Genomic DNA, 144,179 nt, shown 5'->3' on the forward strand with positions numbered 1-144,179 from the left:
GCCGTCAGGTCAGGTCGCTCTACGCGGTCCAACACCGGTGTGTGTGTGTGGTGGGGGACACCATCCTGGTGTGTGTGTGGTGGGGGACACCATCCATGTGTGTGTGTGTGTGGTGGGGGACACCATCCATGTGTGTGTGTGTGTGGTGGGGACACCATCCTGATGTGTGTGTGTGGTGGGGGACACCATCTTAGTGTTAGTGTGGTGGGGACACCATCCTGGTGTGTGTGTGGTGGGGACACCATCCTTATGTGTGTGTGTGGTGGGGGACACCATCCTGGTGTGTGTGTGGTGGGGGACACCATCCATGTGTGTGTGTGGTGGGGGACACCATCTTAGTGTTAGTGTGGTGGGGACACCATCCTGGTGTGTGTGTTGTAGGGGACACCACCCTGGTGTGTATGTGGTGGGGACACCATCCTGGTGTTTTTGTGGTGGGTGACACCATCTTGGTGTGTGTGTGTGGTGGGGGACACCATCCTGGTGAGTGTGTGTGTGTGTGGTGGGGGACATCATCCCGGTGTGTGTGTGGTGGGGGACACCATCCCGGTTTTTGTGTTTAGTGGGGGACATGATCCCGGTGTGTGCGTGGTGGGGGACACCATCCCGGTGTGTGTGTGGTGGTGGGAGACACCATCCTGGTGTGTGTGTGGTGGGGGACACCATCCTGGTGTGTGTGTGTGGTGGGGGACACTATCCTGGTGTGTGTGTGGTGGGGGACACCATCCAGGTGTGTGTGTGTGGTGGGGGACACCATCCTGGTGTGTGTGTGTGGTGGGGGACACCATCCTGGTGTGTGTGTGTGTGGTGGGGACACCATCCAGGTGTGTGTTTGTGGTGGGGGACACCATCCAGGTGTGAGTAAGTGATGGGGACACCGTCCAGGTGTGTGTGTGTCTGGTGGGAGACACCATCCAGGTGTGTGTGTGTGGTGGGGGACACCATCTAGGTGTGTGTGTGTGGTGGGGGACACCATCCCAGTGTGTGTGGTGGGGGACACCATCCAAGTGTGTGTGTGGTGGTGGACACCATCCCTGTGTGTGTGGTGAGGGACACCACCCAGGTGTGTGTGGTGGGGGACACCATCCTGGTGTGTGTGTGTGGTTGGGACACCATCCATGTGAGTGTGTTTGGTGGGGGACACCATCCTGGTGTGTGTGTGGTGGGGGACACCACCCCGGTGTGTGTGTGTGTTGGTGGGGAACACCATCCTGGTGTGTGTGTGTGGTGGGGGACACCATCCTGGTGTGTGTGTGTGGTAGAGGACACCATCCTGGTGTGTGTGTGGTGGGGGACACCATCCAGGTGTGTGTGTGTGGTAGAGGACACCATCCTGGTGTGTGTGTGGTTGGGGACACCATCCTGGTGTGTGTGTGGTTGGGGACACCATCCTGGTGTGTGTGTGGTTGGGGACACCATCCTGGTGTGTGTGTGTGGTAGAGGACACCATCCAGGTGTGTGTGTGGTTGGGGACACCATCCTGGTGTGTGTGTGTGGTAGAGGACACCATCCTGGTGTGTGTGTGGTTGGGGACACCATCCTGGTGTGTGTGGTATGGGACACCACCCAGGTGTGTGTGGTGGGGGACACCATCCTGGTGTGTGTGTGGTAGAGGACACCATCCTGGTGTGTGTGTGGTTGGGGACACCATCCTGGTGTGTGTGTGTGGTAGAGGACACCATCCTGGTGTGTGTGTGGTTGGGGACACCATCCTGGTGTGTGTGTGGTAGAGGACACCATCCTGGTGTGTGTGTGGTTGGGGACACCATCCAGGTGTGTGTGTGGTGAGGGACACCATCCAGGTGTGTGTGGTATGGGACACCACCCAGGTGTGTGTGGTGGGGGACACCACCCAGGTGTGTGTGGTGGGGGACACCACCCAGGTGTGTGTGGTGGGGGACACCACCCAGGTGTGTGTGGTGGGGGACACCACCCAGGTGTGTGTGGTGGGGGACACCACCCAGGTGTGTGTGGTGGGGGACAGCACCCAGGTGTGTGTGGTGGGGGACACCACCCAGGTGTGTGTGGTGGGGGACACCACCCAGGTGTGTGTGGTGGGGGACAGCACCCAGGTGTGTGTGGTGGGGGACAGCACCCAGGTGTGTGTGGTGGGGGACACCACCCAGGTGTGTGTGGTGGGGGACAGCACCTAGGTGTGTGTGGTGGGGGACACCACCCAGGTGTGTGTGGTGGGGGACAGCACCCAGGTGTGTGTGGTGGGGGACACCACCCAGGTGTGTGTGGTGGGGGACACCACCCAGGTGTGTGTGGTGGGGGACAGCACCCAGGTGTGTGTGGTGGGGGACACCACCCAGGTGTGTGTGGTGGGGGACACCACCCAGGTGTGTGTGGTGGGGGACACCACCCAGGTGTGTGTGGTGGGGGACAGCACCCAGGTGTGTGTGGTGGGGGACAGCACCCAGGTGTGTGTGGTGGGGGACACCACCCAGGTGTGTGTGGTGGGGGACACCACCCTGGTGTGTGTGGTGGGGGACAGCACCCAGGTGTGTGTGGTGGGGGACACCACCCAGGTGTGTGTGGTGGGGGACACCACCCTGGTGTGTGTGGTGGGGGACACCACCTTCGGGTGGTGTTCTGGGAGTAAACTTGGAGAGTGAGGTTTACCTTGAGCTACAGAAGAGGAGGCCAGATAATAAGGAGCGACCATCACCCATCTACGGCAAGGTGGGGCCCAGGAGCTGAAGTTCCCCCACCCAGTGCATATAAATACCGCACCACCCTCATGCAACAATGAGTGAGTACTTACCCTCATTAATATACCCATTAAACGCATTAGTGTCTGTTGCAGCTGCAATTATATTGCTTAATTAATTACCAGTAAAAGTGATATTGATATTTACGGTCATATGATGAACGTTGCATGCATCGCTGCAACGTTGTTGCTTGTGGTGATGGTTGCTGCAAGGGTTGGTGATTGTTGCTGCAAGGGTTGGTGATTGTTGCTGTAAGGGTTGGTGATTGTTGCTGCAAGGGTTGGTGATTGTTGCTGCAAGGGTTGATGATTGTTGCTGCAAGGGTTGGTGATTGTTGCTGCAAGGGTTGGTGATTGTTGCTGCAAGGGTTGGTGATGTTTGCTGCAAGGGTTGGCGATGGTTGCTGCAAGGGTTGGTGATTGTTGCTGCAGAGGTTGGTGATTGTTGCTGCAAGGGTTGGTGATTGTTGCTGCAAGGGTTGGTGATGGTTGCTGCAAGGGTTGGCGATGGTTGCTGCAAGGGTTGGTGATTGTTGCTGCAAGGGTTGGCGATGGTTGCTGCAAGGGTTGGTGATGGTTGCTGCAAGGGTTGGCGATGGTTGCTGCAAGGGTTGGTGATTGTTGCTGCAAGAGGTAATGGTTGTTGCAAGAGGTAATTGTTGTTGCAAGAGGTAATGGTTGTTGCAGGAATTGGTGCAAGGATTGTTACCTGCTGCTATTGTTATGGCAAGTGTTGCTTGTTGAAGCGGTCGTTGACTACATTAAGGGTTGTTGGTGCGATGGTTGTGGCAAGGGCTGTTAAATGTTGCTGGTATTGTTGCCACAGTCACATAGTGTCAGACACCACCACACTGTAACAAGACGCAACAGTCACATAGTGTCAGACACCACCACACTGTAACAAGACGCAACAGTCACATAGTGTCAGACACCACCACACTGTAACAAGACGCAACAGTCACATAGTGTCAGACACCACCACACTGTAACAAGACGCAACAGTCACATAGTGTCAGACACCACCACACTGTAACAAGACGCCACAGTCACATAGTGTCAGACACCACCACACTGTAACAAGACGCAACAGTCACATAGTGTCAGACACCACCACACTGTAACAAGACGCAACAGTCACATAGTGTCAGACACCACCACACTGTAACAAGACGCCACAGTCACATAGTGTCAGACACCACCACACTGTAACAAGACGCCACAGTCACATAGTGTCAGACACCACCACACTGTAACAAGACGCCACAGTCACATAGTGTCAGACACCACCACACTGTAACAAGACGCAACAGTCACATAGTGTCAGACACCACCACACTGTAACAAGACGCCACAGTCACATAGTGTCAGACACCACCACACTGTAACAAGACGCAACAGTCACATAGTGTCAGACACCACCACACTGTAACAAGACGCAACAGTCGCATAGTGTCAGACACCACCACACTGTAACAAGACGCAACAGTCGCATAGTGTCAGACACCACCACACTGTAACAAGACGCAACAGTCACATAGTGTCAGACACCACCACACTGTAACAAGACGCTACAGTCACATAGTGTCAGACACCACCACACTGTAACAAGACGCAACAGTCGCATAGTGTCAGACACCACCACACTGTAACAAGACGCAACAGTCGCATAGTGTCAGACACCACCACACTGTAACAAGACGCCACAGTCACATAGTGTCAGACACCACCACACTGTAACAAGACGCCACAGTCACATAGTGTCAGACACCACCTCACTGTAACAAGACGCTACAGTCGCATAGTGTCAGACACCACCACACTGTAACAAGACGCAACAGTCACATAGTGTCAGACACCACCACACTGTAACAAGACGCAACAGTCACATAGTGTCAGACACCACCACACTGTAACAAGACGCAACAGTCACATAGTGTCAGACACCACCACACTGTAACAAGACGCAACAGTCACATAGTGTCAGACACCACCACACTGTAACAACACGCAACAGTCACATAGTGTCAGACACCACCACACTGTAACAAGACGCAACAGTCACATAGTGTCAGACACCACCACACTGTAACAAGACGCAACAGTCACATAGTGTCAGACACCACCACACTGTAACAAGACGCTACAGGGAAGACACAAGAGAGCAGACAAACATACACACAAACACACACATACAATAAGTAAACTTTAACAAGTAAACAAGCAAGAAATCAAAACAACAAAATAAAAAAAACAAGCAAAAATATAAACAAACAATATACAAAACTAGAAAACCAAAGAAAGAATTACAGATAACAGGACCACTGTTAACTATTGTTACTGTCAACAGGACCACTGTTAACTCTTGTTACTGGCAACAGGACCACTGTTAACTCTTGTTACTGGCAACAGGACCACTGTTAACTATTGTTACTGTCAACAGGACCACTGTTAACTATTGTTACTGTCAACAGGACCACTGTTAACTCTTGTTACTGGCAACAGGACCACTGTTAACTCTTGTTACTGGCAACAGGACCACTGTTAACTCTTGTTACTGTCAACAGGACCACTGTTAACTCTTGTTACTGGCAACTGGACCACTGTTAACTATTGTTACTGTCAACAGGACCACTGTTAACTATTGTTACTGTCAACAGGACCACTGTTAACTATTGTTACTGTCAACAGGACCACTGTTAACTATTGTTACTGTCAACAGGACCACTGTTAACTATTGTTACTGGCAACAGGACCACTGTTAACTATTGTTACTGTCAACAGGACCACTGTTAACTATTGTTACTGGCAACAGGACCACTGTTAACTATTGTTACTGTCAACAGGACCACTGTTAACTATTGTTACTGGCAACAGGACCACTGTTAACTATTGTTACTGTCAACAGGACCACTGTTAACTATTGTTACTGGCAACAGGACCACTGTTAACTATTGTTACTGTCAACAGGACCACTGTTAACTATTGTTACTGTCAACAGGACCACTGTTAACTCTTGTTACTGTCAACAGGACCACTGTTAACTCTTGTTACTGTCAACAGGACCACTGTTAACTATTGTTACTGTCAACAGGACCACTGTTAACTATTGTTACTGTCAACAGGACCACTGTTAACTCTTGTTACTGTCAACAGGACCACTGTTAACTCTTGTTACTGTCAACAGGACCACTGTTAACTCTTGTTACTGTCAACAGGACCACTGTTAACTCTTGTTACTGTCAACAGGACCACTGTTAACTCTTGTTACTGTCAACAGGACCACTGTTAACTATTGTTACTGTCAACAGGACCACTGTTAACTATTGTTACTGTCAACAGGACCACTGTTAACTCTTGTTACTGTCAACAGGACCACTGTTAACTCTTGTTACTGTCAACAGGACCACTGTTAACTATTGTTACTGTCAACAGGACCACTGTTAACTATTGTTACTGTCAACAGGACTACTGTTAACTCTTGTTACTGTCAACAGGACCACTGTTAACTCTTGTTACTGTCAACAGGACCACTGTTAACTATTGTTACTGTCAACAGGACCACTGTTAACTATTGTTACTAGCAACAGGACCACTGTTATCTCTTGTTACTGTCAACAGGACCACTGTTAACTATTGTTACTAGCAACAGGACCACTGTTAACTATTGTTACTAGCAACAGGACCAATGTTAACTATTGTTACTAGCAACAGGACCACTGTTAACTATTGTTACTGGCAACAGGACCACTGTTAACTATTGTTACTAGCAACAGGACCACTGTTAACTATTGTTACTGGCAACAGGACCACTGTTAACTATTGTTACTGGCAACTGGACCACTGTTAACTATTGTTACTGGCAACTGGACCACTGTTAACTATTGTTACTGTCAACAGGACCACTGTTAACTATTGTTACTGGCAACAGGACCACTGTTAACTATTGTTACTGGCAACAGGACCACTGTTAACTATTGTTACTGGCAACTGGACCACTGTTAACTCTTGTTACTGTCAACAGGACCACTGTTAACTATTGTTACTGTCAACAGGACCACTGTTAACTATTGTTACTGTCAACAGGACCACTGTTAACTACTGTTACTGGCAACAGGACCACTGTTAACTCTTGTTACTGTCAACAGGACCACTGTTAACTCTTGTTACTGTCAACAGGACCACTGTTAACTATTGTTACTGTCAACAGGACCACTGTTAACTATTGTTACTGGCAACAGGACCACTGTTAACTATTGTTACTTTCAACAGGACCACTGTTAACTATTGTTACTGTCAACAGGACCACTGTTAACTATTGTTACTGTCAACAGGACCACTGTTAACTATTGTTACTGTCAACAGGACCACTGTTAACTCTTGTTACTGTCAACAGGACCACTGTTAACTATTGTTACTGTCAACAGGACCACTGTTAACTATTGTTACTGTCAACAGGACCACTGTTAACTACTGTTACTGGCAACAGGACCACTGTTAACTATTGTTACTGTCAACAGGACCACTGTTAACTATTGTTACTGGCAACAGGACCACTGTTAACTCTTGTTACTGTCAACAGGACCACTGTTAACTATTGTTACTGTCAACAGGACCACTGTTAACTATTGTTACTGTCAACAGGACCACTGTTAACTTTTGTTACTGTCAACGGGACCACTGTTAACTATTGTTACTGTCAACAGGACCACTGTTAACTATTGTTACTGGCAACAGGACCACTGTTAACTATTGTTACTTTCAACAGGACCACTGTTAACTCTTGTTACTGTCAACAGGACCACTGTTAACTATTGTTACTGTCAACAGGACCACTGTTAACTCTTGTTACTGTCAACAGGACCACTGTTAACTATTGTTACTGTCAACAGGACCACTGTTAACTATTGTTACTGGCAACAGGACCACTGTTAACTATTGTTACTGGCAACAGGACCACTGTTAACTCTTGTTACTGGCAACAGGACCACTGTTAACTCTTGTTACTGACAACAGGACCACTGTTAACTATTGTTACTGGCAACAGGACCACTGTTAACTATTGTTACTGTCAACAGGACCACTGTTAACTATTGTTACTGGCAACAGGACCACTGTTAACTATTGTTACTGGCAACAGGACCACTGTTAACTCTTGTTACTGGCAACAGGACCACTGTTAACTATTGTTACTGGCAACAGGACCACTGTTAACTATTGTTACTGGCAACAGGACCACTGTTAACTCTTGTTACTGGCAACAGGACCACTGTTAACTAATGTTACTGGCAACAGGACCACTGTTAACTAATGTTACTGGCAACAGGACCACTGTTAACTATTGTTAATGTCAACAGGACCACTGTTAACTCTTGTTACTGGCAACAGGACCACTGTTAACTCTTGTTACTGGCAACAGGACCACTGTTAACTATTGTTACTGGCAACAGGACCACTGTTAACTCTTGTTACTGGCAACAGGACCACTGTTAACTATTGTTACTGGCAACAGGACCACTGTTAACTCTTGTTACTGGCAACAGGACCACTGTTAACTCTTGTTACTGGCAACAGGACCACTGTTAACTATTGTTACTGGCAACAGGACCACTGTTAACTATTGTTACTGGCAACAGGACCACTGTTAACTAATGTTACTGGCAACAGGACCACTGTTAACCATTGTTAATGTCAACAGGACTACTGTTAACTATTGTTACTGGCAACAGGACCACTGTTAACTCTTGTTACTGGCAACAGGACCACTGTTAACTATTGTTACTGGCAACAGGACCACTGTTAACTATTGTTACTGGCAACAGGACCACTGTTAACTATTGTTACTGGCAACAGGACCACTGTTAACTATTGTTAACGTCAACAGGACCACTGTTAACTATTGTTACTGGCAACAGGACCACTGTTAACTCTTGTTACTGGCAACAGGACCACTGTTAACTATTGTTACTGTCAACAGGACCACTGTTAACTATTGTAACTGGCAACAGGACCACTGTTAACTATTGTTAATATCAACAGGACCACTGTTAACTCTTGTTACTGGCAACAGGACCACTGTTAACTATTGTTACTGTCAACAGGACCACTCTTAACTATTGTTACTGTCAACAGGACCACTGTTAACTATTGTTACTGGCAACAGGACCACTATTAACTATTGTTACTGGCAACAGGACCACTGTTAACTCTTGTTACTGGCAACAGGACCACTGTTAACTCTTGTTACTGGCAACAGGACCACTGTTAACTATTGTTACTGGCAACAGGACCACTGTTAACTAATGTTACTGGCAACAGGACCACTGTTGACTATTGTTAATGTCAACAGGACCTCTGTTAACTATTGTTACTGGCAACAGGACCACTGTTAACTCTTGTTACTGGCAACAGGACCACTGTTAACTATTGTTACTGGCAACAGGACCACTGTTAACTATTGTTACTGGCAACAGGACCACTGTTAACTATTGTTAATGTCAACAGGACCACTGTTAACTATTGTTACTGGCAACAGGACCACTGTTAACTATTGTTAATGTCAACAGGACCACTGTTAACTATTGCTACTGGCAACAGGACCACTGTTAACTCTTGTTACTGGCAACAGGACCACTGTTAACTATTGTTACTGTCAACAGGACCACTGTTAACTATTGTTACTGGCAACAGGACCACTGTTAACTATTGTTACTGTCAACAGGACCACTGTTAACTATTGTTACTGTCAACAGGACCACTGTTAACTCTTGTTACTGGCAACAGGACCACTGTTAACTATTGTTACTGGCAACAGGACCACTGTTAACTCTTGTTACTGGCAACAGGGCCACTGTTAACTATTGTTACTGGCAACAGGACCACTGTTAACTATTGTTACTGGCAACAGGACCACTATTAACTAATGTTACTGGCATCAGGACCACTGTTAACTATTGTTACTGGCAACAGGACCACTGTTAACTATTGTTACTGTCAACAGGACCACTGTTAACTATTGTTACTGGCAACAGGACCACTGTTAACTATTGTTACTGGCAACAGGACCACTGTTAACTATTGGTTACTGTCAACAGGACCACTGTTAACTATTGGTTACTGTCAACAGGACCACTGTTAACTATTGGTTACTGTCAACAGGACCACTGTTAACTATTGGTTACTGTCAACAGGACCACTGTTAACTATAGGTTCCAAGGGTTGTCATAGCCAGAGGGGGGGGGGGGGCAGTGGGGGACGAGCTCCCCACGACCTATAAAATTCTTCCATCCGGAGTGTGTCTCAAATAGCCCCTGAAAACCAAGTCCAACTCCAGGTCTGCACGGGTGGCTTAGTCTCTAAGTCCGGCGGAACTGCGTTTACTAACAAGAGAAGGGGCGAGGGCGTGCCTCTGGCGCCCTAAAACCCGGTGCTCCGGGTAGATGAGACTCGACAGCCGGGGTAAGACAGTTCATCTAGAGGAAGGAAAATCCAGATTTCTAACCTCCGCTGCCTCGCGGCTATGCCTACTTCTGTGAAAGGCTTCAGGAGTCAATCTCGAGGAAAATTCCTGAGTTGGAACCCCTAAGGCAGTTCGTTGTTGACTTCAACAACGAACTTCCTGAGTTGGAACCCCTAAGGCAGTTCGTTGTTGACTTCAACCTCGTTCTGGCAGCTCCTGCTACGGTGCTGGAACCACGCGGATTGACGTTTGCCTTTCCATTGGAAAATTTCATCAACGTGATGAGAGGCGACCTGCTGCATGCGTACCAGCTTCCCCTCCATATCTACCTACCCAGGCGTTGCGCCCTGGAGAGGACACTCCAGCTTCACCTCACACCGTCGAACCAACACGGGAAGTGACAGTCTACCGGTTATAAGTCTCCTGCTCGATTGGCGAAGAGCGTGACGGCAGGGGTTGCTTCCCAAGGTGGGAGGGGATCATCGCCCCCCACTGGGCAGCTACCGCCCGCCTGAAGCTGGGCAAACCTCAGCCAATAATGTGTTGCCTCGCCACGGTCCGTTAACCTCACTAGGTGCGTGGGGTTTAGGATGAAAACCGACAAGCGGACCGACAACCTTGCACCAAGCAATATTAGATCCAGAAATAAAATATCAACTGCCCTAATGCTGGGCACATGGAACGTCAGGACAATGACACCAGGTGTCTCTGACGACCTGCAAGAAATCAACGACGCACGAAAAACAGCAGTCATCAATATGAAGGTGAAGAGACTGTAGATGGATATCGTTGCTTTCCAAGAAACCAGGCTCACAGGAACAGGATCTGTGAGAGATCCTAGTAAGGAGAGAACCCTGCCTTCTTCTTCTGGCAAGGAAAAACTCCAGACGAGACCAGAGAACACGGTGACAGAGAACATTCGCCGTCAGGAATGCACTACAGGAACACATCATACCACCAACCGGGGGTAACAGAATTTTGTCTCTCCAGCTACTCTCCCAAACAGGACAAGTCAGTGACATTAGTGCATACGCACCAGCTTGACCTTATTCTTACCAGGCATACAAGTCTACCCAGCGTCAAGATTACGCGTAGCTACTAGAATGCTGTCTGTGACACCGACCACGTAAAAGGGGGATGTGCGGCATCTAGCAGGCCCTCAGCCCAATCCAGAAGAAGAAGACCGCCCTCACCCCACCCACCTGCCCGAGACGAGGTGATTCAGGACCAGACACTGCAGCTGAAGCGCTGGGTCGAGCACTTCTCCGAGCTATACACCAGGAAGAATGTGGTCACTGAAGACGCCCTGAGTGTCATTGACATTGAGTGTCTGCCTGTGGTAATGGAGCTCGACAGCGAACCGACCCTCGAAGAACTCAGCGAGGCTCTAGACTCCCTCGCTTCTGGCAAAGATCCTGGGGCCAGGCTCACGAAGAAGTTACGTACATACTCACGGATGTTTTTCTTCTTAGCATCTTCGTAGCAGCTACGTCAGTATTCAGGTAGGCATTTACGTATGAAAATCTTCGTAAGTACACCGCCTCAAATTAAGGACGCTCTGGACCACTCGTAGCTTTACTTAAACTGAATATAACTCAATTTTTCTGCACTTCCCAACACTCAGGATCGATTTTCTTAAATACAAACATTTTAGCTGGCGAGTTTCATCAAGACGGAGTCCTTCGTGTTAACTATATATGCATTCTCTGCTTGAAACTTGTAGTAAATATGTCTTTTATGATATTAAAATTAGTTTTATAATAGCAAGATATTATACCAGTAATTATTAAGCAAATAAACAATGGTGAACATGAAATATAAGAGAAGGTGATGATCCTGGGCTGGTGGGAGCATTTACTATCACCAAATGCCCCTTGTTCATCTAGCAATAAGTATAGCTATGGGTGTACCTTAGCTATACATACCCATTTTTAATTTGTTTTGTTTGGTTTTATTTTGAAATTAAATCTGGGTGAGACATAAAAGAAAAATGTGCTGCACAAATGATGTTAGGTAAAGATAAGTGTAGACTTCAAAAACGTCTCTCATTGAATACTTAAACCTATAATTATGATTATATGGACTATTATGACCAGTTAAAAAAGCGAGGGGGGAAGTAGGGGTCCAAGACCTCTTCCTGTCACACAATTTGGCTGTGTGTCACAACAAGTAATTATCAAAAGAAGGCACCAAGCCGGGAAGGCTATGTAGCAGTAAAGCAGTGAGGTGAGGCAGGTACTTATTTGAGAAATGCTTATTTTATTTAATTTACTTTATAAGCTGAGGCAGCTTATTTTATTTGAGCAATGCTCATCTGATTCCTCTACATTTAGCATGGAACAAATTTGTGTCCAAGACCTCTTCCTGTTACACAATTTGGCTGTGTGTAACAATAAGTAAGTAATTAGCCTTCCCGGCTTGGTGCCTTCTATTGATATGTAGCAGTATTGTGTGTAACAATGCTGCTAATCAAAATTTTTTAACAGATAATTCACCTGTGAGTAAAACAAATCCTGTCAGCGATAAAAATATGGATCCAGTTATTTAAATAACAAAATAAAATGCAACAAATATTTCTGGTTGTTTAAACTATCATTTATACTGTATATCCAAAGAAGTTAAAAACTGAGGCCTAATGAACAATTTAATGAATGATACAAAATAAATATGACTATTACATGTCAAAAAGATATCCTAATGATCCATGGTTAACATGATTTAATAAGGATAATACTGGTAAGAATACAAACTATAATTTATAATCATTATTACTGATTTGTTTTATTAAGAAACTTAGGTATACACACAACAATATGCTGCTACCTTGTTCGATATGAAAGATTACACAGTGTAGATAAAAAAAACTGCTATAAGTTCATCTAATATTGTACTCCCATCTCACAGGATGGTTAGGCATACATGGAATCAAGGGAGAAAATACCTGCCTCAATACAAAAAACAAATCAACTCTAACTAAACAACAACTTCACGATTTTCACAAGAGGTAAGCACTGAATCATGTAACATTATATTATAATTACTCTTACCAGTTTCTACAAGACTTCTCTCAAACAATGTATTTTTTTAACAAGCTTAGGTATACACAGCAATGTGCTGCTTCCCTGTTCTGTATGAAGGACCACACAGTGTAGATCAAAAACCAGCTACAAGCTCATCCAATATCCCCATCTCACAGGACTGCCAATTATACACGGAATCAGGAGAGAACAAGAAATGTAAGGCTGATCTATTAGCTCCCACTGACAAAATCTGGGTACAGCACAAGAATATCTTCCAATATTCCTGAGTGTATGAAGTAATTACAGAGCTCAAAGTACCTCATACCATTTGGTCTGAACACACAGAAATCAAAATAGCATGATGCATCAAATGAACAAATCCACAAGGACCGTGACGAGGTTCGAATCCTCGTCACGGCCCTTGTGGATTTGTTTATTTTAGTCTGAGGTCATTGATAACAGGGCAATCACAGACATAGCTTTGGAGAGTATGTCCTCTCAAGTGGGACCGAAAACAGAAGTTTTTTTTCACCCCAGAGGATTATAAAACCAAGAAACCGCCTACCCGCTGAAGCCATAAATGCCAAAATCCAGCTAGAAGATATCATTAAGACAATTGGCGGGACTTAACAAGCCCCTGGCTTTTTGTCCTCGTCGAGGCCACTAGATAGATAGTGGCCCTTGGGTATATTTAGGTAAATATATACGTAAATACATACCATCGCTTCTCAAATCTTGGGAGCGACAAGGAACGCTACACACTATCTCTTAGAATTACGTAGGTAAACAAAAAATTTAACATACTGTATTTGTTTACTACAATGTCGGTGCTGACTGAAGAAGTCACCAACCACATGACCTCATCAAACACACAACCACAACATGACCTCACCAACCACACAACCACAACATGACCTCACCAACCACACAACCACAACATGACCTCACCAACCACACAACCACAACATGACCTCACCAACCACACAACCACAACATGACCTCACCAACCACACAACCACAACATGACCACACCAACCACAACATGACCTCACCAACCACACAACCACAACATAACCTCACCAACCACAACATGACCTCACCAACCACACAACCACAACATGACCTCACCAACCACACAACCACAACATGACCTCATCAACCACACAACCACAACATGACCTCACCAACCACACAACCACAACATGACCTCACCAACCACACAACCACAACATGACCTCACCAACCACACAACCACAACATGACCTCACCAACCACACAACCACAACATGACCTCACCAACCACACAACCACAACATGACCTCATCAACCACACAACCACAACATGACCTCACCAACCACACAACCACAACATGACCTCACCAACCACACAACCACAACATGACCTCATCAACCACACAACCACAACATGACCTCACCAACCACACAACCACAACATGGCCTCACCAACCACAACATGACCTCACCAACCACACAACCACAACATGACCTCACCAACCACACAACCACAACATGACCTCACCAACCACACAACCACAACATGACCTCATCAACCACACAACCACAACATGACCTCACCAACCACACAACCACAACATGACCTCACCAACCACACAACCACAACATGACCTCACCAACCACACAACCACAACAAAATACTCCTGAGGATGGCGGCGTCTAGTGCACTTCCCTGATCATCCTGTAATAAAAAGGTTTCTGTCTTCAATAGGAACCTGTAGTAAATTTTACTCCGCTCATAATACTGGAAAAAAATCACTGAAGGAGATATTGGATGAAATCTTGTAGTAAATTTAGTCTCTGCAAAATGCATTGTTTTAGAAGAGTTTCTGGGAGATTCCCTTGTTAGTCTCAGTGGCTGTGTGTGTTTGTTTGTTTGATTCACTTACTTGTACCTAGAGTATCGAGCATTAGCTCTTGGACGCCTGCCTTTCTAACAAATATATATTCCCTTTATTTGGTCAAAAACATATATATATATCTCTAACACACACACACACACACACACACACACACACACACACACACACACACAGAGGAATCATTCAGAATATTGTACACAACATATGTAGGACCAATCCTGGAGTATGCGGCCCCAGCATGGAGCTCGTACCTTGTCAAGCACAAGACGAAGCTGGAAAAAGTCCAAAGGTATGCTACTAGACTAGTCCCAGAACTAAGAGGCATGAGTTATGAGGAAAGGCTGCGGGAAATGCACCTTACGACACTGGAAGACAGAAGAGTAAGGGGGGACATGATCACAACCTACAAAATCCTCAGGGGAATCGACCGGGTAAACAAGGATGATCTATTCAACACTGGAGGGACGCGAACAAGGGGACACAGGTGGAAGCTGAGTACCCAAATGAGCCACAGAGACATTAGAAAGAACTTTTTCAGTGTCAGAGTAGTTAGTAAATGGAATGCACTAGGAAGTGACGTGGTGGAGGCTGACTCCATACACAGTTTCAAATGTAGATATGATAGAGCCCAGTAGGCTCAGGAATCTGTATACCAGTTGATTGACGGTTGAGAGGCGGGACCAAAGAGCCAGAGCTCAACCCCCGCAAGCACAATTAGGTGAGTACAGTTAGGTTAGTACACACACACACACACATCCCCAGGAATCTGCCCGTAGCAGCTGTCTGACTCCCAGGTACCTATTTACTGCTAAGTGAAAAGGTGCATTACGTGAAAGAAACTCTGCCCATATTTTTCTGCCTCTACCGGGAATCGAACCCAGGCTATTAGGACTACGACCCCTGAGCGCTGCCCGCTCAGCCGTGAGGACCCTGTCTGTGTGTGCGCGTGAATTTACTATTTGTGTCTGCAGAGTCGAGCTATATAGCTCTTGGACCCCGCCTTTCTAGCCAATCTATGTTTCTTTTATTATGTCTATTACATATTTCTCTCTAACACACACACATACACATCCCCAGGAAGCAGGTCCCTTTTTACTGCTAGGTGACCAGGTGCATCAAGGTGAAAGAAACTGTGCCTGTGTGTTTGTGTGTGAGTTTGTCTCTCTCTCTCTCAGAGAGAGAGAGAGAGACGCGTGCAAGACTTCCTGTGGACAGTGGTATGTCATGCCTGGTTGTAAGACGTATACCTTGTCGTGGTCCAGGGGTTAAGGGGCGCGGCATGTCGTGGTCCAGGGGTTAAGGGGCGCGGCATGTCGTGGTCCAGGGGTTAAGGGGGCATGGCATGTCGTGGTCCAGGGGTTAAGGGGCATGGCATGTCGTGGTCCAGGGGTTAAGGGGCGCGGCATGTCGTGGTCAGTAGTAGGGTGTAAGTGCCACAGAACATTTTTTTTTTTGGGCGGAGGACCCCTGTGGACTGTAAGCGCCACAGAACATTTTTTTTTCTGGGGGAAAAAATGTTCTGTAGCGCTTGGGGGTTTTCAGGTGAATTTGCAAAATCCCGTGTAGCGCTTTAGGGTTTTCAGGTGAATTTGGGGACTCACAGATTTGGAATTAGGGAATTCTTATAATGAAAAATAATGTCATACGAGTTTGTTAAAGTTCTTATGAGAAAAATAATTTCCAAGACATAGAAGTTTGTTAAGGGCTTATGGAACAAATTCAAGTAACGTATGTAGCGCTTTAGGGTTTCCATGAGAACTCTACGGACATATTTTACATGTTTTCAACTTACAAAAATCGTCTATGTACGCCTTAGTTATTCATATAAATTTAGAAAATCACCTGTGCGGGCCAGGGTTTTCAGGGTTTCGTACATCACACCCCCCTCCCTCCCCCCTTACCTCATAATCTCTCGCGTCACCTTTATTTACTTTACGCCCGGCCAGCCAGTCGGCTCTTATCATATCTTATCTTCTCCATAATATCTCGACCGTCCCTCCTCTCTCTCTCTCTCTCCTTTCATTCAGTTCAGTTCAACTATTTTCCAACATCGTATGTTTGCTCCTTTTCATTAAGCAAGTCAGTTTTACACAAATAAATCGTGTTAGTAAGCATGTTCTAGCTCACGTTCCCCCACCTTAGTCCCCTGTCGTATAATGAATACTATCATTCCAATCCCTCTAAAATTTAAAAATAATCATATTTCAAATGTAGTTCAATACAGTAATTTAGTTACCAAGCTCCAGTGCTTGTCCTCCGCCTTAGCTCTCTCTCGTATCTTCGTTAGTATCAGTCCAATTTCCCTGAAATTTTTACCCTCTGTATTTCAGGCACCATAAATAAGATCAAAACAGTTACCAAGCTCCAGCGCTTGTCCTCCGCCTTAGCTCTCTCTCGTATCTTCGTTAGTAACAGTCCAATTTCCCTAAAATTTTTACCCTCTGTATTTCAGGCTCCGTAAATAAGATCAAAACAGTTATCAAGCTCCAGCGCTTGTCCCCCACCTTATTTCGTTTTATACAAGATCGTTAGTAACAGTCCAATTTCCCTGAAATTTTTACCCTCTGTATTTCAGACACCGTAAATAAAATCAAGTCAGTTATCGAGCTCCAGCTCTCGTCCCCGCCTTAGTTCTCCTTCGTATCTTTGTAAATAACCCATCAATTTCCCTAAAATTTAAAGCAGACATACTTCAAAGTTAGTAAATAAAATCAAGTCAGTTATCGAGCTCCAGCTCTCGTCCCCGCCTTAGTTCTCTTTCATATCTTTGTAAATAAACCATCAATTTCCCTGAAATTTTTACCCGCTGTATTTCAGACATAGTAAATATGAAGTAAACAATTATAAAACTCTAGCTCTTGTCCTCTGTCCAAGCTCACTTTTGTAAAATCATTACTCTCAGTCCAAATCACCCAACTACATTTTCAGACATAGTAAATAAAAACCAGTTCAGTTATCAAGTTTCAACTCTTGTGCCCCAGCTTAGTTCATTTGTACAAGTTCTTTATTTTCCAACTAAATCACCCTGAGATTTAAGATCACCGTATTTCTAACGTAGTAAAATTAATCGGGGCATTAACCAAGCTCCATTTCCTCAGCCTTAGATCATCAGACATAAATATATTCGATCAAGTCCCTCTCCAGCCTATCTGTTTATCAGAGTATTTACTTTACCCTTCTCATCCCCAACGTATCAAAACCTTCAATAATCATACTGTATTTGCATATTTTCTCTATATTCAGCTGTGTTCTTCACATTTTGTCCATGTTTTCTATGTTCACTCCATGTTCTTCAAATGTTCACAGTCCCATTCAGTTCATATTTTCACAAGTATCTCCATTTTTTCTGTAATCTTTCTCTTAGTCTCATTACTTTCTCTACAAATTCTAGTCATATTTTCTATGTTTTCATGTTCATCACATGTTCTCTTTACAACTTTTATACTTAATATTCATGCTAACTTCCATATTTTGTGTTCTTTGCAATATTCATGTTCCTCTACAAGTTCATGTTCCTCACAAGATCACTTCGTTTTTTCACCTTCACTTACATGTTTTCTACATTCTTTGTCATATTCTCCATGTTCTTCACAAGTCCATTGTTCATTCTTTGTATTCCCTATTCTCCTTATCATGTTTTCATGTTCACTGTATTCATCAACTTGTCTTACATATGTTCTTTGCCATGTTCCCCATATGTTCTCTGGGTTTTTCCCCTATCTAACATTCCTTAACTAAAAAAATCTTTCACCAATCAACTAAAACATAGTCACTTTCGTCATTTCTCAAGTAAACTTATTATCCAGTCAACTAAAAATAGTCAGAAATAGCCTCGTTCAACACTGTTCTTAACTAAAACAACCTTTCTCTTAGCTAAAAATTGTCAAAGGAACCTTTTTTCAGCACTTTCTTAACAGGCGCTATGTTTCATCAAGAAAAATTGTCAAAGGAAACTTTCCAAAACTGTTCATAACTAGCTTTTATCCATCGTCAATCAACTAAAAATAATAACTTTCATCATTTCTTAACTAAACTTATTCCCCAGTCATCAGAAAATAACCGTGTTCATCATGTTTCATTGTCATTTCATAACTAAAATTATCTGCCAATCATCAGAAAAAGTCATGTTCATCATGTTTTGGCTTTTGCTCAACTAAAAGTATTCATCGGTCAACTAAAAATAGTTACTTCATCATGTTTCCTGATCATTTCTTAACTGAAATATCACTTCTCTCATCTGAAATAGTCAGGATTAATCTCATTCAACACCGTTCTTAACTAAAGTAACCTTTTGCTTAGCTAAAAATTGTCAAAGGAATCTTTCAGCACTGTTCATAACTAACTTTATCCATCGTCAAGTAAGAAAATATAGTCAAAGATATCTATCATCGTCGTTCTTAACTGCCCTTTATACTTTGTGGAGCACTAAAAATAGTCAAATGTAACTTTTTCAACACTTTCGTAACTAAAATTATATGTCGCTAAGTAAGAAAAATAGTCAAATGTAACTCTTTCAGCACTTTCGTAAAAATTATATGTCTTCAAGTAAGAAAAATAGTCAAAGGTGCTCTCCGTTACACCAAAGTTACTCTTCGAGAAAACAAAAAGACGCTCTCAAACACTCAAAAATTTACTCGCATCCTCAAAGTTATTCTCAGAGTCATCAAAAAGTTAATCTCAGATATCAAAATGCTATTCTCCAAGTAGCCTTTCATTCATCAGAGAACTTTCTAAGACATCTTCGTTCATTAAAGTTAATCTCAGAGGCATAAAAGTTATTCTCGGAGCTATCAAAAAGTTAATCTCTAAAACAACAAAAGTTAATCTCTGTCATCAAAGTTGATCTGCAAGATATCTTCGAGTCATCAAAGTTACTTTTCATTACATCAAAGACGCGTTCAAATACTACCCATGTTCTCAGAAGTCATTCTCAAAGTTATTCAAAGAGCTAACAAAAGTTATTCTCAGAGTCACCTTCGTTCTTCAGAGAAACTTTCCAAAACATCTTTGTTCATCAAAGTTATTCTCAGAGTTAACAAAGGTAATCTCTAACTCACTCTCAGTCATCAAAGTTAATCCAAGAGACGTCAAAGTTAATCCAAGACATCATCTTTCATCAAAGATATTCTCTCTAAGCCATCAATGTTCTTCTCTAAGACATAAAAGTTATTCTCTATGTCAACAAAAGTTATTCTCTGAGCTAACAAAATACTACTCATGTTCTCAAAGACATTCTCCAATTCATCAATGTTGTTTCAAAGACATCAAAGTTAATCTCAGAGTTATCCAAAGACATTCTCAAAGTCTTCTAAAGTTATTCTCTAAGACATCAAAGTTATTCTAAGAGTTATCAAAAGTTATTCTCAGTCATGTTATGTTATTCTCTAACTCTCTTCCATTCATCAAAGACATTCTCTAAGCCCTCAAAGTTATTCTCTAAGACAACAAAGTCATTCCCAGAGTCATCAAAAGTTATTCTTCGAAACATAAAATTTGCTCTGTAAGATATCTTCGTTCATCAAACTTATTCTCCGAGATATCTAAAGTTATTCTCAGAACAATCAAAAGTTATTATAAGACAACAAAAGTTATTATCAGAGCTACCCAAAGCTATTCTCAGAGTCACCTTCGTTCGCCAGAGAAACTTTCAAAACATCTTTGTTCAACAAACTTGTTTTCAAAGTCATCAAAAGTTAATCTAAGACATCTGCTTTCATCAAAGTTATTTTCAGAGACATCTAAAGTTATTATGTAAGACATAAAAGTTATTCTCAGAGACATCAAATGTTATTCTCGAAGTCATCAAAGATATTTTCAGAGACATCTAAAGTTAATTTCTATGTTATAAAGTTATTCTCAGAGACATCTAAAGTTAATCTTGGTCATCAAAGTTGTTCTCTGTTTTACTTACTCGGAGAATAAGTTTGATGAACGAAGATATCTTACAGAGCAAATTTTATGTTTCGAAGAATAACTTTTGATGACTCTGGGAATGACTTTGTTGTCTTAGAGAATAACTTTGAGGGCTTAGAGAATGTCTTTGATGAATGGAAGAGAGTTAGAGAATAACATAACATGACTGAGAATAACTTTTGATAACTCTTAGAATAACTTTGATGTCTTAGAGAATAACTTTAGATGACTTTGAGAATGTCTTTGGATAACTCTGAGATTAACTTTGATGTCTTTGAAACAACATTGATGAATTGGAGAATGTCTTTGAGAACATGAGTAGTATTTTGTTAGCTCAGAGAATAACTTTTGTTGACATAGAGAATAACTTTTATGTCTTAGAGAAGAACATTGATGGCTTAGAGAGAATATCTTTGATGAAAGATGATGTCTTGGATTAACTTTGACGTCTCTTGGATTAACTTTGATGACTGAGAGTGAGTTAGAGATTACCTTTGTTAACTCTGAGAATAACTTTGATGAACAAAGATGTTTTGGAAAGTTTCTCTGAAGAACGAAGGTGACTCTGAGAATAACTTTTGTTAGCTCTTTGAATAACTTTGAGAATGACTTCTGAGAACATGGGTAGTATTTGAACGCGTCTTTGATGTAATGAAAAGTAACTTTGATGACTCGAAGATATCTTGCAGATCAACTTTGATGACAGAGATTAACTTTTGTTGTTTTAGAGATTAACTTTTTGATAGCTCCGAGAATAACTTTTATGCCTCTGAGATTAACTTTAATGAACGAAGATGTCTTAGAAAGTTCTCTGATGAATGAAAGGCTACTTGGAGAATAGCATTTTGATAACTGAGATTAACTTTTTGATGACTCTGAGAATAACTTTGAGGATGCGAGTAAATTTTTGAGTGTTTGAGAGCGTCTTTTTGTTTTCTCGAAGAGTAACTTTGGTGTAACGGAGAGCACCTTTGACTATTTTTCTTACTTAACGACATATAATTTTTACGAAAGTGCTGAAAAAGTTACATTTGACTATTTTTCTTACTTAGCGACATATAATTTTAGTTACGAAAGTGTTGAAAAAGTTACATTTGACTATTTTTAGTGCTCCACAAAGTATAAAGGGCAGTTAAGAACGACGATGATAGATATCTTTGACTATATTTTCTTACTTGACGATGGATAAAGTTAGTTATGAACAGTGCTGAAAGATTCCTTTGACAATTTTTAGCTAAGCAAAAGGTTACTTTAGTTAAGAACGGTGTTGAATGAGATTAATCCTGACTATTTCAGATGAGAGAAGTGATATTTCAGTTAAGAAATGATAAGGAAACATGATGAAGTAACTATTTTTAGTTGACCGATGAATACTTTTAGTTGAGCAAAAGCCAAAACATGATGAACATGACTTTTTCTGATGATTGGCAGATAATTTTAGTTATGAAATGACAATGAAACATGATGAACACGGTTATTTTCTGATGACTGGGGAATAAGTTTAGTTAAGAAATGATGAAAGTTATTATTTTTAGTTGATTGACGATGGATAAAAGCTAGTTATGAACAGTTTTGGAAAGTTTCCTTTGACAATTTTTCTTGATGAAACATAGCGCCTGTTAAGAAAGTGCTGAAAAAAGTTTCCTTTGACAATTTTTAGCTAAGAGAAAGGTTGTTTTAGTTAAGAACAGTGTTGAACGAGGCTATTTCTGACTATTTTTAGTTGACTGGATAATAAGTTTACTTGAGAAATGACGAAAGTGACTATGTTTTAGTTGATTGGTGAAAGATTTTTTTAGTTAAGGAATGTTAGATAGGGGAAAAACCCAGAGAACATATGGGGAACATGGCAAAGAACATATGTAAGAAAAGTTGATGAATACAGTGAACATGAAAACATGATAAGGAGAATAGGGAATACAAAGAATGAACAATGAACTTGTGAAGAACATGGAGAATATGACAAAGAATGTAGAAAACATGTAAGTGAAGGTGAAAAAACGAAGTGATCTTGTGAGGAACATGAACTTGTAGAGGAACATGAATATTGCAAAGAACACAAAATATGGAAGTTAGCATGAATATTGAGTATAAAAGTTGTAAAGAGAACATGTGATGAACATGAAAACATAGAAAATATGACTAGAATTTGTAGAGAAAGTAATGAGACTAAGAGAAAGATTACAGAAAAAATGGAGATACTTGTGAAAATATGAACTGAATGGGACTGTGAACATTTGAAGAACATGGAGTGAACATAGAAAACATGGACAAAATGTGAAGAACACAGCTGAATATAGAGAAAATATGCAAATACAGTATGATTATTGAAGGTTTTGATACGTTGGGGATGAGAAGGGTAAAGTAAATACTCTGATAAACAGATAGGCTGGAGAGGGACTTGATCGAATATATTTATGTCTGATGATCTAAGGCTGAGGAAATGGAGCTTGGTTAATGCCCCGATTAATTTTACTACGTTAGAAATACGGTGATCTTAAATCTCAGGGTGATTTAGTTGGAAAATAAAGAACTTGTACAAATGAACTAAGCTGGGGCACAAGAGTTGAAACTTGATAACTGAACTGGTTTTTATTTACTATGTCTGAAAATGTAGTTGGGTGATTTGGACTGAGAGTAATGCTTTTACAAAAGTGAGCTTGGACAGAGGACAAGAGCTAGAGTTTTATAATTGTTTACTTCATATTTACTATGTCTGAAATACAGCGGGTAAAAATTTCAGGGAAATTGATGGTTTATTTACAAAGATATGAAAGAGAACTAAGGCGGGGACGAGAGCTGGAGCTCGATAACTGACTTGATTTTATTTACTAACTTTGAAGTATGTCTGCTTTAAATTTTAGGGAAATTGATGGGTTATTTACAAAGATACGAAGGAGAACTAAGGCGGGGACGAGAGCTGGAGCTCGATAACTGACTTGATTTTATTTACGGTGTCTGAAATACAGAGGGTAAAAATTTCAGGGAAATTGGACTGTTACTAACGATCTTGTATAAAACGAAATAAGGTGGGGGACAAGCGCTGGAGCTTGATAACTGTTTTGATCTTATTTACGGAGCCTGAAATACAGAGGGTAAAAATTTTAGGGAAATTGGACTGTTACTAACGAAGATACGAGAGAGAGCTAAGGCGGAGGACAAGCGCTGGAGCTTGGTAACTGTTTTGATCTTATTTATGGTGCCTGAAATACAGAGGGTAAAAATTTCAGGGAAATTGGACTGATACTAACGAAGATACGAGAGAGAGCTAAGGCGGAGGACAAGCACTGGAGCTTGGTAACTAAATTACTGTATTGAACTACATTTGAAATATGATTATTTTTAAATTTTAGAGGGATTGGAATGATAGTATTCATTATACGACAGGGGACTAAGGTGGGGGAACGTGAGCTAGAACATGCTTACTAACACGATTTATTTGTGTAAAACTGACTTGCTTAATGAAAAGGAGCAAACATACGATGTTGGAAAATAGTTGAACTGAACTGAATGAAAGGAGAGAGAGAGAGAGAGGAGGGACGGTCGAGATATTATGGAGAAGATAAGATATGATAAGAGCCGACTGGCTGGCCGGGCGTAAAGTAAATAAAGGTGACGCGAGAGATTATGAGGTAAGGGGGGAGGGAGGGGGGTGTGATGTACGAAACCCTGAAAACCCTGGCCCGCACAGGTGATTTTCTAAATTTATATGAATAACTAAGGCGTACATAGACGATTTTTGTAAGTTGAAAACATGTAAAATATGTCCGTAGAGTTCTCATGGAAACCCTAAAGCGCTACATACGTTACTTGAATTTGTTCCATAAGCCCTTAACAAACTTCTATGTCTTGGAAATTATTTTTCTCATAAGAACTTTAACAAACTCGTATGACATTATTTTTCATTATAAGAATTCCCTAATTCCAAATCTGTGAGTCCCCAAATTCACCTGAAAACCCTAAAGCGCTACACGGGATTTTGCAAATTCACCTGAAAACCCCCAAGCGCTACAGAACATTTTTTCCCCCAGAAAAAAAAATGTTCTGTGGCGCTTACAGTCCACAGGGGTCCTCCGCCCAAAAAAAAAATGTTCTGTGGCGCTTACAGTCCACAGGGGTCCTCCGCCCAAAAAAAAAAATGTTCTGTGGCACTTACACCCTACTACTGTGGTCCAGGGGTTAAGGGGCGCGGCATGTCGTGGTCCAGGGGTTAAGGGGCATGGCATGTCGTGGTCCAGGGGTTAAGGGGCATGGCATGTCGTGGTCCAGGGGTTAAGGGGCGCGGCATGTCGTGGTCCAGGGGTTAAGGGGCATGGCATGTCGTAGTCCAGGGGTTAAGGGGTGCGGCATGTCGTGGTCCAGGGGTTAAGGGGCATGGCATGTCGTGGTCCAGGGGTTAAGGGGCATGGCATGTCGTGGTCCAGGGGTTAAGGGGCGAGACATGTCGTGGTCCAGGGGTTAAGGGGCGCGGCATGTCGTGGTCCAGGGGTTAAGGGGCGCGGCATGTCGTGGTCCAGGGGTTAAGGGGCGCGGCATGTCGTGGTCCAGGGGTTAAGGGGCGCGGCATGTCGTGGTCCAGGGGTTAAGGGGCACGGCATGTCGTGGTCCAGGGGTTAAGGGGCGCGGCATGTCGTGGTCCAGGGGTTAAGGGGCGCGGCATGTCGTGGTCCAGGGGTTAAGGGGCGCGGCATGTCGTGGTCCAGGGGTTAAGGGGCGCGGCATGTCGTGGTCCAGGGGTTAAGGGGCGCGGCATGTCGTGGTCCAGGGGTTAAGGGGCACGGCATGTCGTGGTCCAGGGGTTAAGGGGTGCGGCATGTCGTGGTCCAGGGGTTAAGGGGCGCGGCATGTCGTGGTCCAGGGGTTAAGGGGCGCGGCATGTCGTGGTCCAGGGGTTAAGGGGCGCGGCATGTCGTGGTCCAGGGGTTAAGGGGCGCAGCTGGGAGCCCCCCCCCCTTCTGGTCCTTCAGGATGTACCGCGATAAATTCCGATCTTTCTGGCGAGTGTGTTAGCCAGAACCAATTAAGTCCCCTGACCACCATTGTCTTCAACTTCTTCTTGTTCTCGTACCTCGTTTATTGCATTATCTCTCCACCAGCCATTATCATCCGGCCGCAGGATATCGCTCCAAAGCCTGAAATATCGCTCCAGTAAATTCCCGCCTTCATTTAATAATATTAATGTTGTTTTTAAACCGACGTGAGAAATAAAAGAGTCACTGCTGCTTTCATAGCCGTGCTGCGTTTTCTTTATTATAAATATATTTTTGAGTACACAACTGCAATAAAGAAAATGGAATGTTTCAATTTACCGGGGAGACTATAAACATTTCCGTTAATGTTGCATTAAAGAAAATGGAATGTTTATCATTGAGATATGCAATAAAGGAAATTAAATGTGTATCAACTTTCAGGGGAAACTAGAGATATTTACATGACGACCCCAAAATGATTTAAAGTTACAAACACACACACACACACACACACACACACACACACACACACACACACACACACACACACACACACACACACACACACACACACACACACACACACCAAGGAGACCAAAGAGCCAAAGCTCAACCCCGCAAGCACAATTAGGTGAGTACACACACACACACACACACACACACACACACACACACACACACACACACACACACACACACACACAAAGGGCACACGCACTAGGGGACACAGGTGGAAACTGAGTGCCCAAATGAGCCACAGAGATATTAGAAACAACTTTTTTAGTGTCAGAGTGGTTGACAAATGGAATGCATTAGGAAGTAATGTGGTGGAGGCTGATTCCATACACAGTTTCAAGTGTAGATATGATAGAGCCCAATAGGCTCAGGAACCTGTACACCTGTTGATTGACGGTTGAGTGGCGGAACCAAAGAGCCAGAGCTCAACCCCCGAAAGCACAACTAGGTGAGTACAACTAGGTGAGTACACACACTAAAATATATGTATATATATATATATATATATATATATATATATATATATATATATATATATATATATATATATATATATATCATATATATACACTAATATATATATATATATATATATATATATATATATATATATATATATATATATATATATATATATGTGTATATATATCTACCTTCTCACAAAGTTCCTTACCCTACCCAGGCTAACATACTTCTTAAGGTGTGCACGCACTTTTGACAACCCACTTCTAAATCAATATGATGAGCTCCTCAGGTCAATATTCAGGAAGGCGCTCAACCTAGATTTAGATGACAGTCAGTGGGACCAAGCAACACTACCAGTGAGATTTGGGGGATAGGCATACGAAAGGCAACCGAGGTAGCACTTCCTGCATTCTTATCCTCATGTACAGCAGCCAGCGAATTGGTAGGGCAGATCCTACCAGAGCGTATGAGAGAGACGGCGAGAACTCATGATCAAACGTTCATCGAAGCAGCCAGACAATGGGACACCATTGCACACCCTCAACCCCGACCACAAGTCCCAAAAGACCACAAGCAGGCCCACTGGGATAGTCCCATAATGGAAAAGACTGTCACAGCAATGATTGACAACGCTGATGCTGAAAACAAAGCCCGCCTCCTAGCGGTAACAGCACCCCACGCCGGGGATTTTTTATTTGCTGTGCCCAATGCAGCCCTGGGAACTCGCCTCAGTCATGACGCTCTCCGCATTGGAGTTGCCCTTCGCCTTGCCGCCCCCATCCTCACCGAACATAGGTGCATCTGCAGAACTGCGATGGCAGACCACTATGGTCGTCATGGTCTGGTATGTCGTAAATCACAGGATAAAATTGCAAGACATGAAGAAGTCAACGACATCATCAAGAGGAGCCTCGCCACAGCCCGCTGCCCGGCACAAAGAGAACCACACTTATCCAGACCTAACGACCCTCGGAAGCGCCCAGATGAGGTCACCTTGCTACCTTGGAAGGATGGTAAGCAAGTGGTATGGGACTACACGTGCGCTGCCACACTGGCCAGTACCTAGCTCCACTACAGCACACGTGTAAGCGGTGGTACTGCTTCTTCCAGGGAATCGCAGAAAATTATTAAATACAGAGGTCTAGCACACTGCTACAGCTTTGTTCCGATCGGCTCGGAGACCCTCGGTTCGTGGGGAAAATGTGCATTGAAGTTCATGAAGGAATTGGGGGACAAATTGATCAGCGCTACAAAAGTCCAGAGTGCAAAAAGTTTCTTGTTCCAGCGCCGCAGTGTTGCAATTCAGAGGGGAAATGCCTGTTGCGTCTTGAGCACTAGTCCAACTTCAGAGGAATTCGAAGAAGTGTTTGACTTGCAACAATGATAAAACCCGTCTGTGACATTCATCAATGTTTCCCATTGTCGTGTTTTTCAAGAGAGCCATACACAAGAACTTTGTGTGTGTGTGTGTGTGTAATTGTGTGTACTCACCTAGTTGTACTCACCTAGTTGTGCTTGCGGGGGATGAGCTCTGGCTCTTTGGTCCCGCCTCTCAACTGTCAATCAACAGGTGTACAGGTTCCTGAGCCTATTGGGCTCTATCATATCTACACTTGAAACTGTGTATGGAGTCATCCTCCACCACATCACTTCCTAATGCATTCCATTTGTCAACCACTCTGACACTAAAAAAGTTCTTTCTAATATCTCTGTGGCTCATTTGGGCACTCAGTTTCCACCTGTGTCCCCTAGTGCGTGTGCCCCTTGTGTTAAACAGCCTGTCTTTATCAACCCTGTCAATTCCCTTGAGGATCTTGAATGTGGTGATCATGTCCCCCCTAACTCTTCTGTCTTCCAACGAAGTGAGGTTTAATTCCCGTAGTCTCTCCTCGTAGCTCATACCTCTCAGCTCGGGTACTAGTCTGGTGGCAAACCATTGAACCTTTTCCATTTTAGTCTTATGCTTGACTAGATATGGACTCCATGCTGGTGCCGCATACTCCAGGATTGGTCTGTGTGTGTGTGTGTGTGTGTGAGAGAAAGCTGCATGAACGCGTAAGCCATAGATCACTAAGAACTCTTTGACCCGGCCAGGATTCGAACCCATGCCGTCCAGGATCACCCCTAAACGTACACAGTACCATGACCACCGTTCATGCAGCTTTCTCACACATGTTAAACTCAGTGCGGCCCGTGCATGCGCCAGAATTTTATGAAAAACTCTACCCAAATGTATCCATGAGTGTCATCGGGGGGTTTATCAATCAGGGAACTTAGTTAATAAACAACAGGACTGACCAATCCTTATAGACGATCATTGGTGGGGTGGTCACGGTACTGTGTACGTTTAGGGGTGATCCTGGATGGAATGGGTTCGAATCCTTACCGGGTCAAAGAGTTCTTAGTGATCTATGGCTTGCGCATTCATGCAGCTTTCTCACATATATACATATATATATATATATATATATATATATATATATATTGTGACAATAATCTCCTTCAAGAGATTGAGCCTGCTCTTCCCTCCACAAACACGTCGTTGAAATTATATAAAACGACTATGGAAGACATGTCCAACAACAACAACAACACCAGCAAGGCTTGCCAGGGTGAGCAAAACGTATGCAGCCAGCCACCTGTTCGGACTCAAACCACCAAACTACATGTTGATCGCTGCCGGCTCCGCTGATTGGTCGCCGGTCTGGCTGCACCTGCACTCGCCCCCCCATACTACTTGATGTCTGGGGTCGCCCCAACCTCAGACCTCAGAATGTTCAGTGCTCTCGTTGTCACCACTCCTCCCGGCTAGACGCTAGCGTGTACTGAGAGAAGTGGTGGCTTAAAGCCAATATTCCAACACCTCCCATTTACTTTTGTATTGCACTTCTTGTTATTTTGCCTTAACGTAACTTTTCATTGTGTCATCTAATTATTCTTATTATTTTGATTGATTTTATTATAAGAATTTGTTTGTGCATTTTATTCATGTTTTGATTTATTTAACGTAATTAAAATTTCATTGTTAAAGTTTACTTGTGTTTTGTGTGTCTTCTCCTTACCTTACCACAGACGAAGTTCCAGTTTTTTTTTATTTTTTTTTTATAACTATGTGACGAGGCCATACCCCTAGCCTTAAACAGCCGAACACCAACGCGTTACCGTCACAAGTTATATGGGGGCCTGTCCTAGGAGCTTCACTCAGGTACTGGTGCCAAGTGGTAATTTATGGTAAGCGTATTTAACTTTGTTAACGTAGCTTTACTATTTTTCATATTCAATTTCATTTTTTATAAGGTGCGGTGTATTGTGCATTACGAGACTAACATATAGTGAAGGTGAGACAACTTTGGATTACGTGGTGACTGTAGGCCGCAGTCATACTCTTAATTGGTCATCTCTCCCTCCATGTTATTACTCGTATTTACCATCTATGTCCCTTGAATATTTCTCATTCTGACAGATCATCATATTGGTACCCTGGTACTGTGGTCTGCCCCGGGTCAAAAGTACCCAATCTTCTGCAATCTGACTGTAGGAGGACAAAGAGGGCCATAGTTCCTCTAGCTCGAACTTTAGTTGCTGAATTGGGACCTCAGCAGCAGTTCTCGTCACAAGTTGACACCTCGCACCCCTACACGTCAGTCAGAGATGATGATACATACACCGGTAGGGAATTAGCTTATTTTTTCAGAGCACAAAAGTTCGCTAATTCTGTAAGTATCATATTAAATTCAGTGGGAAAAACTTGCTTTATGTCCTATAGAGACTTGGCAAGGTATGCCTACATCCTTGGACTACCAATTTTACTTTTGAAGCATTTAACTGTTTCATTTGTTTTCGAAACTTTGTTTCATTTGTTAGTAGGATTTTCTTGCCCTCATCCTCTTACATGAGTACCGGGTACAAGATTTCCTGCGCCTTTGATTTAATCTAATCATTTAACATCTTTTATTTAACTTTAATTGTTAAAGATCACACAGGATAGGTACCAGTTGCCACGTTGTCCTGTTTCTGACATTTCACTATTGAATATTCGTGTACCTTTATTTGCTAATTTCACCATGTTTCGTCTCCAAACTTTCCGTGCAAATCCAGCAGGTGAAATAGGGACTTTAAGTCGTGCCAAGAGGACTGAATTACAAACTCTTGCACATGAGTATCAACTAGAAGTTCCCTACCAAGCCAACAAAAATGACCTACACAACCTGTTGCTGGATTACTATTTAGAGCAAGGTAAGATAGACTCTGAAACTCATGAAACTTACTATATTGCAGATAAACCTGACTTGGCAACGCTGAAACTCAAACTAGAACTGGCAAAGATTGAAGAACGAACAGCTGCCATAAGAAGGGAAGAACAAGAACGAGAAATCACCCTCAGAGAACGCGAAGCTGCTTTGAGGAGAGAAGAACACGAACGAGGACTCGCCCTCCAAGAACGTGAGGTTGCACTACTCCAGGAGCGGGAACGAGTACAGCTTGAAACCAAACGACGCGAGTTGGAGATGCAACGCGAACATGACAAGCAACAAGCAACTCTGGCTCTAGAGTGTCGTCAACGTGAAATCGCCTTGGAAACTTCCCACTTCACTCAACGCCAACAAGCTACTGCCAATCTTCCCGTCAGTTTTAATATATCACATGCAAGTAAGTTAATGCCATCCTTTGTAGAAGCAGAAGTTGATGTGTTTTTCACCACCTTTGAAACCCTTGCTAATCAACTCAGTTGGCCTGTCGACCAATGGGCCACACTTCTCAGAGTCCATCTTACAGGTAGAGCTGCAGTCACACTCAGTACTTTGGCGTCTGAGAATGACTACTACACTCTGAAACAAGCAGTGTTGGACGCCTACCTACTTTCCACTGAAAGTTATAGAAGGAAATTCCGTGACCACCTGAAGGCAAGTACCACTACCTTCCTCGAGTTTGCTAACACGAAACGGAGGTATTTCATGAAATGGCTGGAAGCAGCACATGTCTCTACTTTTACAGAACTCGTCAACCTGATGCTTGTTGAAGAATTCTTGAGACGTGTGCCGCCTCCTGTCCGCCTCTACTTAGCAGATAAAGAAGAAACCGACTACCTGAAGTGTGCTAAGTCGGCTGACACTTACAGCCTCATCCACCGGCTGACACCCGAACCATCCTCCAGTAAGAAGTCGTGGTACAGTTACGAGAAGGTGAGCCCCGATCAAGCTGGTTCACAACTGTACTGCAAGTATTGTAGACTCTATGGACATACCATAGACAAGTGTGGTAAGTCTCAATACAAGGGAACCACTGACCAACAAAGACCCAAACCAACTCCTCCTAAGTCCGGTAAGCCTGTGATGAATGTTGGTGTTGATGTTAATGATCTTTCTCTTTTCAGTAACCACCTGTATACTGGAACTGTCTCTGCCAACGGTTCAAATCCGGAGGGACGTTTCAAATTGAAGATCTTGAGGGACACAGCGGCTCTACAATCGATCATCTTGAAGTCGGCTGTGCCCAACATAGTCTACACCGGGGAAACAGTCTTCATCACTGACCTCACTGCTACCACTCCATACCCTCTCGCCAGAGTCCACCTGGATTGTCCCTACGTGAACGGGGAAGTCCAAGTCGCCGTCAGGGAAAAGCCTTTTCCCATGCCTGGAGTGCAACTTCTCCTAGGCAACGACTTGGCAGAAGACCTGCAACCGACCAACCTGATCGTCATGGACAAACCCCAGGTGTGTAACTCTGTGCCAATAAACCCTATTCTTGAGTATGTTCCAGCAGAGGTTCAAGAGAGTGATGAAGTTTCTCCTCCGGTTCTCGTGACCACCCGTGCACAAGCCGCACGTCCACAGCCAGCTGACTCTACTGCTACCGCTGTCCCTCAAGACCCTCAGAAACTCCCCCCGCATCTGACCAAGTTGGAGTTCCGTAAGTTGCAGAGGGAAGATCTTACTTTAACACCATTGTTTTTCCAGGCTGAGACTCAACCCGACAGTATTCCTGGGTTCTTCCTAGAGAACGACTTGCTCTACCGCAGATATAGACCCAGTAAACTGAAGGAGGAGGACGATTGGGCCAACATCGAACAACTTGTGATTCCCACCAGTCTGCGGCCCACTATTCTACACCTGGCCCACGGAGCATTCTCCCACTACGGCTTCAACAAGACTTACCATGGGATTCGTCAAGACTACTACTGGCCAGGTATGGTAAATAACGTCAAACAGTACGTAAAACAGTGTCATACATGTCAGATGGCAGGCAAACCGAACGTCTCCATTCCCAGAGCACCACTGATTCCCATACAGGTGCCTGCGGAACCTTTCCACAGACTCATAATAGACTGTGTTGGTCCTTTACCTCGGACCAGTTCAGGTAACGCCTACATCCTAACCATCCTGTGTCCTACCACCAGATTTCCCATAGCAGTTCCAGTGAAGAACATCACGGCTGCTACGGTTATAAAACATCTATTGAAGATCTTCACTCAATACGGATTTCCCAGGGAGATTCAAAGTGACTGTGGCACCAACTTCACCAGTGATCTCTTCAAAAGGACACTGGAGGAGTTCAACATCAAACAGGTATTGTCCAGCCCCTATCATCCTGCTTCACAGGGTTCTCTTGAACGTAGTCATCAGACCATCAAAGCACTCTTGAAAAAGTTTTGTAGTGAAACCTCAAAGGATTGGGATAAGCAGATTGACCTAATAATGTGTATTTTCAGAAGTCTCCCCAATGAGTCCCTAGGAGTATCTCCTTATGAGATGCTCTACGGCCGTAAGTGCCGTACTCCCCTTAAGGCTTTCAAAGACTCTCAGAGATGCCACCTTCAGTGAGCATCAGAATGTGCCCCAGTTTCTTCAAAACCTTCAACACATTCTAGAGAGAGTCCACCGCTTTGCCCATGATAATCTATTGAAAGCCCAGGTGAGAATGAAGACTCATTACGACCAGACCAGCAAAGTAAGAAAATTCAAGCCGGGAGACTTCGTCCTTGCCTATTTCCCTATCCCAGGTTCACCTTTACAAAACAGATTTTCAGGACCCTACTGCGTCAAAGAGTGCAGAAACAACAACAACTACGTCATAGAAACTCCAGATAGGCGGCGGAAGACCCAGCTGTGCCACGTCAACCTCCTGAAGCAATATAATGGTACTCCTCCCACTGTCTTGACTAACTATTCCACATTCACAGAACCCTACATCCACAGTGAGACCTTCCCAGCTTCTCCTCCCGAAAGCACTGACAAGGAGTCAGCGCTTTCTAATTCCGAAATCCTTAATGATCTTCCCAAATACTTTCAGGATAATCATAGTGCACCTCTCGTCAAGATCTTCAGAGAACATCAAGAGTTGTTCAGAGATGATCCCCAAGAGTGTAATGTTACCCAGCACGACATCCAACTGCTCCCCGACACCCGGCCGATTCGTCAACCCTTCTACCGAATCAGCCCGAGCAAGAAGGAAGTCATGCGTGCTGAGGTGCAATACCTCTTGGATCATGGACTGGCTACACCTTGTGAGTCCCCCTGGGCCTCACCCTGTATCTTGGTGCCCAAACCCCAAGGTAAGGTGCGGTTGTGCACTGACTATCGTAAACTGAACTCTGTTACTGTCAAGGATGCTTACCCCTTGCCAAGGATAGATGACATCCTTGATGCCATTGGTAGTGCCCAGTACTTGTCCCAAGTGGACTTGCTTAAGGGGTACTATCAAGTGTGTCTAACGGAGCGCGCTAAAGAGATATCTGCCTTCATCACTCCTTTTGGACTTTTCAGATATGAACGCCTTCCTTTCGGACTATGTAATGCCCCGGCCACCTTTCAAAGAGCTGTCAACCGTGTCATCCAGGGCTTGGATAACACGTACGCCTACCTGGACGATATCGTCGTAGCCTCCAACTCCTGGAGTGAACATCTGCTCCAGCTGCGACGTCTGTTCTCAAAGCTCCTGACAGCCGGCCTCACCATCAACCTGGGCAAGTCCACTTTCGCGAAAGGTAAAGTGCGTTATCTGGGTCATGTTATTGGGAGTGGCAGCATAGCTCCGTTAGACTCACACACTCAAGCCATCCAACAGTATCCACAGCCTACCACCAGGAAGCAGCTCCTGCGCTTCCTTGGTCTTGCCTCTTACTACCGTAGGTTTGTAAGGAATTTCAGTACAGTCGCCACACCTCTAATTCTATTAACCAGTCCCAAGCAACGGTATAATTGGACCATACAGCAAACCGTTGCTTTTGAACAACTCAAATTCCTCCTCTGTTCTAACCCCATTCTCGCCTCTCCAGATATCACCAAGCCTTTCGTCCTTCATGTCGACGCCAGTGGTACCGGCGTTGGTGGTGTCCTGATGCAACAACGAGGCGAGGAGGTTCTACCTGTCAGCTACTACAGCTACAAACTGAAACCACACCAGAGGAACTACAGCACTATTGAAAAGGAGCTACTATCCATCGTCCTGAACCTCCAACACTTCGCTCCGTACCTACAAGGCGCCAGGTCTACCACCATCTTCTCAGACCACAACCCTCTCCGCTTCCTACATCAAGCCCAATTCACCAACCAGCGTCTTCTACGATGGGCTCTGTATTTACAAGACTTCAACCTGGAGATCCGCTATATCAAGGGTTCTGACAACACCATAGCCGATGCCCTCTCCAGAGTTTATGAAGTAGAAGCGACTCCATCCATTACTCCACCACATAACGACGTACTTCTTCCAGAACCGCAGGCTTCGGGGGAGAGTTGTGACAATAATCTCCTTCAAGAGATTGAGCCTGCTCTTCCCTCCACAAACACGTCGTTGAAATTATATAAAACGACTATGGAAGACATGTCCAACAACAACAACAACACCAGCAAGGCTTGCCAGGGTGAGCAAAACGTATGCAGCCAGCCACCTGTTCGGACTCAAACCACCAAACTACATGTTGATCGCTGCCGGCTCCGCTGATTGGTCGCCGGTCTGGCTGCACCTGCACTCGCCCCCCCATACTACTTGATGTCTGGGGTCGCCCCAACCTCAGACCTCAGAATGTTCAGTGCTCTCGTTGTCACCACTCCTCCCGGCTAGACGCTAGCGTGTACTGAGAGAAGTGGTGGCTTAAAGCCAATATTCCAACACCTCCCATTTACTTTTGTATTGCACTTCTTGTTATTTTGCCTTAACGTAACTTTTCATTGTGTCATCTAATTATTCTTATTATTTTGATTGATTTTATTATAAGAATTTGTTTGTGCATTTTATTCATGTTTTGATTTATTTAACGTAATTAAAATTTCATTGTTAAAGTTTACTTGTGTTTTGTGTGTCTTCTCCTTACCTTACCACAGACGAAGTTCCATTTTTTTTTTATTTTTTTTTTATAACTATGTGACGAGGCCATACCCCTAGCCTTAAACAGCCGAACACCAACGCGTTACCGTCACAATATATATATATATATATATATATATATATATATATATATATATATATATATATATATATATATATATATATATATATATATATATATATATATATATATATATATATATCCCTGTTGTGTGTGTACTGTTAACCGCCTAGAAACAGACGTTGCCTTGCCAACATATTAAGATCTTTGGGGCTGACAGTCCCCAAGTGGGCATGTGAAGGCATAGACGACGTTGGTTTCCTTCAAGGCGTTCTGTTTGGTGTCTGGTGAGTTCTTCATGAGTAGGTTGGCAGTTTTCTTGTCTTTGTAGTAAATTGTCAATTCTATCTTCTAACTTTTGTCTGTAGGGATAACGTTCCTGTTAATAATATCTTTCAGGACACTTTCCTCTGTTTATGAGCTGTCGAAAAGAAGTTCCTATAAAACAGTCTAATAGGAGGTATAAATGTTGTGTTAGTTGACTCTTCAGAGGTTGCATGGCGTTTTACCTTTCTTTTTATGGCGTCTTCAACATAACCGTTAGAGAAGCCATTGTTGGCTAAGACCTGCCTTACCCTACAGAGTTCTTCATCTACTTGCTTCCAACCTCGTCTGTGACTTAGAGCCCGGTCAGTGTAAGCGTTGACAACATTTCTCTTGTACCTGTCTGGGCAGAAACGCATTACGGCATTAGGGCACATTCCTAAGTTTGTTCCCTTACTGTAAACTGCCGTGTGGAAGCCACCATTCCTTTCCGTGACTGATACATTAAGAGAGGGCAGCTTCCCATCACTCTCCATCTCGTAAGTGAAACTTAAAACCAAATTCTGCTCAAATGCCTCCTTCAGCTGCTGCAGACTGTTACCACCCTTGAGACTAAATAATGTTCTTCTCCCCGCAGTGCAATAAAGAAAATAATAAATCGGCCTCGCCAACAACTGTCTAGGGGTAAATATAAATCACTGCATAAAAATGGAGAACAATATATTTATGCTAAGGGGGACAATAAGAAAAACACTTAAATGTATCAATACTAATCAGAAATATTCTTCAGCATGCAAATCATAGAATAACCTCCTTATTGAGATATGAGCACTATCACTAAGACATGGGTTAATTAGAGAGATATATACAATATGATCTAACCAGATAATTAACATTTATATGGGCTAAAATAACAGTGACCAAGGACTTAACTTAAAACACATCTTCACTCGACTTCAGCTGCCACGCTTCTGCCCACGCCTTGGACCGCAGGCCAAGCGTCTACCAAAAAATCAACTAACCGTCCACACAAAACATTGTGGAAAATCTAATAATAATACGCAGCACTAATATTCAAAACATTGTTAAACTAAAGAATAGTAAACACTGGTACAACATTCCATACAATAATACAGAAACCAAATATGGGCATAATTTAAGGTGAACTATAAACACTCAATTGACAACAATGTTCCCACACTGGCCATATCCCAAATATGGTCAACCGCCCACACGGAGAAACTACATGAGAAATTAACACCAAAAGCCTCACACAATACAATGTAACTCATGCACACTACTGCATGCTATAATATATATATATAACATACAAATCTTATATCATACAACTAGATGCTATATTAAAGAACAAGACAATAAAGTAATATGAGAATCAAGAGTAATGCAGAATCCTAGTAAGATTCGTAACATCCCTCCCGTCCCCTAAGAAAAAAAATGAAATTAACTGAAGGTTGATTTCATTTTTTTGACTGCATGAAATATAACATGTAATATAACATGAAAATAAACAGGAAAATGCTTCGACTAAAATTCAAGTGCAAAGCAATGAAATCTCACACAGTAAAAAAAAAATACAAAAATTCATACATCTTATGAATAGAACACTACATATTATGGCACTGCAACAGGAAATCCCCTGGATAAGGCATCAGCAATAACATTTTGCCTCCCAGGAATATGACGAATTACAATATTGAATTCTTGCAGAATCAATGACCATCTAAGTATTCTCTGGTTTTTACACTTCATAGAGTTGATAAATGTCAATGGATTATGGTCTGTATATACTACCACTTGATTACCTGACAAATATGTCTCAAATTTCTTCACTGCCAGTATTAAACAAAGTGCTTCTTTCTCAACTACAGAGTAATTAATTTGTGTCCTGTCAAACTTACGTGAGAAATAATAAACAGGATGTTCTAACTCATCTGGTCCTACTTGGAACAAAACAGCACCTGCTCCTAAATCTGAAGCGTCTATGTGAAGAATAAAAGGTTTATCATACTGTGGACTAGCTAGCACAGGTGAAGTAGAGAGAATTCCTTTCAACTTCTGAAAAGAGTTCTGACACTCCTGCGTCCACTTAAATTTTACCTGTTTCTTTAAAAGATTTGTTATGGGTGCAGCAACAATGGAAAAGTTTTTACAATACCTCCTATAATACGCACACATTCCAATAAATCTTTGCACAGACTTCTTATTTGTTAGGACTGGGTACTCCACAATTGCCTGAATCTTGTCGTGCAATGGGACTATCCTTCCTTGTCCGACCTCATGTCCTAAATACACTATAGTTCCTTTAGCCCAACTACATTTCTTCATATTGACAGTCAAATTAGCATGTTGTAACACATTAAACAATTTCTTTAAACTGGACATATGATCTACCCAATTCTTACTGAAAATCACAATGTCATCCAAATATGCCCTACAGTCTGGTACATCCTTCAACAAAGAATTCATTAATTTCTGAAAAGTGGCTGGAGCATTCCTTAATCCAAAAGGCATGACATTAAACTCGTAAGCTCCATCAGGAGTGATAAATGCTGTCACTTCCCTTGCAAAATCTGTAAGAGGTATCTGATGATATCCCTTAGATAAGTCTAATTTAGACACAAATTTAGCATGACCTATAGTATCAACACATTCTTCCAATAATGGTAAAGGATAAACATCAACTACAGTTACCTGGTTGAGTTTTCTATAGTCCACTACTAATCTCCACTTATCTTCTGGTTTTGGTACTAATAGACATGGCGAACTCCAGGAACTCTGACTGGGTCTAATGAACCCATGTCGAAGAAGATAATCAACCTCCTCCTGGATGATACGACGTTTCTCGGGTGTCACTCGATAAGGGTGCAGCCGAATTGGAGTCACATTTGTCAGGGTGATATCGTGAGTAATGAGAGAAGTCTGAGTGGGGACCTCCCCAAACAAGTTAGAAGACACCTCCAAAAGGTCCTGGAACTCTGCTCTCTCCTCATCCTGCAAATGACTTAACAATTCTTCCCCGGAACTACTGGAATTAAACAAACAAATATTACTATCTTCCTCAGCAACACTCGACTCTTCAGGAATTACCTCCTCAGCAACACAACAAGCCACAATACTAGGCCCACAATAAGCCTTCAACCGGTTTACATGCACACTCATGGTCTGTCGTTTCTGCTTGGGATGGCAAACCTTGTAAGTAACTTCCCCAAGACGTTTCAATACTTGGTACGGTCCTGCAAATTTATTAGACATGGACGTACCCATACGAGGCTTCAAGACCAATACCAAATCTCCTGGCTCAAAAACTCTGAGTTTGGCCTTGAACCTCTGGTCATGTTTCTGCTTCATTACCTGTTGTTGTTTACTTAGATGTCGTAAGGTCAACTCCCTCGTTCTGGACAGCTTGCTCTTTACATCCGTCAGGTAACGCTCACTCTGCCTGGCTGTAACATCTCCTAACAACTTCTCATGTAACATTTTTAAAGGTCCTCTCACCTGATGTCCGAAAACCAGCTCAAATGGTGAACATTCTAGTGCACTGTGCAATCCATCTCTAGCCGCAAATAAAACAAATGGCAGATTATCATCCCAATGCCTGGGTGAATCTTCCCCAGTTGCCTTCAACATTTTCTTGAGAGTTTGGTGGAACCGCTCGATTCCCCCCTGACTCTGAGGATGGTAAGGACTGGAAAAATTGTGCGCTATATTATAAGTTTTACAAAATTGTTGAAAAGTGGTGGAACAAAAATTACTCCCATTGTCAGTTTGAATTATACGGGGCATACCAAATAGTGAGAAAAATCGTTCCAACTGCCTTATAATGGTAGATGCTTTAATGTTACGTAAAGCATACGCTTCAGGGAACCTGGTGGTCATACAGAGTATGGTAAACATATACATATTTCCGGATTTGGTACGGGGTAAAGGTCCGACACAATCCAGTACCACATGAGTAAAAGGCTCCTCTGGCACTACAATAGGGTATAATGGTGCTCGTGGCACAGTCTGATTAGGCTTACCTACAGTTTGACACACAACACAATTGTGGCAATATCTGACAACATCTTTTTTAAGTTTTGGCCAATAAAAAAGTTTACAGATCTTATGATACATACTGGTAATGCCTTGATGGCCTCCCATCAGGTCATCATGAGCAGCTTGCAATACCTGCTCCCTATACTCTGTTGGCACAACGAGCTGGGTTTTAGACTCACAATCATCTGATGAGGGAGTTCCTGATGGTCTCCATCTTCTCATCAGACATTGATCCTTGAAATAACAACCCGTACTCTCCTCCAAAGTATCAATGGAGTCGGCTGCTTCTGCATAACACTCAGCAAGACTGGGATCAGTACTCTGTAACTTACGCAAGGTCTGGAACTCTACAACTGGAGCGAGCGGGCAAGGAATTGGTACCTGGGCCACATCTTCCAGACCATCTGGGTCAGAATAAATTAGGGCTTTGGCACCGGCCTCACTCTCGACATCCATGTGAGCTAAAAATGTATCTTCAAGGTCCACCTCCACCTCCCTGTCTGAAGGGGTCCTGGCCTCGAGAACATCCACCTTGGTAGTAACAGGACTTACCACATTCTGCTTACCCATGGATCTGGTCACAACACAGGCTGGATAAATGACACCATCATCCGCGTCTGATTGAGCCAGTACTGCATTAGGTTTAGTATACATAACAGGACAATCGGTCCCACTAAATTGACACTTGTCAAAATCATTACCTACAATGATATCAATCCCAGGAATGGGCAACTGCTCACTGACTGCTACAGTGCACCAACCTGGTGTAATAGAAGAATTCAGGTTAACCTTAATTAATGGTACACGCTGGATATGCCCTCCAAGTCCCTGCAATAACACTACCTCTCCAGTGTCTTCTGTGCTAACATCAGTAAGAACACGGCGAGAAATTAAAGACTGGGAAGCACCAGTGTCCCTTAACAACTGAACTGGTTTCCAGGTTCCACTAGTACATAGTAGGGTTCCCGAATGTAGGTATGGATCAAAATTAGTCATCCACTTGGGCATGACTGGAGCAACATTGGCATTAATGGTTTGCAAACCCCTACTCAAAATTAGACCAGTTGGTCTCAACTCAGGGTGCAAAGCATAACATAAATTTACCACATGACCTCTTCTCCTGCAATGCGTGCAATACCTGCTAGTGGTCGGAACAGCCGAACCCACTGCAGGCTTAATCACTACATTACTTGAGGGTGACAACCCTGTCGGTTTCTCAGATTTAGGCTTTACAGGAGAAGGGTTAAGGGGAGAAGGTGAAGTAGCTGGTCGAGTCTGGAAAACATGGTTTTTATGAGCATAATGATTAGTTTTAGCATTAAAATGGTTAAATGGTGCTCTGAAAGGTACTTTTGTAAGTAGTTCATGTTCATCAGCTAGCTTGGCTAATTTGATAAGATCAGTGGTTTGTTTATTTTCAGCCATAAATAAAGCTAATTTCTCTGGTAGACATCCCAATACTTCCTCAGTTACTATGAGGTCTCTTAAAGTCTCAAACTCAGTAATATTAAGTGCTTTAATCCATCTGTCAAAGTGATTTAATTTTACTCTTACAAAGTCAGAAATAGTCTGGTCATGTGCTCTTTTTAAACTTCTGAATTATATTTTATGTGCCTCTGGGATCTGCTGGTAGGCATTCAAAATACTTTGTTGAACAAATTTAAAATCGAAAGAATTCTCAGCCGGCAAAGATGCAAATACCTCTTGAGCTTTACCCTTAAATTGTCCTTGTAATATGCTAACCCATTGATCGACAGGCCAGTTCATGCTGACTGCTAGTTTCTTAAAATGCAAGAAAAATATTTCTGGATCTTCTTCATTAAACTTAGGTAATTCTACATGTTTACTGTACTTAGAACTATTTGTACTCTCTGGATTATTACTAGTGTTACCTAGCCCTGCTGCAATTCTCTGCTGTTCTAACCTGTTATTATTTTCAGCAATACTCTGCTGAATTTCTAATTGTCTAGTCTGCTGCTCGGTTTGCTTAGTTTGTTGCTCTGCTAGTTGTAACAGCCTCCAACACCTGTTGCTTTGTCTCCAACTCAAGTTGTTTTTGCTGGTTCTGCAACTCCAACTTCTGCTTGTCTGCTGCCAGCCTAGCCATTTCTAATTTAGTCTCCAACTCCAACTTTAAGATTGCCACCTTGTCACTTGACTCTTCTTCTAACTCTCCCAAACACTCTTCTTCAAGTCTCTCCTCCTCCACCAAGTGTGTGACAATCACTCTTAACACTGGAGCTTTCAACATTTTACTGGGAATAGCTAGGTTCAATCTATCAGCCAGCAATAACAAACCAGACTTCTTTAAGTCTTTAATTTTACCAAAATTTGGCAGATCTACCAGCGCAGCAACCTGATCCTCCATGGTTGGCTCAATAATCACAACTTACACTTGAAACAACACTGAAAATTATGCTTGGCCCCTGGCACAAGCTAAACACTTACCTCAAATCGTGAAGCGTTGAGTTTTCACAGCAGCTCAGATTGAACAGATAATTTCACAGGCTTGATTAGGTGTCACTAGATAATCAGAGTACCTAGGAAGGCAATTGCTATTAATAATTATCACTGTTAATTGTACAACATTACAGGGAATTAAGGCTTATGCTCCCGGACACAGGCCCTCATTTGTTACCACCCTTGAGACTAAATAATGTTCTTCTCCCCGCAGTGCAATAAAGAAAATAATAACTCGGCCTCGCCAACAACTGTCTAGGGGTAAATATAAATCACTGCATAAAAATGGAGAACAATATATTTATGCTAAGGGGGACAATAAGAAAAACACTTAAATGTATCAATACTAATCAGAAATATTCTTCAGCATGCAAATCATAGAATAACCTCCTTATTGAGACATGAGCACTATCACTAAGACATGGGTTAATTAGAGAGATATATACAATATGATCTAACCAGATAATTAACATTTATATGGGCTAAAATAACAGTGACCAATGACTTAACTTAAAACACATCTTCACTCGACTTCAGCTGCCACGCTTCTGCCCACGCCTTGGACCGCAGGCCAAGCGTCTACCAAAAAATCAACTAACCGTCCACACAAAACATTGTGGAAAATCTAATAATAATACGCAGCACTAATATTCAAAACATTGTTAAACTAAAGAATAGTAAACACTGGTACAACATTCCATACAATAATACAGAAACCAAATATGGGCATAATTTAAGGTGAACTATAAACACTCAATTGACAACAATGTTCCCACACTGGCCATATCCCAAATATGGTCAACCGCCCACACGGAGAAACTACATGAGAAATTAACACCAAAAGCCTCACACAATATAATGTAACTCATGCACACTACTGCATGCTATAATATATATATATAACATACAAATCTTATATCATACAACTAGATGCTATATTAAAGAACAAGACAATAAAGTAATATGAGAATCAAGAGTAATGCAGAATCCTAGTAAGATTCGTAACACAGACGTCTGACATCAGGTACCTGCATAAAAATGTCGTCAACATACCTGCAGTATATGGCGGGTTTCAAGTCCATGTCAACTAAGACCCTCTGCTCGATGGTGCCCATGTAGAAGTTCGCAAACAGGACACCTAGGGGAGATCCCATGGTGACCCCATCTACTTTCTTGTACATGTGCCCATCGGGACTCGAGAAGGATGCCTCTTTAGTGCAGACTTGGAGATACTCCAAGTCTGCATTGGATTAACTGGAATTGGCTAGGGAGATCCGGATAAATTATTTAACACGGGTGGTACGCGAACAAGGGGACACAGGTGGAAACTGAGTACCCAAATGAACCACAGGGACGTTAGAAAGAACTTTTTCAGGGTCAGAGTAGTTAACAGATAGAATGCATTAAGTAGTGATGTGGTGGAGGCTGACTCCATACACAGTTTCAAATGTAGATATGATAGAGCCCAGTAGGCTCAGAAATCTGTACACCAGTTGACTGACAGTTGAGAGGCGGGACAAAAGAGCCAGAACTCAAACCATGCAAGCTCAACTAGGTGAGTACTGTTACGAAATATCGTATCGTGTTATTTCGTCGCATAAAGGCACGGTTATTTAATAGTAATACGTTCATTATTACAGGAAGAACAAGGTTAACGACCATGGAGGTCGTTAACGGTCAGCACGGTATGGCTCGTCCGGTGGCGGGAATTCTGTTAGCCAATCAGAACCACCGGGCGAGGTAACGAGTGCTGGCCGGAGCATGTGGAGAGACAGACATGTACTCCCCTCCATTCAGTCAACATGCTGTCGTCGCTTTCGGATGTTTGACCAACTGACCGAACTGTTCCAGTATGCTCCACCCCCACCAAAGGAAACGGACGTGAGGACCTAGCGGCATGGTAGACGTCTCTGAGGTGGTGGAAGGCACCGCCTTTGATAGTTAGAGGCGTTGAGGTAACACACAGTGTCCGGATAGTGGTACTAATTACGGACAAGTGGATGATCTATAAGTGGGACGAACCATCGGACAAGTGACGACCATTTCATGGTCGCAGTGTCTTTCTCTCTATATATAATTGTACTTATGTACAATGCCTTAATATATATATACATGTAATATATTGTATATAAGGTGGTTAGAGATATATCCGAATATATCCATGATGAAGTTTTTATACAAACTTATTTCTTGTCCTTAGGTCAGGCCTCGGCACAAAGTGTGTCGCACCTGACAACAGGTCCGGCTGAGGCTGACACCTGATCACATTAATGTACCCCGTTATAGTACAACGAAACATAGGATAAACACTCGGAACAAACCTATTTTAAATGTGTTGGGTTGTCGACAGTTCGATCCCAACAGTACAAGACCATGTATGATGATGCAAGATCATATATAATGACACAAGACCATGTATAATGATAGAAGACCATGTATGATGACACAATACCATGTATGATGAAAAACACCAAGTATAATGACTCAGTAACATGTATACTGACACAAAACCAAGTATAATACCACTAGAGCACGTATGATGACACAAGACCTTTTTTTTTTTTTTTTGCAGGGATAATCCTGCGCGGGCCCTAAGCCTCTGGCTGGCCCACTAAGTGTTGCTTGTTTCTGTTTTACTTGGGCGGAGTATGAGTATTTATGACTCGTATGGTCGCTTCAGTAAGATTTTGTCCCACGTGTTTAACAACTTCTGCTCTGTTGAATCTAAGTTGAAATCTTAATGGGTGTGTAACTGTGCACTGTGTTAGATAATGTTCCAGTGGTCTGTCGGGCATTTCTCCACAGTGTTGACATTTCCTCTCATCTTCCGGAACCTGTAAGCCTATTTCCCATGCACATGGGTATCCAAGCCTGATGCGATGTAAGTGCACTTCTGTTGCTCTACTGTTCCCTTTCATCAAACTAAGTGGTTCGTAGTTGGTTGAATTCTTGTACCAACCCGCAGATCCTGATGTTGCAACTGCTGTGTTGTGGTCACTGTACATCTTTTGCATTGCTCTGTTTCTAATTACTTTCTTAATCTGTGATAGACTCTGTGGTATGTAAATGTCTACATTTCTTCTCTTAGTTGCAAGTTTTGCAGCTTCGTCTGCAATGTCATTTCCTATTATTCCCACATGACTTGGCACCCAGTTGATAAGTACCCGTCGGCCTTGTCGTTTGAGTGTTTGCAATAATGATATGACATTTGTGATCAGATGTATGTTATCACATTTGTGTTCTTGTTGCAAGGTTTCAATGGCGGTTCTCGAATCTGTATGTATGATAACATGTTGTCGGTGTTCAGCAAGAGCATGTTCCAAAGCCTTTTGAATGGCTAGCATCTCTGTAAAGTCGTTGAATAATGTCACAAGACCATGCATGATGACACAAGACAGTGTATAATGACGCAAGACCATGTATGATGACACAAGACAGTGTATAATAACACAATACCTTGTATAATGACCCAAGACCATGTATAATGATGCAAGACCATGTATGATGACACAAGACCATGTATAATGACAATTACACCAGGTATAATGATCCAAGACCATGTATAATGACACAAGACCGTGTATGATGACAAAATACTAAGTAAAATGACACAAGGCCATGAATAATGACACAAGATCATGTATAATGACACAAGACCATGTATAATGACAAAAGACCAAGTATAATGACACAAGACTAAGTGTAATGACAATACAATGTTTAATGACTCAAGACCAAATATAATGACACAAGACCAAGTATAATGATACAAGACCAAGTATAATGACATGTTTAATGATGTGTTACGGCCACTTTGGGCCAGTAACCGGGATCTTGCTGTTGTAACCTCATCTTCTATATCCAACCCCAAGTGGGTGGTAAGCTTTCAAGAACTGGCTGTGGCAAGTAGTAGTGCAAAGAATAAAAGGGGGGGGGGATAAACAATACACACACATTATATATATATATATATATATATATATATATATATATATATATATATATATATATATATATATATATATATATATATATATATATATTAATGTGTGTGTGTGTGCACTCACCTATTTGTGCTTGCGGGGGTTGAGCTTTGGCTCTTTGGTCCCGCCTCTCAACTGTCAATCAACTGGTGTACAGATTCCTGAGCCTACTGGGCTCTATCATATCTACATTTGAAACTGTGTATGGAGTCAGCCTCCACCACAACACTTCCTAATGCATTCCATCCGTTAACTACTCTGACACTGAAAAAGTCCCTTCTAACGTCTCTGTGGCTCATGTGGGTACTCAGTTTCCACCTCTGTCCCCTTGTTCGCGTCCCACCAGTGTTGAATAGTTTATCCTTGTTTACCCGGTCGATTCCTCTGAGGATTTTGTAGGTTGTGATCATGTCTCCCCTTACTCTTCTGTCTTCCAGTGTCGTAAGGTGCATTTCCCGCAGCCTTTCCTCGTAACTCATGTCTCTTAGTTCTGGGACTAGTCTAGTGGCATACCTTTGGACTTTTTCCAGCTTCGTCTTGTGCTTGACAAGGTACGAGCTACATGCTGGGGCCGCATACTCCAGGATTGGTCTTACATATGTGGTGTACAAGATTCTGAATGATTCCTTACACAGGTTCCTGAACGCTGTTCAGATGTTAGCCAGCCTCGTATATGCCGCAGACGTTATTCTCTTTATCTGGGCTTCAGGTGTGTACTCACCTAGTTGTACTCACCTAGTTGTGCTTGCGGGGGTTGAGCTCTGGCTCTTTTGTCCCGCCTCTCAACCGTCAATCAACAGGTGTACAGGTTCCTGAGCCTATTGGACTCTATCATATCTACACTTGAAACTGTGTATGGAGTCAGCCTCCACCACATCACTTCCTAATGCATTCCATTTGTCAACCACTCTGACACTAAAAAAGTTCTTTCTAATATCTCTGTGGCTCATTTGGGCACTCAGTTTCCACCTGTGTCCCCTTGTGCGTGTGCCCCTTGTGTTAAATAGCCTGTCTTTATCAACCCTGTCGATTCCCTTGAGAATCTTGAATGTGGTGATCATGTCCCCCCTAACTCTTCTGTCTTCCAACGAAGTGAGGTTCAATTCACGTAGCCTCTCCTCGTAGCTCATACCTCTCTGCTCGGGTACTAGCCTGGTGGCAAACTTTTGAACCTTTTCCAGTTTAGTCTTATGCTTGACTAGATATGGACTCCATGCTGGAGCCGCATACTCCAGGATTGGTCTGACATATGTGGTATATAATGTTCTGAAAGATTCCTTACACAAGTTTCTAAAGGCCGTTCTTATGTTAGCCAACCTGGCATATGCTGCTGATGTTATCCTCTTGATATGAGCTTCAGGGGACAGGTCTGGCATGATATCAACCCCCAGGTCTTTCTCTCTCTCTGACTCTTGAAGTATTTCATCTCCCAAGTGATACCTTGAATCTGGTCTCCTGCTTCCTACCCATATCTACATTACATTACATTTGCTTGGGTTAAACTCTAACAGCCATTTGTTCGACCATTCCTGCAGCTTGTCCAGGTCTTTTTGAAGCCTCAAACTGTCCTCCTCTGTCTTAATCCTTCTCATAATTTTGGCGTCGTCAGCAAACATTGAGAGGAATGAGTCTATACCCTCTGGGAGATCATTTACGTATATCAGAAACAGGATAGGTCCAAGCACAGAGCCCTGTGGGACTCCACTGGTGACTTCACGGCATTCTGAGGTCACACCCCTCACTATAACTCTCTGCTTCCTATTGCTTAGGTACTCCCTTATCCACTGGAGCGCCCTACCAGTTACTCCTGCCTGTTTCTCCAGCTTATGCAACAACCTTTTATGGGGTACTGTGTCAAAGGCTTTCCGACAGTCCAAAAAAATGCAGTCCGCCCATCCTTCTCTTTCTTGCTTAATCTTTGTCACCTGATCGTAGAATTCTATCAAGCCTGTAAGGCAAGATTTACCCTCCCTGAACCCATGTTGATGGGTTGTCATGAAGTCTCTTCTCTCCAGATGTGTTACTAGGTTTTTTCTCACAATCTTCTCCATCACCTTGCATGGTATACAAGTTAAGGACACTGGCCTGTAGTTCAGTGCCTCTTGTCTGTCACCCTTTTTGTATATTGGTACTACATTAGCAGTCTTCCATATTTCTGGTAGGTCTCCCGTTTCCAGTGACCTACTATACACTATGGAGAGTGGCAAGCAAAGCGCTCTTGCACACTCTTTCAATACCCATGGTGAGATTCCATCCGGCCCAACAGCTTTTCTCACATCCAGCTCCAATAGGTGCTTCTTGACCTAATCTCTTGTAATTTCGAACCTTTCCAAGGTCACCTGGTTTGTTGCCACCTCTCCTAGCGCCATGACGTTTCCCTGTTCTATTGTAAAGACCTCCTGGAACCTTTTGTTGAGTTCTTCACACACCTCTTTGTCATTCTCTGTGTACCTGTCCTCGCCCACCCTAAGTTTCATCACCTGTTCCTTCACTGTTGTCTTCGTCCTGATGTGACTGTGTAGTAGCTTTGGTTCGGTCTTGGCTTTATTAGCTATATCATTTTCATAACTTTTCTCAGCTGCTCTTCTCACACTGACATACTCGTTCCTGGTTCTCTGGTATCTCTCTCTACTTTCTGGTGTTCTGTTATTACGGAAGTTCCTCCATGCCCTTTTGTTCAGCTCCTTTGCTTTCATACATTCCCTATTAAACCAGGGATTCTTCCTTTGCTTCTCTGTTTTTTTCCTGTCGGGCTGGGACAAACCTGCTTACAGCCTCCTGACATTTTTGGGTGACATAGTCCATCATGTCTTGTACGGACTTGGTTCCGAGTTCTGTGTCCCAATGTATATCCCATAGGAATTTATTCATCTCCTCATAGTTTCCTTTTCGGTACGCCAGCCCTTTGTTTCCCAGTTCTTTTTTGGGGGTGATAATTCCTAGCTTAACCAGGTACTCAAAGCTCAATACACTATGATCACTCATTCCCAATGGGGCTTCCAACTTAACTTCCCTTATATCCGACTCATTTAGGGTAAATATCAGATCAAGCAAGGCTGGTTCATCCCCTCCTCTCGTTCTTGTCGGTCCCTTGACGTGTTGACTTAGAAAGTTTCTTGTTGCCACATCCAGCAGCTTAGCTCTCCATGTGGGTCTCTGTTTCCCCAATCTATCTTTCCATGGTTGAAGTCTCCCATGATTAGTAGCCTGGATCCGTTCCTGCTAGCCATAGAAGCTGCTCTCTCTATTATATTCATGGTGGCCAAGTTGTTTCTATCATATTCCTGTCTGGGTCTTCTGTCATTCGGTGGGGGGTTATATATGACTTCTACTATAATTTTCTGTCCTCCAGTTGCTATAGTGCCTGATATGTAGTCACTGAAACCTTCACAGTTCTGAATTACCATCTCTTTGAAACTCCAACCTTCTCTTAGTAGCAAAGCTACACCACCTCCTCCTCTCCCTTCTCTCTTTTTCCTCACTACATAGTAGCCCTGTGGAAAGACTGCATTTGTTATGGTGTTTGTTAGCTTTGTTTCTGTGAGTGCTATTATGTCTGGGTTTTCTTCTAGTGCCCATTCTCCGAGTTCACTTGTTTTATTTGTAATCCCATCTATGTTAGTGTACATTGCCTTGAAGCTCACTTTCTTCAGTTCATTTTCTTGTCCCTTTCTTGGCGAGCATTCTGCTGGTGAGGGAAGCTGTTCCGTGGGTGAGAAGATCTGTGAGGTGGTTTGCAGGGTCTCATAGGAGTTTGGGGTGAGGGGTGGGGGTTTCAGGGAAGGCTGGGACAGGTAGGGTGTGGGTTAAGGAGATAGGGGGGACATAGAGGATACGGGGTGAGGGGGGAGGAGGGATAGGGAGCGTATGGGATGAAGGGGGAGGGGGGGACAGGGGGTAAAGGTGGGAGGGGGGACATGATGGGAATGGGGAAGGGGTGACAGGGTAACAATGGGGTGGAGGGGAGGGAGGGTTGGGTGGGGGCAGGTAGGGTGAGGGGAAGGGAGGGTTTCTATGCAGAGGGGGGTGGTGGTGTTGCCCTCCCCTCTGGTGTTGCTGGGATGCTGGTCTTGGGTTCGCCTCCTGTCTCTGGGACTGTTGTGTTGGGGTTTGTGATTTCTTGGTTTGCTCCTCTCTCCCTGCGCTTCCTCTTTGCCTCTGCTGCCCTGGCTCTCTCCTCCTTCGTCCTGTCCCTCTGCAGAAATACTTTCTTGTATCCCTCCACATACTGCAGTCGACTCTTCCTTGTGTGTGTGTCTGTGTGTGTGTCTGTGTGTGCGAACAAGCCTGAATGGTCCACAGGCATATATGCAACCGAAAACTCACACCCCAGAAGTGACTCCAACCTATACTGCCAGAAGCACTAGCAACTGGTGTACAGGATACCTTAACCACTTGACCATCACCTCACCTCGAATGAGGTGATTTGATAAAATATTATGCCGAAGATTACCATCAGAGTGCCGGCGGGATGATGGGGAAGTAGCCTCGGTTGCCATCATCTTTTGTCCGGTCGTGATGGTTTTTTATATATATATTAAAGTATTACTACACCTATTTACAATAGTGTCTCTTTCATTCAGGACACAATACATCGGCAGTGTTCATCAATCCCGGTGAATACACCTTTCAGGTACACATTGTCCACGCCTAATGGCCAACACCGGCGAGTTCATCTTCTACATGGGCTAGTCCACACACCCGTATAGTCACGATGTGCCAGTACCCCAATTCCGCTCTCCAGATACATACTGGCAGAGAGTTTCAGCCACCCGGCCACCCGGCCGCCCGGCCTGGGCACCCCGCCCAGCCTGGCCCGGCCCGGCCACCCCGCCAGGCCGCACGCCGGCTACCCCGCCCCCCCCCCCCTCTCAGCTCGGGAGGGGCGCTGTGAGCCACGCAGTGGCCACATGCCTTGGCCACCCCCTTGGACCACTTGGCCACTTTCCCGGGACAGCCTAGGGCCACATCTTGTCGACGCACGAGGAGCAAGCTAAGTGTTGACAGCCAGAGAGGTAGTGACCTGGGAAATGAGTGAAATGAGGAGGTGTAGACGTGAGTACAATTATCATTGTGTACAGTGTGATGAGTACCGGTGGAAATTCCCGGTAAGAGTTGTCCCATAGCCCTGCCAGGCTAGGGAAGCAGCTGAGAGACAGCTGTCTGTAGCACTTCCAGGTGACTGGTAGGGCGGTACCTGGAGATGGATGTTGTACACGGGACCACACTGTAGTATTATAATGTATAAGTGTGTAGACTGACTCAAGTATATAACCGGTCAGTGTAGAGATTTACCATATAAATGATCCAGTTGTCAATTCTATATAATCGGTCAAACTGGATTAGTGCGAGGGAGTACCAGCATGAATGATTATAATCATTATGTTGCAGGGACGTCAGTGGATACCCTGAGGTCTGTGTAGTTGGAATTACATTTACCTGATGATATAATTTTCATTGATTATGTGAATGCCATTTCTATGTGTTCATTTGCATGTTTTATGTACTGTGTTGTGTGGTGAGTCAGTAGATGAGATTGCTGACTGATTGCCTAATGATGTCATTAGCATGTGGGGTATGCTGACGGCATCATTATGTTGCAGGTTTGTGCAGTGTTGTTATCAGTTAATACGATATTATTGCCCTGGGAGCTGTGTTGAGGGTTTAAGGGACCTCTAGGTCCCTTAAACCCTCAGGAGGTGGGAGGAACGAGGAGGGTCGTCAGTTGATAGAGAGAGTTTGGAGAGGAGAGAGACTACGAGATGAGTGGAGGTAGAAGTGTAGATAGGTAGAAGTAGAAAAGTAGATAGTAGAAGTGGAAAGGTTGCCACCATTCATTCAAGATCATTACATACCAGACAAGGAATGGAACTTGTCAGTATAACAAAATTCTCAAAGATGTTATCAATAGGTCATTATTAGTATATTGTATCCTGTAAGATTCTTTAGCTTAATAATACCAAAAGAGTACTCTATACTTTAGTTTGCATATTGTATCCAAAAATCCCAGATCTATGAACAATTAAAATCCGATTACAAATAAAGTGACTCATGTATTTATTTGGCATGATAAATATCGGAATTCAAGCAATCGAACTGAAGGTTCATTATTAATGTACAAAGTGAGTCATCATCCAAGACTTCGAGAACCCTACAACTGTCTGCCCCTGATCACCACACAACACTTGTAAACATGACTAAGTCTCCTTTCATGCTCAACTCACCAAGTGTCTGCCTATAGCTGGATAGAGAGGGAGGGGGAGGATGGTCTGTACTTGACAGAGACTGTCCCGCCCCGTCCGGCTGACCGCCTCCCTGGCTAGGCTGTCCTCTGTTCTGTTCCGCTGCCTGTTCTTCTGTCTTATCCTCTCGAATCTACAGCTCCCTCAGTATATATTGGGAAACCTAGTAGCTAACTCCGCCCACAAGTACATAGCCCCAGGCTCTCTACCAAACCACTCCTTAAACGTCGGCATGTTTGACGGCTATCAGGCTACAATTATCAGATTAGCAGAAGCAAGGTGAAATTCTCACGGGCTGACCTCAGGTCACTTGGTGGTCATTAACACTGTAGACGTGTGACTTTCAGGTCGACAGGCTGGCGCCTCTCAAATCTTGTCTGGCTTGACTCAAGTACTATATATATTTTAAATAAAACTAAACAAAACACCTTAACGGTGTTACAATGACACAGGACCATGTATAATGACATAAGACCATGAATAATGACACAAGACCATGTATAATAACACAAGAATATGTATAATGACACAAGACCATGTATATTGACACAAGACAATTTATAATGATACAGGACTATGTATAATGACATAAGACCATGAATAATGACACCAGACCATGTATAATGACACACGGAGGCAACATTATAGAGGCGAGAGGGAGGGGGGGGGGGGAGGTTTATCGTCTCAGTATAATATGACATAAAATAATATGACCTGGGTGGCTTTACTTTACTTATGAGAAGCGAAGGAAGGAAGGAAGGAAGGAAGGATAGAAGGCAGGCAGGAAGGAAGGAAGGAAGGAAGGCAGGAAGGATGGATGGAAGGAAGGAAGGAAGGAAGGAAGGAAGGAAGGAAGGAAGGAAGGAAGGAAAGAAGGCAGGAGGAAGGAAGGAAGGAAGGAAGAAAGGATGGAAGGAAGGGAGAAAGGAAGGAAGGAAGGAAGGAAGAGTGTTCTCACTCTCATGGTGGGAAGAGTGTTCTCACTCTCATGGTGGGTAGAGTGTTCTCACTCTCAGGGTGGGTAGAGTGTTCTCACTCTCATGGTGGGTAGAGTGTTCTCACTCTCATGGTGGGTAGAGTGTTCTCACTCTCAGGGTGGGTAGAGTGTTCTCACTCTCATGGTGGGTAGAGTGTTCTCACTCTCATGGTGGGAAGAGTGTTCTCACTCTCATGGTGGGTAGAGTGTTCTCACTCTCAGGGTGGGTAGAGTGTTCTCACTCTCATGGTGGGTAGAGTGCTCTCACTCTCATGGTGGGTAGAGTGTTCTCACTCTCATGGTGGGTAGAGTGTTCTCACTCTCATGGTGGGTAGAGTGTTCTCACTCTCATGGTGGGTAGAGTGTTCTCACTCTCATGGTAGGTAGAGTGTTCTCACTCTCTGGTGGGTAGAGTGTTCTCACTCTCATGGTGGGTAGAGTGTTCTCACTCTCATGGTGGGTAGAGTGTTCTCACTCTCATGGTGGGTAGAGTGTTCTCACTCTCAGGGTGGGTAGAGTGTTCTCACTCTCATGGTGGGTAGAGTGTTCTCACTCTCAGGGTGGGTAGAGTGTTCTCACTCTCATGGTGGGTAGAGTGTTCTCACTCTCATGGTGGGTAGAGTGTTCTCACTCTCATGGTGGGTAGAGTGTTCTCACTCTCATGGTGGGTAGAGTGTTCTCACTCTCATGGTGGGTAGAGTGTTCTCACTCTCATGGTGGGTAGAGTGTTCTCACTCTCATGGTGGGTAGAGTGTTCTCACTCTCATGGTGGGTAGAGTGTTCTCACTCTCATGGCGGGTATGGCTCTCACTCTCATGGTGGGTAGAGTGTTCTCACTCTCATGGTGGGTAGAGTGCTCTCACTCTCATGGTGGGTAGTGTGTTCTCACTCTCATGGTGGGTAGAGTGTTCTCACTCTCATGGTGGGTAGAGTGTTCTCACTCTCATGGTGGGTAGAGTGTTCTCACTCTCATGGTGGGTAGAGTGTTCTCACTCTCATGGTGGGTAGAGTGTTCTCACTTTCATGGTGGGTAGAGTGTTCTCACTTTCATGGTGGGTAGAGTGTTCTCACTCTCATGGTGGGTAGAGTGTTCTCACTCTCATGGTGGGTAGAGTGTTCTCACTCTCATGGTGGGTAGAGTGTTCTCACTCTCATGGTGGGTAGAGTGTTCTCACTCTCATGGTGGGTAGAGTGTTCTCACTCTCATGGTGGGTAGAGTGTTCTCACTCTCATGGTGGGTAGAGTGTTCTCACTCTCATGGTGGGTAGAGTGTTCTCACTCTCATGGTGGGTAGAGTGTTCTCACTCTCATGGTGGGTAGAGTGTTCTCACTCTCATGGTGGGTAGAGTGTTCTCACTCTCATGGTGGGTAGAGTGTTCTCACTTTCATGGTGGGTAGAGTGTTCTCACTCTCATGGTGGGTAGAGTGTTCTCACTCTCTGGGTGGGTAGAGTGTTCTCACTCTCATGGTGGGTAGAGTGTTCTCACTCTCATGGTGGGTATGGCTCTCACTCTCATGGTGGGTAGAGTGTTCTCACTCTCATGGTGGGTAGAGTGCTCTCACTCTCATGGTGGGTATAGTGTGTTCTCACTCTCATGGTGGGTATAGTGTGTTCTCACTCTCATGGTGGGTAGAGTGTTCTCACTCTCATGGTGGGTAGAGTGTTCTCACTCTCATGGTGGGTAGAGTGTTCTCACTCTCATGGTGGGTAGAGTGTTCTCACTCTCATGGTGGGTAGAGTGTTCTCACTCTCATAGTGGGTAGAGTGTTCTCACTCTCATGGTGGGTAGAGTGTTCTCACTCTCATGGTGGGTAGAGTGTTCTCACTCTCATGGTGGGTAGAGTGTTCTCACTCTCATGGTGGGTAGAGTGTTCTCACTCTCATGGTGGGTAGAGTGCTCTCACTCTCATGGTGGGTAGAGTGTTCTCACTCTCATGGTGGGTAGAGTGTTCTCACTCTCATGGTGGGTAGAGTGTTCTCACTCTCATGGTGGGTAGAGTGCTCTCACTCTCATGGTGGGTAGAGTGTTCTCACTCTCATGGTGGGTAGAGTGCTCTCACTCTCATGGTGGGTAGAGTGTTCTCACTCTCATGGTGGGTAGAGTGCTCTCACTCTCATGGTGGGTAGAGTGTTCTCACTCTCATGGTGGGTAGAGTGCTCTCACTCTCATGGTGGGTAGAGTGTTCTCACTCTCATGGTGGGTAGAGTGTTCTCACTCTCATGGTGGGTAGAGTGCTCTCACTCTCATGGTGGGTAGAGTGCTCTCACTCTCATGGTGGGTAGAGTGTTCTCACTCTCATGGTGGGTAGAGTGTTCTCACTCTCATGGTGGGTAGAGTGTTCTCACTCTCATGGTGGGTAGAGTGTTCTCACTCTCATGGTGGGTAGAGTGTTCTCACTCTCATGGTGGGTAGAGTGTTCTCACTCTCATGGTGGGTAGAGTGTTCTCACTCTCATGGTGGGTAGAGTGTTCTCACTCTCATGGTGGGTAGAGTGTTCTCACTCTCATGGTGGGTAGAGTGTTCTCACTCTCATGGTGGGTAGAGTGTTCTCACTCTCATGGTGGGTATGGCTCTCACTCTCATGGTGGGTAGAGTGTTCTCACTCTCATGGTGGGTAGAGTGCTCTCACTCTCATGGTGGGTAGAGTGTTCTCACTCTCATGGTGGGTAGAGTGTTCTCACTCTCATGGTGGGTAGAGTGTTCTCACTCTCATGGTGGGTAGAGTGTTCTCTCTCTCATGGTGGGTAGAGTGTTCTCACTCGCATGGTGGGTAGAGTGTTCTCACTCTCATGGTGGGTAGAGTGTTCTCACTCTCATGGTGGGTAGAGTGTTCTCACTTTCATGGTGGGTAGAGTGTTCTCACTCTCATGGTGGGTAGAGTGTTCTCACTCTCATGGTGGGTAGAGTGTTCTCACTCTCATGGTGGGTAGAGTGCTCTCACTCTCATGGTGGGTAGAGTGTTCTCACTCTCATGGTGGGTAGAGTGTTCTCACTCTCATGGTGGGTAGAGTGTTCTCACTCTCATGGTGGGTAGAGTGCTATCACTCTCATGGTGGGTAGAGTGTTCTCACTCTCATGGTGGGTAGAGTGCTCTCACTCTCATGGTGGGTAGAGTGTTCTCACTCTCATGGTGGGTAGAGTGTTCTCACTCTCATGGTGGGTAGAGTGTTCTCACTCTCATGGTGGGTAGAGTGTTCTCACTCTCATGGTGGGTAGTGTTCTCACTCTCATGGTGGGTAGAGTGTTCTCACTCTCATGGTGGGTAGAGTGTTCTCACTCTCATGGTTGGTAGAGTGTTCTCACTCTCATGGTTGGTAGAGTGTTCTCACTCTCATGGTGGGTAGAGTGTTCTCACTCTCATGGTGGGTAGAGTGTTCTCACTCTCATGGTGGGTAGAGTGTTCTCACTCTCATGGTGGGTAGAGTGTTCTCACTCTCATGGTGGGTAGAGTGTTCTCACTCTCATGGTGGGTAGAGTGTTCTCACTCTCATGGTGGGTAGAGTCTTCTCACTCTCATGGTGGGTAGAGTGTTCTCCTCTCATGGTGGGTAGTGTGTTCTCACTCTCATGGTGGGTAGAGTGTTCTCACTCTCATGGTGGGTAGAGTGTTCTCACTCTCATGGTGGGTAGAGTGTTCTCACTTTCATGGTGGGTAGAGTGTTCTCACTCTCATGGTGGGTAGAGTGTTCTCACTCTCATGGTGGGTAGAGTGTTCTCACTCTCATGGTGGGTAGAGTGTTCTCACTCTCATGGTGGGTAGAGTGTTCTCACTTTCATGGTGGGTAGAGTGTTCTCACTCTCATGGTGGGTAGAGTGTTCTCACTCTCATGGTGGGTAGAGTGTTCTCACTCTCATGGTGGGTAGAGTGTTCTCACTCTCATGGTGGGTATGGCTCTCACTCTCATGGTGGGTAGAGTGTTCTCACTCTCATGGTGGGTAGAGTGTTCTCACTCTCATGGTGGGTAGAGTGTTCTCACTCTCATGGTGGGTATGGCTCTCACTCTCATGGTGGGTAGAGTGTTCTCACTTTCATGGTGGGTAGAGTGTTCTCACTCTCATGGTGGGTAGAGTGTTCTCACTCTCATGGTGGGTAGAGTGTTCTCACTCTCATGGTGGGTAGAGTGTTCTCACTCTCATGGTGGGTAGAGTGTTCTCACTCTCATGGTGGGTAGAGTGTTCTCACTTTCATGGTGGGTAGAGTGTTCTCACTCTCATGGTGGGTAGAGTGTTCTCACTCTCTGGGTGGGTAGAGTGTTCTCACTCTCATGGTGGGTAGAGTGTTCTCACTCTCATGGTGGGTATGGCTCTCACTCTCATGGTGGGTAGAGTGTTCTCACTCTCATGGTGGGTAGAGTGCTCTCACTCTCATGGTGGGTAGAGTGTTCTCACTCTCATGGTGGGTATAGTGTGTTCTCACTCTCATGGTGGGTAGAGTGTTCTCACTCTCATGGTGGGTAGAGTGTTCTCACTCTCATGGTGGGTAGAGTGTTCTCACTCTTATGGTGGGTAGAGTGTTCTCACTCTCATGGTGGGTAGTGTTTTCTCACTCTCATGGTGGGTAGAGTGTTCTTACTCTCATGGTGGGTAGAGTGTTCTCACTCTCATGGTGGGTAGAGTGTTCTCACTCTCATGGTGGGTAGAGTGTTCTCACTCTCATGGTGGGTAGAGTGTTCTCACTCTCATGGTGGGTAGAGTGTTCTCACTCTCATGGTGGGTAGAGTGTTCTCACTCTCATGGTGGGTAGAGTGTTCTCACTCTCATGGTGGGTAGAGTGTTCTCACTCTCATGGTGGGTAGAGTGCTCTCACTCTCATGGTGGGTAGAGTGTTCTCACTCTCATGGTGGGTAGAGTGTTCTCACTCTCATGGTGGGTAGAGTGTTCTCACTCTCATGGTGGGTAGAGTGTTCTCACTCTCATGGTGGGTAGAGTGTTCTCACTCTCATGGTGGGTAGAGTGCTCTCACTCTCATGGTGGGTAGAGTGTTCTCACTCTCATGGTGGGTAGAGTGCTCTCACTCTCATGGTGGGTAGAGTGTTCTCACTCTCATGGTGGGTAGAGTGCTCTCACTCTCATGGTGGGTAGAGTGTTCTCACTCTCATGGTGGGTAGAGTGTTCTCACTCTCATGGTGGGTAGAGTGCTCTCACTCTCATGGTGGGTAGAGTGTTCTCACTCTCATGGTGGGTAGAGTGTTCTCACTCTCATGGTGGGTAGAGTGTTCTCACTCTCATGGTGGGTATGGCTCTCACTCTCATGGTGGGTAGAGTGTTCTCACTCTCATGGTGGGTAGAGTGCTCTCACTCTCATGGTGGGTAGAGTGTTCTCACTCTCATGGTGGGTAGAGTGTTCTCACTCTCATGGTGGGTAGAGTGTTCTCACTCTCATGGTGGGTAGAGTGTTCTCTCTCTCATGGTGGGTAGAGTGTTCTCACTCTCATGGTGGGTAGAGTGTTCTCACTCTCATGGTGGGTAGAGTGTTCTCACTCTCATGGTGGGTAGAGTGTTCTCACTTTCATGGTGGGTAGAGTGTTCTCACTCTCATGGTGGGTAGAGTGTTCTCACTCTTATGGTGGGTAGAGTGTTCTCACTCTCATGGTGGGTAGAGTGCTCTCACTCTCATGGTGGGTAGAGTGTTCTCACTCTCATGGTGGGTAGAGTGTTCTCACTCTCATGGTGGGTAGAGTGTTCTCACTCTCATGGTGGGTAGAGTGCTATCACTCTCATGGTGGGTAGAGTGTTCTCACTCTCATGGTGGGTAGAGTGTTCTCACTCTCATGGTGGGTAGAGTGTTCTCACTCTCATGGTGGGTAGAGTGTTCTCACTTTCATGGTGGGTAGAGTGTTCTCACTCTCATGGTGGGTAGAGTGTTCTCACTCTCATGGTGGGTAGAGTGTTCTCACTCTCATGGTGGGTAGAGTGTTCTCACTTTCATGGTGGGTAGAGTGTTCTCACTCTCATGGTGGGTAGAGTGTTCTCACTCTCATGGTGGGTAGAGTGTTCTCACTCTCATGGTGGGTAGAGTGTTCTCACTCTCATGGTGGGTAGAGTGTTCTCACTTTCATGGTGGGTAGAGTGTTCTCACTCTCATGGTGGGTAGAGTGTTCTCACTCTCATGGTGGGTAGAGTGTTCTCACTCTCATGGTGGGTAGAGTGTTCTCACTCTCATGGTGGGTATGGCTCTCACTCTCATGGTGGGTAGAGTGTTCTCACTCTCATGGTGGGTAGAGTGTTCTCACTCTCATGGTGGGTAGAGTGTTCTCACTCTCATGGTGGGTATGGCTCTCACTCTCATGGTGGGTAGAGTGTTCTCACTTTCATGGTGGGTAGAGTGTTCTCACTCTCATGGTGGGTAGAGTGTTCTCACTCTCATGGTGGGTAGAGTGTTCTCACTCTCATGGTGGGTAGAGTGTTCTCACTCTCATGGTGGGTAGAGTGTTCTCACTCTCATGGTGGGTAGAGTGTTCTCACTTTCATGGTGGGTAGAGTGTTCTCACTCTCATGGTGGGTAGAGTGTTCTCACTCTCTGGGTGGGTAGAGTGTTCTCACTCTCATGGTGGGTAGAGTGTTCTCACTCTCATGGTGGGTATGGCTCTCACTCTCATGGTGGGTAGAGTGTTCTCACTCTCATGGTGGGTAGAGTGCTCTCACTCTCATGGTGGGTAGAGTGTTCTCACTCTCATGGTGGGTATAGTGTGTTCTCACTCTCATGGTGGGTAGAGTGTTCTCACTCTCATGGTGGGTAGAGTGTTCTCACTCTCATGGTGGGTAGAGTGTTCTCACTCTTATGGTGGGTAGAGTGTTCTCACTCTCATGGTGGGTAGTGTTTTCTCACTCTCATGGTGGGTAGAGTGTTCTCACTCTCATGGTGGGTAGAGTGTTCTCACTCTCATGGTGGGTAGAGTGTTCTCACTCTCATGGTGGGTAGAGTGTTCTCACTCTCATGGTGGGTAGAGTGTTCTCACTCTCATGGTGGGTAGAGTGTTCTCACTCTCATGGTGGGTAGAGTGTTCTCACTCTCATGGTGGGTAGAGTGTTCTCACTCTCATGGTGGGTAGAGTGCTCTCACTCTCATGGTGGGTAGAGTGTTCTCACTCTCATGGTGGGTAGAGTGTTCTCACTCTCATGGTGGGTAGAGTGTTCTCACTCTCATGGTGGGTAGAGTGTTCTCACTCTCATGGTGGGTAGAGTGTTCTCACTCTCATGGTGGGTAGAGTGCTCTCACTCTCATGGTGGGTAGAGTGTTCTCACTCTCATGGTGGGTAGAGTGCTCTCACTCTCATGGTGGGTAGAGTGTTCTCACTCTCATGGTGGGTAGAGTGCTCTCACTCTCATGGTGGGTAGAGTGTTCTCACTCTCATGGTGGGTAGAGTGTTCTCACTCTCATGGTGGGTAGAGTGCTCTCACTCTCATGGTGGGTAGAGTGTTCTCACTCTCATGGTGGGTAGAGTGTTCTCACTCTCATGGTGGGTAGAGTGTTCTCACTCTCATGGTGGGTATGGCTCTCACTCTCATGGTGGGTAGAGTGTTCTCACTCTCATGGTGGGTAGAGTGCTCTCACTCTCATGGTGGGTAGAGTGTTCTCACTCTCATGGTGGGTAGAGTGTTCTCACTCTCATGGTGGGTAGAGTGTTCTCACTCTCATGGTGGGTAGAGTGTTCTCTCTCTCATGGTGGGTAGAGTGTTCTCACTCTCATGGTGGGTAGAGTGTTCTCACTCTCATGGTGGGTAGAGTGTTCTCACTCTCATGGTGGGTAGAGTGTTCTCACTTTCATGGTGGGTAGAGTGTTCTCACTCTCATGGTGGGTAGAGTGTTCTCACTCTTATGGTGGGTAGAGTGTTCTCACTCTCATGGTGGGTAGAGTGCTCTCACTCTCATGGTGGGTAGAGTGTTCTCACTCTCATGGTGGGTAGAGTGTTCTCACTCTCATGGTGGGTAGAGTGTTCTCACTCTCATGGTGGGTAGAGTGCTATCACTCTCATGGTGGGTAGAGTGTTCTCACTCTCATGGTGGGTAGAGTGTTCTCACTCTCATGGTGGGTAGAGTGTTCTCACTCTCATGGTGGGTAGAGTGTTCTCACTTTCATGGTGGGTAGAGTGTTCTCACTCTCATGGTGGGTAGAGTGTTCTCACTCTCATGGTGGGTAGAGTGTTCTCACTCTCATGGTGGGTAGAGTGTTCTCACTCTCATGGTGGGTAGAGTGTTCTCACTTTCATGGTGGGTAGAGTGTTCTCACTCTCATGGTGGGTAGAGTGTTCTCACTCTCATGGTGGGTAGAGTGTTCTCACTCTCATGGTGGGTAGAGTGTTCTCACTCTCATGGTGGGTATGGCTCTCACTCTCATGGTGGGTAGAGTGTTCTCACTTTCATGGTGGGTAGAGTGTTCTCACTCTCATGGTGGGTAGAGTGTTCTCACTCTCATGGTGGGTAGAGTGTTCTCACTCTCATGGTGGGTAGAGTGTTCTCACTTTCATGGTGGGTAGAGTGTTCTCACTCTCATGGTGGGTAGAGTGTTCTCACTCTCATGGTGGGTAGAGTGTTCTCACTCTCATGGTGGGTAGAGTGTTCTCACTCTCATGGTGGGTATGGCTCTCACTCTCATGGTGGGTAGAGTGTTCTCACTCTCATGGTGGGTAGAGTGTTCTCACTCTCATGGTGGGTATAGTGTGTTCTCACTCTCATGGTGGGTATAGTGTGCTCTCACTCTCATGGTGGGTAGAGTGTTCTCACTCTCATGGTGGGTAGAGTGTTCTCACTCTCATGGTGGGTAGAGTGTTCTCACTCTCATGGTGGGTAGAGTGTTCTCACTCTCATGGTGGGTAGAGTGTTCTCACTCTCATGGTGGGTAGAGTGTTCTCACTCTCATGGTGGGTAGAGTGTTCTCACTCTCATGGTGGGTAGAGTGTTCTCACTCTCATGGTGGGTAGAGTGTTCTCACTCTCATGGTGGGTAGAGTGTTCTCACTCTCATGGTGGGTAGAGTGCTCTCACTCTCATGGTGGGTAGAGTGTTCTCACTCTCATGGTGGGTAGAGTGTTCTCACTCTCATGGTGGGTAGAGTGTTCTCACTCTCATGGTGGGTAGAGTGCTCTCACTCTCATGGTGGGTAGAGTGTTCTCACTCTCATGGTGGGTAGAGTGCTCTCACTCTCATGGTGGGTAGAGTGCTCTCACTCTCATGGTGGGTAGAGTGTTCTCACTCTCATGGTGGGTAGAGTGCTCTCACTCTCATGGTGGGTAGAGTGTTCTCACTCTCATGGTGGGTAGAGTGTTCTCACTCTCATGGTGGGTAGAGTGTTCTCACTCTCATGGTGGGTAGAGTGTTCTCACTCTCATGGTGGGTAGAGTGTTCTCACTCTCATGGTGGGTAGAGTGTTCTCACTCTCATGGTGGGTAGAGTGTTCTCACTCTCATGGTGGGTAGAGTGTTCTCACTCTCATGGTGGGTAGAGTGTTCTCACTCTCATGGTGGGTAGAGTGTTCTCACTCTCATGGTGGGTAGAGTGTTCTCACTCTCATGGTGGGTATGGCTCTAACTCTCATGGTGGGTAGAGTGTTCTCACTCTCATGGTGGGTAGAGTGTTCTCACTCTCATGGTGGGTAGAGTGTTCTCACTCTCATGGTGGGTAGAGTGTTCTCACTCTCATGGTGGGTAGAGTGTTCTCACTCTCATGGTGGGTAGAGTGTTCTCTCTCTCATGGTGGGTAGAGTGTTCTCACTCTCATGGTGGGTAGAGTGTTCTCACTCTCATGGTGGGTAGAGTGTTCTCACTCTCATGGTGGGTAGAGTGTTCTCACTTTCATGGTGGGTAGAGTGTTCTCACTCTCATGGTGGGTAGAGTGTTCTCACTCTCATGGTGGGTAGAGTGTTCTCACTCTCATGGTGGGTAGAGTGCTCTCACTCTCATGGTGGGTAGAGTGTTCTCACTCTCATGGTGGGTACAGTGTTCTCACTCTCATGGTGGGTAGAGTGTTCTCACTCTCATGGTGGGTAGAGTGCTATCACTCTCATGGTGGGTAGAGTGTTCTCACTCTCTTGGTGGGTAGAGTGCTCTCACTCTCATGGTGGGTAGAGTGTTCTCACTCTCATGGTGGGTAGAGTGTTCTCACTCTCATGGTAGGTAGAGTGCTCTCACTCTCATGGTGGGTAGAGTGTTCTCACTCTCATGGTGGGTAGAGTGTTCTCACTCTCATGGTGGGTAGTGTTCTCACTCTCATGGTGGGTAGAGTGTTCTCACTCTCATGGTGGGTAGAGTGTTCTCACTCTCATGGTGGGTAGAGTGTTCTCACTCTCATGGTGGGTAGAGTGTTCTCACTCTCATGGTGGGTAGAGTTTCTCACTCTCATGGTGGGTAGAGTGTTCTCACTCTCATGGTGGGTAGAGTGGTCTCACTCTCTGGTGGGTAGAGTGTTCTCACTCTCTGGTGGGTAGAGTGTTCTCACTCTCATGGTGGGTAGAGTGTTCTCACTCTCATGGTGGGTAGAGTGTTCTCACTCTCTGGTGGGTAGAGTATTCTCACTCTCTGGTGGGTAGAGTGTTCTCACTCTCATGGTGGGTAGAGTGTTCTCACTCTCATGGTGGGTAGAGTGTTCTCACTCTCATGGTGGGTAGAGTGTTCTCACTCTCATGGTGGGTAGAGTGTTCTCACTCTCATGGTGGGTAGAGTGTTCTCACTCTCATGGTGGGTAGAGTGTTCTCACTCTCATGGTGGGTAGAGTGTTCTCTCTCTCGTGGTGGGTAGAGTGTTCTCACTCTCGTGGTGGGTAGAGTGTTCTCACTCTCGTGGTGGGTAGAGTGTTCTCACTCTCATGGTGGGTAGAGTGTTCTCACTCTCATGGTGGGTAGAGTGTTCTCACTCTCATGGTGGGTAGAGTGTTCTCACTCTCATGGTGGGTAGAGTGTTCTCACTCTCATGGTGGGTAGAGTGTTCTCACTCTCATGGTGGGTAGAGTGTTCTCACTCTCATGGTGGGTAGAGTGTTCTCACTCTCATGGTGGGTAGAGTGTTCTCACTCTCATGGTGGGTAGAGTGTTCTCACTCTCATGGTGGGTAGAGTGTTCTCACTCTCATGGTGGGTAGAGTGTTCTCACTCTCATGGTGGGTAGAGTGTTCTCACTCTCATGGTGGGTAGAGTGTTCTCACTCTCATGGTGGGTAGAGTGTTCTCACTCTCATGGTGGGTAGAGTGTTCTCACTCTCATGGTGGGTAGAGTGTTCTCACTCTCATGGTGGGTAGTGTGTTCTCACTCTCATGGTGGGTAGAGTGTTCTCACTCTCATGGTGGGTAGAGTGTTCTCACTCTCATGGTGGGTAGAGTGTTCTCACTCTCATGGTGGGTAGAGTGTTCTCACTCTCATGGTGGGTAGAGTGTTCTCACTCTCATGGTGGGTAGAGTGTTCTCACACTCATGGTGGGTAGAGTGTTCTCACTCTCATGGTGGGTAGAGTGTTCTCACTCTCATGGTGGGTAGAGTGTTCTCACTCTCATGGTGGGTAGAGTGTTCTCACTCTCATGGTGGGTAGAGTGTTCTCACTCTCATGGTGGGTAGTGTGTTCTCACTCTCATGGTGGGTAGAGTGTTCTCACTCTCATGGTGGGTAGAGTGTTCTCACTCTCATGGTGGGTAGAGTGTTCTCACTCTCATGGTGGGTAGAGTGTTCTCACTCTCATGGTGGGTAGAGTGTTCTCACTCTCATGGTGGGTAGAGTGTTCTCACTCTCATGGTGGGTAGAGTGTTCTCACTCTCATGGTGGGTAGTGTGTTCTCACTCTCATGGTGGGTAGAGTGTTCTCACTCTCATGGTGGGTAGAGTGTTCTCACTCTCATGGTGGGTAGTGTGTTCTCACTCTCATGGTGGGTAGAGTGTTCTCACTCTCATGGTGGGTAGTGTGTTCTCACTCTCATGGTGGGTAGAGTGTTCTCACTCTCATGGTGGGTAGAGTGTTCTCACTCTCATGGTGGGTATGGCTCTAACTCTCATGGTGGGTAGAGTGTTCTCACTCTCATGGTGGGTAGAGTGTTCTCACTCTCATGGTGGGTAGAGTGTTCTCACTCTCATGGTGGGTAGAGTGTTCTCACTCTCATGGTGGGTAGAGTGTTCTCTCTCTCATGGTGGGTAGAGTGTTCTCACTCTCATGGTGGGTAGAGTGTTCTCACTCTCATGGTGGGTAGAGTGTTCTCACTCTCATGGTGGGTAGAGTGTTCTCACTTTCATGGTGGGTAGAGTGTTCTCACTCTCATGGTGGGTAGAGTGTTCTCACTCTCATGGTGGGTAGAGTGTTCTCACTCTCATGGTGGGTAGAGTGCTCTCACTCTCATGGTGGGTAGAGTGTTCTCACTCTCATGGTGGGTAGAGTGTTCTCACTTTCATGGTGGGTAGAGTGTTCTCACTCTCATGGTGGGTAGAGTGTTCTCACTCTCATGGTGGGTAGAGTGTTCTCACTCTCATGGTGGGTAGAGTGCTCTCACTCTCATGGTGGGTAGAGTGTTCTCACTCTCATGGTGGGTACAGTGTTCTCACTCTCATGGTGGGTAGAGTGTTCTCACTCTCATGGTGGGTAGAGTGCTATCACTCTCATGGTGGGTAGAGTGTTCTCACTCTCATGGTGGGTAGAGTGCTCTCACTCTCATGGTGGGTAGAGTGTTCTCACTCTCATGGTGGGTAGAGTGTTCTCACTCTCATGGTAGGTAGAGTGTTCTCACTCTCATGGTGGGTAGAGTGTTCTCACTCTCATGGTGGGTAGAGTGTTCTCACTCTCATGGTGGGTAGAGTGTTCTCACTCTCATGGTGGGTAGAGTGTTCTCACTCTCATGGTGGGTAGAGTGTTCTCACTCTCATGGTGGGTAGAGTGTTCTCACTCTCATGGTGGGTAGAGTGTTCTCACTCTCATGGTGGGTAGAGTGTTCTCACTCTCATGGTGGGTAGAGTGTTCTCACTCTCATGGTGGGTAGAGTGTTCTCACTCTCATGGTGGGTAGAGTGTTCTCACTCTCATGGTGGGTAGTGTGTTCTCACTCTCATGGTGGGTAGAGTGTTCTCACTCTCATGGTGGGTAGAGTGTTCTCACTCTCATGGTGGGTAGAGTGTTCTCACTCTCATGGTGGGTAGAGTGTTCTCACTCTCATGGTGGGTAGAGTGTTCTCACTCTCATGGTGGGTAGAGTGTTCTCACTCTCATGGTGGGTAGAGTGTTCTCACACTCATGGTGGGTAGAGTGTTCTCACTCTCATGGTGGGTAGAGTGTTCTCACTCTCATGGTGGGTAGAGTGTTCTCACTCTCATGGTGGGTAGAGTGTTCTCACTCTCATGGTGGGTAGAGTGTTCTCACTCTCATGGTGGGTAGTGTGTTCTCACTCTCATGGTGGGTAGAGTGTTCTCACTCTCATGGTGGGTAGAGTCACTAAGAAACACCCCTCTCACTACAAAAGTCCCCCTCTCATTACAAGAGCCCTCCTCTCACTACAAAGGCCCCCCCCCCCGCTCTCTACAAAAGCCCCCCGCTCACTACAAAAGCCCCCCCCCTCTCACTACAAAAGCCCCCCTCTCACTTCAAAAAAACCCCTCTCCCTACAAACCCCCCCCCCCTTTCACTACAAAAGCCCCCCTCTCACTACAAAAGCCCCCCTCTCACTACAAAGGCACACCTCTCTCACTACAAAGGCACACCTCTCTCACTACAAAGGCACACCTCTCTCACTACAAAGGCACACCTCTCTCACTACAAAAGGACCCCCATGTCACTACAAAAGCCCCTATCTCACTACGAAAGCCCCCCTCTCACTACAAAAGGCCCCCTCTAACTACAAAAGCCCCCACTCAATACAAAAGCTCCTCACTCACTAAAAAAGCCCTCCTCTCAACACAAAAGCCCCCCACTCACTACAAAAGCCCCCCTCTCACTTCAAAAGACCCCCTCTCATAACAAGAGCCCCCCCTCACTACAAACGCCCCCTACTCACTACAAAAGCCCCTCTCTCACTACAAAAGCCCCCTCTCAATACAAAAGGCCCCCTCCCACTACAAAAGCCCCCCACTCACTACAAAAGCCCCCCCTCTCACTACAAAAGCCCCCTCTCACTACAAAAGGCCCCCTCTCACTACAAAAGCCTCCCTCTCACTTCAAAAGCCCCCTCTGAGCCACAAAGGCCCACCTCTAAGCCACAAAAGCCCACCTCCATGCCACAAAAGCCCCCACTGAGCCACAAAAGCCCCCCTCTGAGCCACAAAAGTGGCCACAAAATGCGGAAATGTACCACAAAAGCCCCCCCTCTGAGCCTCAACAGCCCCCCTCTGAGCCACAAAAGCCCCCCCCTCTCACTACAAAAGCACCCCTCTCTCACTACAAAAGCCCCCACTCACTACAAAAGCCCCCCCTTCTCACTACAAGAGGCCCCTTCTCACTACAAAAAGCCCCCCACTCACTACAAAAGCCCCGCACTCACTACAAAAGCCCTCCTCTCAATACAAAAGCCCCCCTCTCACTACAAAAGCCCCCCTCCCACTACAAAAGCCCCCCTCCTACTACAAAAGCCCTCCCTCTCACTACAAAAGTCCCCCACTCACTACAAAAGCCCCCTACTCACTACAAAAGCCCCCTCTCACTACAAAAAGCCCCCTCTCACTACAAATGCCCCCACTCACTACAAAAGCCCCCCCCACTCACTACAAAAGCCCCCCTCTCACTACAAAAGCCCCCTCTCACTACAAAAGGCCCCCTCTCACTACAAATACCCCCCACTCACTACAAAAGCCCCCCCACTCACTACAAAAGCCCCCCTCTCACTACAAAAGCCCCCTCTCACTACAAAAGGCCCCCTCTCACTTCAAAAGCCCCCCCTCAAAGCCACAAAAGCCCACCTCTGAGCCACAAAAGCCCCCCTCTTAGAAACAAAAGCCCCCCTCTGAACCACAAAAGCCCCCCCCCCTCTGAGCCACAAAAGCCCCCTATGAGCCACAAAAGCCCCCCCTCTGAGCCACAAAAGCCCCCCTCTGTGCCACAAAAAAGCCCCCCTTTGAGCCACAAAAGCCCCCCCCCCCCCCTTTGAGCCACAAAACCCCCCCTGAACCACAAAAACCTCCTTCTGAGCCACAACAGCCTCCCTCTGAGCCAAAAAAGCCCTCCTCTGAGCCACAACAGCCCCCCTCTGAGCCACAACAGCCCCCCCCCTCTGAGCCACAAAAGCCCCCCTCTGAGCCACAACAGCCTCCCTCTGAGCCACAACTGCCCCCCTCTGAGCCACAACAGCCCCCCTCTGAGCCAAAACAGCCCCCCTCTGAGCCACAACAGCCCCCTTCTGAGCCACAACAGCCTCCCTCTGAGCCACAAAAGCCCCCTTCTAAGCCACAACTGCCCCCCTCTGAGCCACACCAGCCTCTTTCTGAGCCACAAAAGCCCCCTTCTGAGCCACAACTGCCCCCCTCTGAGCCACACCAGCCTCCCTCTGAGCCACAAAAGCCCCCTTCTGAGCCACAACTGCCCCCCTCTGAGCCACAAAAGCCCCCCTGTGAGCCACAACAGCCCCCCTCTGAGCCACAAAAGCCCCCCTGTGAGCCACAACATCCCCCCTCTGAGCCACAACAGCCCCCTGTGAGCCACAACAGCCCCCATCTGAGCCACAACAGCCCCCGTCTGTGCCACTAAAGCCCCCCTGTGAGCCACAACATCCCCCCTCTGAGCCACAACAGCCGCCCTCTGAGCCACAACAGCCCCCTGTGAGCCACAACAGCCCCCCTCTGAGCCACAAAAGCCCCCTGTGAGCCACAACAGCCCCCCTCTGAGCCACAAAAGCCCCCTTCTGAGCCACAACAGCCGCCCTCTGAGGCACAACAGCCCCCCTCTGAGCCACAACAGCCTCCCTCTGAGCCCCAACAGCCGCCCTCTGAGCCACAATAGCCGCCCTCTGAGCCACAACAGCCGACCTCTGAGCCACAAAAGCCCCCCTGTGAGCCACAACAGCCGCCCTCTGAGCCACAAAAGCCCCCCTGTGAGCCACAAAAGCCCCCTTCTGAGCCACAACAGTCCCCCCTGAGCCACAACAGCCTCCCTCTGAGCCACAACAGCCGCCCTCTGAGCCACAACAGTCCCCCTCTGAGCCACAACAGCCGCCCTCTGAGCCACAACTGCCCCCCTCTGAGCCACAACAGCCTCCCTCTGAGCCACAACAGCCGCCCTCTGAGCCACAACAGCCGCCCTCTGAGCCACAACAGCCGCCCTCTGAGCCACAACAGCCGCCCTCTGAGCCACAACAGCCGCCTTCTGAGCCACAACAGCCACCTTCTGAGCCACAACAGCCTCCCTCTGAGCCACAACAGCCCCCCTCTGAGCCACAAAAGCCCCCCTCTGGGCCACAACAGCCTCCCTCTGAGCCACAACAGCCTCCCTCTGAGCCACAACAGCCGCCCTCTGAGCCACAACAGCCCCCCTCTGAGCCACAAAAGCCCCCCTCTGAGCCACAAAAGCCCCCCTCTGAGCCACAACAGCCGCCCTCTGAGCCACAACAGCCGCCCTCTGAGCCACAACAGCCGCCCTCTAAGCCACAACAGCCGCCCTCTGAGCCACAACAGCCGCCTTCTGAGCCACAACAGCCACCTTCTGAGCCACAACAGCCTCCCTCTGAGCCATAACAGCCCCCCTCTGAGCCACAAAAGCCCCCCTCTGGGCCACAACAGCCTCCCTCTGAGCCACAACAGCCTCCCTCTGAGCCACAACAGTCGCCCTCTGAGCAACAACAGCCACCCTCTGAGCCACAACATCCCCCCTCTGAGCCACAACAGCCCCCTGTGAGCCACAACAGCCCCCATCTGAGCCACAACAGTCCCAGTCTGTGCCACTAAAGCCCCCCTGTGAGCCACAACAGCCCCCCTCTGAGCCACAACAGCCGCCCTCTGAGCCACAACAGGCCCTTGTGAGCCACAACAGCCCCCCTCTGAGCCACAACAGCCCCCGTCTGAGCCACAAAAGCCCCCCTGTGAGCCACAACAGCCCCCATCTGAGCCACAACAGCCCCCCTCTGAGCCACAAAAGCCCCCCTCTGAGCCACAACAGCCCCCCTCTGAGCCACAACAGCCGTCCTCTGAGCCACAACAGCCGCCCTATGAGCCACAACAGCCTCCCTCTGAGCCACAACAGCCCCCCTCTGAGCCACAAAAGCCCCCTTCTGAGCCACAACATCCTCCCTCTGAGCCACAACAGCCGCCCTCTGAGCCACAACAGCCGCCCTCTGAGCCACAACAGCCGCCCTCTGAGCCACAACAGCCTCCCTCTGAGCCACAACAGCCCCCCTCTGAGCCACAAAAGCCCCCCTGTGAGCCACAACAGCCTCCCTCTGAGCCACAACACCCGCCCACTGAGCCACAACAGCCGCCCTCTGAGCCACAACAGCCGCCCTCTGAGCCACAACAGCCCCCCTCTGAGCCACAAAAGCCCCCCTCTGAGCCACAACAGCCGCCCTCTGAGCCACAACAGCCGCCCTCTGAGCCACAACAGCCTCCCTCTGAGCCACAACAGCCCCCCTCTGAGCGACAAAAGCCCCCTTCTGAGCCACAACAGCCTCCCTCTGAGCCACAACAGCCGCCCTCTGAGCCACAACAGCCGCCCTCTGAGCCACAAAAGCCCCCTTCTGAGCCACAACAGCCGCCCTCTGAGGCGAACTGCCCCCCTCTGAGCCACAACAGCCTCCCTCTGAGCCACAACAGCCGCCCTTTGAGCCACAATAGCCGCCCTCTGAGCCACATCAGCCGCCCTCTGAGCCACAAAAGCCCCCCTGTGAGCCACAACAGCCGCCCTCTGAGCCAAAAAGCCCCCCTGTGAGCCACAAAAGCCCCCTTCTGAGCCACAACAGTCCCCGCTGAGCCACAACAGCCTCCCTCTGAGCCACAACAGCCGCCCTCTGAGCCACAACAGTCCCCCTCTGAGCCACAACAGCCGCCCTCTGAGCCACAACTGCCCCCCTCTGAGCCACAACAGCCTCCCTCTGAGCCACAAAAGCCCCCTTCTGAGCCACAACAGCCTCCCTCTGAGCCACAACAGCCGCCCTCTGATCCACAACAGCCGCCCTCTGAGCCACAACAGCCGCCCTCTGAGCCACAACAGCCGCCCTCTGAGCCACAACAGCCGCCTTCTGAGCCACAACAGCCACCCTCTGAGCCACAACAGCCTCCCTCTGAGCCACAACAGCCCCCCTCTGAGCCACAAAAGCCCCCCCTCTGAGCCACAACAGCTGCCCTCTGAGCCACAACAGCCGCCCTCTGAGCCACAACAGCCGCCCTCTGAGCCACAACAGCCTCCCTCTGAGCCACAACAGCCTCCCTCTGAGCCACAACAGTCGCCCTCTGAGCAACAACAGCCACCCTCTGAGCCACAACATCCCCCCTCTGAGCCACAACAGCCCCTTGTGAGCCACAACAGCCCCCATCTGAGCCACAACAGCCCCCGTCTGTGCCACTAAAGCCCCCCTGTGAGCCACAACAGCCCCCCTCTGAGCCACAACAGCCGCCCTCTGAGCCACAACAGCCCCCTGTGAGCCACAACAGCCCCCCTCTGAGCCACAACAGCCCCCGTCTGAGCCACAAAAGCCCCCCTGTGAGCCACAACAGCCCCCCTCTGAGCCACAACAGCCCCCCTCTGAGCCACAAAAGCCCCCCTCTGAGCCACAACAGCCCCCCTCTGAGCCACAACAGCCGTCCTCTGAGCCACAACAGCCGCCCTCTGAGCCACAACAGCCTCCCTCTGAGCCACAACAGCCCCCCTCTGAGCCACAAAAGCCCCCTTCTGAGCCACAACAGCCTCCCTCTGAGCCACAACAGCCGCCCTCTGAGCCAAAACAGCCGCCCTCTGAGCCACAACAGCCGCCCTCTGAGCCACAACAGCCCCCCTCTGAGCCACAACAGCCCCCCTCTGAGCCACAAAAGCCCCCCTGTGAGCCACAACAGCCTCCCGCTGAGCCACAACAGCCGCCCACTGAGCCACAACAGCCGCCCTCTGAGCCACAACAGCCGCCTTCTGTGCCACAACATCCTCCCTCTGAGCCACAACAGCCTCCCTCTGAGCCACAACAGTCGCCCTCTGAGCCACAACAGCCCCCCTCTGAGCCACAAAAGCCCCCCTGTGAGCCACAACAGCCTCCCTCTGAGCCACAACAGCCGCCCACTGAGCCACAACAGCCGCCCTCTGAGCCACAACAGCCGCCCTCTGAGCCACAACAGCCCCCCTCTGAGCCACAAAAGCCCCCCTCTGAGCCACAACAGCCCCCCTCTGAGCCACAACAGCCGCCCTCTGAGCCACAACAGCCGCCCTCTGAGCCACAACAGCCGCCCTCTGAGCCACAACAGCCGCCCTCTGAGCCACAACAGCCGCCCTCTGAGCCACAACAGCCTCCCTCTGAGCCACAACAGCCTCCCTCTGAGCCACAACAGTCGCCCTCTGAGCAACAACAGCCACCCTCTGAGCCACAACATCCCCCCTCTGAGCCACAACAGCCCCCTGTGAGCCACAACAGCCCCCATCTGAGCCACAACAGCCCCCGTCTGTGCCACTAAAGCCCCCCTGTGAGCCACAACAGCCCCCCTCTGAGCCACAACAGCCGCCCTCTGAGCCACAACAGCCCACTGTGAGCCACAACAGCCCCCCTCTGAGCCACAACTGCCCCCCTCTGAGCCACAACTGCCCCCCTCTGAGCCACAACAGCCTCCCTCTGAGCCACAAAAGCCCCCTTCTGAGCCACAACAGCCGCCCTCTGAGGCGAACTGCCCCCCTCTGAGCCACAACAGCCTCCCTCTGAGCCACAACAGCCGCCCTTTGAGCCACAATAGCCGCCCTCTGAGCCACAACAGCCGCCCTCTGAGCCACAAAAGCCCCCCTGTGAGCCACAACAGCCGCCCTCTGAGCCACAAAAGCCCCCCTGTGAGCCACAAAAGCCCCCTTCTGAGCCACAACAGTCCCCGCTGAGCCACAACAGCCTCCCTCTGAGCCACAACAGCCGCCCTCTGAGCCACAACAGTCCCCCTCTGAGCCACAACAGCCGCCCTCTGAGCCACAACTGCCCCCCTCTGAGCCACAACAGCCTCCCTCTGAGCCACAAAAGCCCCCTTCTGAGCCACAACAGCCTCCCTTTGAGCCACAACAGCCGCCCTCTGAGCCACAACAGCCGCCCTCTGAGCCACAACAGCCGCCCTCTGAGCCACAACAGCCGCCCTCTGAGCCACAACAGCCGCCTTCTGAGCCACAACAGCCACCCTCTGAGCCACAACAGCCTCCCTCTGAGCCACAACAGCCCCCCTCTGAGCCACAAAAGCCCCCCTCTGAGCCACAACAGCCGCCCTCTGAGCCACAACAGCCGCCCTCTGAGCCACAACAGCCGCCCTCTGAGCCACAACAGCCTCCCTCTGAGCCACAACAGCCTCCCTCTGAGCCACAACAGTCGCCCTCTGAGCAACAACAGCCACCCTCTGAGCCACAACATCCCCCCTCTGAGCCACAACAGCCCCCTGTGAGCCACAACAGCCCCCGTCTGTGCCACTAAAGCCCCCCTGTGAGCCACAACAGCCCCCCCTCTGAGCCACAACAGCCGCCCTCTGAGCCACAACAGCCCCCTGTGAGCCACAACAGCCCCCCCTCTGAGCCACAACAGCCCCCGTCTGAGCCACAAAAGCCCCCCTGTGAGCCACAACAGCCCCCCTCTGAGCCACAACAGCCCCCCTCTGAGCCACAAAAGCCCCCATCTGAGCCACAACAGCCCCCCTCTGAGCCACAACAGCCGTCCTCTGAGCCACAACAGCCGCCCTCTGAGCCACAACAGCCTCCCTCTGAGCCACAACAGCCCCCCTCTGAGCCACAAAAGCCCCCTTCTGAGCCACAACAGCCTCCCTCTGAGCCACAACAGCCGCCCTCTGAGCCACAACAGCCGCCCTCTGAGCCACAACAGCCGCCCTCTGAGCCACAACAGCCCCCCTCTGAGCCACAACAGCCCCCCTCTGAGCCACAAAAGCCCCCCTGTGAGCCACAACAGCCTCCCTCTGAGCCACAACAGCCGCCCACTGAGCCACAACAGCCGCCCTCTGAGCCACAACAGCCGCCCTCTGAGCCACAACATCCTCCCTCTGAGCCACAACAGCCTCCCTCTGAGCCACAACAGTCGCCCTCTGAGCCACAACAGACGCCCTCTGAGCTACAACAGCCGCCCTCTGAGCCACAACAGCCCCCTCTGAGCCACAAAAGCACCCCTGTGAGCCACAACAGCCTCCCTCTGAGCCACAACAGCCGCCCACTGAGCCACAACAGCCGCCCTCTGAGCCACAACAGCCGCCCTCTGAGCCACAACAGCCCCCCTCTGAGCCACAAAAGCCCCCCTCTGAGCCACAACAGCCCCCCTCTGAGCCACAACAGCCGCCCTCTGAGCCACAACAGCCGCCCTCTGAGCCACAACAGCCTCCCTCAGAGCCACAACAGCCCCCCTGTGAGCGACAAAAGCCCCCTTCTGAGCCACAACAGCCTCCCTCTGAGCCACAACAGCCGCCCTCTGAGCCACAACAGCCGCCCTCTGAGCCACAACAGCCACCCTCTGAGCCACAACAGCCCCCCTCTGAGCCACAACAGCCCCCCTCTGAGCCACAAAAGCCCCCCTGTGAGCCACAACAGCCTCCCTCTGAGCCACAACAGCCGCCCTCTGAGCCACAACAGCCGCCCTCTGAGCCATAACAGCCCCCCTCTGAGCCACAACAGCCGCCCTCTGAGCCACAAAAGCCCCCTTCTGAGCCACAACAGCCTCCCTCTGAGTCACAACAGCCGCCCTCTGAGCCACAACAGCCACCCTCTGAGCCACAACAGCCGCCCTTTGAGCCACAACAGCCCCCCTCTGAGCCACAAAAGCCCCCCTCTGAGCCACAACAGCCCCCCCTCTGAGCCACAACAGCCGCCCTCTGAGCCACAACTGCCGCCCTCTGAGCCACAACAGCCGCCCTCTGAGCCACAACAGCCGCCCTTTGAGCCACAACAGCCGCCCTCTGAGCCACAACAGACCCCCTCTGAGCCACAACAGCCACCCTCTGAGCCACAACAGCCTCCCTCTGAGCCACAACAGCCACCCTCTGAGCCACAACAGCCTCCCTCTGAGCCACAACAGCCCCCTTCTGAGCCACAAAAGCCGCCCTCTGAGCCACAACAGCCGCCCTCTGAGCCACAACAGCCGCCCTCTGAGCCACAACAGCCGCCCTCTGAGCCACAACAGCCTCCCTCTGAGCCACAACAGCCTCCCTCTGAGCCACAACAGTCGCCCTCTGAGCAACAACAGCCACCCTCTGAGCCACAACATCCCCCCTCTGAGCCACAACAGCCCCCTGTGAGCCACAACAGCCCCCATCTGAGCCACAACAGCCCCCGTCTGTGCCACTAAAGCCCCCCTGTGAGCCACAACAGCCCCCCTCTGAGCCACAACAGCCGCCCTCTGAGCCACAACAGCCCCCTGTGAGCCACAACAGCCCCCCTCTGAGCCACAAAAGCCCCCTGTGAGCCACAACAGCCCCCCTCTGAGCCACAAAAGCCCCCTTCTCAGCCACAACTGCCCCCCTCTGAGCCACAACTGCCCCCCTCTGAGCCACAACAGCCTCCCTCTGAGCCACAAAAGCCCCCTTCTGAGCCACAACAGCCGCCCTCTGAGGCACAACAGCCCCCCTCTGAGCCACAACAGCCTCCCTCTGAGCCACAACAGCCGCCCTTTGAGCCACAATAGCCGCCCTCTGAGCCACAACAGCCGCCCTCTGAGCCACAAAAGCTCCCCTGTGAGCCACAACAGCCGACCTCTGAGCCACAAAAGCCCCCCTGTGAGCCACAAAAGCCCCCTTCTGAGCCACAACAGTCCCCGCTGAGCCACAACAGCCTCCCTCTGAGCCACAACAGCCGCCCTCTGAGCCACAACAGTCCCCCTCTGAGCCACAACAGCCGCCCTCTGAGCCACAACTGCCCCCCTCTGAGCCACAACAGCCTCCCTCTGAGCCACAAAAGCCCCCTTCTGAGCCACAACAGCCTCCCTCTGAGCCACAACAGCCGCCCTCTGAGCCACAACAGTCGCCCTCTGAGCCACAACAGCCGCCCTCTGAGCCACCACAGCCGCCTTCTGAGCCACAACAGCCACCCTCTGAGCCACAACAGCCTCCCTCTGAGCCACAACAGCCCCCCTCTGAGCCACAAAAGCCCCCCTCTGAGCCACAACAGCCGCCCTCTGAGCCACAACAGCCGCCCTCTGAGCCACAACAGCCGCCCTCTGAGCCACAACAGCCTCCCTCTGAGCCACAACAGCCTCCCTCTGAGCCACAACAGTCGCCCTCTGAGCAACAACAGCCACCCTCTGAGCCACAACATCCCCCCTCTGAGCCACAACAGCCCCCTGTGAGCCAACCCAGCCCCCATCTGAGCCACAACATCCCCCGTCTGTGCCACTAAAGCCCCCCTGTGAGCCACAACAGCCCCCCCTCTGAGCCACAACAGCCGCCCTCTGAGCCACAACAGCCCCCTGTGAGCCACAACAGCCCCCCTCTGAGCCACAACAGCCCCCGTCTGAGCCACAAAAGCCCCCCTGTGAGCCACAACAGCCCCCCTCTGAGCCACAAAAGCCCCCTTCTCAGCCACAACTGCCTCCCTCTGAGCCACAACTGCCCCCCTCTGAGCCACAACAGCCTCCCTCTGAGCCACAAAAGCCCCCCTGTGAGCCACAACAGCCGCCCTCTGAGCCACAAAAGCCCCCCTGTGAGCCACAAAAGCCCCCTTCTGAGCCACAACAGTCCCCGCTGAGCCACAACAGCCTCCCTCTGAGCCACAACAGCCGCCCTCTGAGCCACAACAGTCCCCCTCTGAGCCACAACAGCCGCCCTCTGAGCCACAACAGCCCCCCTCTGAGCCACAACAGCCTCCCTCTGAGCCACAAAAGCCCCCTTCTGAGCCACAACAGCCTCCCTCTGAGCCACAACAGCCGCCCTCTGAGCCACAACAGTCGCCCTCTGAGCCACAACAGCCGCCCTCTGAGCCACAACAGCCGCCTTCTGAGCCACAACAGCCACCCTCTGAGCCACAACAGCCTCCCTCTGAGCCACAACAGCCCCCCTCTGAGCCACAAAAGCCCCCCTCTGAGCCACAACAGCCGCCCTCTGAGCCACAACAGCCGCCCTCTGAGCCACAACAGCCGCCAACTGAGCCACAACAGCCTCCCTCTGAGCCACAACAGCCTCCCTCTGAGCCACAACAGTCGCCCTCTGAGCAACAACAGCCACCCTCTGAGCCACAACATCCCCCCTCTGAGCCACAACAGCCGCCCTCTGTGCCACAACATCCTCCCTCTGAGCCACAACAGCCTCCCTCTGAGCCACAACAGTCATGGTGGGTATGGCTCTCACTCTCATGGTGGGTAGAGTGTTCTCACTCTCATGGTGGGTAGAGTGCTCTCACTCTCATGGTGGGTATAGTGTGTTCTCACTCTCATGGTGGGTAGAGTGTTCTCACTCTCATGGTGGGTAGTGTTCTCACTCTCATGGTGGGTAGAGTGTTCTCACTCTCATGGTGGGTAGAGTGTTCTCACTCTCATGGTGGGTAGAGTGTTCTCACTCTCATGGTGGGTAGAGTGTTCTCACTCTCATGGTGGGTAGAGTGTTCTCACTCTCATGGTGGGTAGAGTGTTCTCACTCTCATGGTGGGTAGAGTGTTCTCACTCTCATGGTGGGTAGAGTGTTCTCACTCTCATGGTGGGTAGAGTGTTCTCACTCTCATGGTGGGTAGAGTGTTCTCACTCTCATGGTGGGTAGAGTGTTCTCACTCTCATGGTGGGTAGAGTGTTCTCACTCTCATGGTGGGTAGAGTGCTCTCACTCTCATGGTGGGTAGAGTGTTCTCACTCTCATGGTGGGTAGAGTGTTCTCACTCTCATGGTGGGTAGAGTGTTCTCACTCTCATGGTGGGTAGAGTGCTCTCACTCTCATGGTGGGTAGAGTGTTCTCACTTTCATGGTGGGTAGAGTGCTCACACTCTCATGGTGGGTAGAGTGTTCTCACTCTCATGGTGGGTAGAGTGTTCTCACTCTCATGGTGGGTAGAGTGCTCTCACTCTCATGGTGGGTAGAGTGTTCTCACTCTCATGGTGGGTAGAGTGTTCTCACTCTCATGGTGGGTAGAGTGTTCTCACTCTCATGGTGGGTAGAGTGTTCTCACTCTCATGGTGGGTAGAGTGTTCTCACTCTCATGGTGGGTAGAGTGTTCTCACTCTCATGGTGGGTAGAGTGTTCTCACTCTCATGGTGGGTAGAGTGTTCTCACTCTCATGGTGGGTAGAGTGTTCTCACTCTCACGGTGGGTAGAGTGTTCTCACTCTCACGGTGGGTAGAGTGTTCTCACTCTCATGGTGGGTATGGCTCTCACTCTCATGGTGGGTAGAGTGTTCTCACTCTCATGGTGGGTAGAGTGCTCTCACTCTCATGGTGGGTAGAGTGTTCTCATTCTCATGGTGGGTAGAGTGTTCTCACTCTCATGGTGGGTAGAGTGTTCTCACTCTCATGGTGGGTAGAGTGTTCTCACTCTCATGGTGGGTAGAGTGTTCTCACTCTCATGGTGGGTAGAGTGTTCTCACTCTCATGGTGGGTAGAGTGTTCTCACTCTCATGGTGGGTAGAGTGTTCTCACTTTCATGGTGGGTAGAGTGTTCTCACTCTCATGGTGGGTAGAGTGTTCTCACTCTCATGGTGGGTAGAGTGTTCTCACTCTCATGGTGGGTAGAGTGCTCTCACTCTCATGGTGGGTAGAGTGTTCTCACTCTCATGGTGGGTAGAGTGTTCTCACTCTCATGGTGGGTAGAGTGTTCTCACTCTCATGGTGGGTAGAGTGCTCTCACTCTCATGGTGGGTAGAGTGTTCTCACTCTCATGGTGGGTAGAGTGCTCTCACTCTCATGGTGGGTAGAGTGTTCTCACTCTCATGGTGGGTAGAGTGTTCTCACTCTCATGGTGGGTAGAGTGCTCTCACTCTCATGGTGGGTAGAGTGTTCTCACTCTCATGGTGGGTAGAGTGTTCTCACTCTCATGGTGGGTAGAGTGTTCTCACTCTCATGGTGGGTAGAGTGTTCTCACTCTTATGGTGGGTAGAGTGTTCTCACTCTCATGGTGGGTAGAGTGTTCTCACTCTCATGGTGGGTAGAGTGTTCTCACTCTCATGGTGGGTAGAGTGTTCTCACTCTCATGGTGGGTAGAGTTTCTCACTCTCATGGTGGGTAGAGTGTTCTCACTCTCATGGTGGGTAGAGTGGTCTCACTCTCTGGTGGGTAGAGTGTTCTCACTCTCTGGTGGGTAGAGTGTTCTCACTCTCATGGTGGGTAGAGTGTTCTCACTCTCATGGTGGGTAGAGTGTTCTCACTCTCTGGTGGGGAGAGTATTCTCACTCTCTGGTGGGTAGAGTGTTCTCACTCTCATGGTGGGTAGAGTGTTCTCACTCTCATGGTGGGTAGAGTGTTCTCACTCTCATGGTGGGTAGAGTGTTCTCACTCTCATGGTGGGTAGAGTGTTCTCACTCTCATGGTGGGTAGAGTGTTCTCACTCTCATGGTGGGTAGAGTGTTCTCTCTCTCATGGTGGGTAGAGTGTTCTCACTCTCATGGTGGGTAGAGTGTTCTCACTCTCGTGGTGGGTAGAGTGTTCTCACTCTCATGGTGGGTAGAGTGTTCTCACTCTCATGGTGGGTAGAGTGTTCTCACTCTCATGGTGGGTAGAGTGTTCTCACTCTCATGGTGGGTAGAGTGTTCTCACTCTCATGGTGGGTAGAGTGTTCTCACTCTCATGGTGGGTAGAGTGTTCTCACTCTCATGGTGGGTAGAGTGTTCTCACTCTCATGGTGGGTAGAGTGTTCTCACTCTCATGGTGGGTAGAGTGTTCTCACTCTCATGGTGGGTAGAGTGTTCTCACTCTCATGGTGGGTAGAGTGTTCTCACTCTCATGGTGGGTAGAGTGTTCTCACTCTCATGGTGGGTAGAGTGTTCTCACTCTCATGGTGGGTAGTGTTCTCACTCTCATGGTGGGTAGAGTGTTCTCACTCTCATGGTGGGTAGTGTGTTCTCACTCTCATGGTGGGTAGAGTGTTCTCACTCTCATGGTGGGTAGAGTGTTCTCACTCTCATGGTGGGTAGAGTGTTCTCACTCTCATGGTGGGTAGAGTGTTCTCACTCTCATGGTGGGTAGAGTGTTCTCACTCTCATGGTGGGTAGAGTGTTCTCACTCTCATGGTGGGTAGAGTGTTCTCACTCTCATGGTGGGTAGAGTGTTCTCACTCTCATGGTGGGTAGAGTGTTCTCACTCTCATGGTGGGTAGAGTGTTCTCACTCTCATGGTGGGTAGTGTTCTCACTCTCATGGTGGGTAGAGTGTTCTCACTCTCATGGTGGGTAGTGTGTTCTCACTCTCATGGTGGGTAGAGTGTTCTCACTCTCATGGTGGGTAGAGTGTTCTCACTCTCATGGTGGGTAGAGTGTTCTCACTCTCATGGTGGGTAGAGTGTTCTCACTCTCATGGTGGGTAGAGTGTTCTCACTCTCATGGTGGGTAGAGTGTTCTCACTCTCATGGTGGGTAGAGTGTTCTCACTCTCATGGTGGGTAGAGTGTTCTCACTCTCATGGTGGGTAGAGTGTTCTCACTCTCATGGTGGGTAGAGTCACTAAGAAACACCCCTCTCACTACAAAAGTCCCCCTCTCATTACAAGAGCCCTCCTCTCACTACAAAGGCCCCCCCCCCGCTCTCTACAAAAGCCCCCCGCTCACTACAAAAGCCCCCGCCTCTCACTACAAAAGCCCCCCTCTCACTTCAAAAAACCCCTCTCCCTACAAACCCCCCCCCCTTTCACTACAAAAGCCCCCCTCTCACTACAAAAGCCCCCCTCTCACTACAAAGGCACACCTCTCTCACTACAAAGGCACACCTCTCTCACTACAAAGGCACACCTCTCTCACTACAAAGGCACACCTCTCTCACTACAAAAGGACCCCCATGTCACTACAAAAGCCCCTATCTCACTACGAAAGCCCCCCTCTCACTACAAAAGGCCCCCTCTAACTACAAAAGCCCCCACTCAATACAAAAGCTCCTCACTCACTAAAAAAGCCCTCCTCTCAACACAAAAGCCCCCCACTCACTACAAAAGCCCCCCTCTCACTTCAAAAGACCCCCTCTCATAACAAGAGCCCCCCCTCACTACAAACGCCCCCTACTCACTACAAAAGCCCCTCTCTCACTACAAAAGCCCCCTCTCAATACAAAAGGCCCCCTCCCACTACAAAAGCCCCCCACTCACTACAAAAGCCCCCCCTCTCACTACAAAAGCCCCCTCTCACTACAAAAGGCCCCCTCTCACTACAAAAGCCTCCCTCTCACTTCAAAAGCCCCCTCTGAGCCACAAAGGCCCACCTCTAAGCCACAAAAGCCCACCTCCATGCCACAAAAGCCCCCACTGAGCCACAAAAGCCCCCCTCTGAGCCACAAAAGTGGCCACAAAATGCGGAAATGTACCACAAAAGCCCCCCCTCTGAGCCTCAACAGCCCCCCTCTGAGCCACAAAAGCCCCCCCCTCTCACTACAAAAGCACCCCTCTCTCACTACAAAAGCCCCCACTCACTACAAAAGCCCCCCCTTCTCACTACAAGAGGCCCCTTCTCACTACAAAAAGCCCCCCACTCACTACAAAAGCCCCGCACTCACTACAAAAGCCCTCCTCTCAATACAAAAGCCCCCCTCTCACTACAAAAGCCCCCCTCCCACTACAAAAGCCCCCCTCCTACTACAAAAGCCCTCCCTCTCACTACAAAAGTCCCCCACTCACTACAAAAGCCCCCTACTCACTACAAAAGCCCCCTCTCACTACAAAAAGCCCCCTCTCACTACAAATGCCCCCACTCACTACAAAAGCCCCCCCCCACTCACTACAAAAGCCCCCCTCTCACTACAAAAGCCCCCTCTCACTACAAAAGGCCCCCTCTCACTACAAATACCCCCCACTCACTACAAAAGCCCCCCCACTCACTACAAAAGCCCCCCTCTCACTACAAAAGCCCCCTCTCACTACAAAAGGCCCCCTCTCACTTCAAAAGCCCCCCCTCAAAGCCACAAAAGTCCACCTCTGAGCCACAAAAGCCCCCCTCTTAGAAACAAAAGCCCCCTCTGAACCACAAAAGCCCCCCCCCCTCTGAGCCACAAAAGCCCCCTCTGAGCCACAAAAGCCCCCCCTCTGAGCCACAAAAGCCCCCCTCTGTGCCACAAAAAAGCCCCCCTTTGAGCCACAAAAGCCCCCCCCCCCCTTTGAGCCACAAAACCCCCCCTGAACCACAAAAACCTCCTTCTGAGCCACAACAGCCTCCCTCTGAGCCAAAAAAGCCCTCCTCTGAGCCACAACAGCCCCCCTCTGAGCCACAACAGCCCCCCCCTCTGAGCCACAAAAGCCCCCCTCTGAGCCACAACAGCCTCCCTCTGAGCCACAACTGCCCCCCTCTGAGCCACAACAGCCCCCCTCTGAGCCAAAACAGTCCCCCTCTGAGCCACAACAGCCTCCCTCTGAGCCACAAAAGCCCCCCTCTGAGCCACAACAGCCTCCCTCTGAGCCACAAAAGCCCCCTTCTAAGCCACAACTGCCCCCCTCTGAGCCACACCAGCCTCTTTCTGAGCCACAAAAGCCCCCTTCTGAGCCACAACTGCCCCCCTCTGAGCCACACCAGCCTCCCTCTGAGCCACAAAAGCCCCCTTCTAAGCCACAACTGCCCCCCTCTGAGCCACAAAAGCCCCCCTGTGAGCCACAACAGCCCCCCTCTGAGCCACAAAAGCCCCCCTGTGAGCCACAACATCCCCCCTCTGAGCCACAACAGCCCCCTGTGAGCCACAACAGCCCCCATCTGAGCCACAACAGCCCCCGTCTGTGCCACTAAAGCCCCCCTGTGAGCCACAACATCCCCCCTCTGAGCCACAACAGCCGCCCTCTGAGCCACAACAGCCCCCTGTGAGCCACAACAGCCCCCCTCTGAGCCACAAAAGCCCCCTGTGAGCCACAACAGCCCCCCTCTGAGCCACAAAAGCCCCCTTCTGAGCCACAACTGCCCCCCTCTGAGCCACAACTGCCCCCCTCTGAGCCACAACAGCCTCCCTCTGAGCCACAAAAGCCCCCTTCTGAGCCACAACAGCCGCCCTCTGAGGCACAACAGCCCCCCTCTGAGCCACAACAGCCTCCCTCTGAGCCCCAACAGCCGCCCTCTGAGCCACAATAGCCGCCCTCTGAGCCACAACAGCCGCCCTCTGAGCCACAAAAGCCCCCCTGTGAGCCACAACAGCCGCCCTCTGAGCCACAAAAGCCCCCCTGTGAGCCACAAAAGCCCCCTTCTGAGCCACAACAGTCCCCCCTGAGCCACAACAGCCTCCCTCTGAGCCACAACAGCCGCCCTCTGAGCCACAACAGTCCCCCTCTGAGTCACAACAGCCGCCCTCTGAGCCACAACTGCCCCCCTCTGAGCCACAACAGCCTCCCTCTGAGCCACAACAGCCGCCCTCTGAGCCACAACAGCCGCCCTCTGAGCCACAACAGCCGCCCTCTGAGCCACAACAGCCGCCCTCTGAGCCACAACAGCCGCCTTCTGAGCCACAACAGCCACCCTCTGAGCCACAACAGCCTCCCTCTGAGCCACAACAGCCCCCCTCTGAGCCACAAAAGCCCCCCTCTGGGCCACAACAGCCTCCCTCTGAGCCACAACAGCCTCCCTCTGAGCCACAACAGTCGCCCTCTGAGCAACAACAGCCACCCTCTGAGCCACAACATCCCCCCTCTGAGCCACAACAGCCCCCTGTGAGCCACAACAGCCCCCATCTGAGCCACAACAGTCCCAGTCTGTGCCACTAAAGCCCCCCTGTGAGCCACAACAGCCCCCCTCTGAGCCACAACAGCCGCCCTCTGAGCCACAACAGGCCCTTGTGAGCCACAACAGCCCCCCTCTGGGCCACAACAGCCCCCCTCTGAGCCACAAAAGCCCCCCTGTGAGGCACAACAGCCCCCCTCTGAGCCACAACAGCCCCCCTCTGAGCCACAAAAGCCCCCCTCTGAGCCACAACAGCCCCCCTCTGAGCCACAACAGCCGTCCTCTGAGCCACAACAGCCGCCCTCTGAGCCACAACAGCCTCCCTCTGAGCCACGACAGCCCCCCTCTGAGCCACAAAAGCCCCCTTCTGAGCCACAACATCCTCCCTCTGAGCCACAACAGCCGCCCTCTGAGCCACAACAGCCGCCCTCTGAGCCACAACAGCCGCCCTCTGAGCCACAACAGCCTCCCTCTGAGCCACAACAGCCCCCCTCTGAGCCACAAAAGCCCCCCTGTGAGCCACAACAGCCTCCCTCTGAGCCACAACACCCGCCCACTGAGCCACAACAGCCGCCCTCTGAGCCACAACAGCCGCCCTCTGAGCCACAACAGCCCCCCTCTGAGCCACAAAAGCCCCCCTCTGAGCCACAAAAGCCCCCCTCTGAGCCACAACAGCCGCCCTCTGAGCCACAACAGCCGCCCTCTGAGCCACAACAGCCTCCCTCTGAGCCACAACAGCCCCCCTCTGAGCGACAAAAGCCCCCTACTGAGCCACAACAGCCTCCCTCTGAGCCACAACAGCCGCCCTCTGAGCCACAACAGCCGCCCTCTGAGCCACAAAAGCCCCCTTCTGAGCCACAACAGCCGCCCTCTGAGGCGAACTGCCCCCCTCTGAGCCACAACAGCCTCCCTCTGAGCCACAGCAGCCGCCCTTTGAGCCACAATAGCCGCCCTCTGAGCCACATCAGCCGCCCTCTGAGCCACAAAAGCCCCCCTGTGAGCCACAACAGCCGCCCTCTGAGCCAAAAAGCCCCCCTGTGAGCCACAAAAGCCCCCTTCTGAGCCACAACAGTCCCCGCTGAGCCACAACAGCCTCCCTCTGAGCCACAACAGCCGCCCTCTGAGCCACAACAGTCCCCCTCTGAGCCACAACAGCCGCCCTCTGAGCCACAACTGCCCCCCTCTGAGCCACAACAGCCTCCCTCTGAGCCACAAAAGCCCCCTTCTGAGCCACAACAGCCTCCCTCTGAGCCACAACAGCCGCCCTCTGAGCCACAACAGCCGCCCTCTGAGCCACAACAGCCGCCCTCTGAGCCACAACAGCCGCCCTCTGAGCCACAACAGCCGCCTTCTGAGCCACAACAGCCACCCTCTGAGCCACAACAGCCTCCCTCTGAGCCACAACAGCCCCCCTCTGAGCCACAAAAGCCCCCCCTCTGAGCCACAACAGCCGCCCTCTGAGCCACAACAGCCGCCCTCTGAGCCACAACAGCCGCCCTCTGAGCCAAACAGCCTCCCTCTGAGCCACAACAGCCTCCCTCTGAGCCACAACAGTCGCCCTCTGAGCAACAACAGCCACCCTCTGAGCCACAACATCCCCCCTCTGAGCCACAACAGCCCCCTGTGAGCCACAACAGCCCCCATCTGAGCCACAACAGCCCCCGTCTGTGCCACTAAAGCCCCCCTGTGAGCCACAACAGCCCCCCTCTGAGCCACAACAGCCGCCCTCTGAGCCACAACAGCCCCCTGTGAGCCACAACAGCCCCCCTCTGAGCCACAACAGCCCCCGTCTGAGCCACAAAAGCCCCCCTGTGAGCCACAACAGCCCCCCTCTGAGCCACAACAGCCCCCCTCTGAGCCACAAAAGCCCCCCTCTGAGCCACAACAGCCCCCCTCTGAGCCACAACAGCCGTCCTCTGAGCCACAACAGCCGCCCTCTGAGCCACAACAGCCTCCCTCTGAGCCACAACAGCCCCCCTCTGAGCCACAAAAGCCCCCTTCTGAGCCACAACAGCCTCCCTCTGAGCCACAACAGCCGCCCTCTGAGCCAAAACAGCCGCCCTCTGAGCCACAACAGCCGCCCTCTGAGCCACAACAGCCCCCGTCTGAGCCACAACAGCCCCCCTCTGAGCCACAAAAGCCCCCCTGTGAGCCACAACAGCCTCCCTCTGAGCCACAACAGCCGCCCACTGAGCCACAACAGCCGCCCTCTGAGCCACAACAGCCGCCCTCTGTGCCACAACATCCTCCCTCTGAGCCACAACAGCCTCCCTCTGAGCCACAACAGTCGCCCTCTGAGCCACAACAGCCCCCCTCTGAGCCACAAAAGCCCCCCTGTGAGCCACAACAGCCTCCCTCTGAGCCACAACAGCCGCCCTCTGAGCCACAACAGCCGCCCTCTGAGCCACAACAGCCGCCCTCTGAGCCACAACAGCCCCCCTCTGAGCCACAAAAGCCCCCCTCTGAGCCACATCAGCCCCCCTCTGAGCCACAACAGCCGCCCTCTGAGCCACAACAGCCGCCCTCTGAGCCACAACAGCCGCCCTCTGAGCCACAACAGCCGCCCTCTGAGCCACAACAGCCGCCCTCTGAGCCACAACAGCCTCCCTCTGAGCCACAACAGCCTCCCTCTGAGCCACAACAGTCGCCCTCTGAGCAACAACAGCCACCCTCTGAGCCACAACATCCCCCCTCTGAGCCACAACAGCCCCCTGTGAGCCACAACAGCCCCCATCTGAGCCACAACAGCCCCCGTCTGTACCACTAAAGCCCCCCTGTGAGCCACAACAGCCCCCCTCTGAGCCACAACAGCCGCCCTCTGAGCCACAACAGACCACTGTGAGCCACAACAGCCCCCCTCTGAGCCACAACTGCCCCCTCTGAGCCACAACTGCCCCCCTCTGAGCCACAACAGCCTCCCTCTGAGCCACAAAAGCCCCCTTCTGAGCCACAACAGCCGCCCTCTGAGGCGAACTGCCCCCCTCTGAGCCACAACAGCCTCCCTCTGAGCCACAACAGCCGCCCTTTGAGCCACAATAGCCGCCCTCTGAGCCACAACAGGCGCCTTCTGAGCCACAAAAGCCCCCCTGTGAGCCACAACAGCCGCCCTCTGAGCCACAAAAGCCCCCCTGTGAGCCACAAAAGCCCCCTTCTGAGCCACAACAGTCCCCGCTGAGCCACAACAGCCTCCCTCTGAGCCACAACAGTCCCCCTCTGAGCCACAACAGCCGCCCTCTGAGGCACAACTGCCCCCCTCTGAGCCACAACAGCCTCCCTCTGAGCCACAAAAGCCCCCTTCTGAGCCACAACAGCCTCCCTCTGAGCCACAACAGCCGCCCTCTGAGCAACAACAGCCGCCCTCTGAGCCACAACAGCCGCCCTCTGAGCCACAACAGCCGCCCTCTGAGCCACAACAGCCGCCTTCTGAGCCACAACAGCCACCCTCTGAGCCACAACAGCCTCCCTCTGAGCCACAACAGCCCCCCTCTGAGCCACAAAAGCCCCCCTCTGAGCCACAACAGCCGCCCTCTGAGCCACAACAGCCGCCCTCTGAGCCACAACAGCCGCCCTCTGAGCCACAACAGCCTCCCTCTGAGCCACAACAGCCTCCCTCTGAGCCACAACAGTCGCCCTCTGAGCAACAACAGCCACCCTCTGAGCCACAACATCCCCCCTCTGAGCCACAACAGCCCCCTGTGAGCCACAACAGCCCCCATCTGAGCCACAACAGCCCCCGTCTGTGCCACTAAAGCCCCCCTGTGAGCCACAACAGCCCCCCCTCTGAGCCACAACAGCCGCCCTCTGAGCCACAACAGCCCCCTGTGAGCCACAACAGCCCCCCTCTGAGCCACAACAGCCCCCGTCTGAGCCACAAAAGCCCCCCTGTGAGCCACAACAGCCCCCCTCTGAGCCACAACAGCCCCCCTCTGAGCCACAAAAGCCCCCATCTGAGCCACAACAGCCCCCCTCTGAGCCACAACAGCCGCCCTCTGAGCCACAACAGCCGCCCTCTGAGCCACAACAGCCTCCCTCTGAGCCACAACAGCCCCCCTCTGAGCCACAAAATCCCCCTTCTGAGCCACAACAGCCTCCCTCTGAGCCACAACAGCCGCCCTCTGAGCCACAACAGCCGCCCTCTGAGCCACAACAGCCCCCCTCTGAGCCACAACAGCCCCCCTCTGAGCCACAAAAGCCCCCCTGTGAGCCACAACAGCCTCCCTCTGAGCCACAACAGCCGCCCACTGATCCACAACAGCCGCCCTCTGAGCCACAACAGCCGCCCTCTGAGCCACAACATCCTCCCTCTGAGCCACAACAGCCTCCCTCTGAGCCACAACAGTCGCAATCTGAGCCACAACAGACGCCCTCTGAGCTACAACAGCCGCCCTCTGAGCCACAACAGCCCCCCTCTGAGCCACAAAAGCCCCCCTGTGAGCCACAACAGCCTCCCTCTGAGCCACAACAGCCGCCCACTGAGCCACAACAGCCGCCCTCTGAGCCACAACAGCCGCCCTCTGAGCCACAACAGCCCCCCTCTGAGCCACAAAAGCCCCCATCTGAGCCACAACAGCCCCCCTCTGAGCCACAACAGCCGCCCTCTGAGCCACAACAGCCGCCCTCTGAGCCACAACAGCCTCCCTCTGAGCCACAACAGCCCCCCTCTGAGCGACAAAAGCCCCCTTCTGAGCCACAACAGCCTCCCTCTGAGCCACAACAGCCGCCCTCTGAGCCACAACAGCCGCCCTCTGAGCCACAACAGCCACCCTCTGAGCCACAACAGCCCCCCTCTGAGCCACAACAGCCCCCCTCTGAGCCACAAAAGCCCCCCTGTGAGCCACAACAGCCTCCCTCTGAGCCACAACAGCCGCCCTCTGAGCCACAACAGCCGCCCTCTGAGCCATAACAGCCCCCCTCTGAGCCACAACAGCCGCCCTCTGAGCCACAAAAGCCCCCTTCTGAGCCACAACAGCCTCCCTCTGAGCCACAACAGCCGCCCTCTGAGCCACAACAGCCACCCTCTGAGCCACAACAGCCGGCCTCTGAGCCACAACAGCCCCCCTCTGAGCCACAAAAGCCCCCCTCTGAGCCACAACAGCCCCCCCTCTGAGCCACAACAGCCCCCCTCTGAGCCACAACAGCCGCCCTCTGAGCCACAACAGCCGCCCTCTGAGCCACAACAGCCGCCCTCTGAGCCACAACAGCCGCCCTTTGAGCCACAACAGCCGCCCTCTGAGCCACAACAGACCCCCTCTGAGCCACAACAGCCACCCTCTGAGCCACAACAGCCGCCTTCTGAGCCACAACAGCCACCCTCTGAGCCACAACAGCCTCCCTCTGAGCCACAACAGCCCCCCTCTGAGCCACAAAAGCCCCCCTCTGAGCCACAACAGCCGCCCTCTGAGCCACAACAGCCGCCCTCTGAGCCACAACAGCCGCCCTCTGAGCCACAACAGCCTCCCTCTGAGCCACAACAGCCTCCCTCTGAGCCACAACAGTCGCCCTCTGAGCAACAACAGCCACCCTCTGAGCCACAACATCCCCCCTCTGAGCCACAACAGCCCCCTGTGAGCCACAACAGCCCCCATCTGAGCCACAACAGCCCCCGTCTGTGCCACTAAAGCCCCCCTGTGAGCCACAACAGCCCCCCTCTGAGCCACAACAGCCGCCCTCTGAGCCACAACAGCCCCCTGTGAGCCACAACAGCCCCCCTCTGAGCCACAAAAGCCCCCTGTGAGCCACAACAGCCCCCCTCTGAGCCACAAAAGCCCCCTTCTCAGCCACAACTGCCCCCCTCTGAGCCACAACTGCCCCCCTCTGAGCCACAACAGCCTCCCTCTGAGCCACAAAAGCCCCCTTCTGAGCCACAACAGCCGCCCTCTGAGGCACAACAGCCCCCCTCTGAGCCACAACAGCCTCCCTCTGAGCCACAACAGCCGCCCTTTGAGCCACAATAGCCGCCCTCTGAGCCACAACAGCCGCCCTCTGAGCCACAAAAGCCCCCCTGTGAACCACAACAGCCGCCCTCTGAGCCACAAAAGCCCCCCTGTGAGCCACAAAAGCCCCCTTCTGAGCCACAACAGTCCCCGTTGAGCCACAACAGCCTCCCTCTGAGCCACAACAGCCGCCCTCTGAGCCACAACAGTCCCCCTCTGAGCCACAACAGCCGCCCTCTGAGCCACAACTGCCCCCCTCTGAGCCACAACAGCCTCCCTCTGAGCCACAAAAGCCCCCTTCTGAGCCACAACAGCCTCCCTCTGAGCCACAACAGCCGCCCTCTGAGCCACAACAGTCGCCCTCTGAGCCACAACAGCCGCCCTCTGAGCCACAACAGCCGCCTTCTGAGCCACAACAGCCACCCTCTGAGCCACAACAGCCTCCCTCTGAGCCACAACAGCCCCCCTCTGAGCCACAAAAGCCCCCCTCTGAGCCACAACAGCCGCCCTCTGAGCCACAACAGCCGCCCTCTGAGCCACAACAGCCGCCCTCTGAGCCACAACAGCCTCCCTCTGACCCACAACAGCCTCCCTCTGAGCCACAACAGTCGCCCTCTGAGCAACAACAGCCACCCTCTGAGCCACAACATCCCCCCTCTGAGCCACAACAGCCCCCTGTGAGCCAACCCAGCCCCCATCTGAGCCACAACATCCCCCGTCTGTGCCACTAAAGCCCCCCTGTGAGCCACAACAGCCCCCCCTCTGAGCCACAACAGCCGCCCTCTGAGCCACAACAGCCCCCTGTGAGCCACAACAGCCCCCCTTTGAGCCACAACAGCCCCCGTCTGAGCCACAAAAGCCCCCCTGTGAGCCACAACAGCCCCCCTCTGAGCCACAAAAGCCCCCTTCTCAGCCACAACTGCCCCCCTCTGAGCCACAAGTGCCCCCCTCTGAGCCACAACAGCCTCCCTCTGAGCCACAAAAGCCCCCTTCTGAGCCACAACAGCCGCCCTCTGAGGCACAACAGCCCCCCTCTGAGCCACAACAGCCTCCCTCTATTCGTTTGCCTTGTTCGGGTAGAATGTAGACTCAGTAGTCGCTTCTGTATATATTTATTAACTGAGATGGCAAGGTAAATATCTGCCTAGCCGAGGCCCTTCTACTCTGAGTCTGTGAGGATAACTGAGGCTGCTGGGAGCATGCTTGATGCTCCTCTGTCTGGCATGACGTCAGAGGCCTACTTGCCTGTGATTGGTTACATTTCAACTGACAGAATTTGAGTATAACACCGCTCGGACACGCTACCAAGTCGACGTCCCTTGTCGACAAGCTCTGGCTAGCTATATAGTTACAATGATACTGAAAGGACCTCGGTGGCATACAATAATGGCTTACATGTGAAATTTGCATAATAAAACATTGAAAGAAGATCAGGTGTGCGTAATACAAACAACTCGGCATATATGCACCAAAAAAAAAATTCATCATAATAGGTGAAAATCATGGTAACAATGCTTTGATTAAACCAGAGTATTAAGAACATGTGTATGTCTACTGATCAGATATGAACAATACAACTCAAGGTATTGCCTAAACAAAATTATTAACATGTGTCGATGGCATGTGCTTGAAAACCATACAAAATTAAACAATTATTACATTAATGGAACAAAGTTCTGACCTAACAACCACAATTGAATTTCAAGATAGATAATGATTTTTTTTTTTTTCTCTTTTTTTCTGAAATAATACAATATATTTACAAGACCAATGTACAATATATATAATGTGCAATATATTTACAAGCATATACAAGACCTGGATCAAGAAGACTAACATCTGCGTGATAGCAGTCAGGATTCACTGGCCTCAATGTGGTTGCTAGAACAATAATAACTCTTATGACAAGCACTGTAAAAATACAAATGGTAGTAGACTTAACAATGGCATCTAATTCATAACAAAATAAAGTTGAGAAAAACTATACATTATATATAATGGTAATAATAAGACACATGTGGTAGAAATACTGCAAATGATTTTTTTTTTTTCAAAACAAACAGAATAACTGCAGAGTGCATTCAATTATAAATTCTGCGGATATCTACACCTAGCTCATCCAGAGCACTATACAACTCTGGCTCTGACTGAAGGTCCGGAACAGGTGAAACTTCATGCGACAAACTATCATCTTGAGAGATATCCTCGTTAACATCTAGCCAATGGACATGTGGTGAGTGCACGGTTGAAACGAGAGGTCTAGATCTAAGATTATAATTGCTAGTATGGGGTTGCTGAACATCCAGTGGTCTGTCAACCACAGAAGGTGGTGTCCGAGTAGGAGTATCTGTCTGGGTAAGTTCATTGTCATCTTCCTCATCAGTCTCGTCAACAGTCATTTTAGCTAACTTCATGTGGTCTAAATGCTCATTTATATACTCTCCTGTTAACAAGTTCTTAAGTCTGTATTTGTTACCTTTAATAAGCTCAATTACCTTATATGGACCCAAAAATTTCTTAGTTAACTTGTACATAGGACCAGACCTGTGTTGGTTAAGTATCATTACTACAGATCCAATAGTTATTTTATTGGGTTTAGCTCGTGCATTCCTTGCTAGAGTGAACTCGGCTGTTGCTTTGGACAGTTGTTCTCGTATTTTCTTGAATACTAATTGCATTTGTCTACGCTTCACTTGAACAAAATCATCTACGTTATATAAGGGAGTAGGAGGTACGTTAATCAATTCATTAGGGAGGATCTTATCTGTACCATAAAGAATAGCGTGAGGTGTGTCACCAGTAGAAACATTAATTGAAGAATTTATAGCACACTGAATTAAGGGTATAAAATCATCCCAATTGTTGTTATCAAAATTCAACGTGACTCTCAAGGCATCTAACACTTTCCTGTTAGTACGTTCAGCTAGTCCATTACTTGCCGGATTGTAAGGCATAATGCTACATTTTTTGATGTTATATAAATCACACAAGCTAGTTAGAATACTATTACTGAATTCCGGACCATTATCTGAAAGGATTACTTTAGGCATACTATATCTACAAATTATTTGGTCATGGAATGCGCTGGCTATGGTTTCTGCTGTTTTGTTCGGGATAGGAACTAGTTCGCAAAACCGTGAAAAATTATCGACCATTACAAGCAAATGTTTGTTCCCTTTCTCTGTTTCCGCAAAATTTGTCAATAAATCCATCGATATTCGTTCCCAAGGAGCTTTAGTTGCTGGGTACACCTGAATTGGATTAGGTCCTGAAACATGTCCCTTGTGCTGTAAACAAGTTAAACATCTGTCAACATAATGAGCAATCTCCTTAGCCATTTTTGGCCAAAAATATTTCAATCGACCTTGTTGGAGTGTACGATCCTTTCCTGGATGTGCACTTGCAGGAGCATCATGGATAATTTTTAACACAGTTGGTACCAAGACAGCTGGAACAACTAACTGACAACATTTCCTCGGGGCTGTCCCTAGCTTTACTACTCTACACAGTAAATTGTCCAACATAACTAGTTCTTTCAATGGTACTGGCGGTTTATGAATCGGGCGAGTGTCTTGCTTAGTCAAAAATTTAATGACAGGTGCCCATATGGGGTCTTGTCTTTGTTCCGTTTCTACTACTGTAGCATCTAATGCTGGGTAATTTAACTGAATCGCAGCTACGTGTCGAGAAAACGCATCGGCTACAACATTTTGCTTTCCTGGAATATATCCAAATGTGGGATTGAATTCTTGAATTGTGAGCAAATATCTAGCAAACTTTCCAACTGGATTCTTATTTTTGAACAAGGGAATTAATGGTTGGTGATCTGTAAGAACATGAACTGGGTAATTATAAATTGTATCCTTGAAATGTTTAAGTGCCCAAACAACTGCCAAGGCTTCTCGTTCTGTTGCACTATAATTTTTCTCTTCTTTAGATAAAGTACGGCTAGCATAAGCTATTGCGTGATCTCTGTGACCTTCTGTTTGAAGTAATGCAGCACCTAAACCTATGTCACTAGCATCTGTAACCAACGTAAAAGGTTTAGAAAAATCTGGGTACCTAAGGACAGGTGACGAAATCAAGGCTGCTTTGAGTTTTTTGAATGACTGATCCTGGGCCTCTCCCCAAACAAAGGGTTCATCTTTTCTTTGCAACTTGTAAAGCGGAGCGGCTATAATAGAGAATCCAGCAATAAATGAACGATAAAATCCTACAAGACCTGTGAACTGTCTTACGGCTTCTGCGGTACGAGGTGTTGGAAAATCACGGGCAGCAATAATTTTTGATTCATTCAATGTAATACCTGAAGGTGTAACTGTATGACCTAGGAAATTAATCTTTTGCTTTAAAAATGAACATTTTGCAAGCTTTATTTTTAAATTAGCTTCAGCGAGCTTTGCAAGTACTTTTTCAAGGTTCTGGAAATGAGTCTGAACATCTTGCGACATGATTATGAGATCATCAAGGTAAACTAGAAGCGTACTTCCTATCAATCTACGAAATAGATTTGTCATGAGCCGTGAAAAGGTTATTGGACTACTACGCAAACCAAACGGCATTCTTTTGAAATGAAAATGACCATTGGGAGTACTAAAGGCTGTCAATTGTTTACTTTCCTCATCAAGGGGGATTTGCCAGAATCCCTGCAACAAATCTAACGTTGAGAATACTTTGTTTCGACCAATACTTTGCAACAAATCATTTAGAACTGGCAGTGGGAAACGATCAGGTATTGTTACTCTGTTAAGCTTGCGATAATCGATTACAGGTCTCCAAGTCCCATCTCGCTTTGGTACAAGAATCAATGGAGCGTTCCATGGCGAATTACTCGATTCAATTACATCACTCTGTAACATTTCTTCTACAAGTCTATCTGCTTCTGCTCTCTGAGAATGGGGAAGTCGGTAAGCTGGTACATAAATAGGCGTAGTTCCTTGTTCAAGGGGAATTTTATGTGTAATGAGAGGAGTGAGACCTAATTTTTCTCCTGGTAGAGCAACAACAGCTCTATTCTTGTTCAAAATTTTCAAAAGCTGAGCCACAGAGTCAGGAAAATCAGTAGGACTGAGGTGTTGCGCTTGCACCTCTGGCTGAGATCCCTGTTCTCCTGGTGTGAGTGTACAAACAGTATGATCCATGGAGACATCATCCACAACTCGCACCGGTAACGAGTAATGGGCAAAATCTACAACATGGGTACCAGACTGAAGATGGATATCGGCATTACTAGTGTTTGCGATAAATAGTGTGACAGTACCATCCTGCACTGTGTGCCAGGAGGGTTCAACAAATGTACCATTCACTTTACATGTTTCACTTTCCGCAATCACATCCGACAACTCAGGCACTCCCTGAACCTTAACTCTTATTCTGGTGAGAGAATGAGGGTGTAGCACAGTGTCAGTAGCCGTGGAACCACTGACTTCAGAGATGGAAGCTGCCAGGCGAGCGAGACAACGAGAATCCGTTAGGGCGTCCCCTTCCAGAAAGTCCCGATACTCATTCTCCTTAACAACTGCACAACTACTATGCTTCAATCGAGTGCCTGTTTTCTCGGGTATGCTACCACGACAATGATCTGACAAACCTACGCTTGCAAGGCGGGTGTCAACAAAATTAACATAATCTGATTGAAGGTTGAACTCGTGGCCCTGTCGGTACATGCTACACAAGGGTATGACATGGTCTTTGATACTTATGTTCCAACGATGGGGAAACAATGCAATATTTTCATCAATCATGGTGTACAGACCTAAGAGAATGTCTCCAGGAAAATGAATAATGTCAACAACTAAACATGTTATAGACAATGTGACATCATTGAACTTGAGTGGGAGGTCAATTTCACCCTGAACTTTTACTTTATTTACTGAAATACCACTTAGAAAAGGTATGTGTGACTGTTTTAAAATAGTAGGGTGCTTACTTTCAATGTCTCTAAGAGCTGAGGGCTTGACAATATTAATTTTTGCACCTGAGTCAAGAAAAACTTTTAAAACTCTACCATGTACAATGGCTGATACAAGGGGACCATCACTTGAGACTGGACAAGTTACTATTTTTGACTTATGTTGTCTGGGATATCTGCGTCTTGTTTGTGTCAAATTTACTGTGGATCCGTCAACATCTACAACTGGTCTAGAGTCAGTGTCCTCCTCTGTCAAGTGTCCAAATCTATTTTGGGTAGCTACTGAATACACAGGGAGGGCACTAGGATTGGCTAGCTTGAATTGGTTAGCGGATGGCCTTGGGGGTTTCCCGACGACATGGAGTGAACATTCTGAGCTCCAGCATTCTGTGACTGAGCATTATAATTTGAAATTGCATTATAGCTGGGCTGGGAGTTGTAATTACGAGAGTTCTGATAATGTCTTGGACGCTGTGAGCCTCGCCAAGACTGACCATGGGAGTTACGAGGTGGAGATGTCCTTTGCCTAGCTCTACAATCCGCAGTGTGGTGACCAACTTGTTTATGGTACGTGCAATATGGAAGCCTAGAATGATTAGATTGATGAGGGGGCCGAGAGAATTGTCTAGGAGGTGATGATCTAGGGGCGGACCAACAGTCCCTTGCAAGGTGGTTACTCTTACCACAATGCCAACATGAGGGAGTGGATGGTTGGGGACTATGGCGTTTCGGCATTTTATGAGGCGGCGAATTTGACTGGGGGCTATGAGCATGGGTATGCTTCTGCGACCAAGAGTTTTGAGAATTTGTGGGAGGATGCTGAGAGCTTGTAACTACATTTACAGCATCAGAGGGTGGCAACAGTTGAGCACTTCGGGGAGCTAGTTTATCTGCGGCATTGTTAATAGCCTCAAATACTTCACCAATTTCATGTTTAACACCAAAATTTTGTTGCTCAACGATTGGTTTTGTATGCTCGGGGGCAAAATGCATTAAAGTACCAAATGCTATCATTTTGGCCATAGCCTCAGGGGACAGATTATTGTCTTTATCTAACCAAGTTGAATTATTCATAGCAGAAACTAAGGCATACAGATACTGATCGAGACGGCTAGTAAACGCATTAAACGATTCACCAGGCTGCATGGTGGCATTGGCAATTTTCTTGACTAACCTATATGGGTCAAGGTCTCCTTTATTAACAAAGCGACGGCGAAAGAAATCCTTAAATTCAGGCCAAGACTGGAGGCTAACAATGGCTTTCTCATCAACAACAAAACGTGCATCACCTTTGGTTGTGTCCACGGCTGACCGTGCAATTGCTAAGTATTCGGCATCAGTAGGCTTAGAAAAACGTGCAACTGTTTTCGCTTCAACCTTACTAAACCATGATTCTAATAAACGCGATTCCCCAGCAAAAAGAGGAATAGCCATTTCCTGAGCTGATCTCTGGCCATTGGGACAAGCAACTGTTCCCATTGATTCTGAAGGGGTTTCAACAGTGGTAGGCATTGTCACAGCCGTGGAAGTAATATTTGAACGCAGATTATAATTAAGTGCACCTGGCATCAGAAATAGTATACACAAAAATAAACACAAAAAAATATCAACTTGGCTAAAGTAAAAATGGCAGAAATAAAATTATTAAATTGGGCTAGGCAAGAAAATAATTAAGAACAAGCAATTGTAAACTAAATTTAGCAATCTTTCATTAAAAAATGACTGGAATTAGATGTATGGAAATTAATTAAACCAGACTAAGCACAGCAATTTAGAATAAAAACTGGGAAATGCAATTGCAAAATTTCATTAAAAAGATTCAACACAACAAGTGGCAATGCAAGAAATATGGATGTAGCACATAAACTGGACACAGGAATGTATATAACTCCTATGGTAAAAGTTTAAAATAAAATGCTTAAAGGATAAATTTCAAGTTAGGTCTGGAGAAATTAAAAAAAATTATATTGCACAAATCCTTAACTGCTACTAAAACAAGGATTTCTTAATTCACTGGAATTTGAATTTACCAATAACACTCTAGGAGAACAATTAAAATTCAATGAAATTACTGTAAGAAGCAGGAATGTTGAAATCACACAGGAAAACTGTGGGGAGTGCAGTACTGAACCAGCTCCAATATTTAACAAGTCACTGAATGGTTAATTCACAGGATATTATGGGAATTATTACATAAGTCACTTTTTAACACTTGGCACGTTGTTCTCAACTAGCAATTACTTATCTCAGGGTTGTAATTTATGAGGATCACCAGTAGCCAAAGTAGGAGAAGCGTCGTGAAGATCTGAAGAGGCCCATGTGAGGCGTGTTTACAAACTGGATGCGACGGCAGCGCTCCTGGCGGCGGTGGCGCGAGACTCAGGGACCCCACACTGTTCACGCTAGAGGCACGAAGATAAATTCTGACGACGACAATATTGCGACGATGGAATAACCAGTTGATACTTGCGACGATGGCTGACGACGATTGCAGTAGCTTGCACCCTCACGAAGCTTGATACTGTCAGCTTGGGTGGCGGTGGTGGTGGGTGTAATAGGTGGTTCCCACGTGGTGGCGCGAGGTTCAAAAATGGCTGGCGCGGGAAGCTTCCTTCCTCCTCACTGATGAGTGAGCGTTCTCACAGGAAAATATTGACCCTTACTTCTGAAACGTTGGCCTGGAGTAGTGGTTGATGGCAGGACCCCGGTCTGGCACAATATTTGATGCGTGGGTGGCAGGATGGCGGCTTATGGCGGTGGCGGTGGCGGCGGTTTTGGCTGGAACACGAGGCGATGCTGGGTACTGGAACTTTTGCTTCCAGAAAAAAATTTCTGGATCCCACTGCTGCTACCAGTATTCGTTTGCCTTGTTCGGGTAGAATGTAGACTCAGTAGTCGCTTCTGTATATATTTATTAACTGAGATAGCAAGGTAAATATCTGCCTAGCCGAGGCCCTTCTACTCTGAGTCTGTGAGGATAACTGAGGCTGCTGGGAGCATGCTTGATGCTCCTCTGTCTGGCATGACGTCAGAGGCCTACTTGCCTGTGATTGGTTACATTTCAACTGACAGAATTTGAGTATAACACCTCTGAGCCACAACAGCCGCCCTTTGAGCCACAATAGCCGCCCTCTGAGCCACAACAGCCGCCCTCTGAGCCACAAAAGCCCCCCTGTGAGCCACAACAGCCGCCCTCTGAGCCACAAAAGCCCCCCTGTGAGCCACAAAAGCCCCCTTCTGAGCCACAACAGTCCCCGCTGAGCCACAACAGCCTCCCTCTGAGCCACAACAGCCGCCCTCTGAGCCACAACAGTCCCCCTCTGAGCCACAACAGCCGCCCTCTGAGCCACAACTGCCCCCCTCTGAGCCACAACAGCCTCCCTCTGAGCCACAAAAGCCCCCTTCTGAGCCACAACAGCCTCCCTCTGAGCCACAACAGCCGCCCTCTGAGCCACAACAGTCGCCCTCTGAGCCACAACAGCCGCCCTCTGAGCCACAACAGCCGCCTTCTGAGCCACAACAGCCACCCTCTGAGCCACAACAGCCTCCCTCTGAGCCACAACAGCCCCCCTCTGAGCCACAAAAGCCCCCCTCTGAGCCACAACAGCCGCCCTCTGAGCCACAACAGCCGCCCTCTGAGCCACAACAGCCGCCCTCTGAGCCACAACAGCCTCCCTCTGAGCCACAACAGCCTCCCTCTGAGCCACAACAGTCGCCCTCTGAGCAACAACAGCCACCCTCTGAGCCACAACATCCCCCCTCTGAGCCACAACAGCCCCCTGTGAGCCAACCCAGCCCCCATCTGAGCCACAACATCCCCCGTCTGTGCCACTAAAGCCCCCCTGTGAGCCACAACAGCCCCCCCTCTGAGCCACAACAGCCGCCCTCTGAGCCACAACAGCCCCCTGTGAGCCACAACAGCCCCCCTCTGAGCCACAACAGCCCCCGTCTGAGCCACAAAAGCCCCCCTGTGAGCCACAACAGCCCCCCTCTGAGCCACAACAGCCCCCTCTGAGCCACAAAAGCCCCCCTCTGAGCCACAACAGCCCCCCTCTTAGCCACAACAGCCGTCCTCTGAGCCACAACAGCCGCCCTCTGAGCCACAACAGCCTCCCTCTGAGCCACAACAGCCCCCCTCTGAGCAACAAAAGCCCCCTTCTGAGCCACAACAGCCTCCCTCTGAGCCACAACAGCCGCCCTCTGAGCCACAACAGCCGCCCTCTGAGCCACAACAGCCGCCCTCTGAGCCACAACAGCCCCCCTCTGAGCCACAACAGCCCCCCTCTGAGCCACAAAAGCCCCCCCTGTGAGCCACAACAGCCTCCCTCTGAGCCACAACAGCCGCCCACTGAGCCACGACAGCCGCCCTCTGAGCCACAACAGCCGCCCTCTGAGCCACAACATCCTCCCTCTGAGCCACAAAAGCCCCCTGTGAGCCACAACAGCCCCCCTCTGAGCCACAAAAGCCCCCTTCTGAGCCACAACTGCCCCCCTCTGAGCCACAACTGCCCCCCTCTGAGCCACAACAGCCTCCCTCTGAGCCACAAAAGCCCCCTTCTGAGCCACAACAGCCGCCCTCTGAGGCGAACTGCCCCCCTCTGAGCCACAACAGCCTCCCTCTGAGCCACAACAGCCGCCCTTTGAGCCACAATAGCCGCCCTCTGAGCCACAACAGCCGCCCTCTGAGCCACAAAAGCCCCCCTGTGAGCCACAACAGCCGCCCTCTGAGCCACAAAAGCCCCCCTGTGAGCCACAAAAGCCCCCTTCTGAGCCACAACAGTCCCCGCTGAGCCACAACAGCCTCCCTCTGAGCCACAACAGCCGCCCTCTGAGCCACAACAGTCCCCCTCTGAGCCACAACAGCCGCCCTCTGAGCCACAACTGCCCCCCTCTGAGCCACAACAGCCTCCCTCTGAGCCACAAAAGCCCCCTTCTGAGCCACAACAGCCTCCCTCTGAGCCACAACAGCCGCCCTCTGAGCCACAACAGCCTCCCTCTGAGCCACAACAGCCGCCCTCTGAGCCACAACAGCCGCCCTCTGAGCCACAACAGCCGCCTTCTGAGCCACAACAGCCACCCTCTGAGCCACAACAGCCTCCCTCTGAGCCACAACAGCCCCCCTCTGAGCCACAAAAGCCCCCCTCTGAGCCACAACAGCCGCCCTCTGAGCCACAACAGCCGCCCTCTGAGCCACAACAGCCGCCCTCTGAGCCACAACAGCCTCCCTCTGAGCCACAACAGCCTCCCTCTGAGCCACAACAGTCGCCCTCTGAGCAACAACAGCCACCCTCTGAGCCACAACATCCCCCCTCTGAGCCACAACAGCCCCCTATGAGCCACAACAGCCCCCATCTGAGCCACAACAGCCCCCGTCTGTGCCACTAAAGCCCCCCTGTGAGCCACAACAGCCCTCCCTCTGAGCCACAACAGCCCCCTGTGAGCCACAACAGCCCCCCTCTGAGCCACAACAGCCCCCGTCTGAGCCACAAAAGCCCCCCTGTGAGCCACAACAGCCCCCCTCTGAGCCACAACAGCCCCCCTCTGAGCCACAAAAGCCCCCCTCTGAGCCACAACAGCCCCCCTCTGAGCCACAACAGCCGTCCTCTGAGCCACAACAGCCGCCCTCTGAGCCACAACAGCCTCCCTCTGAGCCACAACAGCCCCCCTCTGAGCCACAAAAGCCCCCTTCTGAGCCACAACAGCCTCCCTCTGAGCCACAACAGCCGCCCTCTGAGCCAAAACAGCCGCCCTCTGAGCCACAACAGCCGCCCTCTGAGCCACAACAGCCCCCCTCTGAGCCACAACAGCCCCCCTCTGAGCCACAAAAGCCCCCCTGTGAGCCACAACAGCCTCCCTCTGAGCCACAACAGCCGCCCACTGAGCCACAACAGCCGCCCTCTGAGCCACAACAGCCGCCCTCTGAGCCACAACATCCTCCCTCTGAGCCACAACAGCCTCCCTCTGAGCCACAACAGTCGCCCTCTGAGCCACAACAGACGCCCTCTGAGCTACAACAGCCGCCCTCTGAGCCACAACAGCCCCCCTCTGAGCCACAAAAGCCCCCCTGTGAGCCACAACAGCCTCCCTCTGAGCCACAACAGCCGCCCATTGAGCCACAACAGCCGCCCTCTGAGCCACAACAGCCGCCCTCTGAGCCACAACAGCCCCCCTCTGAGCCACAAAAGCCCCCCTCTGAGCCACAACAGCCCCCCTCTGAGCCACAACAGCCGCCCTCTGAGCCACAACAGCCGCCCTCTGAGCCACAACAGCCGCCCTCTGAGCCACAACAGCCGCCCTCTGAGCCACAACAGCCGCCCTCTGAGCCACAACAGCCTCCCTCTGAGCCACAACAGCCTCCCTCTGAGCCACAACAGTCGCCCTCTGAGCAACAACAGCCCCCCTGTGAGCCACAACAGCCCCCATCTGAGCCACAACAGCCCCCGTCTGTGCCACTAAAGCCCCCCTGTGAGCCACAACAGCCCCCCTCTGAGCCACAACAGCCGCCCTCTGAGCCACAACAGCCCCCTGTGAGCCACAACAGCCCCCCTCTGAGCCACAACTGCCCCCCTCTGAGCCACAACTGCCCCCCTCTGAGCCACAACAGCCTCCCTCTGAGCCACAACAGCCGCCCTTTGAGCCACAATAGCCGCCCTCTGAGCCACAACAGCCGCCCTCTGAGCCACAAAAGCCCCCTTCTGAGCCACAACAGCCGCCCTCTGAGGCGAACTGCCCCCCTCTGAGCCACAACAGCCTCCCTCTGAGCCACAACAGCCGCCCTTTGAGCCACAATAGCCGCCCTCTGAGCCACAACAGCCGCCCTCTGAGCCACAAAAGCCCCCCTGTGAGCCACAACAGCCGCCCTCTGAGCCACAAAAGCCCCCCTGTGAGCCACAAAAGCCCCCTTCTGAGCCACAACAGTCCCCGCTGAGCCACAACAGCCTCCCTCTGAGCCACAACAGCCGCCCTCTGAGCCACAACAGTCCCCCTCTGAGCCACAACAGCCGCCCTCTGAGCCACAACTGCCCCCCTCTGAGCCACAACAGCCTCCCTCTGAGCCACAACAGCCTCCCTCTGAGCCACAACAGCCCCCCTCTGAGCCACAAAAGCCCCCCTCTGAGCCACAACAGCCGCCCTCTGAGCCACAACAGCCGCCCTCTGAGCCACAACAGCCGCCTTCTGAGCCACAACAGCCACCCTCTGAGCCACAACAGCCTCCCTCTGAGCCACAACAGCCCCCCTCTGAGCCACAAAAGCCCCCCTCTGAGCCACAACAGCCGCCCTCTGGGCCACAACAGCTGCCCTCTGAGCCACAACAGCCGCCCTCTGAGCCACAACAGCCTCCCTCTGAGCCACAACAGCCTCCCTCTGAGCCACAACAGTCGCCCTCTGAGCAACAACAGCCACCCTCTGAGCCACAACATCCCCCCTCTGAGCCACAACAGCCCCCTGTGAGCCACAACAGCCCCCATCTGAGCCACAACAGCCCCCGTCTGTGCCACTAAAGCCCCCCTGTGAGCCACAACAGCCCCCCCTCTGAGCCACAACAGCCGCCCTCTGAGCCACAACAGCCCCCTGTGAGCCACAACAGCCCCCCTCTGAGCCACAACAGCCCCCGTCTGAGCCACAAAAGCCCCCCTGTGAGCAACAACAGCCCCCCTCTGAGCCACAACAGCCCCCCTCTGAGCCACAAAAGCCCCCCTCTGAGCCACAACAGCCCCCCCTCTGAGCCACAACAGCCGCCCTCTGAGCCACAACAGCCCCCTGTGAGCCACAACAGCCCCCCTCTGAGCCACAACAGCCCCCGTCTGAGCCACAAAAGCCCCCCTGTGAGCAACAACAGCCCCCCTCTGAGCCACAACAGCCCCCCTCTGAGCCACAAAAGCCCCCCTCTGAGCCACAACAGCCCCCCTCTGAGCCACAACAGCCGTCCTCTGAGCCACAACAGCCGCCCTCTGAGCCACAACAGCCTCCCTCTGAGCTACAACAGCCCCCCTCTGAGCCACAAAAGCCCCCTTCTGAGCCACAACAGCCTCCCTCTGAGCCACAACAGCCGCCCTCTGAGCCACAACAGCCGCCCTCTGAGCCACAACAGCTGCCCTCTGAGCCACAACAGCCCCCCTCTGAGCCACAACAGCCCCCCTCTGAGCCACAAAAGCCCCCCTGTGAGCCACAACAGCCTCCCTCTGAGCCACAACAGCCGCCCACTGAGCCACAACAGCCGCCCTCTGAGCCACAACAGCCGCCCTCTGAGCCACAACATCCTCCCTCTGAGCCACAACAGCCTCCCTCTGAGCCACAACAGTCGCCCTCTGAGCCACAACAGACGCCCTCTGAGCTACAACAGCCGCCCTCTGAGCCACAACAGCCCCCCTCTGAGCCACAAAAGCCCCCCTGTGAGCCACAACAGCCTCCCTCTGAGCCACAACAGCCGCCCACTGAGCCACAACAGCCGCCCTCTGAGCCACAACAGCCGCCCTCTGAGCCACAACAGCCCCCCTCTGAGCCACAAAAGCCCCCCTCTGAGCCACAACAGCCCCCCTCTGAGCCACAACAGCCGCCCTCTGAGCCACAACAGCCGCCCTCTGAGCCACAACAGCCTCCCTCTGAGCCACAACAGCCCCCCTCTGAGCGACAAAAGCCCCCTTCTGAGCCACAACAGCCTCCCTCTGAGCCACAACAGCCGCCCTCTGAGCCACAACAGCCGCCCTCTGAGCCACAACAGCCACCCTCTGAGCCACAACAGCCCCCCTCTGAGCCACAACAGCCCCCCTCTGAGCCACAAAAGCCCCCCTGTGAGCCACAACAGCCTCCCTCTGAGCCACAACAGCCGCCCTCTGAGCCACAACAGCCGCCCTCTAAGCCACAACAGCCCCCCTCTGAGCCACAACAGCCGCCCTCTGAGCCACAAAAGCCCCCTTCTGAGCCACAACAGCCTTCCTCTGAGCCACAACAGCCGCCCTCTGAGCCACAACAGCCACCCTCTGAGCCACAACAGCCGCCCTCTGAGCCACAACAGCCCCCCTCTGAGCCACAAAAGCCCCCCTCTGAGCCACAACAGCCCCCCTTCTGAGCCACAACAGCCCCCCTCTGAGCCACAACAGCCGCCCTCTGAGCCACAACAGCCGCCCTTTGAGCCACAACAGCCGCCCTCTGAGCCACAACAGCCGCCCTTTGAGCCACAACAGCCGCCCTCTGAGCCACAACAGACCCCCTCTGAGCCACAACAGCCACCCTCTGAGCCACAACAGCCGCCTTCTGAGCCACAACAGCCACCCTCTGAGCCACAACAGCCTCCCTCTGAGCCACAACAGCCCCCCTCTGAGCCACAAAAGCCCCCCTCTGAGCCACAACAGCCGCCCTCTGAGCCACAACAGCCTCCCTCTGAGCCACAACAGCCTCCCTCTGAGCCACAACAGTCGCCCTCTGAGCAACAACAGCCACCCTCTGAGCCACAACATCCCCCCTCTGAGCCACAACAGCCCCCTGTGAGCCACAACAGCCCTCATCTGAGCCACAACAGCCCCGTCTGTGCCACTAAAGCCCCCCTGTGAGCCACAACAGCCCCCCTCTGAGCCACAACAGCCGCCCTCTGAGCCACAACAGCCCCCTGTGAGCCACAACAGCCCCCCTCTGAGCCACAAAAGCCCCCTGTGAGCCACAACAGCCCCCCTCTGAGCCACAAAAGCCCCCTTCTGAGCCACAACTGCCCCCTTCTGAGCCACAACTGCCCCCCTCTGAGCCACAACAGCCTCCCTTTGAGCCACAAAAGCCCCCTTCTGAGCCACAACAGCCGCCCTCTGAGGCACAACAGCCCCCCTCTGAGCCACAACAGCCTCCCTCTGAGCCACAAAAGCCCCCCTGTGAGCCACAACAGCCGCCCTCTGAGCCACAAAAGCCCCCCTGTGAGCCACAAAAGCCCCCTTCTGAGCCACAACAGTCCCCGCTGAGCCACAACAGCCTCCCTCTGAGCCACAACAGCCGCCCTCTGAGCCACAACAGTCCCCCTCTGAGCCACAACAGCCGCCCTCTGAGCCACAACTGCCCCCCTCTGAGCCACAACAGCCTCCCTCTGAGCCACAAAAGCCCCCTTCTGAGCCACAACAGCCTCCCTCTGAGCCACAACAGCCGCCCTCTGAGCCACAACAGCCGCCCTCTGAGCCACAACAGCCGCCCTCTGAGCCACAACAGCCGCCCTCTGAGCCACAACAGCCGCCTTCTGAGCCACAACAGCCACCCTCTGAGCCACAACAGCCTCCCTCTGAGCCACAACAGCCCCCCTCTGAGCCACAAAAGCCCCCCTCTGAGCCACAACGGCCGCCCTCTGAGCCACAACAGCCGCCCTCTGAGCCACAACAGCCGCCCTCTGAGCCACAACAGCCTCCCTCTGAGCCACAACAGTCGCTGAGCAACAACAGCCACCCTCTGAGCCACAACATCCCCCCTCTGAGCCACAACAGCCCCCTGTGAGCCAACCCAGCCCCCATCTGAGCCACAACATCCCCCGTCTGTGCCACTAAAGCCCCCCTGTGAGCCACAACAGCCCCCCTCTGAGCCACAACAGCCGCCCTCTGAGCCACAACAGCCCCCTGTGAGCCACAACAGCCCCCCTCTGAGCCACAACAGCCCCCGTCTGAGCCACAAAAGCCCCCCTGTGAGCCACAACAGCCCCCCTCTGAGCCACAACAGCCCCCCTCTGAGCCACAAAAGCCCCCCTCTGAGCCACAACAGCCCCCCTCTGAGCCACAACAGCCGTCCTCTGAGCCACAACAGCCGCCCTCTGAGCCACAACAGCCTCCCTCTGAGCCACAACAGCCCCCCTCTGAGCCACAAAAGCCCCCTTCTGAGCCACAACAGCCTCCCTCTGAGCCACAACAGCCGCCCTCTGAGCCACAACAGCCGCCCTCTGAGCCACAACAGCCGCCCTCTGAGCCACAACAGCCCCCCTCTGAGCCACAACAGCCCCCCTCTGAGCCACAAAAGCCCCCCTGTGAGCCACAACAGCCTCCCTCTGAGCCACAACAGCCGCTCACTGAGCCACAACAGCCGCCCTCTGAGCCACAACAGCCGCCCTCTGAGCCACAACATCCTCCCTCTGAGCCACAACAGCCTCCCTCTGAGCCACAACAGTCGCCCTCTGAGCCACAACAGACGCCCTCTGAGCTACAACAGCCGCCCTCTGAGCCACAACAGCCCCCCTCTGAGCCACAAAAGCCCCCCTGTGAGCCACAACAGCCCCCCTCTGAGCCACAACAGCCACCCTCTGAGCCACAAAAGCCCCCATCTGAGCCACAACAGCCCCCCTCTGAGCCACAACAGCCGCCCTCTGAGCCACAACAGCCGCCCTCTGAGCCACAACAGCCTCCCTCTGAGCCACAACAGCCCCCCTCTGAGCGACAAAAGCCCCCTTCTGAGCCACAACAGCCTCCCTCTGAGCCACAACAGCCGCCCTCTGAGCCACAACAGCCGCCCTCTGAGCCACAACAGCCACCCTCTGAGCCACAACAGCCCCCCTCTGAGCCACAACAGCCCCCCTCTGAGCCACAAAAGCCCCCCTGTGAGCCACAACAGCCTCCCTCTGAGCCACAACAGCCGCCCTCTGAGCCACAACAGCCGCCCTCTGAGCCACAACAGCCCCCCTCTGAGCCACAACAGCCTCCCTCTGAGCCACAAAAGCCCCCTTCTGAGCCACAACAGCCTCCCTCTGAGCCACAACAGCCGCCCTCTGAGCCACAACAGGCACCCTCTGAGCCACAACAGCCGCCCTCTGAGCCACAACAGCCCCCCTCTGAGCCACAAAAGCCCCCCTCTGAGCCACAACAGCCCCCCCTCTGAGCCACAACAGCCCCCCTCTGAGCCACAACAGCCGCCCTCTGAGCCACAACAGCCGCCCTCTGAGCCACAACAGCCGCCCTCTGAGCCACAACAGCCGCCCTCTGAGCCACAACAGCCGCCCTCTGAGCCACAACAGACCCCCTCTGAGCCACAACAGCCACCCTCTGAGCCACAACAGCCCTCCTCTGAGCCACAACAGCCCCCCTCTGAGCCACAAAAGCCCCGCTGTGAGTCACAACGGCCTCCCTCTGAGCCACAGCAGCCCCCTCTGAGCCACAACAGCCCCCCTCTGAGCCATAACAGCCCCCCTCTGAGCCACAAAAGCCCCCTCTGATCCACAACAGCCGCCCTCTGAGCCACAACAGCCGCCCTCTGAGCCACAACAGCCCCCCTCTGAGCCACAAAAGCCCCCCTGTGAGCCACAACAGCCCCCCTCTGAGCCACAACAGCCCCCCTCTGAGCCACAAAAGCCCCCCTCTGAGCCACAACAGCCCCCCTCTGAGGCACAACAGCCGTCCTCTGAGCCACAACAGCCGCCCTCTGAGCCACAACAGCCTCCCTCTGAGCCACAACAGCCCCCCTCTGAGCCACAAAAGCCCCCTTCTGAGCCACAACAGCCTCCCTCTGAGCCACAACAGCCGCCCTCTGAGCCACAACAGCCGCCCTCTGAGCCACAACAGCCGCCCTCTGAGCCACAACAGCCCCCCTCTGAGCCACAACAGCCCCCCTCTGAGCCACAAAAGCCCCCCTGTGAGCCACAACAGCCTCCCTCTGAGCCACAACAGCCGCCCACTGAGCCACAACAGCCGCCCTCTGAGCCACAACAGCCGCCCTCTGAGCCACAACATCCTCCCTCTGAGCCACAACAGCCTCCCTCTGAGCCACAACAGTCGCCCTCTGAGCCACAACAGACGCCCTCTGAGCTACAACAGCCGCCCTCTGAGCCACAACTGCCCCCCTCTGAGCCACAACAGCCTCCCTCTGAGCCACAAAAGCCCCCTTCTGAGCCACAACAGCCTCCCTCTGAGCCACAACAGCCGCCCTCTGAGCCACAACAGCCGCCCTCTGAGCCACAACAGCCGCCAACTGAGCCACAACAGCCGCCCTCTGAGCCACAACAGCCGCCTTCTGAGCCACAACAGCCACCCTCTGAGCCACAACAGCCTCCCTCTGAGCCACAACAGCCCCCCTCTGAGCCACAAAAGCCCCCCTCTGAGCCACAACGGCCGCCCTCTGAGCCACAACAGCCGCCCTCTGAGCCACAACAGCCGCCCTCTGAGCCACAACAGCCTCCCTCTGAGCCACAACAGTCGCTGAGCAACAACAGCCACCCTCTGAGCCACAACATCCCCCCTCTGAGCCACAACAGCCCCCTGTGAGCCAACCCAGCCCCCATCTGAGCCACAACATCCCCCGTCTGTGCCACTAAAGCCCCCCTGTGAGCCACAACAGCCCCCCCTCTGAGCCACAACAGCCGCCCTCTGAGCCACAACAGCCCCCTGTGAGCCACAACAGCCCCCCTCTGAGCCACAACAGCCCCCGTCTGAGCCACAAAAGCCCCCCTGTGAGCCACAACAGCCCCCCTCTGAGCCACAACAGCCCCCCTCTGAGCCACAAAAGCCCCCCTCTGAGCCACAACAGCCCCCCTCTGAGCCACAACAGCCGTCCTCTGAGTCACAACAGCCGCCCTCTGAGCCACAACAGCCTCCCTCTGAGCCACAACAGCCCCCCTCTGAGCCACAAAAGCCCCCCTCTGAGCCACAACAGCCCCCCTCTGAGCCACAACAGCCGCCCTCTGAGCCACAACAGCCGCCCTCTGAGCCACAACAGCCGCCCTCTGAGCCACAACAGCCCCCCTCTGAGCCACAACAGCCCCCCTCTGAGCCACAAAAGCCCCCCTGTGAGCCACAACAGCCTCCCTCTGAGCCACAACAGCCGCCCACTGAGCCACAACAGCCGCCCTCTGAGCCACAACAGCCGCCCTCTGAGCCACAACATCCTCCCTCTGAGCCACAACAGCCTCCCTCTGAGCCACAACAGTCGCCCTCTGAGCCACAACAGACGCCCTCTGAGCTACAACAGCCGCCCTCTGAGCCACAACAGCCCCCCTCTGAGCCACAAAAGCCCCCCTGTGAGCCACAACAGCCCCCCTCTGAGCCACAACAGCCACCCTCTGAGCCACAAAAGCCCCCATCTGAGCCACAACAGCCCCCCTCTGAGCCACAACAGCCGCCCTCTGAGCCACAACAGCCGCCCTCTGAGCCACAACAGCCTCCCTCTGAGCCACAACAGCCCCCCTCTGAGCGACAAAAGCCCCCTTCTGAGCCACAACAGCCTCCCTCTGAGCCACAACAGCCGCCCTCTGAGCCACAACAGCCGCCCTCTGAGCCACAACAGCCACCCTCTGAGCCACAACAGCCCCCCTCTGAGCCACAACAGCCCCCCTCTGAGCCACAAAAGCCCCCCTGTGAGCCACAACAGCCTCCCTCTGAGCCACAACAGCCGCCCTCTGAGCCACAACAGCCGCCCTCTGAGCCACAACAGCCCCCCTCTGAGCCACAACAGCCGCCCTCTGAGCCACAAAAGCCCCCTTCTGAGCCACAACAGCCTCCCTCTGAGCCACAACAGCCGCCCTCTGAGCCACAACAGGCACCCTCTGAGCCACAACAGCCGCCCTCTGAGCCACAACAGCCCCCCTCTGAGCCACAAAAGCCCCCCTCTGAGCCACAACAGCCCCCCCTCTGAGCCACAACAGCCCCCCTCTGAGCCACAACAGCCGCCCTCTGAGCCACAACAGCCGCCCTCTGAGCCACAACAGCCGCCCTCTGAGCCACAACAGCCGCCCTCTGAGCCACAACAGCCGCCCTCTGAGCCACAACAGACCCCCTCTGAGCCACAACAGCCACCCTCTGAGCCACAACAGCCCTCCTCTGAGCCACAACAGCCCCCCTCTGAGCCACAAAAGCCCCGCTGTGAGTCACAACGGCCTCCCTCTGAGCCACAGCAGCCCCCTCTGAGCCACAACAGCCCCCCTCTGAGCCATAACAGCCCCCCTCTGAGCCACAAAAGCCCCCTCTGATCCACAACAGCCGCCCTCTGAGCCACAACAGCCGCCCTCTGAGCCACAACAGCCCCCTCTGAGCCACAACAGCCCCCCTCTGAGCCACAAAAGCCCCCCTGTGAGCCACAACAGCCTCCCTCTGAGCCACAACAGCCGCCCTCTGAGCCACAACAGTCGCCCTCTGAGCCACAACAGCCGCTCTCTGAGCCACAACATCCTCCCTCTGAGCCACAACAGCCTCCCTCTGAGCCACAACAGTCGCCCTCTGAGCCACAACAGACGCCCTCTGAGCTACAACAGCCGCCCTCTGAGCCACAACAGCCCCCCTCTGAGCCACAACAGCCCCCCACTGAGCCACAAAAGCCCCCCTCTGAGCCACAACAGCCCTCCTCTGAGCCACAACAGCCGCCCTCTGAGCCACAACAGCCGCCCTCTGAGCCACAACAGCCTCCCTCTGAGCCACAACAGCCCCCCTCTGAGCCACAAAAGCCCCCTTCTGAGCCACAACAGCCTCCCTCTGAGCCACAACAGCCGCCCTCTGAGCCACAACAGCCGCCCTCTGAGCCACAACAGCCACCCTCTGAGCCACAACAGCCCCCCTCTTAGCCACAACAGCCCCCCTGTGAGCCACAAAAGCCCCCCTGTGAGCCACAACAGCCTCCCTCTGAGCCACAACAGCCGCACTCTGAGCCACAACAACCGCCCTCTGAGCCACAACAGCCCCCCTCTGAGCCACAACAGCCGCCCTCTGAGCCACAAAAGCCCCCTTCTGAGCCACAACAGCCTCCCTCTGAGCCACAACAGCCGCCCTCTGAGCAACAACAGCCACCCTCTGAGCCACAACAGCCGCCCTCTGAGCCACAACAGCCCCCCTCTGAGCAACAAAAGCCCCCCCTGAGCCACAACAGCCCCCCCTCTGAGCCACAACAGCCCCCTCTGAGCCACAACAGCCGCCCTCTGAGCCACAACAGCCGCCCTCTGAGCCACAACAGACCCCCTCTGAGCCACAACAGCCACCCTCTGAGCCACAACAGCCCTCCTCTGAGCCACAACAGCCTCCCTCTGAGCCACAAAAGCCCCCCTGTGAGCCACAACGGCCTCCCTCTGAGCCACAACAGCCCCCTCTGAGCCACAACAGCCCCCCTCTGAGCCATAACAGCCCCCCTCTGAGTAACAACAGCCCCCTCTGAGCCACAACAGCCGCCCTCTGAGCCACAACAGCCGCCCTCTGAGCCACAACAGCCCCCCTCTGAGCCACAACAGCCGCCCTCTGAGCCACAACAGCCCCCTTGTGAGCCACAACAGCCCCCTCTGAGCCACAACAGCCTCCCTCTGAGCCACAACAGCCACCCTCTGAGCCACAACAGCCGCCCTCTGAGCCACAACAGCCTCCCTCTGAGCCACAACAGCCGCCCTCTGAGCCACAACAGCCCCCCTCTTAGCCACAACAGCCTCCCTCTGAGCCACAACAGCCTCCCTCTGAGCCACAACAGCCGCCCTCTGAGCCACAACAGTCGCCCTCTGAGCCACAACATCCGCCCTCTGAGCCACAACAGCCGCCCTCTGAGCCACAACAGCCGCCCTCTGAGCCTCAAAAGCCCCCCTGTGAGCCACAACAGCCGCCCTCTGAGCCACAAAAGCCCCCCTGTGAGCCACAAAAGCCCCCTTCTGAGCCACAACAGCCCCCCTCTGAGCCACAACAGCCTCCCTCTGAGCCACAACAGCCGCCCTCTGAGCCACAACAGTCCCCCTCTGAGCCACAACAGCCGCCCTCTGAGCCACAACTGCCCCCCTCTGAGCCACAACAGCCGCCCTCTGAGCCACAAAAGCCCCCTTCTGAGCCACAACAGCCTCCCTCTGAGCCACAACAGCCGCCCTCTGAGCCACAATAGCCTCCCTCTGAGCCACAACAGCCGCCCTCTGAGCCACAACAGCCGCCCTCTGAGCCACAACAGCCCCCCTATGAGCCACAACAGCCCCCCTCTGAGTCACAAAAGCCCCCCTGTGAGCCACAACAGCCTCCCTCTGAGCCACAACAGCCGCCCTCTGAGCCACAACAGCCGCCCTCTGAGCCACAACAGCCCCCCTCTGAGCCACAACAGCCGCCCTCTGAGCTACAAAAGCCCCCTTCTGAGCCACAACAGCCTCCCTCTGAGCCATAACAGCCGCCCTCTGAGCCACAACAGCCGCCCTCTGAGCCACAACAGCCCCCTCTGAGCCACAACAGCCGCCCTCTGAGCCACAAAAGCCCCCTTCTGAGCCACAACAGCCCCCCTCTGAGCCACAACAGCCGCCCTCTGAGCCACAACAGCCGCCCTCTGAGCCACAACAGCCGCCCTCTAAGCCACAACAGCCGCCCTCTGAGCCACAACAGCCGCTCTCTGAGCCACAACAGCCCCCCTCTGAGCCCCAACAGCCACCCTCTGAGCCACAACAGCCCCCTCTGAGCCACAACAGCCCCCTTCTGAGCCACAAAAGCCCCCCTGTGAGCCACAACAGCCTTCCTCTGAGCCACAACAGCCCCCCTCTGAGCCATAACAGCCCCCCTCTGAGCCACAACAGCCCCCTCTGAGCCACAACAGCCTCCCTCAGAGCCACAACAGCCACCCTCTGAGCCACAACAGCCCCCCTCTGAGCCACAACAGCCGCCCTCTGAGCCACAACAGCCCCCCTCTGAGCCATAACAGCCGCCCTCTGAGCCACAACAGTCCCCCTCTGAGCCACAACGGCCCCCCTCTGAGCCACAACAGCCTCCCTCTGAGCCACAACAGCCGCCCTCTGAGCCACAACAGCCGCCCTCTGAGCCACAAATGCCGCCCTTTGAGCCACAACAGCCGCCCTCTGAGCCACAACAGCCCCCCTCAAAGCCACAACAGCCTCCCTCTGAGCCACAACAGCTAGCCTCCCTCTGAGCCAAAACAGGCGCCCTCTGAGCCACAATAGCCGCCCTCTGAGCCACAACAGCCGCCCTCTGAGCCACAACAGCAGCCCTCTGAGCCACAACAGCCGCCCTCTGAGCCACAACAGCCGCCCTCTGAGCCACAACAGCCGCCCTCTGAGCCACAACAGACCCCCTCTGAGCCACAACAGCCACCCTCTGAGCCACAACAGCCCTCCTCTGAGCCACAACAGCCCCCCTCTGAGCCACAAAAGCCCCGCTGTGAGTCACAACGGCCTCCCTCTGAGCCACAGCAGCCCCCTCTGAGCCACAACAGCCCCCCTCTGAGCCATAACAGCCCCCCTCTGAGCCACAAAAGCCCCCTCTGATCCACAACAGCCGCCCTCTGAGCCACAACAGCCGCCCTCTGAGCCACAACAGCCCCCCTCTGAGCCACAACAGCCTCCCTCTGAGCCACAACAGCCCCCCTCTGAGCCACAACAGCCCCCTCTGAGCCACAACAGCCTCCCTCTGAGCCACAACAGCCGCCCTCTGAGCCACAACAGCCGCCTTCTTAGCCACAACAGCCGCCCTCTGAGCCACAACAGCCTCCCTCTGAGCCACAACAGCCTCCCTCTGAGCCACAACAGCCGCCCTCTGAGCCACAACAGCCCCCTCTGAGCCACAACAGCCTCCCTCTGAGCCACAACAGCCTGCCTCTGAGCCACAACAGCCTCCCTCTGAGCCACAACAGCCTCCCTCTGAGCCACAACAGCCGCCCTCTGAGCCACAACAGCCGCCCTCTGAGCCACAACAGCCTCCCTCTGAGCCACAACAGCCGCCCTCTGAGCCACAACAGCCGCCCTCTGAGCCACAACAGCCGCCCTCTGAGCCACAACAGCCCCCTCTGAGCCACAACAGCCGCCCTCTGAGCCACAACAGCCCCCTCTGAGCCACAACAGCCGCCCTCTGAGCCACAACAGCCGCCCTCTGAGCCACAACAGCCGCCCTCTGAGCCACAACAGCCGCCCTCTGAGCCACAACAGCCCCCTCTGAGCCACAACAGCCGCCCTCTGAGCCACAACAGCCGCCCTCTGAGCCACAACAGCCCCCCTCTGAGCCACAACAGCCCCCCTCTGAGCCATAACAACAGCTCGCCGCTGGCCGGCCCAGCAGTGACCAGCAGCAGTATATCGGGCTCTACTCCGCCTGACTTCCGGCCGGGACAATGTGGCCTCCTTCTGCCTGACTTTTATGGTACAAGTTACTGCCCCCCCCCCTTCCCCCCCCTGCTGGGACGGTGTTTCTCATAGTGTGGGGGGGGGGAGGAGGAAGAGGAGCAGGAGGAGGAGGAGGTGGAGGTGGAAGAGGAGTGGTGGAGGAGGAGGAGGAGCAGAAGGAGCAGGAAGAGGAGGAGGCGGACAAGGTGGAGGAGGAGCAGGCAGAGCAGGAAGAGGAGGTGGAGGAGGAGGAGAAGGAGGAGGAGAAGGAGAAGCAGGAAGAACAGAAGGAGGAGGTGGAGGAGGAGGAGGAGGAGGAGGAGAAGGAGCAGGAGGAGCTGGAGGAGGAGTAAGGTGCGGGAATATTTAGATCTTCACAATATACTTCAAATCACCATATATAAAGTATATTATTGAAAGTAAGAGTTTAATTTCCTTATACTTTCTCCAAGATCTTTTATCACGCAAAGTTACCAACTGTGTCAACAAAGATCCAACTCTGTAGCTCCTATAGGAACCTTCAGGGTCTCTACTATTATATAGAAACCCTTAGTGTCTCTATAGTTATATAGAAACCCTCAAGGTCTAATGTTATATAGAAACCCTTAAGGTCACTACTTTTATATAGAAACCTTTAGTCCATAATCGCTAATCTCCGAAAGTTCTTCACCGATTGCTTTGAAATTGTTCCAATCGCATTCGAGCTGGTTTATATATACATACTATGTAGATGTCAAGTCTGTGACGGAGGAAAAAAACAAGATTTTTTTGAAAAACTGTTCTTTTCATGTGAGGGAAATCTTTGAAACCTCGTTACCGATTGCTTTGAAATTTTAATACAACGTTGCATCGAATAGGCGAACGTTTTTATATACCTACTATATACATGCCTCACCTGTGAAAGGAATTTAAAAAAAAAAAAAAAACAGTGCCATTTGTTGCACGTAATAGCAACACACACACACACACTATACAACATATGTTACGATTCCATTTCAATGTTTCCGAATTCATTGATAAATTGAGTTTTCATAGATTACTATTTATTTTCATTTTGATTAATTTATTTTCTGTGACATTGCGTTGGAACTGAGCTGTGTTGTTTACCATACCATTCATTTCGTAAGTATAAGTATAGATGCCACACCTGTGACAGGTAAAAACATTCTTTCTTATGAAACAACGCCATCTGTTGCACATAATAGCAACACACGCTATACTAACTATGTTACGATTCCATTTCAATGTCTCAGATTGGATTGACAAATTTAATTTTCACAGATTTCGATATGTTTTCATTTTGATTTAATTATTTTGTGTGACATTGCGTTGGCATTGAGCTGTGTTGTAACCTTCATTTCGTGGGTATAGTTTATTTTTTTATTGTTTAACTATTTTTATTCCTTTTTTTTTAAAGGTTTATCTTATATTTCAGTGACAGGAACATCAGATCATTTGATGCTCCATATTCTCTGATGGGAACATCAGATCATTTGATGTTACATATTCTCTGGTAGGAACATCAGATCATTTGATGCTCCATATTCTCTGATGGGAACATCAGATCATTTGATGCTCCATATTCTCTGATGGGAACATCAGATCATTTGATGTTACATATTCTCTGGTAGGAACATCAGATCATTTGATGCTCCATATTCTCTGATGGGAACATCAGATCATTTGATGTTACATATTCTCTGATAGGAACATCAGATCATTTGATGCTCCATATTCTCTGATAGGAACATCAGATCATTTAGGAATGCATTGAACGAGGGAGTGGGGAATTGTGGGGAGGACGAGGGGACAGGGGAGTGGAGATGGTGGGGAGGACAAAGCAACGGGGAGGGGGGAATGGTGGGGAGGACAAGAGGACGGGGAGGGGGGAATAGTGGGGAGGACTGGGAGGTCAGGGAAGCTTGCAGTGGAAGGGCGTTGCTAAGCCACAGCAATGCGTGGCCGGGTACAGATAGTGTTATATAGAAACTCTTAGGGTCTCTAATATTATAGAAACCATTATGGTTTCCACCATTATATCCTATAAACTCCTCCCTCCTCACAAACCCCTCCCCACCCCCTGACAAATTTCTCCCCCTCTCAAATCTCTCCCTCTCACGAAACTCTCTCCCTCTCACGAAACTCTCTCCCTCTCACAAACCCCTTCCCCTCACAAACCTCTCACCCTCTCACAAACCACTTCCCTCTCACAAACCTCTCCCCCTCACGAAACTCTCCCCCCCCCTCACAAACCCCTTCCCTCTCACAAACCTCTCCCCCTCATGAAACTTTCCCCCCATCACAAACCCCTTCCCTTTCACAAACCTCTCCCCCTCACGAAACTCTCTCCCTCTCACAAACTTCTCCCCCTCACAAACTTCTCCCCCTCACAAACTTCTCCCCCTCACAAACCTCTTTCCCTCACAAACCTCTCCCCCTCACAAACCTCTCCCTCTCACGAAACTCTCTCCCTCTCACAAACCTCTCCTTCTCACAAACCTCTTTCCCTCACAAACATCTCCCCCTCACAAACCTCTCCCCCCTCACAAACCTCTCCCCCTCACAAACCTCTCCCCCTCACAAACCTTTCCTCCTCACAAACCTCTCCCTCTCTCACAAACCTCTCCCCCTCACAAACCTCTCCCCCTTACAAACCTCTCCCCCTCACAAACCTCTCCCCCTCACAAACCTCTCCCCCTCACAAACCTCTCCCCTCACAAACCTCTCCCCTTCACAAACCTCTCCCTCTCACAAACCTCTCCTCCTCACAAACCTCTCCCCCTCACAAACCTCTCCCCCTCACAAACCTCTCCCCCTCACAAACCTCTCCCCCTCACAAACCTCTCCCCCTCACAAACCTCTCCCCCTCATAAACCTCTCCCCCTCACAAACCTCTCCCCCTCTCAAACCTCTCCCCCTCACAAACCTCTCCCCCTCACAAACCTCTCCCCCTCACAAACCTCTCCCCCTCACAAACCTCTCCCCCTCACAAACCTCTCCCCCTCACAAACCTCTCCCCCTCACAAACCTCTCCCCCTCTCAAACCTCTCCCCCTCACAAACCTCTCCCCCTCACAAACCTCTCCCCCTTACAAACCTCTCCCCCTCACAAACCTCTCCCCCTCACAAACCTCTCCCCCTTACAAACCTCTCCTCCTCACAAACCTCTCCCCTTCACAAACCTCTCCCCCTCACAAACCTCTCCCCCTCACAAACCTCTCCTCCTCACAAACCTCTCCCCCTCACAAACCTCTCCCCCTCACAAACCTCTCCTTCTCACAAACCTCTCCCTCTCTCACAAACCTCTCCCCCTCACAAACCTCTCCCCCTTACAAACCTCTCCCTCTCACAAACCTCTCCCTCTCACAAACCTCTCCCTCTTACAAACCTCTCCCTCTCACAAACCTCTCCCTCTCTCACAAACCTCTCCCACTCACAAACCTCTCCCTCTTACAAACCTCTCCCTCTCACAAACCTCTCCCTCTCTCACAAACCTCTCCCACTCACAAACCTCTCCCTCTTACAAACCTCTCCCTCTCACAAACCTCTCCCTCTCTCACAAACCTCTCCCTCTCACAAACCTCTCCCTCTTACAAACCTCTCCCTCTCACAAACCTCTCCCTCTCTCACAAACCTCTCCCACTCACAAACCTCTCCCCCTCACAAACCTCTCCCCCACTCACAAACCTCTCCTCCGTCTCACACCGTTCACCTATAACTCACGACCCCCTACCCTTCATGACCCACTACCCCTCATGACCCACTACCCGTCATGACCCAATACCCCTCATGAACCCCCTACCCTTCATGACTCACTACTCTTCATGACCCACTACCTCTCATGACCCCCCTACCCCTCATGACCCACTACCCGTCATGACCCCCTACCCCTCATGACCCACTACCCGTCATGACCCAATACCCCTCATGACCCCCCTACCCCTCATGACCCACTACCCGTCATGACATCCTACCCATCATGACCCCCTACCCCTTCATGACCCCCTACCCCTCATGACCCCCTACCCCTCATGACCCCCTACCCCTCATGACCCACTACCCTTCATGACCTACTACCCCTCATGACCCCCTACCCCTCATGACCCACTACCCTTCATGACCCACTACCCCTCATGAACCACGACCCCTCATGACCCACTACCCCTCATGACCCATTACCCCTCATGACCCCCTACCCCTCATGACCCACTACCCCTCATGACCCACTACCCCTCGTGACCCCCTACCCCCTCATGACCCTACCCCTCATGACCCCCTATCCCTCATGACCCCGTACCAGGCCTGATCCCCTAGCCCTCATGACCCCCTATCCCTCATGACCAACTACCCCTCACGACCCACTACCTCTCATGACCCCCAAATCCTCATGACCCGCTACTCCTCATGACCCACTACCCCTCATGACCCCTACCACTCATGACCCCCTATCCCTCATGACCCACTACCCCTCATGACCCACTAACCTTCATGACACACTACCCCTCAAGACCCACTACCCCTCATGACCCACTACCCCTCATGACCCACTACCACTCATGACAAACTACCCCTCATGACCCACTACCCCTCATGACTCAATACCCTTCATGACCCACTACCCCTCATGACCCATTACCCCTCATGACCCACTACCCTTCATGACCCACTACCCTTCATGACCCACTACCCCTCATGACCCCCTACCCCTCATGACCTGCTACCCCTCATGACCCCCTACCCCTCATGACCCCCTACCCCACATGTCCCCCTACCCCTCATGACCCACTACCCCTCATGACCCACTACCCCTCATGACCCACTACCCCTCATGACTCAATACCCTTCATGACCCACTATCCCTCATGACCCACTACCCCTCATGACCCCCTACCCGTCATGACCTACTACCCCTCATGACCCCCTACCCCTCATGACCCCCTACACCTCATGACCCACTACCCTTCATGACCCACTACCCTTCATGACCCACTACCCTTCATGACCCACTACCCCTCATGACCCACTACCCCTCATGACCCACTACCCCTCATGACCCACTACAACTCATGACCCCCTACCCCTCATGACCTACTATCCCTCATGACCCCCTACCCCTCATGACCCCCTACACCACATGACCCACTACCCTTCATGACCCACTACCCCTCATGACCCACTACCCGTCATGACCCCCTATCCCTCATGACCCCCTACCCCTTCATGACACCCTACCCCTCATGACCCCTACCCCTCATGACCCCCTACCCCTCATGACCCACTACCCCTCATGACCCACTACCCCTCATGACCCCCTTCCCCTCATGACCCACTACCCTTCATGACTCACTACCCCTCATGAACCACGACACCTCATGACCCACTACCCCTCATGACCCACTACCCCTCATGACCCCTACCCCTCATGACCCACTACCCCTCATGACCCACTACCCCTCATGACCCACTACCCTTCATGACCCCCTACCCCTCATGACCTACTACCCTTCATGACCCATTACCCCTTATGACCCCCTACCCCTCATGACCCACTACCACTAATGACCCCCTACCGCTCATTAGCCCGTATACCCCTCATGAACCCATACGCCTCATGACCCACTACCCCTCATGATCCACTACGCCTCATAACCCCCTACCTCTCATGACCCACTTCCCCTCATGACCCCCTACCCTTCATGACCCACTACCCCTCTTGACCCCCTACCCCTCATGACTCGCTACCCTTCATGACCCACTACCCTTCATGAACCACTACCCCTCATTACCCACTACTCCTCATTACCCCCTAACCCTCATGACCCCCTACCCCTCATAACCCCTTACCCCTCATGACCCCCTACCCCTTACGACCCCCTACCCCTCATGACCTTCTACCCCACATGACCCACTACCCTTCATGACCCACAACCCCTCATTACCCACTATCCCTCATGACCCACTACCCCTCATGACCCCCTACCCCTCATGACCCTCTACCCCTCATGACCTCCTACCCCTCATGACCCACCACCCTTCATGACCCCCTACCCCTCATGACCTACTACCCTTCATGACCCATTACCACTCATGACCCCCTACCCCTCATGACCCACTACCACTCATGACCCCCTACCCCTCATGACCCACTACCACTCATAACCCCCTACCCCTCATGACCCACTACGCCTCAAGACCCTCTACCCCTCATGACCCCATACCCCTCTTGACCCCCTACCCCTCATAACCCCCTACCCCTCATGACCCCCTACCCCTCACGACCCCCTACCCCTCATGACCCTCTACCCCTCATGACCCACTACCCTTTATGACCCCCTACCCCTCATGACCCCCTACCCCTCATGACCCCCTACCCCTCATGACCCACTACCCTTTATGACCCCCTACCCCTCATGACCCACTACCACTAATGACCCCCTACCCCTCATAACCCCCTATACCCCTCTTGAACCCCTACCCCTCACGACCCTCTACCCTTCATGACCCCCTACCCCTCATGACCCACTACCCCTCATGACCCACTACCCCTCATGACCCACTACCCCTCATGACCTACTACCCCTCATGACCCACTACCCCTCATGATCCACTACGCCTCATAACCCCCTACCCCTCATGACCCACTACCCTTCATGTCGACCCACTACCCCTCATGATCCACTACGCCTCATAACCCCCTACCCCTCATGACCCACTTCCCCTCATGACCCCTACCCCTCATGACCAACTACCCTTCATGACCAACTACCCATCATGACCCCCAACCCCTCATGACCTACTACCCCTCATGACCCACTACCCTTCATGACCCACTACCCTTCATGACCCACTACCCCTCATAACCCCCTACCGCTCATGACCCACTACCCCTCATGACCCCTTTCCTCTCATGACCCCCTACCACTCATGACCCACTAACCCTCATGACCCCATATCCCTCATGACTTCGTACCCGGCCTGACCCCCTAGCCCTCATGACCCTCTACCCCTCATGACCCACTACCCCTCATGACCCACTTCCTCTCATGACCCCCAAATCCTCATGTCCCACTACTCCTCATGACCCACTACCTCTCATGACCCCCACTACTCCTCATGACTTCCTACCACTCATGACCCCCTATCCCTCATGACCCATTACCCCTCATGACCCATTACCCATCATGACCCACTACCCCTCATGAGCCACTACCCCTCATGAACCACTACCTCTCATGACCCTCTACCACTCATGACTCACTACCCTACATGACCCACTACCCCTCATGACCCACTACCCCTCATGACCCACTACAACTCATGACTCCCTACCCCTCATGACCCACTGCCCTTCATGACCCACTACCCCTCATGACCCACTACCACTCATGACCCACTACCCCTCATGACCCAATACAACTCATGATCTACTACCCCTCATGACCTACTACCCTTCATGTCCCACTACCCTTCATGACCCCCTACCCCTCATGACCCCCTACTGCTCATGACCCACTACCCCTCATGACCCACTACCTCTCATGACCCCCTATCACTCATGACCCCCTACCCCTCAAGACCCCCTACCCCTCATGACCCCCTACCCCTCATGACCCCCTACCGCTCATGACTCACTTCCCTTCATGACCCACTACTCCTCATGACCCACTACCCCTAATGACCCACTACAACTCATGACCCCCTACCCTCATGACCCACTGCCCCTCATGACCCACTACCCCTCATGACCCACTACCAGTCATGACCCACTACCCCTCATGACCCATTACAACTCATGACCTACTACCCCTCATGACCCACTACCCCTCATGACCCCCTACCCCTCATGACCTCCTACTGCTCATGACCCACTACCCGTCATGACCCACTACCTCTCATGACCCCCCTACCCCTCATGACCAACTACCCGTCATGACCCCCTACCCCTCATGACCCCCTACCCCTTCATGACACCCTACCCCTCATGACCCCCTACCCCTCATGACCCCCTACCCCTCATGACCCACTACCCCTCATGAACCACGACCACTCATGACCCACTACCCCTCATGACCCACTACCCCTCATGACCCCCTACCCCTCATGACCCACTACCCCTCATGACCCACTACCCCTCATTACCCACTACCCTTCATGACCACCTACCCCTCATGACCTACTACCCATCATGACCCATTACCCCTCATGACCCCCTACACCTCATGACTCACTATCACTAATGACCCCCTACCCCTCATAACCCCGTATACCCCTCATGACCCCCTACCCTTCATGACCCACTACCCCTCATGATCCACTACGCCTCATAACCCCCTACCTCTCATGATCCACTTCCCCTCATGACCCCCTACCCCTCATGACCCCCTACCCCTCATAACCCCTTACCCCTCATGACCCCCAACCCCTCTCGACCCCCTACCCCTCATGACCTTCTACCCCACATGACCCACTACCCTTCATGACCGCCTACCCCTCATTACCCACTACCCCTCATGACCCACTTCCCCTCATGACCCCCTACCCCTCATGACCCCCTACCCCTCATGACCCACCACCCTTCATGACCCCCTACCCCTCTTGACCTACTACCCTTCATGACCCATTACCACTCATGACCCCCTACCCCTCATGACCCACTACCACTCATGACCCAATACCCCTCATGACCCACTACCACTCATAACCCCCTACCCCTCATGACCCACTACGCCTCAAGACCCTCTACCCCTCATGACCCCATACCCCTCATGACCCCCTACCCCTCACGACCCCCTACCCCTCATGACCCACCACCCCTCATGACCCACTACCCTTTATGACCCCCTACCTCTCATGACCTACTACCCTTCATGACCCATTACCCCTCATGACCCACTACCCCTCATGACTCACTACCACTAATGACCCCCCTACCCCTCATAACCCCCTATACCCCTCATGACCCCCTACCCCTCACGACCCTCTACCCTTCATGACCCCCTACCCCTCACGACCCACTACCCCTCATGACCCACTACCCCTCATGACCCACTAGCCCTCATGACCCACTACCTTTCATGACCCACTACCCCTCATGGTCCACTACGCCTCATAACCCCCTACCCCTCATGACCCACTACCCCTCATCACCCACTACCCCTCATGATCCACTACGCCTCATCAGCCACTACCCCTCATGATCCACTACGCCTCATAACCCCCTACCCCTCATGACCCACTACCCCTCATGACCCACTACCCCTCATGACCCACTACCCCTCATGACCCACTACCCATCATGATCCACTACGCCTCGTTACCCACTACCCCTCATGACCCACTACCCCTCATGACCCCCTACCCCTCATGACCCCCTACCCCTCATGACCCACCACCCTTCATGACCCCCTACCCCTCACGACCCACTACCCCTCATGACCCACTACCCCTCATGATCCACTAGTCCTCATGACCCACTACCCCTCATGACCCACTACCCCTCATGATCCACTACGTTTCATAACCCCCTACCCCTCATGATCCACTACCCCTCATGACCCACTACCCCTCATGATCCACTACGCCTCATCAGCCACTACCCCCTCATGATCCACTACGCCTCATAACCCCTACCCCTCATGACCCACTACCCCTCATGATCCACTACCCCTCATGACCCACTACCCCTCATGACCCACTACCCCTCATGATCCACTACGCCTCGTTACCCACTACCCCTTACGACCCCCTACCCCTCTTGACCCCCTTCCCCTCATGACCCACTACCCTTTATGACCCCCTACTCCTCATGACCCACTACCCCTCATGACCCACTACCCCTCATGACTCACTACCCCTCATGACCCACTACCCTTTATGACCCCCTACCTCTCATGACCTACTACCCTTCATGACCCATTACCCCTCATGACCCCCTACCCCTCATGACCCACTACCACTAATGACCCCCCTACCCCTCATAACCCCCTATACCCCTCATGACCCCCTACCCCTCACGACCCTCTACCCTTCATGACCCCCTACCCCTCACGACCCACTACCCCTCATGACCCACTACCCCTCATGACCCACTAGCCCTCATGACCCACTACCTTTCATGACCCACTACCCCTCATGATCCACTACGCCTCATAACCCCCTACCCCTCATGACCCACTACCCCTCATCACCCACTACCCCTCATGATCCACTACCCCTCATCAGCCACTACCCCTCATGATCCACTACGCCTCATAACCCCCTACCCCTCATGACCCACTACCCCTCATGACCCACTACCCCTCATGACCCACTACCCCTCATGACCCACTACCCATCATGATCCACTACGCCTCGTTACCCACTACCCCTCATGACCCACTACCCCTCATGACCCCCTACGCCTCATGACCCCCTACCCCTCATGACCCACCACCCTTCATGACCCCCTACCCCTCACGACCCACTACCCCTCATGACCCACTACCCCTCATGATCCACTAGTCCTCATGACCCACTACCCCTCATGACCCACTACCCCTCATGATCCACTACGCCTCGTTGCCCACTACCCCTTACGACCCCCTACCCCTCTTGACCCCCTTCCCCTCATGACCCACTACCTTTTATGACCCCCTACTCCTCATGACCCACTACCCTTCATGACCCACTACCCCTCATGACCCACTACCCCTCATGACCCACTACCCTTTATGACCCCCTACCTCTCATGACCCAATACCCCTCATGACCCCCTACCCCTCATGACCCACTACGACTAATGACCCCCTACCCCTCATAACCCCCTATACCCCTCATGACCCCCTACCCCTCACGACCCTCTACCCTTCATGACCCCCTACCCCTCACGACCCACTACCCCTCATGACCCACTACCCCTCATGACCCACTAGCCCTCATGACCCACTACCTTTCATGACCCACTACCCCTCATGATCCACTACGCCTCATAACCCCCTACCCCTCATGACCCACTACCCCTCATCACCCACTACCCCTCATGATCCACTACGCCTCATGAGCCACTACCCCTCATGATCCACTACGCCTCATAACCCCCTACCCCTCATGACCCACTACCCCTCATGACCCACTACCCCTCATGACCCACTACCCCTCATGACCCACTACCCATCATGATCCACTACGCCTCGTTACCCACTACCCCTCATGACCCACTACCCCTCATGACCCCCTACCCCTCATGACCCCCTACCCCTCATGACCCACCACCCTTCATGACCCCCTACCCCTCACGACCCACTACCCCTCATGACCCACTACCCCTCATGATCCACTAGTCCTCATGACCCACTACACCGCATGACCCACTACCCCTCATGATCCACTACGTTTCATAACCCCCTACCCCTCATGACCCACTACCCCTCATCACCCACTACCCCTCATGATCCACTACGCCTCATCAGCCACTACCCCTCATGATCCACTACGCCTCATAACCCCCTACCCCTCATGACCCACTACCCCTCATGATCCACTACCCCTCATGACCCACTACCCGTCATGACCCACTACCCTTCATGATCCACTACGCCTCGTTACCCACTACCCCTTACGACCCCCTACCCCTCTTGACCCCCTTCCCCTCATGACCCACTACCCTTTATGACCCCCTACCCCTCATGACCTACTGTCCTTCATGACCCATTACCCCTCATGACCCCCTACCCCTCATGACCCACTACCACTAATGACCCCCCTACCCCTCATAACCCCCTATACCCCTCATGACCCCCTACCCCTCATAACCCCCTACCCCTCATGACCCCCTACCCCTTACGACCCCCTACCCCTCATGACCCCCTACCCCTCATGACCCACTACCCTTTATGACCCCCTACCCCTCATGACCTACTGTCCTTCATGACCCATTACCCCTCATGACCCCCTACCCCTGACGACCCTCTACCCTTCATGACCCCCTACCCCTCACGACCCACTACCCCTCATGACCCACTACCCCTCATGATCCACTAGTCCTCATGACCCACTACCCCTCATGACCCACTACCCCTCATGACCCACTACCCCTCATGATCCACTACGCCTCGTTGCCCACTACCCCTTACGACCCCCTACCCCTCTTGACCCCCTTCCCCTCATGACCCACTACCCTTTATGACCCCCTACTCCTCATGACCCACTACCCTTCATGACCCACTACCCCTCATGACCCACTACCCCTCATGACCCACTACCCTTTATGACCCCCTACCTCTCATGACCCAATACCCCTCATGACCCCCTACCCCTCATGACCCACTACCACTAATGACCCCCTACCCCTCATAACCCCCTATACCCCTCATGACCCCCTACCCCTCACGACCCTCTACCCTTCATGACCCCCTACCCCTCACGACCCACTACCCCTCATGACCCACTAGCCCTCATGACCCACTACCTTTCATGACCCACTACCCCTCATGATCCACTACGCCTCATAACCCCCTACCCCTCATGACCCACTACCCCTCATCACCCACTACCCCTCATGATCCACTACGCCTCATGAGCCACTACCCCTCATGATCCACTACGCCTCATAACCCCCTACCCCTCATGACCCACTACCCCTCATGACCCACTACCCCTCATGACCCACTACCCCTCATGACCCACTACCCATCATGATCCACTACGCCTCGTTACCCACTACCCCTCATGACCCACTACCCCTCATGACCCCCTACCCCTCATGACCCCCTACCCCTCATGACCCACCACCCTTCATGACCCCCTACCCCTCACGACCCACTACCCCTCATGAGCCACTACCCCTCATGATCCACTAGTCCTCATGACCCACTACACCGCATGACCCACTACCCCTCATGATCCACTACGTTTCATAACCCCCTACCCCTCATGACCCACTACCCCTCATCACCCACTACCCCTCATGATCCACTACGCCTCATCAGCCACTACCCCTCATGATCCACTACGCCTCATAACCCCCTACCCCTCATGACCCACTACCCCTCATGATCCACTACCCCTCATGACCCACTACCCGTCATGACCCACTACCCTTCATGATCCACTACGCCTCGTTACCCACTACCCCTTACGACCCCCTACCCCTCTTGACCCCCTTCCCCTCATGACCCACTACCCTTTATGACCCCCTACCCCTCATGACCTACTGTCCTTCATGACCCATTACCCCTCATGACCCCCTACCCCTCATGACCCACTACCACTAATGACCCCCTACCCCTCATAACCCCCTATACCCCTCATGACCCCCTACCCCTCATAACCCCCTACCCCTCATGACCCCCTACCCCTTACGACCCCCTACCCCTCATGACCCCCTACCCCTCATGACCCACTACCCTTTATGACCCCCTACCCCTCATGACCTACTGTCCTTCATGACCCATTACCCCTCATGACCCCCTACCCCTGACGACCCTCTACCCTTCATGACCCCCTACCCCTCATGACCCACTACCCCTCATGACCCACTACCCCTCATGACCCACTACCCCTCATGACCCACTACCCCCTCATGACCCACTACCCCTCATGATCCACTACGCCTCATAACCCCCTACACCTCATGACCCACCACCCCTCATGACCCACTACCCCTCATGATCCACTACGCCTCATAACCCCCTACCCCTCATGACCCACTACCCCTCATGACCCACTACCCCTCATGACCCACTACCCCTCATGACCCACTACCCCTCATGATCCACTACGCCTCATAACCCCCTACCCCTAATGACCCACTACCCCTCATGACCCACTACCCCTCATGATCCACTACGCCTCGTTACCCACTACCCCTTACGACCCCCTACCCCTCTTGACCCCCTTCCCCCTCATGACCCACTACCCTTTATGACCCCCTACTCCTCATGACCCACTACCCTTCATGACCCACTACCCCTCATGACCCACTACCCCTCATGACCCACTACCCTTTATGACCCCCTACCTCTCATGACCCAATACCCCTCATGACCCCCTACCCCTCATGACCCACTACCACTAATGACCCCCTACCCCTCATAACCCCCTATACCCCTCATGACCCCCTACCCCTCACGACCCTCTACCCTTCATGACCCCCTACCCCTCACGACCCACTACCCCTCATGACCCACTACCCCTCATGACCCACTAGCCCTCATGACCCACTACCTTTCATGACCCACTACCCCTCATGATCCACTACGCCTCATAACCCCCTACCCCTCATGACCCACTACCCCTCATCACCCACTACCCCTCATGATCCACTACGCCTCATGAGCCACTACCCCTCATGATCCACTACGCCTCATAACCCCCTACCCCTCATGACCCACTACCCCTCATGACCCACTACCCCTCATGACCCACTACCCCTCATGACCCACTACCCATCATGATCCACTACGCCTCGTTACCCACTACCCCTCATGACCCACTACCCCTCATGACCCCCTACCCCTCATGACCCCCTACCCCTCATGACCCACCACCCTTCATGACCCCCTACCCCTCACGACCCACTACCCCTCATGACCCACTACCCCTCATGATCCACTAGTCCTCATGACCCACTACACCGCATGACCCACTACCCCTCATGATCCACTACGTTTCATAACCCCCTACCCCTCATGACCCACTACCCCTCATCACCCACTACCCCTCATGATCCACTACGCCTCATCAGCCACTACCCCTCATGATCCACTACGCCTCATAACCCCCTACCCCTCATGACCCACTACCCCTCATGATCCACTACCCCTCATGACCCACTACCCGTCATGACCCACTACCCTTCATGATCCACTACGCCTCGTTACCCACTACCCCTTACGACCCCCTACCCCTCTTGACCCCCTTCCCCTCATGACCCACTACCCTTTATGACCCCCTACCCCTCATGACCTACTGTCCTTCATGACCCATTACCCCTCATGACCCCCTACCCCTCATGACCCACTACCACTAATGACCCCCCTACCCCTCATAACCCCCTATACCCCTCATGACCCCCTACCCCTCATAACCCCCTACCCCTCATGACCCCCTACCCCTTACGACCCCCTACCCCTCATGACCCCCTACCCCTCATGACCCACTACCCTTTATGACCCCCTACCCCTCATGACCTACTGTCCTTCATGACCCATTACCCCTCATGACCCCCTACCCCTGACGACCCTCTACCCTTCATGACCCCCTACCCCTCATGACCCACTACCCCTCATGACCCACTACCCCTCATGACCCACTACCCCTCATGACCCACTACCCCCTCATGACCCACTACCCCTCATGATCCACTACGCCTCATAACCCCCTACACCTCATGACCCACCACCCCTCATGACCCACTACCCCTCATGATCCACTACGCCTCATAACCCCCTACCCCTCATGACCCACTACCCCTCATGACCCACTACCCCTCATGACCCACTACCCCTCATGACCCACTACCCCTCATGATCCACTACGCCTCATAACCCCCTACCCCTAATGACCCACTACCCCTCATGACCCACTACCCCTCATGATCCACTACGCCTCATAACCCCCTACCCCTCATGTCCTACTACCCTTCATGACCCATTACCCCTCATGACCCTCTACCCCTCATGACCCACTACCACTCATGACCCCCTACCCCTCATGACCCACTACCACTCATGACCCACTACCCTTTATGACCCCCTACCCCTCATGACCTACTACCCTTCATGACCCATTACCCCTCATGACCCCCTACCCCTCATGACCTACTACCACTATTGACCCCCTACCCCTCATAACCCCCTATACCCCTCATGACCCCCTACCCCTCACGACCCTCTACCCTTCATGACCCCCTACTCCTCATGACCCACTACCCCTCATGACCCACTACCCCTCATGACCCCCTACCCCTCATGACCAACTACCCCCCCATGACCCACTACAACTCATGATCCACTACGCCTCATAACCCCCTACCCCTCATGACCCACTACCCCTCATGACCCACTACCCCTCATGATCCACTACGCCTCATAACCCTCTACCCCTCATGACCCACTTCCCCTCATGACCCCCTACCCCTCATGACCAACTACTCTTCATGACCCACTACCCATCATGACCCCCTACCCCTCATGACCTACTACCCCTCATGACCCACTACCCCTCATAACCCCCCACCCCTCATGACCCACTACCCCTCATGACCCCTTACCTCTCATGACCCCCTACCACTCATGACCCACTAACCCTCATGACCCACTACCCCTCGTAACCCCCTACCCGTCATGACCCCCTACCCCTCATGACCCCCTATCCCTCATGACCCCGTACCCGGCCTGACCCCCTAGCCCTCATTACCCTCTACCCCTCATGACCCACTACCCCTCATGACCCACTACCTCTCATGACCCCCAAATCCTCATGTCCCACTACTCCTCATGACCCACTACCTCTCTTGACCCCCACTACTCCTCATGACCCTCTACCACTCATGACCCCCTATCCCTCATGACCCACTACCCCTCATGATCCATTACCCTTCATGACCCACTACCTCTCATGACCCACTACCCCTCATGACCCACTACCTCTCAGGACCCACTACCACTCATGACTCACTACTCTTCATGACCCACTACCCCTCATGACCCACTACCCCTCATGACCCACTACAACTCATGACCCCCTACCCCTCATGACCCACTGCCCTTCATGACCCACTACCCCTCATGACCCATTACCACTCATGACCCACTACCTTTCATGACCCATTACAACTCATGACCTACTACCCTTCATGACCTACTACCCCTCATGTCCCACTACTCCTCATGACCCCCTACCCCTCATGACCCCCTACTGCTCATGACCCACTACCCCTCATGACCCACTACCTCTCATGACCCACTGCCCCTCATGACCCACTACCCCTCATGACCCACTACCACTCATGACCCACTACCCCTCATGACCCATTACAACTCATGACCTACTACCCCTCATGACCCAGTACCCCTCATGGTCCCCTACCCCTCATGACCTCCTACTGCTCATGACCCACTACCCCTCATGACCCACTACCTCTCATGACCCCCTATCACTCATCACCCCCTACCCGTCATGACCTCCTTCCTCTCATGAATCACAACCTCTCAGGACCCCCTATCACTCATGACCCCCTACCCCTCATGACTCCCTACCCCGCATGATCCACTTCCTCTCATGACCCTCTACCCCTCATGACCCACTACCCCTCATGACCCCCTACCCGAAATGACCCCCTACTCCTCATGACCCACTACCCCTCATGACCCCCTACCCCTCATGATCCACTACCCCTCATGACCCACTACCCCTCATGTCCCACTACCCCTCATGACCCCTACCCCTCATGACCCCCTACCCCTCATGACCCCCTACCCCCTCATGACCCACTACCCTTCATGACCCACTACCCCTCATGACCCACTACCACTCATGACCCACTACCTCTCATGACCCACTGCCACTCATGACTCACTACCCTTTATGACCCCCTAACCCTCATGACCCCCCTACCCCTCATGACCCCCTACCCCTTATGACCCACTACCCCTCATAACCCCCCTACCCCTTTGTTACCTATCGTTTGTTACGGCTCGTGACCCTACATCAGCCAAGCTTTAATTATGTCTAGGGATACTACAACTGCTGTTGTCTAAAGCGGGTCACCAGTGTAACCCCATGAATAATAACAGGCTAAGAATTAAAAGTATTTCTCCCTTAGGACTGAAGAATTATACATATAACTTATAATATATATATTCAATATAATCAATAAAGTATAATATAAAAAACAGATAGTCAAGTTAACTTATACAACCAAACAAAAAGTATTGTCTCTCATATAAAATAATATATAAAAATATGGCACAACATGAATGTTACAGACTTAACTCTACAAAGATGTGATCTCTCCTGGCCCGTATCAGCTACTGACTACTCGCGCTGTTGCTACCAATAATCCTCTCCTCCTCTGCCTCATCCAGGATGAGGAATGGAAACTAAAGACTTTTTAATATTTAAAACTAATTGAACAACCACTTGTTCTCAAAACACATAAGAATGCAAATTAAATATAATAGTTACTTGCAAAATATATAAGTACAATGCCACCTGCTTAATTACAGTAAATAAACAATTATATAAACTTAGTAAAAGTGACATCTGGAACTCCCATAACTGAACAGGTCCAGCAATTCTAATTTCCCGAATCTAACAGGTATTAGACGTGTGAAGAGCAACCGCGCTCCTGTCCCCACTGACATTGCCACACCACACGATAGTTTACAAAAATATAATATGTGTACATATATGATGAAATGGAACAAAAAAGTTTATTTGAATTTTATATACGTATCCAGCTAGGAGTACGTAACACTTCCACCTCCAAGAAAAAAAATGCAATGGATTGAAGATCAATGGCATTTTTTCCGAAGTAAAATGTATGACACTTGAGATTTATGGTATTAACTACACCAAACACGTAAAAGGAATAAGAACACATTTCTGGACAAGAATGAAAACACTCCAAATATATTCTTACAGGAAACTCAGAAATTTCAGTCTTATGACTATGTTCTACATATGTTTCACTGGAGTATGCAAGTTTATCTCTCCAGGGTACTATCTCATTTATTTCACCTTGTTTCAGATCATATTTCGCACTCCTATCAACATCATCATCAATAAAATTGTAAATAAAGGTAGCTGCTTTCACACAGTTATCACGGCAATTTATCTTTCTATCTGTTGCTACTATTTCTCTAAGATCAGTCCCGTATTTCCATGTGATCCCTTTTCCACATGGTGAATTTTTCCAAGACAGACTCCATTTTCCATTACTCCCCTTTTCTAGAGCTGAACTGCTTAATTGAAGCTGACTGGACATACAGTAGATTTGGGACTTCTCCTGGGTATGATCTGATAAAGACATTTGGTCTTCATCACTCTTGATCTGTGGAACACATACTCTCGCTCAATGGATACTAAAATTAAAGAAATTAGCATTAAACCTCATAATTATGTAAAAAACTTTCCCATTCATAGAACCTTCCGAAACACAACACAACAACTTAGCAAACCGTTGACCTTCAAACCAAGAAATACAACCCAAGATAAGTGCAAAGACTACCTGATCGAACTGACTCCGATGATCCATAAGGAACACAGTAATCAATTTCCTCATATCTCTGTCATAACGATCAGTGAAAGAAAACAGGCATATGCCTAGGCACCATATCTCAATCATAACTCCAAGGACAACTTCACACCTCCTGATGGTGAACTTGAATGTGAGATTTTTCTCTACGCCTACCTCCCTTAGGAGGTGGACTACAAGTTTAAAGTCTGCTCACGGCAGTTAAGCATGAGTCCAGTAGAAAAAGGAAAAGCGGGAGCAAACCGCCAGGCCTCCACCACCAAGGGTGAAAACCTGTCCACAATAGGCCGCTGGCTCCTCCTAGTTAAACAGGACGTTAAAACTAGTAAAGGGTAACCGACGGGTTCTCACAATCAAATATTTATATTTGATGTGGCGCTATGAATTGGAATTCGAATTCCCAAGAACAGCCGTCATATCAAGATCACATCAACATTTAATAATAATATGCAGAAATATGGTGGAATAATATGGTTGAAGGGTTGACATCAAAGACCGTTTTCTATAACATAACAATTTATTAATAACAAGAGACTAACTACTACATTACCGAGTTTACGTTACGTTAATGTCCATCCAGTGGCACGATAACAAACAGCTAAATAGCAACCCTTGCTGTGAGGCTGCATACTGAACTAACCTGAACACAGGTGTGCCCACTGATGAAGCAATATTGCAAAACAAAGAAAAATATCACAGACTAAGTTACACCACACGGAATGGTTACGTTATTGTACATCAAGTGGCATTTGCAACACAGCTATTCAACAGCCCCTCGAGAAGTGACAGCAGGCTCCATCTTACTGACACGTCGGGCTGACAACATGAACTAACTGAACAAATGAAGGATATCCACTGAAGACACAAGCATGCAATCAATAGTGTCTCGGTTTCCCTGACAGCTACTATAATCACAAGCTTAGGGGTCCTCCCGCCCCCTAGGAGAGACCCACGTAACTAGGCGGGTAGTCCACCAGTGACCCCCCCCCCCCTATCACAACCCAGTGTGAACACTCTTTGCAACTCCCTACAAGAAGTTGCACTGTTGTAAACAGTAACAAAGACAGGCAAGGTGGGATTCTGGGACACTGCTCCACAAATCCCTAGATGACTCTACTCTCGTCACCAGACGACAACCAAAAGAAATTGCCTTAAGTGTTTAATTACGTTAATTGACTGATCGCAGCAGTCAGCAACAAAGTACTACGGTAATCACAAACAATTGTCTCACACTAGACAACAACATGATGATACTCTACGTTAATCATTAATACTTGTCTCTCTTGTTAACAATAACTCAAACTTATATTACATCACACTTGACTCCTTGCAAGTATTCAGTGAGTAATTCTCAATTAAGGTCAAACGGACCACTAATTACATCCCCATTGAGTTACGTTAACTAACTAACTTGGTAGCTTCTCCACAGTCTGTGCAAAAAATTACTAGTGAGTGTTAATTACCCTAATTAATTCACTAATTACTTCTGAGCAATTAATTAACTGTCACCAGGACCGATAATTAATCACCCATAAATACGTCTCACTCCGCACTGCCTAAGCAGGTCTCATCAAACACTGTGAATTCACGGGAAAGGAGTTAATTACCCTAATTAACCAGATGTGCCACTAATCCACTGTCCTCAGACAGGATATGATTAATACAACGATTTATGCTAGCTCCATGACCTCGCTTTACCGAGTCATCGGAGCTCTCCAATGTTAATTACTCCACTAATTAACCTGAGCCACTAATTGCTATTCCCCTGAAAGGTAATTAGTCTCGAGCTTATTACGTTAACACAAATACTGACAGACTCTGACAGATCCTCTCCCACTACGTAAATTCACGATGAGAAGGCTAATTACATAATTAGCTAGAGTGGTCAATTAGTAGTCACACGGACAATTAATTGCTCCCGAGACGTATCTCATTCCAGCTCAACACTGTTCTCTCTTAACAGCCCTCACTCACTCCACAATACTAAGTGTGCACCCCTTATCCAGTTAATTACCCCCATACTTAATTAACTCACTGAATCCTTAAGTCCTCAACACAACTTAAAGAAACAAAGTAACCCCAGCGTTACATAGGTCACACTACAATGGCATGCAACTTCATAAAAGCACTGCCCACATATGGTTGCGGCTACTGCAACTCGCTAATTACAGTGCCCACACAATAATGGCACACGGTTGTGCAACACACAAAAGTATACTAATATTACTGCCCCCCTCTTCTCTTCTTGCACCCGATTGCAAAGGACTACTGTGAACACACACATACCTCAGCAAGGCAATTAACCCATCAATTGCCTGCTCTCATTAAGTACTGTGAATTCCCCTGAATAATCCTAGAGGTTACTATTACAGTGTGATGGGTACTGGTGGAAATTCACAGAAAGAGCTTGTCTCAGAGCCTCGCCAGGCTAGAGAAGCAGCTGAGTGACAGCTGTCAGTAGGGCCAGGTGATTGGTAGGGCGGTACCTGGAGATGGATATTATACACGGGACCACACTGTATGTATAGTAGGCTGACTAGAGTATGTAACTAGTCAGTGTAGAGATTTACCATATAAGTGATCCAGCCTGTCGATTCTATATAATCGTTCAGACTGGATTAATGCCATAGAGTACCGTAAAATTATAATCATTAGAGGTAGTTAGTTACGATTACTTGGTGATATAATTTTCATTGATTATGTGAATGCCATTTCTATGTTTTCATTTGCATGTTTATGTACTGTGTTGTGTGGTAAGTCAGTAGATGTGATTGCTGACTGATTGCCTAATGATGTCATTAGCATGTGGGGTATGCTGACGGCATCATTATGTTGCTGGTTTGTGCAGTGTTGTTATCAGTTTATACGGTATTACTCATTTCTACTGCCCTCTTTCCCTTATTTTTTCCTCATTTCCCAAGTCACTACCACACTAGCTGACAACACTTAGCTTGCTTGCTCCTCATGCGTCGACAAGATGTGGCCCTAGGCTGTCCCGGGAAAGTGGCCAAGGCATTTGGCCAAGGCATGTGGCCACAGCGCCCGTCCCGAGCTGAGAGAGGGGGGTGGGGTTTGGCCGCACGGGTGGCCTGGGTGGGCGGCCACGCGCGTGCCGGGTCGCTGGGTGGCCTGGGGGTGGCCACGGGTAGCGCATGACGTCATAGCACCCCACCGGCTGAGCTGCCGGGCGGGGTGGGGTTTGGCCGTGCGGGTGGCCTGTGTGGGTGGCCACGGGTGGCCGCGGGCGGCGCGCACAGGGGTGCCCACGCGGCTGCGGAATCACAACCCCATCAAGCTAGAACCTGCCTTGTTCTACACTGGGGTGACAATGGCCGGCGGCGTCCCCACACTGACGCAGCCTGGCAGAATGCAAAGTCCAACATGGGCCTGTAATATCACACTCACTTACACTGCCCAACACCAATTGTCCATTGCCACTAGACAGGATACTCGACCCACCTGTTACACCATGAGGCTCTGCCAGCCTGCCTCATGGGTGCACACAGTCAACTGTCTCTTAGCTTTTTTTACTGTTCCTTCTGTAAATCCTTGGCCCCAATTCACCTAATTGGGCCTTGACACAACCAGGGATAGCAGGGGTGCCATCCCTGCTAGTTAACACGGTAACGTCCGCGATTAACGGGGGTGGAGGGGGAAAACTCCCCCCCCCTCCACCCAGACACGTCCTAGTCCACCTGCTACCCTGCTCCGACTGACGATTTCCCGCGCTAAGGAAACTCAAAATGCCCATACCTTCTCCCCACCTTGTCTTGACCAATCAGCTTGGAGCCGGCACGGCTCCCTCATGCCGCTCCCAATCACAACACTTCGCGCCAAAGCTAGGCTTGGAGCACACATGCCTGAACCAATCAGGCTCACTCACCCTCGAGCGTCCTGTGACGTCACAAGGAGGGTAAGGCCTAAGGAGAGTGGCGTGATGTCTCCCATGTGGGGGGGGAAAGGCAACGTTCACTCCACTCTCCCCCCCCACCTCTAACGGTTTTTTAGTCAAGTACCACACCGTCCTATTTCACAGAAACAGGAAAATCTCTGTAATTCTCTCTACAGAGCAATCACAGACTTCTAACTACTCACAAATGATAGTCCGTAACATAAGCTTTCATTCAACACCCAACAAGCATATGTTATTTTGAAAGCTTCAGTTTCTAGTGACTAGCCTAATCTAGAAACTAGAAAAACTAGCTGAGGGATCTAGATCCCACACATTGAACACAACACACACTTTCATCAACCTTCTAGTCTTCCAAAAGACTAAATACAACATGCCGAAAACTTGACAACCCTCACCATCACTTCCCAAGTGATTTACATCTGATGATAACCAATCAACCAAGAAGTTTAAGGGTCTTAACATCTTGAAGATGCACAGCAGATTACCTGGGAAACACCCAAGGACAATCTGTAACCCTGCACAATGATTAACACTAGGTAGGATAACCTTATCCCCCAACTTGAAATACACACCCGGAACCTCAAACATCTGCTCCCAAGTATGATTTAATCCTTCACCATCACTATGACTCTGAAAGTCAACACCACACTTGAGTGGAACATACACTTTCATCACGCGCGCATCAAAATAACCTGGATCTGAATATAGAGACACTGCTCTAGTATAACTCACCACTTCCTCAGAACTACTGGATGCACAAACTACTTGAGTAAACTCTCTCTGCTCAACCACAAGGCTGGACACAGATGTCCCACAGTCCATTACTTCACAAGAAAATGGCTCCTGCAGAATAAACGTAGATTTCAACATCCTACACACACTCTGACTCATTGTACACAATGAGAAATACTTACTCCACATGGAATAAGAATCACAACTCCGCAACTTAGATCCAAATGATACTTTACCACTCTCAATAGTTTTACCAAAATTTCCTCCCATGACTTCTGGAGCTGCTCGGAGTACTGTCTGCTCACAATCAATAATAACACTACCAAGCTGGGTCACATCCTCACAGACAACTGAAGAGGGGGGCTCAATGAGTCTCCATCTACTCAACAGAAGCTGATCCTCTGGCTTCCTTGCTTCTCTCTGAAATCTTAGGGTCAGTTCTCCTCATTGCACATAAATTAAGGGAATCTGAAACGAGCGGGCAAGTAACAGGTAGTTTGACCTCCTCCCCTACACTATCACCTTGACTAGGGTGAGGCGGGGCCTCTACAACCGCCTTACTCTCGACAACTGATTCTAAACTTGGAGTGAGCGGGAATACTTCTGCCAACCCGACATCTTGTCCTAAACCATTCACTTGGCTGGAATACAATAGGGTCGTGGCTTTTAAGTTTCTCTCAACTCCTGGCACAACGTTCGTAGTGAGCGGGCAAGACAATGGTACATGGACATCCTTTCCCAATTTATTGGAATAAAGCAGAGTCATAGTATGAGGCTTACTCTCAACAACTAGGTCAGCCACACAGGAATCTGGAACAACCACATCCCACTTCTCCACTGAAGGGGTACTGGTTACTGGAACAAATGCTTGAGTAACAACATTAGAACTGACAACTGGATTTATAATAGTACTGACATCAGCACAGGTAGAATGGACAAAACCATCTACTACAACAGGTTGTTCATTCATAGAACTAATTTCAGCACAGGCAGAATAAACATGGTCTGCAACTGGCTGTTTACACAAACGGGGATCATTCTCACCCACAACATGATTTAGGGCCATCTCATTACCCAATATAACATCCACACCTGGGATGGGCAACTGTGTACTAACACCCACAGTGCATAAACTTGGTGTAATGGTGGATCTGAAATTAATGTCTATTAGAGGTACAGTTTTACATCCTGCAACACTCTGAAGAACAACAAACTTTCCAGTCTCTCTCTTTTCAACATCAGAAAGAATATTGGATGAAATTATGGTTTGGGAAGCACCTGTATCACGAAGAATAACCACTGACTTCCACTTCCCATTAATACTCAAAACTTCACCTGAAGACATATATGGTGAATACCGTTTCACCCAATTGGGTTTTCTCAGGGTGCAATACAAAACAGGAATTAATTCCATGGCCTTTTCTCTTACAATGGGAACAGGACCTTACAGTGGACATACCTGTGGAACCAACTGTAGGTTTAGAAGTAACCTTATTATTATTTGACATTCCTGACAATGAAGTAGCAGGGTTAGGTTTTGTAAGAGAAGAGCTCATGGGAGTAACTGGAGCACTAGGACTGGATGGATTCTGATAAGGAGTTTGGTGAGCATTATAATTTACTCTACGACTAGACTTAGGTGAAGTGGCCGTAAACTGGGCCTTAGTCAACAACTCATGCTCATCCGCGAGCTTTGACAGCTCATAAATCTCTGTTACATTCTTTTGTTCTGCCATAAAAGTAGACAACTGGTCTGGGAGACATGACAATACTTCTTCCATTATAAGAAGATTCTTTAGGGCATCAAACTCAGTTACTGCAAGTGACTTTAACCATCTGTTGCAAAAATTCGTCTTCTGACGAGTAAAATCTGCTATTGTCAGATCGCTTACCCTCCTTAGGTTCCGAAACTTCTGCCTGTGTGCCTCTGGATTTAATTGATACGCATTTAAGATGCTTTTCTTTACAAATTCATAATCAAAGCTATGAGCGTCAGGTAGGGATGTAGAAACCTCCTGACTACGCCCCTTAAATTGAGACTGCATAATGGCTACCCATTGATCCCTTGGCCAGTTCATACTGATGGCAATCTTATAAAAATGTGCAAAGAAAACCTCAGGATCCTCCTCATTAAACTTGGGTAACTCTATATACTTATTCATACTTATGGGATTATTATCACTATTTGTTGAAACATTACTAGTATTTCCATGCCCAGCTGCCATACGCTGTGTTTCAAGCCTTAAGTTAGTGTCAGCCATTTGTTGTTGAATCTCTAATTGTTGCTTCTTTGTGGCTTCTAGTTGCAACTCAATTAAACCTCTCTGGTTTTGTGCCGCAATTTCTAAACGCCTAGTTTCAAGCTCCCTCTGCTGAGCTTCAGCCTCTAATAATTTCTGTTCCTTTAAAACTTCAATCTCTAATAATTTCTGTTCCTTTTGAGCCTCAAGCTCTAATAATTTCTGTTCGTTTTGAGCTTCAAGCTCTAATTGTTTCTGTTCCTTTTGAGCTTCAAGCTGTAATTGACGAGCTTCTAACTCAAGACGCTTTAACGTCATCTGATCACTCGACTCCTCTCTTAACTCCTCCAGAATTTCTTCTTCTAACTCTCCATTCTCAACAAAATGCATCACAATGACTTTCACAAGTTGGGATTTAACCATTCTATTGTTGGCGGTCAAATCCAACTGATTTGCCATTTGTACTAACTCAGACTTTTTTAGGCTCTTAAATCCCTCAAAGTCTGGATGAGCCAACAACGACACCACTTGACTCTCTATCGTTACTAACACTTGGCACTTGATTTACAACAACAATTAAAACAATGGCACTGCACTACACTTCACGGTAAAATTGTCACCACACTGAAACTTCGCTTGGCCTCACTGCACAAACAAAATATATAGGATGACTTACCTAAAAATCGTGAAACGTTGTTACTTGACACACAGGAAGGCTTGCTTGGCCCATGGAATAGTTCTTAAAGAAACACAGACACCTAACACACTGGTACCTAGGAAGGCAAGGTTAGATTAGCACAGTTAAGTTTAAGTGGGAACAATATCTCCCGGACAGGCCCCCATAACTCTTGTTACCTATCGTTCGTTACGGCTCGTGACCCTACAGCAGCCAAGCTTTAATTATGTCTAGGGATACTACAACTGCTGTTGTCTAAAGCGGGTCACCAGTGTAACCCCATGAATAATAACAGGCTAAGAATTAAAAGTATTTCTCCCTTAGGACTGAAGAATTATACATATAACTTATAATATATATATTCAATATAATCAATAAAGTATAATATAAAAAACAGATAGTCAAGTTAACTTATACAACCAAACAAAAAGTATTGGCTCCCATATAAAATAATATATAAAAATATGGCACAACATGAATGTTACAGACTTAACTCTACAAAGATGTGATCTCTCCTGGCCCGTATCAGCTACTGACTACTCGCGCTGTTGCTACCAATAATCCTCTCCTCCTCTGCCTCATCCAGGATGAGGAATGGAAACTAAAGACTTTTTAATATTTAAAACTAATTGAACAACCACTTGTTCTCAAAACACATAAGAATGCAAATTAAATATAATAGTTACTTGCAAAATATATAAGTACAATGCCACCTGCTTAATTACAGTAAATAAACAATTATATAAACTTAGTAAAAGTGACATCTGGAACTCCCATAACTGAACAGGTCCAGCAATTCTAATTTCCCGAATCTAACAGGTATTAGACGTGTGAAGAGCAACCGCGCTCCTGTCCCCACTGACATTGCCACACCACACGATAGTTTACAAAAATATAATATGTGTACATATATGATGAAATGGAACAAAAAAGTTTATTTGAAATTTATATACGTATCCAGCTAGGAGTACGTAACACCCCTCATGACCCCCTACCCCTCATGACCCCCTACCCCTTATGACCCACTACCCCTCATGACCTACTACTTCTCATGACCCACTACCCCTCATGACCCACTACCCCTCATGACCCACTACCCCTCATGACCCACTACCCCTCATGACCCACTAACCCTCATGACCCCCTACCCCTCATGACCCCCTACCCCTCATGACCCCCTACCCCTCATGACCCCCTACCCCTCAAGACCCCTACCCCTCATGTCCCCCTACCCCTCATGACCCCCTACCCCTCATGACCCACTACCCTCATGACCCCCCCTACCCCTCATGACCCCCTACCCCTCATGACTCACTACCCTTTATGACCCTCTACCCCTCATGACCCCCCCTACCCCTCATGAGCCCCTACCCCTCATGACCCACTACCCCTCATGAC

The sequence above is a fragment of the Procambarus clarkii genome, chromosome 5 (assembly GCF_040958095.1).
Source record: "Procambarus clarkii isolate CNS0578487 chromosome 5, FALCON_Pclarkii_2.0, whole genome shotgun sequence".
In the NCBI taxonomy this organism is placed as follows: domain Eukaryota; kingdom Metazoa; phylum Arthropoda; class Malacostraca; order Decapoda; family Cambaridae; genus Procambarus; species Procambarus clarkii.